The sequence below is a fragment of the Heptranchias perlo genome, chromosome 15, assembly GCF_035084215.1.
Source record: "Heptranchias perlo isolate sHepPer1 chromosome 15, sHepPer1.hap1, whole genome shotgun sequence".
In the NCBI taxonomy this organism is placed as follows: domain Eukaryota; kingdom Metazoa; phylum Chordata; class Chondrichthyes; order Hexanchiformes; family Hexanchidae; genus Heptranchias; species Heptranchias perlo.
Window position 1 is genome coordinate 30,944,133 of NC_090339.1, and position 144,179 is coordinate 31,088,311.

Genomic DNA, 144,179 nt, shown 5'->3' on the forward strand with positions numbered 1-144,179 from the left:
GTGAATTTGTATTGGAGGGAATTCATTGCTCAGAAAAACAGTTAGCCACATGTCAAGAAGACAATGGCCTAGATTTTCCACTGTGGTGGGGGTTCTTCCAGAAGTGCGTTGGGGCATGACTCCCACCTGCCTGTGTGACCGTGGACTGACCCTGGATAACTTTCTGGGTTGAAGTGGATTTAAAATATTCATGGCAGATTCCCCGCACTATTAGTGCTCTCTTTTCAGAGTTCGCCCATGGGATGGGGGACACCGAAAATAGTTGCAGCTCCTGTCACAGCACAGCATAGCTGACAGTGTCAACTAAAGAAAAAAATTATCACTTAAGTGATTTAAATTTAAATTTAAATTTGGGTTACTGAATGGGCAGGACGACATTAATGGCAGGGCAAATTGAACTTGATCTGTGGAAGAATGTGCTTTTTGTGCTCTATATTTTCATGCATTCTTCTGTGGATTAGTATCCTGTGAAAAGATTGAGCATGAAGGAAAAGGGAGGCCTACAGGAAATATTTTTTTCAAAGTACTTCTGCATGAATCTATCTTTTACTTTGTCAAAAACATTGGGCCAGATTTTGCTGTAAGCAGCGAATGAACGGCCCATAGACTTTCTATGGGGTTTTGCAAGGCAAGTTACTGTCAGCCAACCATCCAAACAGCGCAGCGCCTCTATAGGGCATCTGGGACTTGTGTGAACAGGGCAAGCAACTGTGTATCTCCTTAACCAATCAAATTGAAGAATCGTTAATGAGCAGAGCAGAGTCTGAACCAGGAATAGTGAATTCAATGTCAAATCAGGTACAGAAAGAGAAATAGAGAGAGGAAGAAAGATTAGATTAAGAGGCAGAGATAAAAGGGACAAAGAATAAGTAAGAAAAAAAATGTATTTAAATTCCAACAATCGGCCGGAACTTGCTCCAACCGGCGTGGCAAAGCTGCCCGCACGTTCTGCGGACAAAGTCTACGAAAATATTTAGCTCGTGGTCTCCGACGTCCACTTGCTCCATCTTAAATTTTTTCATAAAGGATGTGCTAACAGGACACTTAGAAAATATCAACGGGATTAGACAAAGTCAACATGGATTTATGAAAGGGAAATCGTGTTTGACAAACCTACTAGAGTTTTTTGAGGATGTAACTGGTAGAATAGATAAGGGAGAACCAGTGGATGTGGTTTATTTGGATTTTCAGAAGGCCTTTGATAAAGTCCTACATAAGAGGTTAGTGTGCAAAATTAAAGCACATGGAATTGGTGGTAATATACTGGCAAGGATTGAAAATTGGTTAACAGACAGGAAACAGAGAGTAGGAATAAATGGGTCTTCTTCGAGGTGGCAGGCGGTGACCAGTGGGGTACCGCAGGGATCAGTGCTTGGGCCCCAGCTATTCACAATATATATCAATGATTTGGATGAGGGAACCAAATGTAATATTTCCAAGTTTGCTGACGACACAAAACTAGGTGGGATCGTGAGTTGTGAGGAGGTTGCAAAGAGGCTTCAAGTTGATTAGACAAGTTGAGTGAATGGGCAAATACAAGGCAGATGCAGTATAATGTGGATAAATGCAAAGTTATCTACTTCGGAAGGAAAAACCAGAAAGGCAGAGTATTATTTAAATAGTGATAGATTGGGGAATGTTGATGTATAAAGGGACCTGGGTATCCTTGTACACCAGTCACTGAAAGCAAACATGTAGGTTCAGCAGTTAGGAAGGCAAATGGTATGTTGTCCTTCATTGCAAGAGGATTTGAGTACAGGAGCAAGGATGTCTTAATGCAGATATAGAGCCTTGGTGAGACTACACCTGGAGTGTTATGTGCAGTTTTGGTCTCTTTACTTAAGAAAGGATATACTTGTCATGGTGGGAGTGCAGCGAAGGTTCACCAGACTGATTCCTGGGATGGCAGGACTGTCGTATGAGGAGAGATTGGGTCGACTAGGCCTGTATTCACTCGAGTTTAGAAGAATGAGAGGGGATTGCATTGAAACATATAAAATTCTGACAGCGCTAGACAGACTGGATGCAGGGAGGATATTTCCCCTGGCTAGGGGGTCTAAAATGAGGGGTCATAGTCTTACGATACAGGGTAGGACCTTTAGGACTGAGATGAGGAAAAATTTCTTCACTCAGGAGGGTGGTGAACCTATGGAATTCTCTACCACAGAAAGCTTTGGAGGCCAAGTCACTTAATATATTTATGAAGGAGCTAGATAGATTTCTAGACACACAAGGCATCAGGGGTATGGGGAGAGAGCGGGAATATGATATTGAGATAGAGGATCAGCCATGATCATACTGAATGGCGGAGCAGGCTCGAAGGGTCGAATGGCCTACTCCTGCTCCTATTTTCTATGTTTCTCAGTTCAGCGTTGTGATGTCAGCGCACCTTCCTCTGTACCGATAGACTGTGTGGGAATGGAAGCCACGCCCACAGAATCTGTCAAGAAGAGAGGTCACGCCCACAAGCAGGCAAGAAAAACTCATTCATTTAAAGTGAACTTGTCTATGTTAGTGTAAATAAAAATTTAACATACCTTTATAAAAAGCCAAGCAAATGATTTAATTTAATGAAACGTACAGAAGTTAAAAGTTTTTAAAAATTTTTTAATTTTTTTAAATGATCAAAAAAAATTAAAATAAGAGTAATTTGACATTCCACATTTTTAAAATATAATTTTTTGTTATTTCGCTGTTATTAACAGTCACTGCGCTTTTAAAAAGTATTGTAGGGCTGGTATTTTCCAGTGTACCTTTTGGTGGCGTAGGTTTCTTCATTCCAGCTGGGCAGATGGGTAAGTTTATGAATGTTTCCTGATTTTACTGATTGTAGCATAGGTGGCCCTTTAAACTCATAACTGTTAAACCACCGGTGAACCAATGGGAGCACGTTTGCGATTTCGGGGTTTTACTGCGTATGTGCGCATTCGCGAACTTGCACAATCGATTCACTGGCGGTTGGAGCGGACACCATTATGGAGTGGCGTCTTCAGATGAGTAATCTCTGGCCCAATAATTAAAAGCTGAAGAAATGAGACTCTACACTTGTAAAAGTTAATTTTCTGTGCCATAGAGGTTGTTTGGCAGTAATTAAGATTTACCACACTGTTAAAAGGGTACTTACACTGGAATGGACAAGCTCTATCTTTTTTTGGCGAGTTCAGTCTGTATCTATGAAGTAAGTAGAGGAACTTCACACTGTTCCACGGTGAGTCAGTTGGCAAGATGTCATTTTCGCACAGCATTTGGAGGAGCAGAGCATCTCTGACAGCAATCTCTGGGTTCCGTGTTTAAGTGCGCTTGTGCAGTCGCCGGTAGTTGCTGTCTGATTTGCACTAAAATAACGGTTAGCGCTGTTAGCCACTCCGTTATTTTTACAGCAAAATCCAGCTCATTGCCTATTTTGTAGCTAATTATCCTTTCTCATGGAGACCTGCCATCTTGGTTGTCCTCACACTGAGAGCTTCTCCAGCGACACAAGTTATGGGGGTAGTTCACGTAAACCATAGTAGCAGCTAACAAACTTACATCATAACCAGAAAATCAAAGTTCTTTGGCTCAGAACTGGACATATTTGAGCCGGGAAAGTTAATGAGAAATTTTCCCACGGGTGATCTTTTGATTTGATCACTTAAAGCCACATTTCTGTCAACACTATTTTAAGTCTGGTATTAATCCAATTTAAAAAGGAACATTCACAGCAGAAGATCATCCATGGGAAAGTTTCCCCTAATGTCAGTTGAGTACTGCTGTCTCCTTGGATAAAATCAACATTTTCCTGCATGGCCATCCACAGAATGGCATCAAGGCCAATCTGAAATGCTGATTTTAAGTGGATGGAGCTGTTCCAAGAAACCGGTAACCTATGTCACTGGAGCTGCTCTGGGTGTGAGAGGAGAACTAAAAATGTCAGGCTTCCCTCGGAGGGAACGTTACATCTCCTATAAAGTAGGGAATAGGCACATTATTTTATTAAAACTGGGCAGATTGCGGCATAGATTATACTGAAAGTAATTCATAGAATTTTCTTCTCCTTCGAAGAAGGACTCTGAGAGGATTGTGAAAAGGGTTAGAACAGTGAATTTTGAGCATTGTTAAAGAAGCCTTCCCTGTAACAGGAGGTTTCCCAGCAGGGCTCCAGCCAGAACGACCAATGACGATGTCACAAGGACACTGTGTGAAAATGGCCGTGTGTGTTTCTGAAGCCAATCATATTCCTCTATTAAGCTTTGTGCTCGCAGTACAGGGGACATCGTCTTCCAGACCTTCTCATAGTAATTGTTAAGCCAGCCAATCTAGAAAACAGAACATTGAGAAGAAAAAATAAACTTCTAAATACTAAGCATAATAAGAGCATGGAGATGATGGAAGATCATCATTATTAAAATTGTTCCTGCATGCATCTTAAGCACAAGCTTCTGTGGCTGTACCAATGTACTATGCCATGCAGACAGGCTGTAGATCTCTGCATACAAATCCTAAAACAGGATTTTTGATATCCTGTCAAGGTGAAGTATAGAATAGACTTTAAGGATTTCATCATTGGGATGGAGGAAAAATTTCTTTGGATTTTTCATCATAATAGGCAACCGTGTCTTTTCTGCATATCTCAAAACAGCTGGTCATTGAGATCACTTTCATCTGTGCCTCCCGATGTATTGTTCTGACTATGTTGAAAATGGTGTCCCCAACGAAGTTTCTAAGCCAACCAGGGAACAGGCTATCCTAGATTGGGTATTGTGCAATGAGAAGGGGTTAATTAATAATCTTATTGTGCGGGGTCCTTCAGGGAAGAGTGACCATGACATGATCGAATTCTTTATTAAGATGGAAAATGAAGTAGTCCAATCTGAAACTAGGGTCCTAAATCTAATCAAAGGAAACTACGAAGGAATGAGCAGTGAGTTGGCTATGATAGATTGGGAAGTTTCATTAAAAGGCATGACGGTGGATAGGCAATGGCTAACATTTAAGGAACGAATGTATGAATTGCAACAATTATGCATTCCTTTCTGGCACAAAAACACAAAAGCAAATGTGGCCCAATCATGGCTAACAAAAGAAATTAAGGATAGTATTAGATCCAAAGAGGAGTCATATAAAGTTGCCAGAAAAAGTAGCAAGCCTGAGGATTGGGAGCAGTTTAGAATTCAGCAAAAAAGGACCGAGAGATTAATTAAGAGGGGAAAATAGAGTATGAGAGTAAACTTGCAAGGAACATAAAAGTGGACTGTAAAAGCTTCTACAAGTATGTAAAAAGAAAAAGATTAGTGAAGGCAAATGTAAGTCCCTTACAGTCAGAAATGGGAGAATTTATAATGGGGAACAGGGAAATGGCAGAGCAATTAAACAAATACTTTGGTTCTGTCTTCACGGAAAAGGACACAAATAACTTCCCAGAAATGCTAGGGAAGCAAGGGACTAGTGAGAAGGAGGAATTAAAGGAAATTGGTATTAGTAAAAAAAATAGTGCTGGAGAAATTAATGGGACTGAAAGCTGATAAATCCCCAGGGCCTGATAATCTGCATCCCAGAGTACTAAAAGAGGTAGCCATGGAAATAGTGGATGCATTAGTTGTCATCTTCCAAAATTCTATAGATTATAGAACAGTTCCAGTAGATTGGAGGGTGGCAAATGTAATCCCATTATTTAAAAAAGGAGGGAGAGAGAAAACAGGGAACTACAGACCGGTTAGCCCAACATCAGTAGTAGGGAAAATGCTAGGTTCTATTATAAAGGATTTGATAACAAGACACTTAGAAAATATCAACGAGATTAGACAAAGTCAACATGGATTTATGAAAGGGAAATCATGTTTGGTACCACAGGAATTAATGCTTGGGCCCCAGCTATTCACAGCATATATCAATGATTTGGATGAGGGAACCAAATGTTATATTTCCAAGTTTGCTGATGACACAAAACTAGGTGGGATTGTGAGTTGTGAGGAAGATGCAAAGAGGCTTCACGATGATTTAGACAAGTTGTGTGAGTGGGCAATTACATGGCAGATGCAGTATAATGTGGATAAATGTGAAGTTATCCACTTCGGAAGGAAAAACAGAAAGGCAGAGTATTATTTAAATGGTGGTAGATTGGGAAATGTTGATGTACAAAGGGACCTGAAAGCAAACATGCAGGTGCAGCAAGCAGTTAGGAAGGCAAATGGTGTGTTGGCCTTCATTGCAAGAGGATTTGAGTATAGGAGCAAGGATGTCTTACTGCAGTTATACAGGGCCTTGGTGAGACCACACCAAGGATTGGAGTATTGTATGCAGTTTTGGCCTCCTTACCTGAGAGAGCATTTACTTGCCATAGAGGGAGTGCAGCGAAGGTTCACCAGACTGATTCCTGGAATGGCAGGACTGTCGTATGAGGAGAGATTGGTTCGACACGGCCTGTATTCACTCGAGTTTAGAAAAATGAGAGGGGATCTCATTGAAACATATAAAATTCTGACAGTGCTAGACAGACTGGATGCAGGGAGAATGTTTCCCCTGGCTCGGGGGTCCAGAATGAGGGGTCACAGTCTCAGGATACAGGGTAGGACATTTAGGACTGAGATGAGGAGAAATTTCTTCACTCAGAGGGTGATGAACCTGTGGAATTCTCTACCACAGAAGGCTATGGAGGCCAAGTCATTGAATATATTTAAGAAAGAGCTAGCTAGATTTCTAGACACAAAAGGCATCAAGCGGTATGGGGAGAGAGCGGAATATGGTATTGAGATAGAGGATCAGCCATGATCATACTGAATGGCGGAGCAGGCTCAAAGGGCAGAATGGCCTACTCCTGCTCCTATTTTCTATGTTTCTAATCTTAGTCGAGTTCCTTTATTTTTGCGATTTTCAATTACTTTAAATTTAATGGATTAATGTACTAATGGGAAGAATTTGCTATAGTTGTTATTTGTAAACACTTCTTTTTGACTACATTTATGATATCACTACACAGTGACTAGAGCAATTTTTTCTCCCTAGAAAAGCCTCAAAGCTCGGTTACTAAGTGTTCCTGCCCAAGAATGACTTGGTTACACGACAAAAATGTATTACGGCAGGCAAAAATGAGATTTAATGCAGAAATGTGGGTGACGGGGAGGTCCTGCTGAATTTTATGGCAGGACCTCGTTTAATTTTTTTTCTCCGTTTCCTGGAGGTTTAATTTTTTCTGTGATAGTTGCAAACTTCAGTTCCTAATCGGCATGGCCCCACAGCACAAAACTGCACCTAATTTGGCATTAAACTGGCAATCTCATTCAGACAGCCACAGGATGGCTGGTGTGGGAAATTGAAAAATGTCATACTGATGGAGTAGAGGTTATTTCTCTGAGGTTAGGGCTCTCTAGGGGGAACTTTACTCTGCATCTAAATATGCTGTTCCTAACCTGCAAGTGATCAGTGTTTAATACAGGAGACCTGAAATGGGAAAGTGTTCCATTCCCCAGCATTAAAATCTCTCACCTTGATGAATACATAGGGGGAAGGTTAACCCCCCAGGACGGGCAGGGAGTAGGGGGAGGTTAAAATTTTAAATATCATAAACCCGACCCCAATCTGCCTCCAATGTGCTCACTTCTGGATTTAACGGAGGAGGGTTGGGGTGGTGGGCGACTAATCTGCTCTCAAGAGGCGGGTCAGTATTTTAACTATTTTAGCGAGGCTGCGTGCCTCAAATTTTAACTGACTTTTACATTTAACGGCTGCGGGCTGGATTTCCCAGGGGTCTGGAACCCGGCAGCTGGAGGGAGGCGAGAACAGCCGGATCCAGCAGGTGAGTGTCTTCCAAGCACTGCATGTGGGCCACGAGGAGCAGGAGTGCTTCCCTCAGACCCCTCAAGCAAACCTGTCTTGATCGGCCTCACTCCCTGCGATCGGCAAACACCACCGCCCCCCAATCGGCCATCGCCCCCACCCCCCCCCCCCACCCCCACCACCACCTGCGATCTGATGACCCTCCACCATTTACCCTCCTGACCCTCCACGATCTCTCCAACCCTTCCGCCCTCCTCTCTGCTCCTCGGCTGCAGCCCATCACAGCAGGCCTTCCCGCCCGACAGTCTCTCAACCTGGTTGGCTGCCCGCCGAGAAATGGAGAAAAAAAATTAAATGAGGTCCTGCCATTAAATTAGTCAGGACCTCCACGTTACCCGCATTTCCGGCTTTCCCGGCCGTTACGACCACCCCCGCCCTCTTCCTGTGAGTATCAGGGCCAAAATTTCTAAAAAAAAAAGTTTGAAGGTGTGTACTGATCCTACACCAGCAGCATCAGCATCAAAATTGGAGCTAAGAAGATATCAGTGATATCAAATAGCATTACAAAAAAAGGAAATCTAACCTAGATTTCGCTTGTGGTGTTATGTGCGGTAAAACCGTAAATGCATTCTTTACAAGATGTAATGGCTGATTTTCTTTTGCTTTACACCCAGGGAATGTTCAGTTCCCAGTCACAAAGCCGAGGATGAAGAGACAAAGAACCATGATGTCAGGTTTCCTCTCTCTTTGCATTATCTGAGGGTGTCTGGGGTTTTTCTTGAAAGGCTGAAGCACTAAATTGGCATTTAAATGAGGTCGGAAGGTGCAAAGGTGCTTCCCCCCTCATTTTCCTGACTCAACAGCAAGTGGCGCCCATTTAGACAGGTTCTACGCCTAGCTCCGAGCAGGGCCTGGATGGCAACTGTCAGAGCCAGGCAGAAGGTAAGCACTGCCTTTTCCAGCACTAGCAGGACCAGGGTCAGGGCTGGAAGGGTTCTAGATGCTGTTTATGGACTACGGCCTGACAGCCCTGCAGCTGCCATGTATTACAGCTGTTTCATGCCTCTTAGATCTACAGTAGTGGCTGACTCTCCTCCCCCATTTCCAGACGCTAGTGGGTGGGTCTGTGACAGAGAAACATCTAGCCAATTTAAATAACCTGAACCAGGAAATCTAGGTAGGTGCAGGTTATGTCAGGCAAAGCACGCTTTCTGTGTGCACCACATTCCCCGGATGTCCTTGAAGCAATAAGTTGCACAGTGGTGCAGGCAGAGGTGCAGCCTCCTTCAGTCAGTGCACGACACATTAGAACCTCAAGGGGGGAAGCCTGGATTTTCCTATCAGCGATATTTTAACCTGTTTAAAATAAATGAATTAACAATGCAGTTAAAATACCTCTGATCGGAAAATTTAGGCTACAGTGTGCTACAAAATGGCGATGATAAATAATTAGGTATGTAAAAATGAATCTTCTCTTACCAGTTTCCAAACATCTAAATGAGCTGCATGGTGTTCTGAACAAAAAGTTTGCTGAGCTACACAAACACAAACCCTACACAACAACAACAACTTGCATTTATGTAGCGCCTTTAACGTAGTAAAACCTCCCAAGGCGCTTTACAGGAGCGATTATCAAACAAAATTTGGTGCCAAGCTATATAAGGAGATATTAGGACAGGTGACCAAAAGCTTGGTCTAAGAGGTAGGTTTTAAGAAGTGTCATAAAGGAAGAAAGAGAGGTCGAGTCGAAGAGATTTAGGGAGGGAATTCCAGAGCTCAGGGCCTAGGCAGCTAAAGGCACTAAAGCACCTTGCAGATCAGCCACAAATAACAACTCACCTGCTGCTTGTTCATGATGGACAAGTCAATCAGTTTTCTTTCATATGGAACAAGAGACACGTGCTCAAAGGTCAGGTAAGATATCCCTCCAAACATGTGCTGCACAAAAGAATGTTTAAAACATTTATTATTTTGTATACTTTTCAAATGAAATGTGAACCACTTGTGTCCTGGTGCTATTACTGTTTCTTGTGACCCTTTAATCTTGCAGGAGATATTTCAGCATCAAGTTTTCTAAGTGGTAGGTTTTAATCCAAGTATTCAATAAAATCAAAATCAAAATGTCTAACTGTTTGGACATGTAAGATCCAAATGGAGTTAAATATGATACCAAGAATACTAAAAGGCAATTAACTGTTTAACAAGAGTTATTAACATGGAAAGCAATAATGGCGGACACATTTTTTCTGTAAAGTGGAAAAAAAAATCACTGATGAATTTGGATCACATCAGCACTCAGTAGAAAGGGCAACAAAGCAACTGTCAGCATGTGCAGTAGCATTTTCAAAAGAGGTTTGTTTTTACAGGCAACTAAAAGAACTGGTTTCCTGCCTCAGCTCTTGCTGTACCGTTTGAAATCACAAAGTCTTCTGATGTGGCAGAAGCATGCAAATCATAGGAAGGCAGCCAGATAAGGCAGCCAGAATAAAAACAACATACAGAATTGTCTTCTAATATATATTATCATTTTTACAAATAGTGATACCTGGTTGTGATTACAAGGCAGAACTTCTGTAGAATGCAATGTAAGGTCTGCAACCAAAATGTTGATCCATTTTCTCTTTACAGGTTCCAACAAAGCTGCTGTGTGATTCCTGCACTTTTTTTTATCTCAATGAAAGGTCCAAATAAAATGATAAGTGAAACCTAATCTGTTCATAAAATTTATCTGAACCCCAACATGCCTTGTCATAGCTCTCATATATGTTGCCTTTTATCAGTTATAAATTCGATTAATGGGAGTGGGTTTTTGTCTGTTTTGGTTTCTCCTCTAGCCACCAGCTGGTGTCATGGTAGAAAGCAATAGTCAGTACCTCTTGTAGCTAAAGGATGATAATGCTCACAAGGGAACTCTCAAGGTGATTATGTGGTAATGTGCAGACAGGAAGGCATTGTGCACTGAGGTTGCAAACACAAGGGATGTCATTGGTGATTCTGACTCTCTGCTGTTGGTAGGGCAGAAATTGGACTCAGGATTTAGATAGAGAATGATAGGAGAAGTAAACATAAATCTGGACGGGAGTGATGACATGTTCAAGGAGCTTAGAGAGAAAAGGGAGGTTAGAGTTAGGGTGGTAATTGGAGAGAGTGGAGGAATCTAAAGGGGGCAAGTTTTGAAGAGAGTTGTGATGACATCAGTTTTGAAGGAGCAGAAACAACGCCTGAAGGAAGCAAACTGTTACGAATGTATGCAAGCCAGGGGTCAAGGAAAGGTAGATGCGTGGTCAGAAATTGGATCGGGAAGGGATGGAGGCCAGACAAGGTGGCTATCATGAAGAAAATGATAAGGGCTGGGGAAGGGGGAATGGGGGAAGAAACTAAATAATGAAATGAAGTCAGGCTAGGATATGAGTGGTGTAGAAGGTGGCTGAGACAGCTGAACAGATAATCTCCATCTTCAAGATGAAAAATGAATGGCTCCTCACAATTGATGTTGGAGGGAGCAAGGAAGAAGGGTTGGAGGAGGTGATTGGTCGTTCAGAAGAAGAGTTTGGATTGTTGTTGTCCTCCATGATAATCATGGAAGGATAGAAATATTTGGCTGGATAGAAGGAGATGTAGTAAATCTTAAGCTAGCCCAGCCAGATCTGGCAGTGGATGGTCAGTACTGCAAAAAAAAAGACCAGACAAACCATTATCCTGCCTTCTCTCTTTTCAGATGCTGTGTATTTCCAGGATATTCTGTTTTTATCACAGATTTCCAGCTTCTTCAATTTTTTTTCCTTTTTTATTTCATGAAATATTTGTCTTATTTCAGAAACAGACATATCCATCTGCATAGCTGCAATTTGCTTTCTACCTGATGTCATATTCTCTACTTGTGTTAGCTCCATCATGGCTGCTAGATTGCATTTCTGTGGGGTTTTTACATTAGCAAATGTTAACAATAGCTGGTGCAGAAGATGCAAAAAACACTTGTGTGGTCCAAATGCAGTGCATTTATAAAAAGTTTCCTGCTAACCAAATGGAAAAGTCCATCCAATGTGCTTGAGATACAACACTAACACATTTAAAAGTGCTACCTCGGTTTTTGCCTTTGTTACCATGGCAACATCTTCAATCCGAATTCCAAATTCATTATCTTCATAATACCCAGGTTCTGGAAGAGGAAAAATTAACAAGTATGATACTGCATTTAAAATCACAACTTGAAGAGCTGCCCGAGGAGACGAGGCCACAGCTGAAATTTAGGCCTGATGTCAAGTTATTCTTCACACAAAGGGTAATCAACACTTGCAATAGGGTTGTTGAGGCAAAAACCTTGGAGTTATTTAAGAAGCAGTTGGATACTGTGATGGCAAGTTGCAGGATTTTTTTCCAGATAGATGGTTTAATGTGGACCTTCCTTATCAGTATTCATCTTTTGATCACGTGTACCTTGATTCTTCTACCAGTACTAAAGCACTAATGCTGTTTAGTGGTGAGTTCAGTTTGCTTTTAATACCAGTAGCTGTGATATGTGGTAGGCAGCTCAGGGCATAAACTCCGTGCACACAGCTATAGAAGTAGTGTGGTAGGAGACATCACTGTTAGTGGGAAGGTTTAAGGGCCAGTAATAGAAAATAAACTTTGGTCAAAGAAAATAGGGCTAGAAATTCTTGCCCTCTGTTGATGTTAAGTCATCATTATCTGGGTGGGCAGGGGAGGAACTCGGGACATGACCTGGTTCGGCTGCGTCTCCACACCTTTTTGTTTGAGTTCTGAAATCCCGATTGGGGTGGGGGCTGGCACTTCTTTGGCCCTGCCTCTCCCCGTGCTCATATCAGAAGAGGAGGCAGGACTGGCATGATGACATCACCCACGAGGAACTGTGGCCAAAATGCTGGCTTCCGAATGACAATTGGTTGAAGAGCAATTGATTGCTATTCAGAAACCAGCACATGTCATCATGGAAAGTTACGGCACAAAAGGAGGCCATTCGGCCCATCGTGTCCATGCCGATCGAAAAGAGCTTTCCAGCATTTGGTCTGTAGCCCTGTAGATTACTGCAATTCAAATGCACATCCAAGTACTTTTTATATGCGATGAGGGTTTCTGCTTCTACCACCCTTTCAGGCAGTGAGTTCCAGACCCCCACCACCCTCTGGGTGAAAACATTTCTCCTCAGCTCCCCTCTAATCCTTCTACCAATTACTTTAAATCTGTGCCCCCTGGTCACTGACCCCTCTGCTAAGGAAAATAGGTCCTCACTATTCACTCTATTTAGGCCCCTCATAATTTTATACATTTCAATTAAATCTCCCCTCAGCCTCCTTTGTTCCAAAGAAAACAACCCTAGCCTATCCAATCCTTTCTCATAGCTAAAATTCTCCAGCCTGGCAACATCCTCGTAAATCTCCTCTGTACCCATTCTAGTGCAATCACATCTTTCCTGTAATGTGGTGACCAGAACTCAATACTCAAGCTGTGGCCTAACTAGTGTTTTATACAGTTCTAGCATAACTTCCCTGCTCTTATATTCTATGCCTCGGCTAATAAAGGAAAGTATCCTGTATGCCTTCTTAACCACCTCATCTACCTGTCATGCTACCTTCAGGGATCTGTGGACATGCACTCCAAGGTCCCTCTGTCCTCTACACCTCTCAGTATCCTCCCATGTCATGTCAAGAAACCTGTTTTTTTTAAAAAAAATCAGCATCTTCAGCCTCATGGAAAAGCAAGCAACGGTAATAGTGAAGAATTCTCCTCACCCCCCACAAGGCGGATACCAAGAGAGCACCATAAATGGCTCTGCTGCATGGCCCACCCCTTTTATATTAATAACATTCGCTGTTCTCCTCTTCCCCCACTGTTCCCTTTTTCCACAACTCAGTCGTCTTCCTCCCTCACCTCCCTCCTTCCATTTTTCTCCTTCTCATTCCCATGCTTGATTCCAATTATTCTGCCACCCTCTAACCCTGCTTGATCTAAATACTCTATTTGTTCTTGACTCCCCATATGCAACACCATGAGAAATTGACTAGTTACTCTAAAATCTGGTGTATACGTTGTTCGTTCATGCAAGTCTCAGCTTGGCTCAGTTGTTTGCACTCCATTTTCACCCCATTCCAGAAGTTGAGCACAAACTCTAAAAGTGATACTTCGCTATATTCTCAGAGGTGCCGTCTTTCGAATGAGATGTTAAACTGAGGTCTCATCCATTTAGGTGATGTAAAAAGTCCCATTCAAAGAACAACAGCGAGTTCTGGAGAACATTGGTCACTCAATCAACATCAACAAAAGCAGATTAACGGGTCATTCATTTCATTTGCTGTTTGTCGGACCTTGCTGTACACAAATTGGCTGCAATGTTTCCCTAGATAAGAACAGTGACTATGCTTTAAAAAGTAATTAGCTGTGAGGTGCTTGAGGATGTGATAAGATGCTATATAAATGCAAGTTCCCTTTGGTACAATATAAAAGGTTTTTAATCCAAATGTAAAATAAATGCCTTTCTAGTCTCCTCTCCTGGCTTGCAATCACTCTGTTTTTGCTGCCCACCCCCCCCAAACCTGTCCTAGTTTCAAAATTGAAGAATTCAATGCACTGATACTAAATGTCTGGGTTCTAGGTTTTCCTTCATGGGCTCTTCTGGCACCATTTGTTGTTTAAATAACCTCCTTTATAAGAAATGCTTACCAATAGATGTAAACATCCCCTCCTCAAGTTGCCAGGTATGACCGCTCCCAATGCCAACTGGCCCTGTACATAAACAGAAATATAAGCAAAATTCAATTTATGTTTCGAAACAAATAACTTGTGATATTGCCAATAATTTGCTGACTCTCGAAAGGCTCTGAATGACCAAAACATGTAACAACTTCCCTGCAGCAAAATTAGGAATGAACATTTGAGAAAGTGAATTATCTCATTGGTCTATTACATGAATATTGTTAGGTCAGCTTTTTGTGTAGAAACTTGTGAAACAGAAACAACAAAGATGCTCACAAAAAGGATCCGAAAGTGAGGCTCATGACATTGTTCACAGATACAACCCAGGAGTATTTGCTATGGCTGCCAGTCACTACACTAATTAACTGACTCAAATACTGTACCTCTTTACCCCACTGAAGTTAAATCAGATCTGAAACTGGCTGAAGTCTGACCATCATTTTGTAATATAAATGATCCAAATTACACTTGCTAAATCAGGGTTGGTTTTAAATAAACCCACATACAGACACACAGAAATATACACACAAACAGAGCACCTAATGCACAAACACATACAGCACTTAATGAATTAACGGATGGACGTGCGCATGCGGACATACACACACACACACACTTGTGCATATACACACACATACCCACAATGCCTTGATGTGTGTACACAAAGTGCATACACATATACTCAGCATGTAATACATGCCCAAACACAGCATCATCTCTCTCTCTCTCTCACACACACACACACACACACACACAATCCATGAGGAGTCTGAATTGCAGCAACATTTTTTCACCAAAATCTATGAAGATTTTACATATTAAAATAATAATCCATATTTCTGTATCTCTACTAGATTTTTTTTATGTTCTTCATCACAAATTCACATTGTAATGTTTGAAAGCATTTGACAAGGTTCCACATAAGAGACGATTAACAAAAATGAGAGCGCATAGAATTGGAAGCAACCTATTGGCTTGGATAGGGAATTGGTTAGGAGGTCGGAGACAGAGTAGGGCTGATGGGTACATACTCAAATTGGCAGAATGTGACTAGTGGTGTCCCCCAGGGATCTGTACCCGGGCTGGAGCTTTTCACTATATTAATAAATGACTCGTTTGAAGTAATAGAGGGCTATATATCTAAGTTTGCTGACCACACAAAGTTAGGTGGTACAGTAAATAAAGTAGATGGGAGCAGAAAGTTGCAAAGGAACATTGATGGGTTAAGTGAGTGGGCAAAACTGTGGCAGATGGAGTTCAATGTGGGAAAGTGTGAGGTCATCCACTTTGGGCCTAAAAAAGATAAATCAGAGTATTTTCTAAATGTCGAGAAGCTAGGAACTGTGGATGAGCAGAGAGATTTTGGGGTCCAAGAACAGAAATCAATAAAAGCTAGTGGACAGGTACAAAAAATAATGAATAATGCTAATGGAATGTTGGCCTTTATCTCAAGAGGGCTGGAATACAAAGGTGTGGAAGTTATGTTACAGCTGGACAGAGCTCTGGTTAGATCCCATCGAGAGTACTGCATTCAGTTCTGGGCACTGCGCCTCAGGAAGGATATACTGGCCTTGGAGGGGGTGCAGTGCAGATTCACCAGAATAACTGGGCCAGAAGGTTTAAATTATTAGGATAGATTGCATAAACTAGGTTTGTCTTCCTCTGAATATAGAAGATTAAGGGGTGATCTATTTGAGGTGTTTAAGATGATTACAAGATTTGATAGGATAGATAGAGAGAAGCTATTTCCTCTGGTGGGTAAGTCCAGATCAAAGGGGCATAACCTTAAAATTAGAGCTAGGCCATTTAGGGGTGATGTCAAAAAGCACATCTTCACACAAAGGATCGTGGAAATCTGGAATACGCTCCCCCAAAAAACTGTTGAGGCTAGATCGTATCTCGGAGCTGGAGCTGCGGGTGGACTCACTGTGGAGCATCCGCGATGCAGAGAAACTCGTGGATAGCACGTTTAGCGAGTTGGTCACACCGCAGGTAAAGGGAGTAGAGGCAGGAAGTGAATGGGTGACCACCAGGCAGAGTAAGAGGTGCAGGCAGATAGTGCAGGGGTCCCCTGTGGCCATCCCCCTCCCAAACAGGTATACCGTTTTGGATACTGTTGGGGGTGATGGCTCACCAGGGGAAGGTGGCAGCGGCCAGGTTCATGGCACCGTGGCTGGCTCTGCTGCACAGGAGGGCAGGAAAAAGAGTGGCAGAGCTATAGTGATAGGGGACTCGATTGTAAGGGGAATAGACAGGCGTTTCTGCGGACGCAACCGAGACTCCAGGATGGTAAGTTGCCTCCCTGGTGCAAGGGTCAGGGATGTCTCGGAGCGGCTGCAGAACATTCTGGAGGGGGAGGGTGAACAGCCAGTTGTCGTGGTGCATATAGGTACCAACGATATAGGTAAAAAACAGGATGAGGTCCTACAAGCTGAATTTAGGGAGCTAGGAGTTAAACTAAAAAGTAGGACCTCAAAGGTAGTAATCTCAGGATTGCTACCAGTGCCACGGGCTAGTCAGAGTAGGAACGACAGGATAGCTAGGATGAATACGTGGCTTGAGAGATGGTGCAAGAGGGAGGGATTCAAATTCCTGGGACATTGGAACCGGTTCTGGGGGAGGTGGGACCAGTACAAATTGGACGGTCTGCATCTGGGCAGGACTGGAACCAATGTCCTAGGGGGAGTGTTTGCTAGTGCTGTTGGGGAGGGTTTAAACTAAAGTGGCAGGGGGATGGGAACCAATGCAGGAAGTCAGTGGGAAGTAAAGTGGTGACAGAAACAAAAGGCAGTAAGGGAGAGTGTACAAAACATGACCGGACAGATGGTCTGAGAAAGCAGGGCAAAGACCAAGGGAAGTCTAGATTAAACTGCATTTATTTCAATGCAAGAAGTCTGATGGGCAAGGCAGATGAACTCAGGGCATGGATGGGCACATGGGACTGGGATGTTATAGCTATTACTGAAACATGGCTAAGGGAGGGGCAGGACTGGCAGCTCAATGTTCCAGGGTACAGATGCTATAGGAAAGATAGAGGAGGAGGAGTTGCGTTCTTGATTAGGGAGAACATCACGGCAGTAGTGAGAGGGGATATATCCGAGGGTTCGCTCACGGAGTCCATATGGGTAGAACTGAAAAATAAGAAGGGAGAGATCACGTTGATAGGATTGTACTACAGACCTCCAAATAGTCAACGGGAAATTGAGGAGCAAATATGTAAGGAGATTACAGACAGCTGCAAGAAAAATAGGGTGGTAATTGTAGGGGACTTTAACTTTCCCAACATTGACTGGGACAGCTATAGCATTAGGGGCTTGGATGGAGAGAAATTTGTTGAGTGTATTCAGGAGGAATTTCTCATTCAGTATGTGGATGGCCCGACTAGAGAGGGGGCAAAACTTGACCTCCTCTTGGGAAATAAGGAAGGGCAGGTGACAGAAGTGTTAGTGAGGGATCACTTTGGGACCAGTGATCATAATTCCATTAGTTTTAGGATAGCTATGGAGAATGATAGGTCTGGCCCAGAAGTTAAAATTCTAAATTGGGGAAAGGCCAATTTTGATGGTATTAGACAGGAACTTTCAGAAGTTGATTGGGAGAGTCTGTTGGCAGGCAAAGGGACGTCTGGTAAGTGGGAGGCCTTCAAAAGTGTGTTAACCTGGGTTCAGGGTAAGCACATTCCTTATAAAGTGAAGGGCAAGGCTGGTAGAAGTAGGGAACCTTGGATGACTCGGGAGATTGTGGCCCTAGTCAGAAAGAAGAAGGAGGCATATGACATGCATAGGCACTTGGGATCAAGTGGATCCCTTGAAGAGTATAGAGATTGCCGGAGTAGAGTTAAGAGAGAAATCAGGAGGGCAAAAAGGGGACATGAGATTGCTTTGGCAGATAAGGCAAAGGTGAATCCAAAGTGCTTCTACAAATACATAAAGGGCAAAAGAGTAACTAGGGAGAGAGTAGGGCCACTTAACGATCAACAAGGTCATCTATGTGCGGAACCACTAGAGATGGGTGAGATCCTAAATGACTATTTCGCATCGGTATTTACGGTTGAGAAAGGCATGGATGTTAGGGAACTTGGGGAAATAAATAGTGATGTCTTGAGGAGTGTACATATTACAGAGAGGGAGGTGCTGGAAGTCTTAACGCGCATCAAGGTAGATAAATCTCCGGGGCCTGAATAAATGTATCCCAGGACGTTATGGGAGGTTAGGGAGGAAATTGCGGGTCCCCTAGCAGATATATTTGAATCATCGACAGCTACAGGTGAGGTGCCTGAAGATTGGAGGGTAGCAAATGTTGTGCCTTTGTTTAAGAAGGGCGGCAGGGAAAAGCCTGGGAACTACAGACCGGTGAGCCTGACATCTGTAGTGGGTAAGTTGTTAGAGGGTATTCTGAGAGACAGGATCTACAGGCATTTGGAGAGGCAGGGACTGATTAGGAACAGTCAGCATGGTTTTGTGAGAGGAAAATCATGTCTCACAAATTTGATTGAGTTTTTTGAAGGGGTAACCAAGAAGTTAGATGAGGGCTGTGCAGTCGACGTGGTCTACATGGACTTTAGCAAAGCCTTTGATAAGGTACCGCATGGTAGGTTGTTACATAAGGTTAGATCTCACGGGATCCAAGGTGAGGTAGCCAATTGGATACAAAATTGGATTGACGGCAGAAGACAGAGGGTGGTTGTCGAGGGTTGTTTTTCAAACTGGAGGCCTGTGTCCAGCGGTGTGCCTCAGGGATTGGTGCTGGGTCCGCTGTTATTTGTTATTTATATTAATGATTTGGATGAGAATTTAGGAGGCATGGTTAGTAAGTTTGCAGATGACACCAAGGTTGGTGGCATTGTGGACAGTGAAGAAGGTTATCTAGGATTGCAACGGGATCTTGATAAATTGGGCCAGTGGGCCGATGAATGGCAGATGGAGTTTAATTTAGATAAATGTGAGGTGATGCATTTTGGTAGATCAAATCGGGCCAGGACCTACTCTGTTAATGGTAGGGCGTTGGGGAGAGTTATAGAACAAAGTGATCTAGGAGTACAGGTTCATAGCTCCTTGAAAGTGGAGTCACAGGTGGATAGGGTAGTGAAGGTGGTTTCATTGGTCAGAACATTGAATACAGGAGTTGGGATGTCTTGTTGAAGTTGTACAAGACATTAGTTAGGTCACACTTGGAATACTGTGTACAGTTCTGGTCACCCTATTATAGAAAGGATATTATTAAACTAGAAAGAGTGCAGAAAAGATTTACTAGGATGCTACCGGGACTTGATGGTTTGACTTATAGGGAGAGGTTAGATAGGCTGAGACTTTTTTCCCTGGAGAGTAGGAGGTTTCGGGGGGATCTTATAGAAGTCTATAAAATAATGAGGGGCATAGATAAGGTAGATAGTCAAAATCTTTTCCCAAAGGTAGGGGAGTCTATAACGAGGGGGCATAGATTTAAGGTGAGAGGGGAGAGATACAAAAGGGTCCAGAGGGGCAATTTTTTCACTCAAAGGGTGGTGAGTGTCTGGAACGAGCTGCCAGAGGCAGTAGTAGAGGCGGGTACAATTTTGTCTTTTAAAAAGCATTTGGACAGTTACATGGGTAAGATGGGTATAGAGGGATATGGGCCAAGTGCAGGCAATTGGGACTAGTTTCGTGGTATAAACTGGACGACATGGACATGTTGGGCCGAAGTGCCTGTTTCCATGTTGTAAACTTCTATGATTCTGTGATTCTAATTGAAAATTTCAAAATTGATGTTGATAGATTTTTGTTTGGCAAGGTTACTAAGGGTTATGGAACCAAGGCGGGTCGACGGAGTTAAGATACAGATCAGCCATGATCTAACTGAACGGCAGGACAAGCTTGAGGGGCTGAATGGCGTACTTCTGTTCCTATGTTTGTAGTTTTTATGTGGTTGAAAAGAAATATAGTTCTCCGAGGCCTTGAAATCATGCTGTGGGATAACAGTAAAGGGGATTTAAGATGTTTGCCTGAAAATTCTCCCTCTGATTTTTGGGAAGAGGCATTAAATATGCTAACAACTCCACTAAAACAATGGAGAGACAGGAATTTCAGACCAATGCGTTGAGTATTCATATATTAGTATCTCACAGGGTCATTTAAAGGCCAGATTTTTAGTGCACTGATACCCATATATAAACTCCCAGGTCCCAGCCATTAAAATGTAGTTCAAAGTAAGTTTAAAATCTATACAATGACAACATGAAAATTTTTTAGGAAAAGTCTATTGGGCCAAATAAGTTTGTCTCTTTTTGATAGATGAACTCCATTTACTCACCTTCTTATCATGCCTCTCAATCTCTACTCTCCATGTAATGCATGTAATTGCCTCTTCAATCTATTTATAAGGGGTAATTTTTCAATCATGTAAAGTTATACTGAACGGTCAGACATTCACATGCATCGTGTGCTGCCAGTGGATGCGATTCTCCATTGGGAGGGCAAGCCAAAATTTACCTCAATGATGTCTGATTCAGTGGCCTTTCCTGATAACTTCCTCCACAAGTTGATTTCCCTTTGAGTGAAAACCTGACTTCCCTTCTTATTCCTAACATCCTAATTTTAACTTGTGAGACTTGGTTTTTCAAACCTCCACCACAGTGAAGGATTTCCTGGGTCAGTTTTGTCAATCCCCTTCATAATGTTGAAAATTCTTTACATTTAAATGCTTTTATAATGACATTTTTAATTTGTTAGTATTTTGGAATGCAGGAAAAGAAAGGAAGACTTGCATTTATAAAGCCCCTTTCATGACCTCAGGGCGTCCCAAAGCGCTTAACAGACAATGAAGTACTTTTGAAGTGTAGTCACTATTGTAGTGTATATGATATTTGACATGTGCTTACTTAGTCTACAAAGAGGAAGTGTAATGATTAAGTTTGAACATGCTCACATTCATGAACGCTGAGGAAGCTGCCGATTCCATGCCCAGTTCCGTGCCGGTAGTTCAGTCCCACTTCCCACAAAGCATGTCGAGCCCATACGTCAAGCACATCCCCTAACAGCAATCACATTGTTAATATAGGACTGACAAAATTTTATATAATATTTAAAATCAGTATACATCCTGTTTAAGGTCATTGTCTAAAGAACCAGAGGGGAGATAAGGAGAAATCTTTTTATGCAGTGAGTTGTTATGATCTGGAATGCACTGCCTGAAAGGGTGGTGGAAGCAGATTCAATAGTAATTGTTAAAGGGGAATTGGATAAATACTTGAAGGGGAAAGAATTGCAGGGCTATGGAGAACGAGCAGGACTGTGTGACTAATTGGATAGTTCTTTCACACAGCCAGCACAGGCAAAATGGGCCGAAAGGCCTCCATCTATGCTGGATGATTCTATGATCCAGAAGTACCTTTGGGATCTCTAGAAGGGTCAAAACACCCCATCTTTCAGAAATGTATTCATACGGCTTACAAACTAAACAAAAATCTGACATAAAGTACTACAATTTTTTTTTAATATTCATTCTCAGGATGCCAGGTGTCACTGGCAAGGTGGGCATTTATTGCCTATTCTTATGAACAATAATAGGTACTGGAGAAAGATGAGCTCCTCAGTGGCTCAGTAGCTGAGCCATACAGACCAAGAAACTGCCAGATTTGATCTCTAGTTAGTGCTGCGTTAGGTGATTTCAGCCAGGCATCAGTAGGGGCGCTATGATTAACCTCAGTGTCCACAGGTTAGGGAAGAAAAAAATCAGCCATGGTTCCTTCTCTTGATTGCTACCCAGTGATTGGTACTGGAAAGGTACATGTAGGTGCTGCATGAGTACAGCTTCAGGTTTGATGCCCTAGTGGTTAAATAGGCTGCTACCAATCACTAGGAATGGTCATACTGGCGGAACCCAAACTGACCATCGGTAAGCAGGTTATTGGTGAGTAAGTGCCGCTTGATAGAACTGTCGACGACACCTTCCATCACTTTGCTGATGATTGAGAGTAGACTGATGTGGCGGTAATTGGCCGGATTGGATTTGTCCTGCTTTTTGTGGACAGGACATACCTGGGCAATTTTCCACATTGCCGGGTAGATGCCAATGTTGTAGCTGTACTGGAACAGTTTGGCTAGAGGCGCAGCTAGTTCTGGAGCACAAGTCTTCAGCACTACAGCCAGGATGTTGTCGGGGCCCAATGCACTCAGCCATTTCTTGATATCACGTGGAGTGAATCGAACTGGCTGAAGACGGGCTTCTGTGATGGTGGGGATATCGGGAGGAGGCCGAGATGGATCATCCACTCGGCACTTCTGGCTGAAGATGGTTGCAAACGCTTCAGCCTTGTCTTTTGCACTCACGTGTTGGACTCCGCCGTCATTGAGGATGGGGATGTTTGCAGAGCCTCCTCCTCCTGTTAGTTGTTTAATTGTCCACCACCATTCATGACTGGATGGGGCAGGACTGCAGAGCTTTGATCTGATCCGTTGGAATCTCTTAGCTCTGTCTATAGCATGTTGCTTCCGCTGTTTAGCATGCATGTAGTCCTGAGTTGTAGCTTCACCAGTTTGACACCTCATTTTTAGGTACGCCTGGTGCTGCTCCTGGCATGCTCTTCTACACTGCTCATTGAACCAGGGTTAATCCCCTGGTTTGTTGGTAATGGTAGAGTGATGAATATGCCGGGCCATGAAGTTACAGATTGTGCTGGAATACAATTCTGCTGCTGCTGATGGCCCACAGCGCCTCATGGCTGCCCAGTTTTGAGCTGCTAGATCTGTTCTGAATCTATCCCATTTAGCACGGTGATAGTGCCACACAACACGTTGGATGGTGTCCTCAGTGCGAAGATGGGACTTCATCTCCACGAGGACTGTGCGGTGGTCACTCCTACCAATACTGTCATGGACAGATGCATTTGTGACAGGTAGATTGGTGAGGATGAGGTCGAATAAGTTTTTCCCTCGTGTTGGTTCGCTCACCACCTGCCGCAGGCCCAGTCTGGAAGTTATGTCCTTCAGGACTCGGCCAGCTCGGTCAATAGTGGTGCTACCGAGCCACACTTTGTGATGGACATTGAAGTCCCCCACCCAGAGTTCATTCTGGGTGGGGGACTTTCATGTCCATCACCAAGAGTGGCTCGGTAGCACCCTCGTGAGTTAATAACTCTTGCACAGGTAACAGGATAGATCACTCCTAGGACATTTTTTAATAATAGATCAGAATTACCTCTGAGCTAACTTAATGGGGCAAATGTTATGAATGCATACAACCAGAATATGAATAGTTGGAAAATTATGGGCAGTGCACCCACAATTTTCTAATATGCACTGACAGCAGGCAAGACTCCCTGCTGCTAGCACACATTCGTACAATAGGGCTTGTCTACTTGATTGCTGACTTACCAATTGTTCCAGCAGGGAAGATAGATCGAGCCAGGTCAATATGTCCCATCAGTACCCGAGTATAAGCTTCCTGATAAATGTATAAAAAAAGCCATTCATTAAAAGACAGGATCATTCTAAATCTATAAATTAGAGTGAGATTTTAATTTGTGTTTAATTGAGGAAATCTGCTGTTTTAATTAATCCCGGTGTTTTGGCACAATTTTAGAACACTGCCCAAGAGGTAATTTTGGAACATTTCCTCTTTTGAGAATATCTGAATAAAACTGTCAAATTATTTTTGAACCTTTAAATATCGTTACAATATTATTAGAATTTTAATAAGTAATATTAAAAAAGTAAGAAGATACAAACAAAGCTGCTTTTCAATTGTAATAAAAACAGAAAATGCTGGAAAAACTCAGCAAATCAGGCAGCATCTGTGGAGAAAGAAAAGAGTTAACGTTTCAGGTCGAAGACCTTTCATCAGAACTGGAAGAAGTTGAAGATTATACAGTTGTTAAGCAAATACAGAGCCAGGGAAAGTGGGGGGGGGGGAGGGGAGGAAAGAACAAAAGGGAGGGGTGGAGGGCAGGAATGATTAAATGACAATAGGGATGATGGTGCAAGGCAAGGAGAGTGGTAATGGAACAAGTAAAGAAACAAAAGATGGGTCTATTGGAGCTGTAAATAGCAACATCAGAACAATTACCAGCACCTGCTGTCCAAAAAATTGGGAGCAGTAGTTTTGATCTGAAGTCATTGAAATCAATGTTGAGTCCAAAAGGTTGTAAAGTCATAAAACATCTTTGGATTTTCCTTGATTTTATTTGCCAATATTTTTTCATGCCCTCTCTTTGCTCTCCTAATTTCCTTTTTAATTTCAACCCTGCGCTTTCTATACTCCTCTAGGTTTTCCCTAGTATTGAGCTCTTGGTGTCTGACATAAGCTTTCCTTTTTTGCCTTATCTTACCCTTTATGCTCCTTAACATCCAGGAGGCTCTAGATTTGGCAGTCCCACCCTTCTTCTTTGTGGGAACATGTTTACTCTGCACCCCTTGAATCTCCCCCTTGAATGCCCCCCACTGCTCTGACATTGATTTACCTTCAAGTAGCTGTTTTCAGTCCATTCTTGCTAAATCATTTCTCAGCTTAGTAAAATTGGCCTTTCCCCAATTGAGAACTTTAACACCTGTTCTATCTTTGTCCTTTTCCATAACTATGCTAAATCTAACTGAGTTATGATCACTACACCAAAATGCTCTCCCACTGATACTCCTTCCACCTGCCCAGCTTCATTTCCTAAAACTAAATCCAGAACTGCCCTCTCCCTTGTTGGGCTTGCTACGTACTGGCTAAAAAAGTTCTCCTGAATGCAATTTAAGAATTTTATGTCCTCTATACCTACCCTTCACACTGTTTGTGTCCCAGTTAATATTAGGGTAGTTGAAATCCCCTACTATTACTGCCCTACTGTTTTTGTACTTCTCAGAAATTTGCCTACCTATTTGCTCTTCTATCTCCCTCTGATTGTTTGGGGGTCTATAGTACACTCCCAGTAGTGTGACTGCCCCTATTTTGTTCCTTAGCTCAACCCATATGGCCTCATTTGATGATCCTTCTAACATATCATCCCTCCTCACAGCTATAATTGTAAGGATGGAGAGGTCAGAGTGGGATTCGGAAGGGGAATTAAAATGGCAAGCAATCAGCAGGTCAGGGTCACGCTTGCGGACTAAATGGAGATGTTCAGCAAAGCGATCACCCAATCTGCGTTTGGTCTCCCCAATGTAGAGGAGACTGTATTGTGAGCAGTGAATACAGTGTACTAAATTGAAAGAAGTACAAGTAAATCTCTGTTTCACCTGGAAGGAGTGTTTGGGGACCTGGACGGTGAGAAGGGAGTAGGTGAAAGAGCAGATGTTCCATCTCCTGCGCTTGCACGGGAAGGTGCCGTGGGAAGGGGAGCAGATGTTGGAGGTGATGTCGCGGAGGGAATAGTTCCTTCAGAATGCTGAAAGGGGAGGGGAGGTGAAGATGTGGTGGCATCGTGCTGGAGATGGTGGAAATGGCGGAGGATGATACATTGAATGTGGAGGCCGGTGGGATGGAAGATAAGGACAAGGGGAACCCTGTCATGGTTCTGGGAGGGAAGGGAAGGGGTGAGGGCAGAAGTGCGGGAAATGAGACGGACACAGTCGAGGGCCCTGTCAACTACAGTGGAGGGGAATCCTCGGTTGAGGAAAAAGGAAGCCATATTGGAAGCACTGGTGCGGAAGATGGCATCGTCAGAACAAGATGAGACGGAGGAACTGGGAGAAGGGAACAGTGTCCTTACAGGAAGTGGGGTGGGAGGGAAGTGTAATCAAGGTAGCTGTGGGAGTCAGTAAGCTCATGGTAGATATTGGTTGACAGCCTATCCCCAGAATTGGAGATAGAGAAGCCACGGAAGTGAAAAGTCGGAGATGGACCATGTGAAGCTGAAGAAAGGGGTGGAAATTGGAAGTAAAGTTGATGAAATTTTCCAGTTCAGGGCACGAGCAGGAAACGGCGCCGATACAGTCATTAATGTATCGGAAAAAGAGGTGAGGGAGGGGACCTGAGTAGAACTGGAACAAAGAATGTTCCACGTATCCCACAAAAAGGCAGGCATAGCTAGAGCCCATACGGGTTCCTATAGCGACACCTTTTATTTGAAGGAAGTGAGTGGAATCAAAGGAGAAGTCGTTCAACGTAAGAATGAGTTCAGCCAGGTGGAGGAGGGTGGTGATGGATGGGGACTGGTTGGGCCTCTGTTCGAGGAAGAAGCGGAGGGCTCGCAGGCTGTCCTGGTGGGGGATGGAGGTGGAGAGGAACTGGACGTCCATGGTGAAAAGGAAATGGTTAAGGCCAGGAAACTGGAAACTGTTAAAGTGGCGGAGAACGCGGAAGAGTCGCGGATGTAAGTTGGAAGAGACTGGACAAGGGGAGAAAAAAGAGTCACGATAAGAAGAAATAAGTTCCGTGGGGCAAGAGCAGGCTGAATCGATGGGTCTACTGGGGCAGGCCTGTTTGTGGATCTTGGGAAGGAGGTAGAAGCGGGCCATGCAGGGTTGGTGAACTATGAGGTTGGAGGCCGTGGGGGGAAAATCTCCAGAGGAGATGAGGTCAGTGATGGTCTGGGAAACTATGGTTTGATATTCGGCAGGAGGAGCTGTCGGAGAGTTGGCATTTAGCCTCCACAAGGTTTGTTTGTCACAGCTGCTTTTCAACTGAGTGGAGGAACAGAGAACTACAGTTACACAGATCTTTAAAAGAAGGATTCCAAGTGGAAAAAATAACAAAAAGGGCAAATGGGATTCTGGGATTTATGCATAGAACATTGAATAATACAAAATCAAGGAGATGATGATGAATTTGTACACGACATTGGTTAGGCCACAGTTGGAGTACTGGATGTGATTTTGGGCTTCCCATTATAAGAGTGATGTTGGAGCTATGGAGAAGGTATAATGATACCAGGAATGAGAGAATGTTAGAGTAGATTTTACAAAATGGATGAAAAATTCTGCAAGGTATGCTGATCTGCATACATGAATTCCTGATGTGTGCTCCAGATGTGCATAGCTCTTAACCAGGAGCACAAATTTGTAAAATTTGAATCGTAGACATAAAAAAACTAGGTGTGTATTCAATGGAGAAGAGGAGGATAAAGGGATATCTATTAGATGTATTCAAAATTATGAAAGGGTTTAATAGGCTAAATAGGTGGGCCCCGAAGGTGGCTCATCTTGACGCACCCACTCCTGATCCCTGCTGTGGATCCTGCCAAAGTTCTTGGGGCCAAGGGGATGTCCTGTGATTTGGATGACAATGGTGAGGATGGAGTGCATCTGGACTATTCCGCATCTCCGCAAATAGGCCAGAACGTCCAGCACGTGCTTGGGGCTAGGCCAGGGTATTGGGTTATCCCTCCCCCAGAAAGCCACCTGCATTGTTCCCAGCAGTCCCCTTTGTAAAGAGGACCACAATTTAAAAAAAAATTAATCCAGCCTTTCCTTTGGAAGTTTCAGGTTACGATCCTGGCCTGGACCCCTGGTATATTTTCACGGCTACATGACAGGAACTTTGCTGGATAGTGATCAGGAATAGAAACCTTAGCTAATTTTTCTCTCCCTCGACTGGGGGTGTTGAGACCAGTTCTAACACATCTATCGTCACCTTAACTGGTATCAGCTAACTCAATACAAGTTAAGGATTGAAGCTGGGACCTTCCTGGTCTGTATGGTTGAGGTTCACATTGCGCTGTGTATTTAAGAACTGAGCCATTGGAAAGCTCAAGAGAAAATTGTTTAATTTCAGGCTCCAGCAGTGTGATTCCAGCCATGATGATCATGTCCACAGAAATCTGCACAATGAAATGATTACATAGACAGACTTGCAAACTCACGTACCTTCTGAAAATTGGTTGGGGTTCCCCAGTGTAATGTACGGGTAATATCGGTTGTTCCATCTCTAAGATTTTAATATAAAGTAAGAATGTTAAAAAAAAATAGATTCATACATCAAAGATTTCCTCTAATGTATCAGCAACATTGTAAGCACAACGGGAGATTTCCTCCAAATATGATCTCTTTGCACCTTTTCACATCTTTCAGAAACATCCCAAAACACTTTACTTTGAAGTGCAGTCATTTTGTGATGTTATGTAAGCAAATGTGGCAGCTCCTTTGTATAAAGCAAGATCCTACAAACAGCAATGAAGTGAATGAGCAGTTACTGCGTATTTAGGCAGTGTTGGTTGTGGGAGGGATTTTGGCCAGCACACCAGGAGAACTTCATGCTCCACTTTGAATAATATCTTGGGATTCAGAAATACAGGACATAGGAAATCTTCCTTCTACATATATGCTATAACTAAAACATAGCAAGCAGAGGAAATCTTCCCACTGCATAGTATAAAATGTCTCACTCCAGCTGTACTAATTGTCGTGTGGTGATCTAAATGGTAGTGAATTTGTTTTTTTTAATCCTAAATTAATGATTTCCAGTTTGGAGCTTCTGGTAATGCAATTCCATGACCTTTAGTTAGATGAGGTTTGACTGATGCAAGACCGAGTGAAATATCATTTAATATTACACAGGGGATAGAAAATTTGTTTGTGATTCACCATCTGAGAAAAAATTATATTCTGTGAGGTCACATCATTTTGCATCACTTGGTACGCAGTGTTAGTGCAAGTGCAATCTGTGAGCAACCAGGCATATCGCCTGATCAAACGCTACAGTTACCTTCTTTTCCTGTCTCTATTTTATCAATACTACTACGGCCAGTGCTCCACTGCACTTTGCTCTTTTGTTCTTCCTAAGTTACAAATACACTACCTTACACACAAATTCCCCTGTTTCCTTACATCTTCATTGTGTTGAAATCAAGAATTATCCCACAGTTTACAACTCTAAGTCATTCTTACCCAGGACCTCAAAGCTGCGGAACTTTTCATCTCTCTCAGTCTTTCCTTTCTCCCACAATCCGTGGGCTTCTACAACCCAAGCTTAGCATCATTTAATCACAACCTCCTAATTTACCTCATCGTTTTTTTGCTTTTTTCAACATTGATGGTGTCCTGCTCTATAGGCTCTCACCTTTCACATTGGTTTCAATAAAAAAAAACTGCAATGTTTTAAACTGCAAAGTGAAGTCCTTTTAATTAAATTATCATCATATGATGGTATCTAATGAAAACTACCAATAATTTGAGAGAATCATATTCAGCTAATACAGAACTAACTCAGCATCCTCCCTTGGGAGTCCAAGGCACTCTTTCTATTTTTGGGCTTGTTTCAAAATCAGTCTGAATTCAAAGCTTAAATGAGTCGTGCATTAAAACAGGATTCAGATTGAAACGTTGTCTGAATTTAATTCTTGAGAGCTGATTTCCCATTGGGCACTCCTGTCAAGAGGCAGTGTTCGCAGGGAGCACCTGTCAGGAAATTGTCTGCCTGCAGCCCCTGATTATTCCGTGCAGTTGCTCTAAATTATATTCATGGTTTCTGAGCATGCATCAATCTTGTGCATGCGCAGTTAACTCATTGTTGCTGAATCTACCCTGCAGCATAAATGGAGCATAACTTCAACAATATGAATTGCTTCTCTAATATAAAAGGGGCATTTGTGTGTGCGCGTGTGTGTGTGTGTGTGTGTTGGTGTTGATACTTACAGGTATTGTCCTCCAGAGTCTACCAGGTACATCTCATCTGGACTCAGCTTCCTGTTGGTTTCATTGTTAGGACTAAGCCAAAAAGTGAAAAACAAGTCAGTGACACTGGCAACTCTGATCCAGATAAAACAGCCTTAGGTTTGAATTACTGGCCCAGCCTGAAAGTTTCAATTGCTGATAATTTTTTTTTCTTCGCACAATGATTTTAACACATTTTGAATTTTTTAAATCGCATAAATAGCTTTTCCTCCTCTCTGCATCCTCAAAATGCTGAAATCAAGTCTCATTGAACCATCCCCTTATTGTAACTCATTCTTTTCCTGGGCTTCAAATTCCTTAACTCCATCATTCTTCTCTTCCTCCTAATGTCTACAGTTTTTCAAAACTCAAGTGTGATATCATCTAATACCTACTTCTTGATATGGGCATCGGTTTATGTGAAACATTGGGGGAGCATGACTAAGCAGCACTGCACACAGCATATTCTAGCCTCCAACCTATCTCTTCTCTCTCTCTCTTGTTTTTCTTGCTATTTTGGTTACCACTTTTTTGAGATGTCTTCTCTTGTTTCTCCTAAACTGCAAATACATCAGCTACAAAGTCTTCTTCCTATCCCTGCCTTTACGGTATTAAAATCAAGACTGAAATAACACTTGGAAGTTACATTTCTCTTGGTGCACAGACAAAGCACGTTGGCTGAAACAGCGAATAGAAACATAAAATAACTTTTATGGGACTGGCTGTGTGTTAGTAGGGTTGCCAACCCTCCTGGATTGCCTGGGAGCCTGCCGGAATGGGGCTTAGATCTCCTGGGCGCTGCTGCTTGCAACCCGGGAGAATATTGCATTTAAATTTTCTCCTAAATTGGTCCCTATACTTCCTAATTTATCTTACTTCCTGTCATCATTTCAACCTTGATGGCATCTATGAACTTTGACCATTCACCTAGTCACCTTAACTAATTACTCTCTTGTTACAAAGGGGATGGGAAGAGTTTCCAGACGTACACAGTTCTTAGAACAGACAGGCATACTTTGGTCTGAAAACTCGGCTCTTGTTGTTATGAGGAACTGGCTTCTAAATGACCTTGGGATGTAAAACATCTTTTGGCCTTAAAGAGACAACCCAGGTTACATACATCTGCATTTAAGTAACATAAAACATTGTGAGTTGTATGGTATAATTCTTCTGCCCTTAAAGAAGAGATTGGCCTAGAAATTAGGTCATGCAGATCCGGTTTTTCACAATTTCATCACTTACCTGAGGGCCACTGCAAGCATCACAGCGGCCCGATCTTCAGTGACATTTCGCCAGACGAGCTGCCTCTTACTCTCCGCAGCTCGCCCGCTTCACGGAAATGAGGCCCGAGGACCAATATTGGGGGCGCCTCGGGCATCACCAATCTGGTGCAGGGATTGTACCCTGCGTCCCACTGTGCGCTGAAAAAATGGGCTCACCCGAATTTCTAGGCCTGAATCTCTGACTCACCATGAGCAATGCCACAACAAATTTGATGGTTTAATTTAAAAAATCTTCAGCAGCGGGGGTAGTCAGTGACAGGATGACATCATCATGTCACCTCTTTCACCTATGTTGGTCTCGTGAAATAATTTACTTGACAGCAATGCACTGTAAAAATCCAGGGTTCAAAAGTTACAAATTCTGAATCCACACCTTCAACTTTATTACCTAAATTATGCTGCTTTTCTCGTTTCATATGAACTAATCCACAAAATGTTGAACAGCTATGTGAGAAGCGTGGCTGTAATTCAATCGGTGACTACAGCCATTGATCTGTTGTGGTGCAGCACCGTCACAAATCCTGTGAATTTACAATCCTGTGAGTTTCCACACTTACTGTGTGTGGCACAATTTGCTGCCTGACTGTTACAATGTTGTATTAAAAGTCCCAGAGGTAGTAAACATGTTAGTTTTTGTACAGGTCTGAGCAATAACAAATCATCTGCCCTGCAGGAATAGTCCAGTTAGCAAGGAGCAAAATTCCTCTTAACAAAAAACAGGGGGGAAGGTGTCTCTCTTATTCTCCATAATTAATGACCCATTAATGAAATTGCAGGAACGTGTGACTATAAAACATCCAATTTATGAGAATGTGATTTCATTGGAGGCCAATTCATTACCGAGAAAACAAGCATTCTCTCAATTTTCATCAGAAGAGAAATTTCACCATTTATGTACTCAGGATTTTAAATCTTTTGAACATTATAGATAAATAGACCCTGTGAAAATGTGCACAAGCACTGGAGATTGATTTTTTGTGACAATGATCAAATCAGCTGCTGTCAAGGTCAAGATTAGAACACAGCCATCGACCTCCAAAAAAGCCATGTTATGACAAATGGAAGAGAAGGTTTAAGGTCAGTTTAACAGAATTTATTTTCGTTGCTGGCAAGGACCAAATACTTTTTTTTTGCCACAACCTAAATGGAATGGAATTTAGAGTTTGATTTGTAAAATTAATAAGCGTATATCTGCTTAATTATAGAATGAACTTTCCATGAATTTCAACAGGCTCATGGCTGCTGTGCCATTTTACTGTCAGAGTGCACTTTATTCTGTTACACTGCTGTTGTATTTGTAAGGAAGTCTGGGGCTTCTCCAGAATTTTTTTTACATTAATATGACACATTCTGGTTAATTTTAAGCATTTTTATACTTAACAGTGGATATATGTTTAATCTTAAAAAAGGAAAAGCAAAGTGACAAATAAGGTCATCACTTCCCCAAAAAGTTACTTCAACAGTCACTCTCTCACATCTAACTCTCCACTCTAGTTCAGAGGCACTCTAACTCTCTATACTCAGTTCATACAGATACTGCACTCTATCCAATTCTCCAGTTTTCACACAGACACTCCGCCAACATTCCCAGTTCACACTGGTACTCTTCTCCCTTTATCCCATCAATTTATCCTGGTGTTATTCTTCCCCTCCAAACAGTTAAAGGTGATAATCTTCTCTTCCCCCCCCTCCACCCAAAACTTGAACTTGAGATTCTTTTAAAGAGCAGAATTTGATTTGACCTCTTATAACTCTGATCTCAGTAAAAAACACAGTGTAAAAACACAACCCCACTGAATAATCACATCCAGGCCATACAGCAGACGTATGTTATTTGCATTCAGAGATGTCAACAGAATCAGCTACTTGTTTATCCTGACTGACCTTTATGGGGTCCACATTTCTGTACACTGACCTGTAATGAGCAAGAGCTGCGTTCAAACCACTGGCAGAAATGGTCTCGAAACTGAGACCTCTGGAATAATTTTGCTTACTGGAAAAGCACATGAAAAATTAATTCTCAAATGGCCTATTATATTGATGATTGTTAGCATGTGAGGCTCATACAATAAAATTAATTTTATGCATCTATGGCCCTGAAATTGTTGTTGGTAATAATAGCAATGGGCTGTTTCATGCATTCATATGGCATTCCTCTGTCCACTATTTTAGCGGAGACATTCATCCATTTAAAATAAACCGATTAATATCTGCAGTAAGATAGCAGACAGAGGAATGTTTGTCCGCTAATGTTGCCAACAGTAGTTTCTGGGCTTATATTGGTAATGAAAGATATAGTGGCTCTAACATTGCAAACACGCAATAAATATTCAGAAAGTTTCTCTTTGTATGTAAAAGACTCAGTCACCTCAAAAATTGCTTTTATAAATGAATTGTAAACAATTTTACAACACCAAGTTATAGTCCAGCAATTTTATTTTAAATTCACAAGCTTTCGGAGGCTTCCTCCTTCCTCAGGTGAATGTTGTGGAAATGAAATCCTCGAAATGAAATCGCATTTATAAATCACAGAACAATGCTTGGTGATTACAAACAGTCTTTTCAACTGCCCGTTGCCAAGGCAATCAGTGTGCAGACAGACAGGTGTTACCTACAAGGTCTCCGAATATACAAATCACCAAAAAAAACCACAGAGATAGAGAGGTAGAAACATAGAAAAGACAGCAACTGACCCGTTATATTAAAAACAGATAACATTTGTTCGCTGGTGGGGTAACGTGTAGCGTGACATGAACCCAAGATCCCGGTTGAGGCCGTCCTCATGGGTGCGGAACTTGGCTATCAATTTCTGCTTGGCAACGGGCAGTTGAAAAGACTGTTTGTAATCGCCAAGCATTGTTCTGTGATTTATAAATGCAATTTCATTTCGAGGATTTCATTTCCACAACATTCACCTGAGGAAGGAGGAAGCCTCCGAAAGCTTGTGAATTTAAAATAAAATTGCTGGACTATAACTTGGTGTTGTAAAATTGTTTACAATTGTCAACCCCAGTCCATCACTGGCATCTCCACATCATTTTAAATGAAAGAAGAATTGAAACACGTCACAGTAGGGTGGCAGTCTGGAGGTTGTGTAACAAAGCCTTTCGCATTCACACCAGTCTTTGGCTGTATTTTTGTAGAAGCAAGTGATTGCATTGCGAGCAATAAGAGAAATAATCTTAAATTTATTTTAGTAATTACAATAACTCAATAAAACAAATGGTGTATAGAAGTTGGTTTGGTATTGCTCTCTCGCATCCTCAATACAAGGTAAAGGCATCTTCTAGTTTCAGTTAGATCTGGGCCTTGTATCCCTTTCATAGGCCAGGATTTTGACCTGGAGCTGGGAAGGGGGCGGAGGGGTCGAATTGCGGACGGGAAACCCAGAAGTACGGGCTTCCCGGATGTCCTTACGATTTTGACATGAGGACGTCTTTTTTTTTTTGTTGGTTTTCTGTCCAATAGGCTGGCCTCAGTCGGATGGGAGCAGAGCAAGGAAGAGGATGTGAAAAGACAAGTCTTCAGGTAAGTCTTAGATTGTAGGAATGGGGGGGGGGCACGATGGGCACGGGGGTCATGTGGGGAGGGGGAGTCAGTCGTTTGCGGGGGTGGGGGGAGATCAGGGATCATGGGGGGGGCGATCAGGTGTCAGTCACCGGGGCCGGTGGGGGGGCGAATTGGAGTTGGGATCGCGGGTCGTCGTGATGGTCCAGGATTGTTGGAGGGGGGGGGTCCGTGATCGGTTTTGAGGGGGGGATGGGGTTGCTGCAGGTAGGCTTGTTGGGCCTGGGGGGAAGTATAGTTGCTCCTCCAGGCCCACAACCCGTGCGAGAAAGACACTTACCTGCAGTTTCGGGCCTACTTACCTCCTCTCACACGGTGTGAAGGAGAAGACCCAGGAATCCTGGCCCCCAGTGGTTGAAATCGCAAAACCTTTCAAAATGGAGGCCCACAGCCTCCTTGAAAGGTTTTAGTGACCAATCCGCCTCCTGGGAATGGGTTGGTTGCCCGCCCCTCGTCCCACCCGGTGAAAACCGGAAATCGGCAGGTTGGGGACGGGTCTGAAATTGTTGCAATTTTCAAAGCTCCCCCTGCCCCCAACCCACTCGTTTTTCACAGTTAAGATTTTGCCCATGATATCTGTGAAGACATGTCAAACAGTTCGTCATAATTCAGAACTCCGAGGTATATATTGGAGGGGCTTTGTCAACTCCATGTGTGAGATCCAGGATTAAGCTGTGATATTAAACTGTGACAAAATGATAACAGTTGCAGGGAGGGAGGGCTCTGGCCTACACTGACCTGTCACCCTTAAAGGGGAGTCAGCTCAAGAACAGCATGCCTCTTTTGCCAAAGCCCCTCATGTAAGGAACTTGATCAAGCAATTGGAGATGAATAAGCCTGGTATGTGGCAGTGGACTTGAACATTAAGACAACTGACACAATGTAAAGTGTTCTGTGACGACCCTTCCTCTAAGATTGAAAGCTGATATGCATTGTATAGCTGCCACTGGTAAGCAATTCTAAAGCATATAAGAGACAACAGTGAGAACTGTGCAGCACTGGTAATTTTGCAGAGATGTCCCTTTACAAGGTTTAGGATTATGTGACAATTTGGATAAGTACATGTCCCCCTGAAAAAGCACAAACAGAGATTTCTGTCCAACATGACATTGGAATTTTGATACAAATGGTGAAGGTGGAAACTGAAACATTCAAAAATAAGCAGAATTCAATGACACCTTGAACTAAACGAAAAACATTGAAATTAATGTAAGGCAATAGTGAACTCTGGCTTTGAAATTACACTATGAATATTAGCATATAATTGCTTAATTTGGGTGTATGAAAATTCTTAACTCGCAATTTTAACTATGGTGTAAATTAGTTTACTTTAAAATACATTGACAAAATAATTTCATATGAATGTGTTAAGCATTTACAAGGCCTATATTCCCATTTTTTCAGGGATTTTAACGTTATATTTCATAATACAGTGATGAAATATTTAATATATCTGGCAAGTGGAGGGTAATAATTTGATGCATTTAGTTTTGAAAATATCGCCTGCATGATACAGGAAATTGGTAGATTGTGTTTTAACTAATCTACTAACTACCATCAGAACTGAGCATCAGCCAGCGCACACATCATGAGTTTTCATGTAAACTTCCTGTAGGATTAGTACCTGCGTAAATTGTTTACATAACATGCACCTGAGAGTTCAGTCTCTGTTCCTTTTGGAACGTTTTTTTCTAGCCATACAAAATAACTTATGACAGCGACTGCATCACGCACCTGAAAAAAAAAAGCAGTTGTAAAGGCAAATACTATAATATATCCTCATCCCACTAACCCCATCACTGTCCCCTACATGAACGTTACCAGGATGACCACTACACCTCTGTCCTACCAGCAACATCTTCACTGTCTGAATCTAGGGTGTGAATATTTGCCATTGCATGTGGTCTTTTCCAACCTTTTAATTGGATCCTTCCTGGAATACAAATTACTGCCTGCTATTTTAACAGTCATTTGAAGAGAATATTAAGCATTATTAAGCATTAAAATAGTGCACATGGGAATGTTTACACAAATGGATTAATCAAATCATTAATAAAAATAGTGCTAAGAGTAATTTCTACCCCTCTTTTTCTGGAGGGATATAGTGAAGATGCAGGAAGGTGCATTTGAGTTCAATCAATAAGAGGGATAGGTCTGCTGGGAATTTTCCTGTTGTTAATATTTCCTATGCTTCGGTTGGTATGTTACCTGTAGAAGTGCACCATGCCTCCATTCATTAGCTGTGTGTAGTCGCTCATCCCACCATTTGCAGAAAGCTCTCCATCCTTTTCCCCAGGCAGGATATCAGTTTTATATATCTACATTATTTATTTAGTGTCGATAAATTAAGTGGTTTTTTGATCTGTCATAAAGCCACAATGGAACTGACAACCTGCTTAGGCTATGGATTTTTGTACAGTCCCACTTGAGCACCTAATCTAAGCTGATACTTCAGGGTAATACTGAGGGTCTGCTGCATTGTCATAGGTGCTGTCTGCCTGTTCAGGTGGATGTAAAAGATCCCATGTCACTTTTTTTAAAGAAAAGTGAAGTACTTCGGGACGTCCTTAGCTCATGAAAGGTGCTTTATAAATACAAGTTATTTTTCTTTACCAAGCAGCCACGTTTTAGTATCTGTCTCCTTTATTATACAATAGGCCTTTCTGGCTCTGCCGGTAATGAGGAATCAATTTGGACTGGTTATTTACTCAGCCTCATAAATGTGTCCCTTTAAACTCCAGAAACATCAATATTATTACATATGCTAAAACATCTTCTATTATTTCTGGCTACAACACTAAAACTGCATCTTATCTTGGATTTCTGTTCCCATTCCATCCCTCTCATGGGTGCTACTTGTTCTTCTTGTACTCACATGTGCTGCTTTCAGTCCTTTCTGCTCTGTGGGGTCCTTAATAGACTTGGTGATTTGCACGGGGGAGTATCTATCAATAAGCAATTTTGACTGCAAAAAAGGAAAAATAAACCTTATAAACAAGTCAATAACTGATTTTGAGGACTATTTCTTATGGACACATGTTCCTAATTCTTAAACTAGAAACAATTTTCCTCAAAACTTCTTCCTAATGGCTGTTGGACCCTATCTAAATTCAAACATTTTTATGTGAAGTTTATGTGATGTTATTTCCAAACTCTGTACATTGGAACAATTATTACATTGCATTTTGAAATCCAATATTGTTCTTCCTTGCAGTGTACAAGAGTTTAACCTCTAACCTGGCAAAGAAATGGAACAACAGTGAACATAATTCTCTCTTGTTCTTGTTATACTAACCTAGCAGCTGTGAGGGATGCGCAATAAATAATGATGCATCGTTTGTGCCTGTCAGGTTATACTGGCCACATAATCGAGTGCTTCAGTCTCCTCGGAGACTCAGGCATGTATGGACTGTGACCTGTTTTGTATACATGTGCACTCATAACCTAAGTTCTGAGAAAGCCAGAGTGCACAGTGCTTGCAGTGAGTGTATCAAGGCTGTATACACATTATACCTACCTATGAGCACACCATCTATCAAATGCTCTAACTTGTGTTGGTAGGTAGGTATAAGGCAGCTTCACTGTGTATCAAGATGTTGTGACATCATGCTTTGGTGATTGCAGCATTGTGTCATATACCTTACAGTTGGGACTTTCTACTTCAGCACACCTAGTCCACACTGGCAATGCATATAAGGCAATTTCGTACCCCCCTAGCCTGGGGTACGAAAGAAAAGTGAGTGGTTATTTTCAGTTAGATTACTTCCCAAAAACAGTGTATTGCACAAAAATAGACACAAGAATTATAGGCCCTTTCATTTATAGGCGTGTGAGTTAATCAAAACCTCCATTTACAAAACCAGCTTTTATATAGTGCCTTCAATGTGGAAAAACATCTCGAGGAACTTCACAGAGGCGTAATTAGGCAAAACTTGGTGCTGAGCCAAAGAAGGAGATATTAGGAGGGGTGAATAAAAACTAAGTCAAAGAGGTAGATTTTAAGGAGGGTCTTAAAGGAGGAAAGGGAGGTGGACTAGACGACTGAAGGCACGCTGTCAAGGGTATGGGGTGCACAAGAGGCCAGAGTTGAAGGAACCCAGAGTTGGAGGAGATTGTGCGGCTGGAGAAGGTTATAAAGATAAGGAGGGGTGAGACCCTGAAGTGATGATGGTGCAGGATAGGATACAAATAGAGTAGACATTTGGATGAGCTCACATTTATGAAGGGGGTAGAATGGTCAGCCAGAAGAGCACTGGAATAGTCGAGTCTGGAGGTTACAAAGGCATAAAGTGGGTTTCGGCAGCAGATGGGCTGTGGCAGCGGCAGAGACGGGGGATGTTATAGATGTGGAAGTAGGCTGCCTTTCCGATAGAGAGGATATGGGGTCAGAAGCTCAGTTCAGGGACAAATAGGAGGCCAAGGTTGCAAACCTTGTTCAACCTCAGACAGTGGGTGGAATTGGTGGCGAGGTTACAGAGTTTGAGGTGGGGGCCGAAGATAATGCCTTTGGTCTTTCCAATGTTTAACTGGAGGAAATTATGGCTCATGCAGGACCAGATGTTGGACAAGCAGTCTGACCATGCTGAGACAGTGTTGGTATCAAGAAAGACAGTGGAAGTGTAGAAATGGGCGTCTTCAGTATTCTCGTGGAAGCCGAACTCATGTCTTTGGATGATGTCCTCAAGGGACAGTATAGGAATATAGGAACATTAGGAACAGGAGTAGGCCATTCAGTCCCTCGAGCCTGCTCCGCCATTCAATTATATCTGCACCTCAGCTCCATGCCCTTACCTAACAAAAATCTATCTACCTCGGTCCTGAAAGCTCCAATTGTCCCCACATCTACAACCTTTTAGGGGAGAGAGTTCCAGAATTCTACTATCCTTTGTGTGAAAAGTGCTTCCTGATTTTGCTCCTGAATGGCCTGGCTCTAATTTTCAGAATTATATCCCCTTGTTCTTGATTCCTCCACCAGGTGAAATAGTTTCTCCGTATCTACCCTATCAAATCCTTTTAAGATTTTGAACACCTTGATCAGATTACCATGTAGATGAGGAACAGAAGAGCCCAAGGATTGATCCTTGGGGGACTCCAGAGGTAACAGTGCGGGGGCGGGAAGAGAAGCCATTACTGGAGAAGCTCTGGCTATGATTGTATAGGTAAGAGTGGAAACAATTGAGGGCAGTCCCACTGAAATATACCAACGGATGATGTCAAAGACTGCAGAGAAGTTGAGAAGGAAGAGGTGGGATAGCGCATCATGGTCACAGTCACTCAGAGAATAATATTTGTGACTATGATTAAGGCCGTTTCAGTGCTGTGATAGGGGCAGAAGATTCAAACATGGAAATGTAGGCACAGATTTGGGAGGCGACAATATGTTCAAGGACTTTGGAGAGGAAGGGATGTTGGCAATGAGGCGATAGTTTACAAGAACAGAGGGGTAGAGGGTGGGTTTTTTTTGAGGATGGGGTGATGACAGTTTTGAAAGGAAGGGGGACAGTACCTAAGGAGAGGGAATCATTTACAACGTCAGTTAGTATGGGGGCCAGGAAGGAAAGTTGGGTGGTCAGCAGTTTAGTGAGAATGGGGTCAAGCAGCATGAGGTGGGTCTCATGGAAAGATGAGCTTGGAGAGGACATCAGCGTGCTAGGAGAGAAACTAAAGATGTAGATTTAGGGCTACTTCAGAAAATACTGTTTTGTGAGTAGCCCATTACTCATTTGGTTATATGGTTGATTACTATTTGGAAGAGTGAACATTCTTGACTGGGCTGTGAAATTCATGTTTGCAGGAGAACTGTACTCACCCAACAGATGAAGATTATGGGGTATAAGAGATGCTTATCTGGCAAAATGTCATAGTGGTTGACTCTTAACTCCCAGGCAAAAATGGAATGACAATTATCGTCCAAGCATCTCACGATTTTCTTACCAAGTGTATGCAGTCCCTCTTGCAGTGCAAAACTGTTGTTGTTGAGAAATAGCGGTAAAGAGCCAGGGCTTATTCTTCAGGACACCACCAAGGTTGATAAAAGTAGAAGTGGCAGATCACAGAGTAGCGATTGCAAGGCATATTTTTCTCCATTTATTTTATTTTATTTTAGCAGTGTTCCCCACTTTATACTCACATCTAACAGTGGGAAAGATAGGCCAAAGCCATGGTGAGTGCTACAGTCTGAATCCTGTCTGATCCAGATCATGACACTAACCTTAGGTTTTAAAATCCAGAAGATTTTAGGAGGAAGGGAAGGAAAAGAGTGGTAAGGAATTGAAATCTGGGAAAGAATGATATAAGAGTAGGAGACTGATCAGTGAGTCTTGATTTTAATATACTGAGGATGCAGAGAGTAGAAAGAATGTGTAGGATGGTGTATTTAGGTAGTATTGTAAAACTCTGAATTTACCTTGGGAATGACCTCATAGATGCCATAGGTTGTGTATTCCTGACCGATCCAGATAGTGATATTCCCTTTAGTGTATTCGTGTACATTTTTCCGAATATCCTCATAGGCCTTCAGTTGAACACACTCAGATGTGGTACAAGTTGTATTCAAATATTCCTTGATGTCCTGAGGCAGTCGTGATTCATTCACAAACAACCTGGTAATTACCGCAGACAAAAATACACCAATCATTACTTTTGACCTGTCAGAATTATAGCATTTTTGTAGTTTATAAATTTCTTAGTATTTGTTTATTTTATAGGTTACTGATGATTATGCTATCTAAGCTTCTATATATATATATATATATATATATTTGATATTCTTCAATAGAAATTCACAAAGAAATAGTTTTACAGTTGCATGGTGACAGGAAACATTTACCGTTCCAAAGATTAAATTAGCAATAGCGCTTTGCGTATTTTGCTGTATGTTTTGCATTTCTCTGGGTACAGATTGTCAGGATGTAGGCTCATCATATAATAACCAGGTATGCTTTAATAGTTCTGTGTTCAAACCCTATATGGCTCACCCATTCCTGCTTGTGGGAGGGCATGTGGCATCTTAAAACTCATCCATCGCATCACCGATGCAGAAAGTTCTAGGTCAGCCCCAATCAGCCTTTCCCTGAGTTTGGAGGTTCAGAGTGATGGAGGTAAGCTAACCGAGCAACCCAGAAAAAGAAGAAAATGGGAATAATTCAATGTCAATCATGTCAGCTTTTTCGTAAGTCCTTGCTTAGTGCAAACAGATTTTCTCCATTTCCAGACTACTAACAGTTAAATTAAAAAAAAACTGCTGTACCATGCTATTTTGATAATCTTCTACACAGAGGGAGCAAGTGTTGAACAACTTTATCTCACAAACACTGTGACTGGTGCCATTGAGACCTTGGGCATCCATTTACAGGAATCTGTTGCTACTAGATTTGACAGACTGGGTGATTGTTTGAAAGCAGCTGTTACATTAGGCTAAACCCACATGACAGAAACTATATGGACTACTCTCATGCAGATCACTGGTGATCCAACTGAGTTCCCAGCATCAAGGGTATGACAGGAGAAGGGTCCATCGAGGCGGCTTCCTCTCAGGGCATTTGTATATTCTCCAACTTCAACTTTGTCCCTCAAATGATTGATGAAGTGCTAGAATATGGTTAGGCATTGGTAACCACTGCATTGTTAGATGTAGCTCCAGTTGTTGCAGGGACATCCCATAATCCTGCATCTAGAGGTTCAAGGCCACAAGCATCCAAGCACTATTGCACAACCCAACCTCAACCTGCCATCACAGTTGATCTTCCTACAGGGAGCAATTAGTCACCAAGGGGAAGTGCGGAGATAGAGCTTAGTGTACATAATAAACGTAAACAGCGTAAAATAAAGATTGATCTTTTTATTTCTCCTTAGTGTGGACAGTGTTTGTTGGTTAGGGTTGTGTGGTAAGAAGAAAGAACTTGTATTTCTAAAGTACTTTTCATATCCTCCGGATGTCCCAAAGCATTTCATAGCCAATGAAGTACTTTTGAAGTGCAGTCATTGTTCTTATGTAGGCAAACACGGCAACCAATTTACACACAGCGAGATCCCACAAACAGCAATGATTTAAATAACCAGTTAAACTCTTTTTGGTGGAGGGATAAACATTGCTTCAGCATCACAATTTGTGTTCAACAGTAACTCGGGTGGTGCTTGGGCCTCAATGTATTTGCACCCTGCTGCTGTGTGGGCTTTCTAATTGGAGTCATCAGCCATGGATAAAAAGGGTAACCTTGGTCTCCCAACTGCCCTTCATTCATTCTCTTGGGACCTTCAAATAATGCAGGGCATCATGAACTTATGCATAATAAAACTTGATGGATAACTTGCAGGAACACATTTCTGTGATCACAAACAACCTGAACACTTAAGCTGTGGCATCCCTTTCTGTTAATGTATATATTCGGGCTCTCAGATGGAGCCCTGATGGCTGCATTGGTTCCATCTATAGCACTCTGGACTCTGGAGAAGACTTCTAGATGGTCAAGGTTCTGTTCCCTCCCAACTTAGTGTATCCTCTCCACTGGGAAAGTGATAAAAGGTGTTTTCTTTGGCAATCATCGTATCGGTCATTTACTTTATACACTTATGAACTGCAGACTGGCTTATCTGCCAGATGCCCCCTGCAGTTATATGGAAGGATCCTGCTGTATTCTGAGCTATGGGAAGAGCTGTGTCAGTCCTGGAGATTGTCTGTAAGTCAGCCTGCAGCAGATGGAATAGCTTCATAAGATGGGCTTAAGGTTCCAATGAGACTATCAAAAGTGTTTCCATGTGCCCATTCAGCTGGCAACAGTTATGTTGATTGAAGTAAATGGATAGAATTTGCTGACAGTGAAAAGAACACTACAGCTGTGTTAACTGGAAAATGCTACTTCGACATTTGTGAAAACAATTAAAATTCAACATTAGTAAAATAAAGCAATCTGTTTAATCTGTTTTTTTTTGATGAGCGTATTTCATAAAGAAAGGATACTGTCCGTTTTATTTAAACTTCCCCTCCCCTCTCCACTTTTCTCCATTCCTCTCCTGAAGATGCTGGAGGTTAAATTAAATAACCCCTGAAAACGAGCGGGGGGAACGCGGTTCGTGATTAACCTGCGCCCGGTGGTTGCAATGCAGGCAGCACATTACATTCGTGCTGCCTGTTGTTTTAAATGATTGCTGCGTGCAGCTAGCACTATCTGCGCTGTTGATTGACTGCATGCATCATCAGGGGGCCCTGATATCGTGAGTGGCTCGTGCTTCTTAAAAGGCAGCTTGCTCCTCTTAAAGGGGAGGTGCATTGTGGCTGCAAGAAGTGGTGGGAGTCATTTGAAAACTGAATATATGCTGTGACGCTTTGAAGAATGGCTGCGTCTGGGAGAGAGCTTGCACGAAAGTTCTCTGATGATACACTAGAGGCCTTGGTGCAAGAGATGGAGAGAAGGAGGGGCATCCTGTATCCCCAGGGGGGCAGGAGGCCTGCCAGACATATGCTGAAGAGGCAGTGGGAGGAAGTAGGGGAGGCGGTAATTGCCAGGAGCATAGATCCAAGAACATGAATGCAGTGCCGGAAGAAGTTCAATAATTTAAAACGAGTTGACAAGGTGAGTGAGTTCAAGCTTCAAGCAGTATATCATACCAACTGCAACACCAGCCTCATCCACTGCTCAATTCACTACACCCCCGTCACCCACCTACCAACAACCTCTTTCAAATCAGTACTCAACCGTTCAAATCATTTGCTTTATCTCACCCTCATACATTACCACTGTTGCAAGCCTCACACCCACAAGTCACAGTTCACGCACACTGGTAGCTATTCAACCATGGCAGCCACATCACCTAAACATCTTGCAGGACACTCATTGACACACGTCCCGCTTTCTTGCAGGAGAAGGTGGCGCATAACAGGAGGCAGCAAGTGGCAGTGGCTTCATGGAACATGAACCTGCTGTCCTCTCTCAGGATGACAGTAATTCTGCTCCCACCCCTGCCACTTCGCCAGTGCCCTTACTGTTGCCTGTCAGGCAGCCAGCCAAATCCCTATAGAGTATTGAAACTTTGTCCAAGAATAGGGAACCTCCAAAAACACATACAAATGCACCAGCATCCACAAGAAATTATCCAGCAAATAAACTGTAACTCCTGCCTGATTCCTTTAAATAGCGCTGGTGCTAACCTCACTCAATGTCCATACACACACACTTTCCAGCAGCAGTCATCGGAGAGCGATCAGGAGCAGAAACCCTAGCTGATTTTCTAATATAGTATCCCAACTGAGATCAGCTAACTCCATGCAGTCTGGGACCTTTCTATCCTTTCAGTTCAGCTCCTTGTTGACTTTGCCAACTAAGCATCAGGAAGTCCTCATTGTCTGCCTTTAATTGATTGGTACCCCAGGAAAATGCGCTTCAATCAGGGTGTTACTGAGTTTCCTAAGATAGTTTCTGCTTCTTATTGTTCTTCTTAGCTCTAGTTGAGTTTAATTGTGCCGTGGGATGAACAATACCTGATCCAGTCTGCAGTCAACAGTGTGTATGATTGGAAAAAGGGGTTGTATGGAATGTCATTCCCTCGTAGGTTGAACAGCCCTAGATGAAGACATTCAGGAAAGTTTTATTTTAATAAGAAGTAATATTTGCACAATTGCTAAAACTGATACATAGTTTATTTCCTTTACATTTGGTGCAGTACTGCTTTCTATCAGGAACCCTTCCTCCTTCAGGGGATTTAAATTAGCCAAGGAAGGAGACATAACGTTTCATGGTTGTAGGTATGTTTACAAACTACTCATTGCTTTTGCACTTTTTCCCTTTTAATTTGCCAAGGGGCATTCCACGTTTGAAGTGTAAAACATGAGGTGTGGTCATATAAGAAATCCTAATGATGAAAGTTAATGGTAGGTTTTCCCCACAACACCCAGCATTCTCTGTTGATTGTGTGCATTAGCTGTGAAAAATTTAGATGTGAGAGAATTCACATCTGAACTTTGTGTCTGGAGATGACTATTTGAGAGACAAATAGGCTCTTGTCTACATCACTGATCCTGTCATGAGTGCATATTGCATCATTGTCCACAACTGCAGCCAAACCTCACACAGAACACAAGTGAACATAAAAATCAGTAAATTATCATTATGCGAAGCACATAAAGTGACAACTGTAGCAGTGTACATATCAAACTTTGAGGGTCTACCACAGGTATGGATCTTTAACTACTAAGGGAAAATTTGGCCTTTTGTATTCAAAACTCCAAAAGTTAGTTTATGTCCATGCATTAAGATCATCATGAATATATATGCATTGACCCCAATATTTTGACTTTTATCAGTTTGTGTGAAGACAGCGGGGAAGAGGATCCAAGGCCAGAAGAGGTCCAAATGGGTAAAGTTTTTGACTTTTTAATTTTCCTTGTGGGACCAGGAGGAGCAGTGTTTGTTCCACATGGAAAGCTTAAGCCTCCGCTGTTGCGGACTTGCCCCACTCCCCTCTCCTTTCCGATTGCAAGACCTCCGGGGACAGCCCCAGTAGCTGATCCCACCACCTGTGTGCTGTTGGCGGGCGGCCTCTAGGCTGTTTGCCACTTCCCAACGACTTTTCAGGTGGGATTTAAGTGAGGCTTGGGAGTTAAAATACCTTGGGCCTCATTTCTGGAGTGGCAAATGAGTTTCTAACTCGCACCGCTACTCACCCACCCAAAACTGGCCCGGAGTTAAAATCTGGCTTATGCACTTTCCAGCAGGAGCAATGGTTAGTGATCGTGGTTTTACTCTTTCTATAGTCCAGGGACACTGAGGGTAAATGTAACATCACAGTGACAAGCCTGGCTGAGTTCAGCTGACTCAGCATAGACCATTGTGATCCGATAGCTCATTAACAATCCGGGCAGACATTTACCCATTGTACCATCAGGGGAACTATACAGAATTAAAATGATTAATAACTGATTTAAATCATGAGGTTACAAACTGTATAATAAAGCACGAACACTTAACACGTTTGGATGACATTCCACACGTTTGGATGACATTCTACCAGCAGCATTTTTAATGGAGTCGTTAGCTTGTTTAAATAGCAGGCAGTGGGATGCATACAAATGTGTTAAACAATCATTTGTTAGTATTGCCAACAGTAGTTTCTAGCCTATTTTTAAAAAGTTCAATTAAAGTGAAGAAAATATTAGATTTAGAAGTTTAATGATTAGAACATTACCCAGGATTTACTGCAGAAAAAGTTGTAATAGGATATTTACTGCCAGCTTCCTTGGAGAATAGTCAAAATATTAGAGTGCAATATGTTAATTGCAGAGTAAATGGGCTTCAGAAATAGTTCATTTTTGTTCAGCAACCTTTGTTCCATTAATTTGGTTTGAATGAAGTACTGCTGTTTTTTTTCAAACTGAAATCATATGTTGAATAGGTTAATATTCAAATTTACTTAGCATTTGAGTTCATTCAGTGACAAAAATGGTGACAGCACAAATAGCCTCTTTTAAATCAATCTGTGCTCATTGTTCTGTATGGAACTGGGTTCAAATGAAGTATTTATGGGGAAATCATTCCTCTTAGTTCAATAGGGTAGTGTCTTTATTCAGCAGCCACATTTTACCTTAACAATCCTTTACATTCCAGCCAGGAATTTGCCAAATGAACACCACTGCCTTCAGGACTTGGTTCCCTCTGCTGGTATATGTGACAATTACACAGAATAGTTTGAAATATTGCACCCATCAAAGTAAGGGAAGTAATATTGGTCACCCAGTGTTAGTATCAAGTACTCCCAGGTTAGATACAGAGTAAAGCTCTCCATACTCTCCTCCAACAATGCGCATAAGTCCAATCTTACTAGAACCCCTCCGTCCTCCACCAAGCGATATTCTTCCATTTTCCAAAAAAAAATCTTAATTTCAAATAATAAATTTAATCTCATGGTAAATTAAGATGAGTAAACAATAATAATTTATTAACTAAAAAGAGAGAAAAATAATAATTGAGAAGAAATGGCTCTCACATGCTGTTTCATCCAGCGCAGAGAGTAACACAGCTGTTGGTTTGTAACGGTTATATTTCATCTGTCTACGGATTTCTTTTACCTTTGTTTGCCATGTTGCTCCTGCAATACAACATACAGATGATTTAAAAAAAACTGCCACCTCTGACAGAGTGAATGTATTGGAGCTTTTTTAAGATCAATTCTTAAATGGAAAAGGAACAGTTGTTCTTAAGCAGGACTTCATCTTAATTATAGTATTTTTGTGTGGGAAATAGGTTTCACAAGGTAAACACATATGAGCTAAACCCTTTTAGCTTATCATGTAAGTAGAAAGGAAAACTTACAACACTTTATAACTATGTCTCAAAGGCCATTCCACCATTCCATATGTTGATTGCCCTTTCCGTGAAGATGTTTTTCCTGATATCAGCCTTAATTTGACCTTCACCTGTTTCATTTTGTGCTCTTTTGTTCTGTTCTCCTGGCTAACTGTGAATAATGCTCCAGGTTTACCCATCAAGGTAATGGAAGCCATTTTGGTCACCCAGTGTTAGCATCAAGGACTCCCAGATTAGATACAGAGTAAAGCTTCCTGTACTCTTCTCCTTTTTTCATAACATTAAAGGGGACAAAGTACTCTGGTTGCTATGTACCCCATATTGTAAATGCATTCAAAAAGATTGTGTTCATGATTTTGCTGCTCACAATGATTAAGGCACTTGATACCTTATATGTACTTCTATAAGGTTTTCTCTCAGTTGCCTTCTTTTAATGCTGAAAAGCCTCAGTTTCTTTGGAACTCAATCCTCTGATGTACTGCACTGCATCTAGGACCTGAATTTTTCCCTTGTCTCCCAATAAGAAAATCTGTCAAAATGCTGTAAATGCGGTCTGATTTCACATTTTGCCACATGCAGTTGCCATAAGGAAATTGTCAAAATACAGAAAGCTGCAATGTCACAACTGTTTGAAAATGTTACAATTTGTCCCAACGTCCCAGTAGCAGTGTAGCCTTATGGTTTAAATGATTTCAAACCTTTTGAAAATCTGAGACCCCAAGCCTGAAATACCTCCTCCTGAGCCTTAACAAATGGTCGAGTATATTTTGGTTTGCTAATGTTAATGTTTTATAAAAAGTAACATATTAGAAAGGTTAGAGGTTAGTTTTTCAGCTGCAAGGATCCTAGTCACACAGCAATTTGGTTGTATTTTAATTATGTAGGCAGCAAGAGTGGAATACGAATTTTGAAAAAGGTCTCGGCTAAGTTTGTGAATAAAATGGTTTTCATTTCAAGCAGGAGGTGCCTTGCATGTTAGATGTGCAGGGAAATAGTTTGCTATATGAAAAATGTTTGGTCTCAATTAGGATTTGGAGTTGGGGAAGCTTTTGCCCACTGGGACAAAGGGTCAAAATAATATGCAGTTCCATTTATCCTGCAAAAGAAAGAATTCCACATCACTAATGATACCGTCCACCTGATCCACTGCGCACGCGATCCAATGCACTCCTAATCCATGGCTTACTTGATCCACTGCTCACATTATCCACTTTTCATCTGATCCACTGTTCACCCAAACCCCTGCCCATCTGATCCACTGCTGATGCAATCAGTTGCCCACTCAATCCACTGCTCATTCAATCCAATGTTCATCTGATCCACTGCTCACCAGATCAGTTGTGTATCTGATCCACGCCCATCTGATTAATTGCCCAAACAATTCACTGCCCACAGAATCAATCCACTAGCTACAGGAGTCAATGTTGACCCAATCTACTGTCCACCCAATCACCACTCCATCCTATCCACTGCCATCCAATACACTGCCCAACTGATTTATTGTCCACTAGACCCACTACCCACTGTCCACCTGATCCACTGTCCACCTGATCCACTGCTCTCCCATTCTCCAAGCTCCAAATTGACTATCCACTCATTGATCACAGAATTCCAATTTACAGTCCAGTAAATGTTTTCATTATGTTGAGTTTGAACTGATAGGTAGATAGTTGGAATGGGTTTGGTTGTATAGGATTCTTTATTAGAATTGATTTGAGGAGGCTTGGTCCGTGCTTTGTGTTAAGTGTGACTGTAATGCATTCAAAATTGAATGTATGAGAACACCATTGCTTGAATATTGAAGCGCCTTTAGTAATGTTCTTTGGCCCTCAACCATTCCGATTATGGAATTGGAAAATACATTGTCAGATTCAACAAGAAACAATAAGTAAATTGTGTTTTTGTGAAATACAATGAATAACATCTTGCTGTAAACATGATCACCACTAGCACACGGCACCAGTGACAAAGATGCACTCAATATTAATTCTTGCTAGAGGTTAGTGCATTAAATAATGCATTTATCATTTCTACAGGCAGAACAATTGTGTAATGGAGCTCTCTAAATGGGAGTTTTGACTTTCCTGTTAGGAAAGTGACAATAAAATAATCCCATGCTTCACATTATGTAGTTCCACTGGTAGAACAGTGGGCTCTGGAGGCTTGTAAGTCATTAAATGGAACACTGTGCAACAATGGAGCATTCCATCTTGAGACAGGGAGGGAGGGGGAGAGGAAAAGCTATCAATACCTTCCTGCTAGATTTTCCTAAGTGGCCTGGAACAGCACCTCTGCCCGCTTGGTGTTATACCACCAAGAACCAACCTAATTTTCCTTGATACACTTTTATAAATATTCAGTGGGCTCGGGGAGGTGGGGTAGATAGAGGAGAAAATCCAGTGCTACTGTTGGAGCTGAAAGGGTCAAGGCAGCCGTTTTACGTCTATAATAATAATATAACATAAGTTATACGATCTGATGTCAGGTACCAGATGCTAATCCTAAATTGAGGGAATCTAACTAAATCCTAAATCTACTAATTATAGGGAAATTAGAAGTTGAGTTGAAAAAGTGTTTCTAACAAAGCCTTATTGAGCAGACATAGATTTCTCTCTTAGTTCAATTCCTTTTGCTTTATCTGCAGGAGAGGTGGGGAGAAAATTGGAGTACAGTTACATGGACATCAGCAGCCCTCCAGTACCTCACCTGTTTTTCATATGCGAGCCTAGGCAGACTGCAGAGTGGGCTGTACCTACGAAACCATGCTGCAGCCTGGTGATGCAAATTTCCTAGCTTGTAGTGTGACTTCCAGGTTGGGCGGCTCCAGAGAAACCTTCAGGTCACTTTGAAGTTATACCCTGCACTGTTAGCAATGGAGTTACTACAGGATGTTCTCCATAATTAAGGCTTTCCAGGTTGGTGCTAAAATTGACCTTTTTAATAACAAAAATCAAAGATTAAGAGTATAATTTTCTTCCATTAAAAATGGCAAGAATTTTGAACAAAAGTATCCCGTCTACACCATTCTTTCCCTTTAAGCTTAAGAAAAATAATTTACCAAGTAATTCATTTGGCACTTTGAAAATATTCTCTGTAGGGACTGGTGGGCGCTCCGCACCCCAGATATCATCCACCAAGTTGTGTTCTTTGGCAACAAATTGTCGTTTGGCTTGAAGCAAAGGCTTGCTGTAACTCTCCCAATCCTCTGTTTAAAAAAACAAAAACACACCAGAGATCAGAATGTATTTCCCCGCTGACCTGCTGTTTATCTAGAGTAGCCATAGCCTAATAATTGAAATACTAAATGCTTGATAGCACCTTCTCATATTAAAGCTATTCACACATTGAGTTGCTTTTTGGAGTACAGTGACTGTTTTAACGTAGGCAAATGCAATAGCTATTTTGTGGCAGCAGCATCCCACAAATGGCAAAGGAGAACGAGCAATTAATTGGTTTTTTTTGTAGCGTTTTGTAGCTTTGAATAATGCCATGCCATGTTTAATGTCCACCTGAACCAATAATGGGGACCTCATTTAAAATCTCATTTGAAGCACAAAACAATTCACATAAAGAAAATTTCTCATCCTAAATTATTAACCGTAACATTTTAAAACTCTGACAATTAAAGTTCCTTATTTATGTCATAATGTTCAAAGATTCAAAACTTGTGATATACCTTAAAATGCCTTCAATTTTGTTGCCACACATATGAATATATTAATATCCCCATTTCCATTCTATCAATAAGCTTCTCCAATGATAATATCACAGAATGCATCTCAACAACAACAACTTGCATTTACATAGCGCCTTTAATGTAGTAAAATGTCCCAAGACGCTTCACTGGAGCGATTATCAAACAAAATTTGACACTGAGCCACATAAGGAGATATTAGAACACGTGACCAAAAGCTTGGTCAAAGAGGTAGGTTTTAAGGAACATCTTACAGGAGGAGCGAGAGGTAGAGAGGTGGAGGAGTTAAGGGAGGGAATTCCAATGCTTAGGGCCTAGGTAGCTGAAGACACGGCTGCCAATGGTGGAGCGATTAAAATCGGGGATGCACATGAGGCAAGAATTGGAGGAGTGCAGAGATCTGTGAGGGTTGTGGGGCTGGTGAAGGTTACAGAGATAAGGAGGGGCGAGGCCATGGAGGGATTTGAAAACAATGATGAGAATTTTAAAATCAAGGCATTCACGGACCAGGAGCCAATGTAGGTCAGCGAGCACTGGGTGATGGGTGAACGGGACTTGGTGCGAGTTAGGATACGGGCAGCAGAGTTTTCGATGAGCTCAAGTTTATGGAGGGTGGAAGATGAGAGGTCGGCCAGGAGAGCATTGGAAAAGTCGAGTCTAGAAGTAACAAAGGCATGGATGAGGGTTTCAGCAGCAGATGAGCTGAGGCAGGGGCGGTGACGGACGATGTTACAGAGGTGGAAGTAGGCGGTCTTGGTGATGGAGCGGATATGTGGTTCGAAGCCCATCTCAGGGTCAAATAGGACGCCAAGGTTGTGAACGGTCTAGTTCAGCCTCAGACAGTGGCCAGGCAGAGAGATGGAGTTGGTGGCTAGGGAACGGAGTTTATGGTGGGGACCAAAGACAATGGCTTCGGTCTTCCCAATATTTAGCTGGAGGAAATTTTTGCTTCTCCAATATTGGATATTGGACAAGTAGTGTGTCAAATGAGAGACAGTTGAGGGGTCGAGAGAGATGGTGGTGAGGTGGATGATCTCAGTCATATTTCTACCATCATATGTTCAACACATGAGATTATCCAGTGGAATATTTTACATTAGAGAAACATAATTTTCCCCCTGTTTTCTCCCTTCCTCTCCTGAAGATGCTGGTGTTTGCTGAAATGCAGTCCCAAAAATAACAGTTGTCCTTTGGTACTTTGAACAAGTGACCATTCTTCATGTGTGAGACTAGACAATGACTATAAACAATCCAGTCAACTGCAAAGAATATCATAGCTATGTTTTATCGTTTCCTTGCTCAATATACACATTCACGGTACTTTCCAGCAGCATGATTGGATAGCTATTCGAGTGGGAATTTTGGATGATTTTTTACCCCAAGCATAATAATTAGACAAGTAAGGGGTGATTTTTAACTGCCGGCTGTCCATTTCTTGCCTGAAAAACGGATGGCCAGCAATGGAGAATCGGGAGGAAGGGGCATCTCAGCCATGCGTTGGACATCCAAGGTCCACCTGATGCAATTTTCAGACGAACAGCACGCCAGCCTCTTTCCTGCCCTCCCACAACTATCGAGCTGCAGCGGAGCTGCCATTTGGCACCTGCAGCTGACCGGCTACATTGAAATGAAGGCCAAACCTGAAAATGGTTTTGGCCTTCTAACACCGGCTTTGGGCAAGTTGCCTGGCCACTCAGCCCACTTCGCACCTGTTTGAAGTTGAAGGTTCACTCTTAGACTCTACAGAATGAACTCGGTACCTTGAATTGTCAAACAGCCTGATCATAGAGAGGCCGGGGGGAACTCAAAGGCTATTCACTGTGTGTTCTATCGACTAATCAACGAATCCTTTTTTCTTTAGTGTATGCAGTTAAAGAGTTCTCTCAGTCACTCTATTGACTTTGGTGAGTTGAGGCTAATCATCTCTTGCTCCCTCCTGTTCCATTCCTTGCTCTGCCAGCTGTTCACTTGCCATTGCATCCAACTGCATTTTGAAAGTCATCAATGGTTTGGCTTCTAATACCTTACCATAGAAATTATTCCAAACATTTATCACTCTCAGTAAAAAAAGCTTTCATTAATATCTGTTTTAAATTTGCAGTTTATGCATTTAAATTTACATCTCAATCCACTGGTGTCTGGGTCTGTTAAGCTGTATCTTTGTCCCCCTGATTTCTGTCTTTTTATTGAACCAATCTCCTTTCACCATAAATCTGTTATATCATTTGCTCCCCCCCATCTATCAAGCCAACTTTTCGCTCCCATCTCTCTCAGCCTTTCTCCATTCTTTGGACTATGCCTTTCTCTGCTTCCCCCTGATGTGTCTCTGTCTGCTACCAATCTCTCTATTGCTATGTATCATTATGCCTTCATTGGTGTAGCTACAGGAACAGAATGGAAGATCAGTAGCAAGGGGGCAAAGGAATGTGCTGGTGGGGATAAGGCCCCATGATGGTATTCAGGTCAGGGCATTGATGAAGAACAGGAGCAGAGCAGGGGTGGAGACAGAAAGAGAAGATCAGTTGGGGCTGGTGTTGGGATCTGAGTGTGGGTAGTGGCCTTGAAAGGAATAGGAAACATGGAAAGAAAGGTGTTGGTTGGAGTTGGGGTCAACATTGTGGTCTGTGTTAGGGCAGAAGCCAGGAAGAAAGAAAGAAAGCCTGGATTTACAAAGCACCTTTAATGTCCTGTCTAAAGCACTGTTGTTATGTAGAAAAAGGCAGCAGGCAATTTGCACACACAAAGGTCCCAAAAACAGCAATGAGTTAGTGACCAATTAACCTGTTTTTGTGGTGATGATTACGGGATAAATGATGGTTAGGACACCAGGATAACTCCCCCGCTCTTCTTTGAATAATGCCATGCAATCTTTTGCATTCATCTCATGAAAGTCTCATCTGAAGGATGGCACCTCCAACAATGCAGCGCTACCTCAGTACTGCACTGATGTGTCAGCTTTGACTATGTGCTCAAGAAGAAAATCAAGGTGCAGATGGGGGTGAATGCAGAGCGGCAAGGCTGTTAATAAAGGTGGAGTTTGCGTTGGAGGAGCTAGCATTTGGGGACGTATCAGATGAGAGACAGAGATAATAGGCTCAACATTGCCCCCTTCCATTTGGAGGCCTGCAATGCAAGGTAAGTAATAGTAAGTATAAGTGTCTAGGAATTTTAAGTAAGTTGGGAAAAGTAAAGTCCCCAGCTGTTATCCCAGTCATGAAAAAGTTGTCACACCAGGCATGACTAAATCATGATGCAGGAAATAAATGTGATAAACAGGAAGTGCATGCAGATGCAAGATTTTTGGTAATTCGGAGGATAGGCTGGTGAGAAAGTGAGGCTGGGGACCTTCCATTTTGCATCATGCCCTCACAGTTATATCCTCCTCTACCCTGTCATGTTTATTGACCATAATCCCCCTATCTTCTCACTCTCATTTCATCCCACTAATTCCCATTATCTTACCCTAACTCTCCCATCTGCTTCCCATCTGTTCTATCCCTCAATGCAACACTCCTTCACTGACCCTCTAAATCCCCCTTCCCCTGCTACTTATGCCGTTTACTCCAATTGCTGACTTATTGAGCTACATTGCATTTTTGCACAAGAGCCGATCTCTTGGAGGCATTTCATGAAGCATGACTATTTTTTCCATTATATAGAAAAAAACAGAAATGATGCAGGATGGAACGATCATATCCAAGCAGAAGTTCAGGAGGGTGCATGCATGCACTCTCAAGTTTCAGAGCTTCTAATAAATTATTATGTAAGTTGCAGCGAATGAAATAAATGGGTTTGAACCAGGGTGCAATGCCATAATAATTTTGCTGCTGGCACTACTGAGATTTCTCGTGCCTCAACAGCGCCACATGCAGGAATTATAGTGGCACTGTAATCATTTACAACAAACACAAATTGAAATACTGGTAAACTTATATGAAACAAAAGTGCTGCAAATTTTAAAGGAGGATCATCACTGTTTTGCAGCTGGTAGATGAATACAACAGCTGTGAAAATGTGACACTTGATAGTGTTCCCAGTCATTGACTAAAATTAGCAAAGGCAGGAAAATATATTCAATACCCAATCTTGGGTTCTAAAAGCTTGACGATTGTAGGAGGAAGGCAAGACTGAGGGTGATAATGAGTTACTCTGGTTGTAGGTCCTTGAAAAAAATGAATTAGAGTTGAATATTGCAATGAGTCTTAATTTAAACATGATGATGAGGCTCAGAGTAAATAGAATAGAAAAATCTTATGAATGCTGATTCCTTACCAACGGAAAACACAAAGGGGTCAGCACCAACTATTTCTCCCGCCGTTGTTTCATTTAGAATCCAGTCTACAATTGCTGAGAAAAATAATAGTTTTTTTTAGAAAAAAATTAAAAATTAAAATTAGGGCACTAAATCTCTCATTGCTGTTAATACTCACATGCCCCTGAGTTGAGCTCCCAGTTGCAGTCCATCTGACGTTTAGCTTGAATCCAGTAACGTCCATCTGTCCAGACTGCAGCCCCCGTCTTACTGACTACCGCAGTACCTATGAATCAATTAGATGGGTACATCTTACTAAGGATGCAATCTGTTCCTGTTTGACTTGCACCTTACAGTGAATGGTGGCATTTTCCCAAATGGAAGGTGAAGGATTTTTGGACTTTTAATACCAGCTTTTAAGGAAGACTAAAGGGGTAGACTAGAAACCCTGGACTACTTGGTAAAAGATCAGAATTTGGTTAACAAAAAAGGAAAGAAAGTTAAACTTGACCAAAATCAGAAGGCATGCTGAGAAGCTTGACCAATTCGTGCATATTATTATTACTGCTTCAGAGTGTTGAAGAGAGAAAGTGTTGTTCAAGATCTGCCGTACTTTCAAAGGACAAGGTTAGAGATTAGGAAAGCATAATAAAGACAGCTAACTTCCCCACTCTGGAGACTTGAGCACAAAATCTAGGCTGACACTCCAGTGCAGTACTGAGGGAATGCTGCACTGACGCAGGTGCTGTCTTTCGGATGAGATGTTGAACCTCTCAGATGGATGTAAAAAATCCCATGGCATTATTCGCAGAAGAGCAGGGAAGTTTTCTGCGATATCCTGGCCAAAATTTTTCCCGCAACTAACATCACTAATTGATTATCTAGTCATTATCACATTGCTGTTTGTGGGAGCTTGCTGTGTGCAACTTGGCTGCCGCATTTCCGACATTACAACAATGACCACACTTCAAAAGTACTTCATCGGCTGTAATGTGCTTTGGGACGTCTTCAGGTCGTGAAAATTGTGATATAAATGCATGTCCTTTCTCTCTTTCTAAAACCATGAGAAGATAGAGAGATGAAAACTATTGAAAGCCTGTTCTGCCAATAGAAAAAGGGTATAAAAACAGCCATTTTATAGTAATTTCCAGGAGACAGAACAAGAAACAGTTCAAAGAATTAACCCCTCAGTCTCCCAGAAGAAGGAATGATCACCTTGCTTCTGAGTTAGAACCACAGACCCATAGAAAAGATACGGCACAGAAGGGGGCCATTCGACCCATCGTGTCCGCGCCGGCTCAAAGAACAACCAGGTGCCTATTCTAATCCCACCTTCCAGCACCCGGTCCATAACCCTGCAGCTTACAGCACTTTAGGTGCAGGTCCAGGTACTTTGTAAAAGAGTTGAGGGTCCCTACCTCTACCACCAATTCGGGCAGCGAGTTCCATACACCCACCACCCTCTGGGTAAAAAAGTTTTTCCTCATGTTCCCTCTAATCCTTCCGCCAATCAGCTTAAATCTATGTCCTCTAGTTCTTGAACTCTCCGCTAGGGGAAACAGGTACTTCCCGTCTACTCTATCTGGGCACCTCATAATTTTGTACACCTTAATCAAGTCTCCCCTCAGTCTCCTCTGCTCCAATGAAAACAACCTCTGCCTATCCAATCTCTCCTCGTAGCTGCAATTTTCAAGCCCTGGCAACATTCTTGTAAATCTTCTCTGCACTCTCTCCAGAGCAATTACATTCTTCCTGTAATGTGGTGACCAGAACTGCGCACAATACTCCAGCTGTGGCCTTACCAGCATTTTATACAGTTCCATCATTACATCCTTGCTTTTGTATTCTATACCTCGGCTAATAACGGAGAGCATTCCGTATGCCTTCTTCACAACCTTATCTACCTGTACTGCCACCTTCAGGGACCTGTGCACATGCACTCCAAGATCTCTCACTTCCTCTACCCCTCTCAATATATTCCCGTTTACTGCATATTCCCTTTTACTGTTTGCCCTCCCTAAGTGCATTACCTCACACTTATCCGGGATGAACTCCATTTGACACTTCTCCACCCACTCCACCAACCCATTGATATCTTCTTGGAGTCTACAGCTATCCTCTTCACTATCAACTACATGGCCAATTTTTGTGTCATCTGCAAATTTGCCAATCATGCCAGTCCAAATCATTAATATATACCACAAACACTAAGGGACTCAACACTGAGTCCTGTGGCACACCACTGAAAATTTATTTCCATTCACAAAGACATCCATCGATTTTTACCCTTTGTTTCCTATTACTGAGCCAATTTTGGATCCAATTCACCTCATTTCCCTGTATCCCATGGGCTTTTACCTTTCTGACCAGTCTTCCATGTGGGACCTTGTCAAATGCCTTACTAAAATCCATGTAGACAACATCCACTGCACTACCCTCATCAATCCTCCTTGTCATTTCCTCAAAGAATTCAATCATTTTGTAAGGCATGACCTTCCCTGAACAAATCCATGCTGACTATCCCTGATTAAACCATGCTTTTCCAAGTGACAGTTTATCCTATCTCTCAGTATTGATTCTAATCGATTGGCCTATAATTGTTTAGCCTTTCCCTCGTACCCTTTTTAAACAATGGTACTACGTTTGCAGTCTTCCAGTCTTCTGGTACCTCCCCTGTATCTAGTGAGGATTGGAAAATGATCCTCAGAGCATCCGCTATTTCCTCCCTGACTTCCTTCAATAGCCTCGGAAACAATCCATCTGGCCCTGGAGACTTATCAACTTTCAAGGATTCCAGTCCCTCTAGTACTTCCTCTCTCGTTATGTTTACCTTATCCAATATTTCACACCTCTCCTCTTTAACTACTACGTCCGGATCATCCTTTTCCTTTGTGAATACAGAGACAAAATATTCATTTTAAAACCCTACACACATCCTCTGCTTCTACACACAAGTTACCCTTATCATCCCTGATAGGTCCCTAGCTATCCTCTTGTTCTTAATGTACTGATAAAATATCTTTGGGTTTTCTTTAATCTTACTAGCTAATATTTTTTAATGCCCTCTCTTTGCTTTCCTTATTTCCCTTTTTACGTCATCCCTGTACTTTCTAAACTCCTCTAGGCTTTCTGCAGTGTTTAGTTTTCTACAGTCATAAGCTTTCTTTTTCTGATTTATCTTGCCCCGTATACTTCTAGACAATCAGGGAGCTCTAAATTTGGCAGTGCCACCCTTTTTCTTTGAGGGGACGGGTCTGCTTTGTACCCGTAGAATTTCACTTTTTAGTGCCTCCCACTGGCTTGCCACTGATTTCTCCTCAAGTAGTTGTGTCCAGTCCACTTCTGCCAAATCACCTCTTAGTTCTGTAAAATTTGCCTTCCCCCAATTTAAAATGTTTACTCCTGATTTAACTCTGTCCTTTTCCAAAATAATGCTGAAACTAACTGAATTGTGGTCACTATCCCCAATATGTCACTTCACCCACTTGCCCATCTTCATTTTCCAGGACTCTTGTTGGGCTTGTCAAGTACTGGCTAAAAAAGTTCTCCTGGACACTGATCAGTAATTTTGCGCCCTCTGTGCCCCTCACACTGTTTGAATCCCAGTTGATGTTATGGTAGTTGAAGTCCCCTACTATTATTGCCTTCTTATTTTTGCACTCAGAAATTTGCCTGCATATTTGTTCTTCTATCTCCCTTTCGCTATTCGGGGGTCTATAGTACACTCCTAGTAGTGTGACTGGCCCTTTTTTATTTCTTAGCTCAACCCATATGGCCTCGATTGATGATCCATTTAGCATATCATCCCTTCTCACAACTGTAATTGATTTTTTTAACCAATAATGCTACCCCCCTCCTTTTTTATCATCCACTCTATCCTGCCTCAAAACTCTATATCCAGGGATATTGAGCTGCCAATTATCCCCCTCTTTAAGCCAGGTTTCTGTTGTAGCAATGATATCATGCTTTGTTTGTAATAGTCCTTGCATTGAAGTATATACCCTTTAACCTCATCAAATTCTCGTGCTGAACACTATTTAACCTTTGCTTCTTTTGCCTTTGAGTCGTTAACTACGTCACTAACTGCTTTTCTACTTCCTGTTTCCTGGTCTGAATTTGTCCTATCTGTACCTGCCCTTTGGTTCTCATCCCCCTGCCATACTAGTTTAAACCCTTCCCAACAGAACTAGCAAATGTGAGGATATTGGTCCCGGTTCTGCTTGGGTGCAACCCGTCCAGCTTGTACAGATCCTGCCTTTCCCAGAATTGGACCCAATGCCTCAGGAATTTAAACCCTTCCCTCCTACACCATCTCTCAAGCCACGCATTCATCTGGTCTATTCTCCTATTTCTGCTCTCGTGGCACTGGGAGTAAACCTGAGATTACTACCTTAGAGGTCCTGCTTTTTAATTTATTTCCTAACTCCCTATATTCTGCTTGCAGGACCTCATCCCCTTTTTTACCGATGTCGTTGGTACCGATATGGACCAGGACCTCTGGCTGTTCACCCTCCCCCTTCAGAATGTCCTGCAGCCGCTCTGTGACATCCTTGACCCTAGCACTAGGGAGGCAACATACCATCCTGGAGTCACATCTGCGGCCGCAGAAACGCCTATCTGTTCCCCTTATGATGGAATCCCCTATCGCTATTGCTCTCCCATTCTTTTTCCTCCCCTCCTGTGCAGCTGAGTCACTCGTGGTGCCACGGTCTTGGCTCTTGCTGCATTCCCCTGATAAGCCATCTCCCCCAACAATATCCAAAGCAGAATATCTGTTTGAGAGGGAGATGGCCCCAGGGGACAGCTGCTCTATCTGCCTAGTCCTTTTACTCACCCATGTTGTACTCCCAAATAAGGTTGTAAACCTCTTTATCTGTAAAACTGTTGTGTCTTAATGTCAATAAAACCAATTATTTAGAAACGTATTCCAATCTCGGTTGATTCTTACCTCCCACACTCTAAAGAGTGAGAGAGAAAAAACCTAGGAAGGGATTTGGTTTTTCTTTCTTTATTTGGTGAATTTGGTTGTTGTAAGTTATAAGCAGGCTTGGGATTTCTCACTGAAGGAGTAATGAAAATTCCTGGTCCTGGAGTTTGGTTGAAGACTCAAATCTCTTATACACAAATCACTCTGCTATCCTATGGTGCGCAGCATTCTCTTATTGCGGCTAACATTTTGGCATCAAAGATCACATTACAGGGCATCACTATCCCTCTGTTAGAATGTACATGCAGTAAGGAGGTGAAAAGCGTTGGCAGTCCCACAGCTATGGGGTAAAAATAGCAGAGCAAAGAAAAGAAAGAATTTGCATTTATGTGCCCTTTATGGCCTCAGGACATTCTGAAGCACTTTATAGTCAATAACGTACTTTTGAATTGCAGTCACTGTTGTAATGCAGGAAACATGGTAGCCAAAGTGCACACAGAAGGTCTCACAAACAACAATGAGATAATGACCAGATATTCTGTTTTTAGTGATGTTGGTTGAGGGACAAACATTGGCCAGGACAACTCTCCTGCTGGTCTTTGAATAATGCCATGGGATCTTTTACATCCACCTTAAGAGGGCAGACAGGGCCTTTGTTTAACGTCTAATCAAAGACGGCACCTCCGACAGTGCAGTACTCCCTCTGAAGTGTCAATCTAGATTATGTGCTCAAGTCTCTGGAGTGGGACTTCAACCCACAACTTTCTGACTCAGAGACGAGTTTGCTATCACTGAGCCATGGCTGACACCTATAGCAGAACGAAAGTTTTTAATATATTTTATTTATCTTCATTCAATTTGTTAAAAATTATATATTTTGAATATATAAATGAATATTACAGTAATAAAACTACTCCTGACATCTGAGTAACATTATTGCTGTAATATTGGGGTTTGTCTCAGTGTCTCAGTGTCACAGTGCATGAGCTAAAGCTTTAAATAAATGGTGACCCAGGGAATAGAAAACTCCACAGAGCTGCAAGTGGTTTAAGGGCTAAAATATTTATCGGCCAATGAATAACTCTGTGTCATATAAAATATGTGTTTGCATTGTGTTGCGAAGAATTCTATTGGTGTCAGCATTAAGGCCACCATTAAAGTGATGAATAGTCATGATTAAAGTTGTGGTTTATATATTATAAGAAGTAATAGATAACCAGGAAATAATCTTAAGGTTTGAATCTAATCTAACATATACTAAAGGGCTCAGCTGGCAGTTATAAATTAAATTACACCCTTAAAGTCTACTCCCAGCTATCCAATACTATCTATTTCATCTACAGCATAAGCTTATCAGAATATTTAGGAAAAGGATAATGCCATGAGGCCCAACAGTTCATTTTCTTTTGATAGGTCACAGCCCCCCCCCTTCCCCCATATCCATCTTATGACTGTTACAGTTTGGGCTTTTTCCAACACCTAATTTCTATTTAAAGAGCTTGAGTACAATTTCTACATATATATATATATATATATAGCAATGCCTCCTATGTACTGAAACCAGCACTGATTTAGCACAGGCCAGGTCTAACAATTAACCTTGATCACAGTAAATAGGCTACGGGGGAACAAACAGAATACCCACTACATCACCTGTCAATCTGAAAAGCAGAAAACATCACAGCAGTAGACTATTTTCTCAGATCTTATTGCACTGCTGCTTTGGGCAAATTAACACTTGAGGCAAAGGAAACTAGCTTATTTTAATTGGACCAGTCAGAGTGTCACTGGACAGAAATCAGTAGAATCATAGAATCATAGAATCATAGAAGTTACAACATGGAAACAGGCCCTTCGGCCCAACATGTCCATGTCGCCCAGTTTATACCACTAAGCTAGTCCCAATTGCCTGCACTTGGCCCATATCCCTCGATACCCATCTTCCCCATGTAACTGTCCAAATGCTTTTTAAAAGACAAAATTGTACCCGCCTCTACTACTGCCTCTGGCAGCTCGTTCCAGACACTCACCACCCTTTGAGTGAAAAAATTGCCCCTCTGGATCCTTTTGTATCTCTCCCCTCTCACCTTAAATCTGTGCCCCCTCGTTATAGACTCCCCTACCTTTGGGAAAAGATTTTGACTATCGACCTTATCTATGCCCCTCATTATTTTATAGACTTCTATAAGATCACCCCTTAACCTCCTACTCTCCAGGGAAAAAAGTCCCAGTCTGTCTAACCTCTCCCTGTAAGTCAAACCATCAAGTCCCGGTAGCATCCTAGTAAATCTTTTCTGCACTCTTTCTAGTTTAATAATATCCTTTCTATAATAGGGTGACCAGAACTGTACACAATACTCCAAGTGTGGCCTCACCAATGCCCTGTACAACTTCAACAAGACATCCCAACTCCTGCATTCAATGTTCTGACCAATGAAACCAAGCATGCCGAATGCCTTCTTCACCACCCTATCCACCTGTGACTCCACTTTCAAGGAGCTATGAATCTGTACTCCTAGATCTCTTTGTTCTATAACTCTCCCCAACGCCCTACCATTAACGGAGTAGGTCCTGGCCCGATTCGATCTACCAAAATGCATCACCTCACATTTATCTAAATTAAACTCCATCTGCCATTCATCGGCCCACTGGCCCAATTTATCAAGATCCCGTTGCAATCCTAGATAACCTTCTTCACTGTCCACAATGCCACCAATCTTGGTGTCATCTGCAAACTTACTAACCATGCCTCCTAAATTCTCATCCAAATCATTAATATAAATAACAAATAACAGCGGACCCAGCACCGATCCCTGAGGCACACCGCTGGACACAGGCATCCAGTTTGAAAAACAACCCTCGACAACCACCCTCTGTCTTCTGTCGTCAAGCCAATTTTGTATCCAATTGGCTACCTCACCTTGGATCCCATGAGATTTAACCTTATGTAACAACCTACCATGCGGTACCTTGTCAAATGCTTTGCTGAAGTCCATGTGGTCCTGCACAGCCCTCATCTATCTTCTTGGTTACCCCTTCAAAAAACTCAATCAAATTCGTGAGACATGATTTTCCTCTCACAAAACCATGCTGACTGTTCCTAATTAGTCCCTGCCTCTCCAAATGCCTGTAGATTCTGTCCCTCAGAATACCCTCTAACAACTTACCCACTACAGATGTCAGGCTCACTGGTCTGTAGTTCCCAGGCTTTTCCCTGCCGCCCTTCTTAAACAAAGGCACAACATTTGCTACCCTCCAATCTTCAGGCACCTCACCTGTAGCGGTGGATGATTCAAATATCTCTGCTAGGGGACCCGCAATTTCCTCCCTAAATTCTTATTATGACTTTTTGTAGCGAGATTGTACAACTGAGTGGCTTGCTAGGCCATTTCAGAGGGCGATTAAGAATCAACCACTTTGTTGTGGGTCTGGAGTCACATATAGGCCAGACCGGGTAAGGACGGCAGGTTTCCTTCCCTAAAGGGCATTAGTGAACCAGATGGGTTTTTACGATAATCTGGTAGTTTCATGGCCACCATTACTAATACTAGTTTTTTTTTATTCCAGGTTTTTATTTAATTAATTGAATTTAAATTCCCCAGCTGCCGTGGCGGGATTTGAACACATGGCTCTGGATTACTAGGCCAGGCCTCTGGATTACTAGTCCAGTAACATAACCACCATGCTACCATACTCAAGTGTCCCCTGTAGGAGGGCACCAACTAATAAAAGAATCTAACCTGAGGTCCAATCAAACTGAAAAAAAAATAACGTAAACTAATTCAGTAATTTGTTATTGTGGTCAATTATACTTTAATGTCTTGCAGTGCCCACTGGTCACGGAAAGCCTCGAACGTACTGGTGGACACTGCATAGTCCCTCTCCAGGGTCACCTGGATGCAGACTACTTTATACAGGTTAAATTTCTGAATAGATTTATTTGTAAATAAAATGATTTACATATGTTTCTGCTCCTGTCAAACAGTATACAGCAGAATTGGTCATTTAGAATTTATAATTAATGATTTACAATATAACTGTGATAATTGTTTAAAAGTATCTATTGTTTGTCCAGCAACTTCTGATAAGCTTTTGGAAAGACACAGGCTCCGACCTTAACTCCAGGCCAGTTTTTGGCAAGTGAGTTTTGGTGATAGTTTTTATTTTAACTCTCAGGCCTCATTTAAGCGCTGCTGGCTGACCTCCCAGGCAGAAGTTGGTGGGAAGTGGGAGAGGATTGGGGTTAGGGTGATGAGGACAGCAATGGGTGAGATGAGGGGTGGAGCAGGGGAGAGAAGACAAGGGGACTGAAGGCAGGAGCAGAGGAGTAAAGATGGGGAAGAGCCCTCTTTGCCAATCCACACCTCTCCTCGTAGGTTGAAATTGCAGTATTCCTGAAAGAAAGTCGAAACAGGTCACAGTTGACTGTTGATTTTACTGGTTGTACCAGCTCTATGCTGCATAATAGTTGTAGGTGTAGTTGCAGCACATGACACAGCTCTGCATCTAGCTCTCTGAAGGCAGGATTCTGTGGAGACAGATTCCCACAGTCATTGTCAGGGAGATGTGCCAGGGCCTGCAGATATGGTCGATGGCATCTTGGCAGTTGTGGCCAACTGAGCTATGCTGGCTGTTGATCACTCTGGCGTGCAGTGCAACAGAAAGCAGGACATACTGTAATTAGGATATCTCCAAGAAAGCAACCATCATTATAGTTAGTCAGGCATTCACTTATTTTAGTTGTGCCATTGGATCTGCTGTCCCAGCATCCTTTGGGAATAGGAGGCTCCACATGCATTAATTATCTACTAAAGCAAGGAATGTTCATCTGTGCTTGCAGATAGACTGTGTGAATACTGGTGATGGAAACAGAGTACTTCTTATGCAGTCTGAGCTGCCTGGCACCCCTTCTTCCTCCAAACACCTCAGTCAGCAGGATTCCCCCTGGAAAATCCATTGGTGCCAGTTGGGGTAAAAAAGAAATGTAAAACAACTGACAACCTATGTGCCAGAAAAAAAGCAAATCAAAATATAAAGATGGCCCAGGAATGTCTTAAAAAACACTTGCCTTTACATTAATTTAGTCTTTAAATGAGTTTCTATCTATTTCCCAGTCCCTAGCAACCCTGGACATCTAGTTGTCAGGAAAATAATTAAGACTGAGCATCCCATAGGCAGGAATGGCAGGAAATGGTGTGCAGGAAGTTCCCATCCACATTTTAAGATCTAAATTAAGCTCCCTAATGTTTCAGGTGGAAGTGTCTTGTGCCCGTTCCCCGGACCACCAGAATGAACACCTCTGCCCCTCTTTCCTGTGTGTTACATCCTGCAAACATGGCATGTAAAAAATGGTGTTCAATTGGGTTTGTGATCCTTCTCATTCCTTTTGTTCATAATCCTTAATTCTAACATTTGTCTGCTGTTGATAGCTGTGAAGAAACCAGTTTGCACTGGCTCTGTTCATGAGTGTGTTGTGCCCTTTGAACTCCAGCAACAACATTCAATTCCATTACAACTTCCACTGGTAATGAAGAGTTTACAGCTGAGGGTGGGATGTTGAGAGACTGATTAATTTTCTTCCAGTTTAACAGTACAATATCAAGACCAAACAAATTAAACTATTGCAGTAGCTGCAGAGTCTCAAAATGAAGTTCAAAGTATCAGCAAGGAGAGAAGCAGCCAGTCCTGGCTATAATAATGATTTTAAAAATGCAAGCAGAGAGAACAAGAGTCTATATAAGTACCTTACACTACAACAGAACCAGGGGAATGCCTCCAAATAGGTGAAAACTAATTCAGAGATTGGGTATAAAAAGTGGAATAAAATATAATACAAATACTAAACAATAAGCCACACCGCATCTAAATTTGGAGTATCTAAAGATAGAGCTGACATAGAGGCAGGAGACAGGAAATCTTGTAGCAGAGAGACTACATTGAAATATGGATGTAGGATCCATCCTGTTTCAGTTTATAAGAAATTCTTTATTGTATCTTTCTATTTAATTCATAGCTATGCCTAGCATTGTAACAGGCTCATGTTGACTGCTTTCTGGATGAGTTCTGCTGTCTTTGTGTCTCTGTAGTGTGAGTGGGGGGAGGGGGGGGGACAGGGAGCATTGAACGAAAACATGCCTATTTGGTTTGAGATTCCAGAAACCTATGAAGTGTAACTAATCAAAAGGCACATCTTTTGAAAGAACAAGTTTTTTGGTCGTGGCTGATTATATTGGAATAATTTTGATGCTGAAACTGTGAAGGTCAGTAGAACGCAGGTTAGGTGTTTTGATTAATAGGTCAACATGCTGTCTACGGATCTAATCTGTTTAAGCAATATCAAGGTCTTAATTGATTTGCAAACCCTGAACAAGATGTGAACCACGATTCAATCAAGCTGGTACCATGGTCCAGGTGCTGCATCGTGTCTGATGTTGGTTTTGAGTCACAGCTGTATGCTCAGAGGCCTCCCAACTGCCTTTGGTCAGTTCAGGAATCCACAATTCATCTGTTTGGCTCTATGTTACCAGGGTGAGCTGGAGCTCCACAGTGCCTAGAGTCATGCACATATAAGCTCAGTTAACGAATTCTTCTAGTAAGAACTCTAATAATCTCACAATCATTATCTGTTTGTCAGAGAACAGATTAATATATTGGTGAAAGTTAAGTTATCTCATCTGCTGACTTATTCTTATTTCCATTAAAAAATGACATCTTACAACAAATTTGAAATAGTAGTTTTAGCCTGAACTATACAGCTAGGTGTTTTCCATCTTTCCGAGAGATTGGGGGTGTGTGAATAGCATCTCATACTATTTCCAATGTATAACCCAGCAGTTTGTCCTGTAGCACACAATCCTATATATTTCACGCACAAGGTTGTTTCAGTTCATAGGCTGTGCGGGCTTGCCTACAGAAGCTTACATTTGTATTGAACATGAGTAAAGAAGCCCAAATCGTAACACCACCCCCATACCATTTGAATGTTTGAGACCACACAATAGTTATAAAAATTTGCCTTTATAGAATTTAAACATTTTTTTCCCTAAGCTATGCCCATAAGTCCTTGCCTCACCTCCTCCACACTTCCTAGCCCTACATCAGTGTCATACTTGGCAGAAGGTGGCATCCCTACACTTTGATCAGCATGTCCATGTGGAAAAAGAATTAAGCCATCCTTCCCTGCATGTTTGAGCATGCAGAATATTCATTTTTTCTTGTCTGCGTTACCTGCAGTTCCAGTGAACCCCGTCATCCAGGCTCTTCTTGCATCCCGTGGGGCAATGTACTCGGTCTGAAAAACAATATAAAATAGTCTTAAACCCCAGTCACCAGGAATTTCCTCAGGGATTCTTCCGATCAGCCGCGATTACTTCAGGGGAAACTCCAGACATACCGCATCAATGGGGTTTCCGCCAAAGTTAGAGGCTAACCGGGAGAATCCCCAAGGAAAACCCTGGTGAGTATCTTTACTTTCTGTAAAAGTAAATCCCCAAATTATTGTAAATTGGAGAACAAATAAGCTTGCTTTATTATGGAAGCCAATTGTATTTAGTATTATATTCTATTAATTACATTATATCAAAAAATATCAATAAGTAAGGCCAGAGTATGAGATGTAACGGAAGATGCAGTAATAAATTCCCAAACTTAGTTGATCCATCATTCCTGGAATTAGAACATGGCTCTTTGGAGTTAAAATCAGATCAGCAGCCTTTCTCTTCAGTGGTGGGATGATTAGGAGTGCGTCAGCATTAGAAACAAAGCAACAGCTGACTGATGTCTCTCATCAATGAGACACCAATGTCAGACATAGTCCAGCATGCTATCTTGGCACCAGACTAGCATCAGTGTTAAGGTCACTAATATCTCGATTTTATCAGTACCAGGCCTGAACCAGCTTGGCAGCAGTGCAGCAAATCACTGACCTCTATCTTCAATGACACATCAGTACAAAGTATTATCAGTAGCACTCCAGTATCAAAGCAGAACGAGTGTTAGAAAGAAATAGCACTGTGGTGCTGTATTTTGACTTGGTCCAGTAGTTAGTGCCTCTGAGCTATATTAAAATAAATAAATCCTCCAAATTGGTAGCACTGATGCATTATTCTGATTTTACTCTGCGATTTGTTTTGAGCAAAGCTCAAGCACATTTGAGAAGGAGGAATTTAATCTCCACCGATGGCTCAGTGGTTTACCCAGTGAATAGTTGAGCCATACAGATTAGAAAGATCACAATAATTTATAAGTGGATGGAGGAAATTGTATGAGTATCAATACACATTGTATTGCAAATTACTTTTTTACATTTTTGTTATGCTAGGAGTGAGGGATCCTTATTTTTATAAGTAGCTTCTGAGGTTAGAGAGAAGTAATATGCTGGTCAAAAGGATTTGGAATTTTTAAGGTTAATTTCATTGGTTCAAGTTCTGTTTTTTTTGATTGGTTGATGAGCACTGACCAAAATCTATCAAAAGCGTGATGTCAATGTGTCACATAGGATATATGAAGCCAGAGTGTGTTGCAGGAACTGTGATGCCAGAGGGACAGGAAGTGCACTCAGTCATACTATTTAATTTAAATAGATATAAATAAATATTTTAAACAGTGGTCTGCATGCTCACCAAATGGGGGTCAGTGGCAGGAATCACATAGGCACTGATATTTTGAGCATCCATCAACGATCGGAGAGCACTCAGGTGAAATGAAGTGTTCTTTACCGTGGGAGGCAGATACTAAATATAGAAAAATACATAGTAAATCTTATAGTCCAGAATACTAACTGTCATTATTATATAACAATCATGAACAGAATTTGTACTGTCTCACTAGTTTGAGAAGTAGCAAGGTGAAATTATGGGATAAGACAAAGGGGCTAGGTTTAATACTACATATACATTTTAAATCAAAAGCTGTCACACATTTTAGTCTTTCTGTTTTTACCTTTGATTCAATCAAAAGCTGTCCCTCCCCGTTAATTGTTCCTCAGCAGTTCCACAATGCTCTAGTGGGTATGTGCTGCATCTGGTGAAGTATTAAGCTATACAAGTCAAAAGGTCTCAGGTTTTGATCCTCTGTCTGTGATGAGTTAACTGATTTTAGCCAGCTTTCATTGGCCTCAGCCTCCTGAGTCAGGGAGGGCAAAAATAAGCCTCGGTTCCTGCCCCGATCACTGTCCAGTGACCCCTGCCAGAAAGTGTACCATAGTGGACTAGCCTGTTGACACTTACCAGCTGGGCACATACATGAAGATCAGAGTTAATAGCAGGGACATTTGTGTCTTTGGGACTGTATCAAAGGAAGAACCTTTGCGTTTGAGAGAGGAAGCGGAAAAAGGGGATATGAAATAAAAGAAAATGTATCACAGTCCTGTGCCCCGTACAGATACTCAAGCCAGCTATTATTTTATGTATTATCTTTAATTTTGGCACTAAGTTCATTTCTTCCATTGACTCCCACCAACATTTACCTTTGGGTTTGTATTGTATGGAGTTTGAATCATCAGTTGCTGCTGCAGACATCACATTACATAAAGAGACTGGGAGAGGTGAAATATTAGCTGTTGTATGTTTCTAGGATAGTTACTATGATATGAGTTAAAGGAAAGCAACAACCCAAAAATGAAGTTACTCCTTTCATTATATTTACTTTTTTTTGTATTTTTTTTATTCGTTCATGGGATGTGGGCGTCGCTGGCGAGGCCAGCATTTATTGCCCATCCCTAATTGCCATTGAAAAGATGGTGATGAGCCGCCTTCTTGAACTGCTGCAGTCCGTGTGGTGAAGGGTCTCCCACAGTGCTGTTAGGAAGGGAGTTCCAGGATTTTGACCCAGCGTTTCCAAGTCAGGATGGTGTGTAACTTGGAGGGGAACGTGCAGGTGGTGTTGTTCCCATGTGCCTGCTGCCCTTGTCCTTCTAGGTGGTAGAGGTCACGGGTTTGTGAGGTGCTGTTGAAGAAGCCTTGGTGAGTTGCTGCAGTGCATCCTGTGGATGGTACACACTGCAGCCACAGTGCGCTGGTGGTGAAGGGAGTGAATGTTTAAGGTGGTAGATGGGCTGCCAATCAAGCGGGCTGCTTTGTACTGGATGGTGTCGAGCTTCTCGAGTGTTGTTGGAGCTGCACTCATACAGACAAGTGGAGAGTGTTTCATTACACTCCTGACTTGTGCCTTGTAGATGATGGAAAGGCTTTGGGGAGTCAGGAGGTGAGTCACTTGCCGCAGAATACCCAGCCTCTGACCTGCTCTTGTAGCCACAGTATTTATGTGGCTGGTCCAGTTAAGTTTCTGGTCAATGATGACCCCCAGGATGTTGATGGTGGTGGATTCAGCAATGGTAATGCCATTGAATGTCAGGGGGAGGTGGTTAGACTCTCTCTTGTTGGAGATGGTCATTGTCTGGCGTGGATGTTACTTGCCACTTATCAACCCAAACCTGGATGTTGTCCAGGTCTCGCTGCATGCGAGCACAGACTGCTTAATTATCTGAGGGGTTGCGAATGGAACTGAACACTGTGCAATCATCAGCGAACATCCCCATTTCTGTCCTTATGATGGAGGGAAAGTCATTGATGAAGCAGCTGAAGATGGTTGGGCCTAGGACACTGCCCTGAGGAACTCCTGCAGCAATGTCCTGGGGCTGAGATGATTGGCCCCCAACAACCACTACCATCTTCCTTTGTGCTAGGTATGACTCCAGCCACTGGAGAGTTTTCCCCCTGACACTTTCTCACTTATACTTTCCCAGCAGTTTCTTATTTGTACATAATTGATAAAATCAGAACACCATTTGCTCATTGGCTCATCCTTCCTTTCATTGCAATTAATGTTGACGCTAAGAATTCTGGGTAACTGATATCACTCGGACCTAAGGCTACAGAGTCCTCTTCACGTGGACATTATTGCGTAAATATTACATCCAAACATCTTCAGTTTACACTAGGGATTTTCAGATTGTCTCACTTTAACTTTATGTGAGATGATTTAGCTACATCATTAAATAAATTTAAAACAGAAATAGACAGTTTCCTAGAAGTAAAGGGAATTAGGGGTCACAGGGAGTGGGCAGGAAATTGGACATGAATTTAGATATGAGGTTAGGATCAGATCAGCCATGATCTTATTGAATGGCGGAGCAGGCTCGAGGGGCCGATTGGCCTACTCCTGCTCCTATTTCTTATGTTCTTATGTTTGGTTTACTACATTTAGTTATCACATTTCTCCCTAACTCCGCTGTACCCCCGCACCGCCCCCTCCCTCCCCAACCAAACCCCACTCCAAGTCTTTGGTCAGAATATCTGAACTATAAACATCTCTTTAGATGTCACTAATACTGCTCCTAGTTCAAGCCAGTAAGAATCATAGGGAAGTGATGCAAGATGGAGACCATTCACTCCCATAAATGGTCCCATTAAGATCAGTGAAGATCAACTTCTAGGGGATATTCTAATGGAGTTAAGAGAAATTCAAACTTATTGACAATAGAAAGGTTATTAAAAATTCCCCAGGAATTTTCCTGACAGACCTCTTCTGTAGCATTGTGCAATAGTGATGAACCCTATGTTAAGGGCTTTAGATTCAACATCAACATTCATGCTAGCAAATAATTAAATGGGTTCAGTCCAACATCATTAGTGTTCAGTGACAATATAAGAACACAAGAAGGATGGAACCAGGAAAGGTAGCAAGGCCCATCAAATTGGTTCGTTCCATAGTCTTGATCCCCAAAAGTAATCAAACAAAACTCCAGAATATTCTTCCATCCTCACATCACCACTAATAGACCCTGGACTGCTGCCCCTAGCTAACATGTCCTACTGCCCCAAGCACAAGGACCATTGAGTCTCTTGAAGCTTTTGATCATCTCAGTTTGTACCTATCCCTATCACCACAAATCTCATTCCTAACCAGCTCCTAATATAGCTCTTTTTTCAAGGTGTCAATTTTCTTAGCTACTTACGGGAGGGTTTATTGCACAATTTCTCACAAGACTTGCATCACTTTCATCTGATTGGAGAGGTTGACTGCTTACCAGCAGGAATAGACCTAGAAAAACAATCATCAATGCATCAATTACTAGTTGATCTCCCAAGGAATCAACTGGTTTAAAATAATTGATTTGAACACTGGTGACATCAGTCCTTAAATCAGTAGATGACTAAATGTGTTAATTGATATGACAACGATAAAACTATAACAAAGTTAAATGTACAACTTTTATTATTTATTTATATTTATATATATATATTTAGTGTAATGCTTTTATTGGCCAGTTTTTGACTATATACAAGCTGTCAGCATGGGAATGAATCTGTGAATCACTAAATAATTTATTTTAAGTCTCAATGCCTCTTAAGTAGAATATTTTGTTGAACAAAGGAAAATATAGATACCGGTGTCAAGTAAGAAATAAAATCAATTTCTGTTTTGTTCAGGCATCAGTCTGAGCTTGTGGTAATGATGGTGTTTAAAAAGATAGTTATTTAAGAAAAATACAGCATCTGTAGAGGCCAAGAATGGGCTAAAATTTCAACTAGCAGGGGTGGGGAGCAGTGTCGGCAGCCAAGAGTGGGCCACCAAAGAATTGTTTAAAATAATAAATTTGTATTTTAACACCCAGCAAAATCTCCAGATGGGGGTTATTTTTTTTAAATCCTGAAAATGTTTCTTGGAGTCGGTGCAGCAGGGGCAAGAAAGGCTGCAGGACAGGATGAGGCGAAGCTGACAGCCGGGCCTGAGTAGCTGGATGGCCATGGTGGTAGCAGCTGTAGGAAGACAACTGGTCTGGTGGTCGGGCAGACGGTTGTGAGGAGGAGAGAGGGAGGTGCAGCAGGATGAAAAGTCATGATTTTTATGAGGAGCGAGAACAGGATAAGGAGCAATAACACTGGGTAGGGAAATCTTCCTTTCCTATGGTGGTCGAGGAGGGCGTGTGAGGACAGGCAGAACTGAGTGAAGATACATTTTAAGGAGAATTTATTATCTGGAAGGGGAAAAATATAAAAGTTAACATATATGCACATTTACAAAAATATAAATAAAAAGTAATGAAATTACCTGGCTTCTTACTTTGAACAGTGGATATCTAACATGGTGGAGTCAGAGGTAAGAGAAAAAAAACTGCTCTGCTGTGCCACCCAATGGCCAGAGCCTGCAATTATATGCAGACTTAAAGCAGTTCTTTTAACATGTTGCAGCATCACTGACTGTCACATTAATTGGAACATCCTATTACAAACTTGACAGGTGTCACAGGAAAAAAGATTACATACAAATGTAATAGGTAGACGAAGACACATTTAAAATGGAAAATCCCACAGGGCGTGTTTGCATAGGAGTTTACAATGGAAGATGTGATAGATGTACTGATTTTAATATATAGTCAATCTCCCATAGAATTGCACATCTGGAGTCAAGACCAAATGCAGTCATGAAGTGAAGTGGGATCAGAGAACAGGGGATAACTGAATAAGGGCAGAGGGAGAACTGCAGCACTGGAGGCCAGTATATAAGAGAAGGGGGAGGTAAAGTGGGTTACAAACCAGGCAGAGGGGAGAGAGGGAAAAAAAGAGAATAATAAGAAGCCTGAGGAGAATTAGAGGCCTGGGGGTGTAAGAAAGAATCAAAGGTTCATGGAGATCACCAGAGCAGGGTGGAGACCAAAGGAGCCTGCACTAATGGAACCAGTGACACCAGTCTGGTAAACATGGCTAGGCTGTAGATGGGAGGATGGAAGAGGGGAAAGAGGGAGGGAGAGGGAACATGGAGGAAGATAGGGGAGAGGAGTGGAGGGAGGATAGGAGAGGTAGGACAGAGGAAAAGGAAGAGGAAGTGCAGGAGGGAGAGAAGTCGAGAGAGGGAGTGATATTTATTGCCCTTGCATATTGTTAATTGAACACTAGAGGGCCCCCTGATGGGAGCAACTATATTGTAGCAATTACACTCACAGCTCTCCTCTCAGACTGAATGTTACATCCAGAGAGAATGTTCAGACAGTGTGAAATAAAAGCAGCTATTGCATTACCATACCAACTTGAGTGTTTAGTGGACATAACAAGGAAGAGGGGACTATGGACTTCTGTTCCACATAGAAACAGAAAATTATCATATTTAAAACAAAAAACGGATTATCTTATAGCTTCACAGACAAATAAAAATACTTAATTTGCACGCAATTAATAATTCAAATAACATACTAGCAAAGAAAACAAGAACTGAAATAAAATACACACCTCAAGTGAGCATTTAATGATAGTTTAAATATAAATCCACAGTTTCAACAATGTTGCTATTTTAAAGAATTCCTGAGGAAACATGGCCATGATAAATCTGAAAACCATTGGCTGGAGGCGGGCAGGAGCAGTGGCTGCTGAGAAGGGCCAGGGCTGACATAGCCAGCGCAGGAAGGGGATGATGTATTAGCCCAGGAGGCCACCTTCAAGGCATTTAGTGCAGCGAGAGTGGCGGCTGACAACAGGCAGGCGGCAGATGAGGAAGTAAGGGTCACTATAAGGGCTGGGGCCAATGCACCCTTGTATGGGTAGAGAGGAAGCAAGATATTGGATGCATAAGACTGCATTTCAGCATTATGGTGAGGCGCAGCTGGTTTTTGGGGGGAAGGGAGAGACATAAACCAGGGTGGGGTGCAGGAGCTATGGTAATCGAAGTAGTCAATTAAAAAAGCTGAGTGGCCAAATTTCTAGATCCTTGACTTTTTCTTATGTTCTTAATCTATACAAAGATATTCAGTACCTTGCAGAAACTGTGTCATATCATAAAACAGAACAATCAAAAGATTTACAGCAATGGTAAAAGTTGTTTATGGATTTTCTTAAATTGATAAATGATTCATGGATCGTCATCATTTGATATCTTGTCTAACACTACATAACTGATAACTTAAGAACAAAGGTCAGAATGTAAGAAGCAATGTACTGGCCAGAGGTTTACTATCTAATTATAGGAACTCTTAATGCCAGCAAAAGAGACTTAAGTCCAAAATTTTAGTGGAGATGCAGCCATCGGTACATAAGAATATGATAAAATATGGAACGAGAACAGGCCATTTGACTTAAAAGGAAAATTGATGGCTATTGCTGATATTAATATAGAACAAAGCAAAGCAACATCTAGCACTGGAATAACCTTCTATTGTGGCCAAGTGGGTTATTACATTGTGCTACCAGTCTGCTGCACCATTGGCTGGCAGGGCATGGGTTGGTATCCACAATACTCTACACGTTGAGCTCTCTAAATGACAATATTTGCAGAAGGGAAAGGTTATTTGGCCTTTACTAACACCTGGGGCTGGTTCCCAAGCTGCGAGAGCTGACCTACAGAATAGTCAAGCAACAGCCTGACATAGTCGTACTCTCAGAATCATATCTGTCAGCTAACATCCCAGATTCCTCCATCACCATCTCTGGATATATCCTGTCCAAGGGGTACAGTGTTATACAATCAGGCTGATGTGGTCATGAATCCTCAATATTGACTATGGATCCGAGGAAATCTCATGGCTTCAAGTCAAAGGAGGCCACCTACTGGCCACCCTAAACTGACAAATCAGTACTCCTCCATGTTGTACACGACTGGGAGGAAGTTCTGCGGGAAGCAAGGGTACAGAATGTACTGTGGGTGAGGGGCTTCAATGTTCACCACTAAAAGTGGTTTGGCAGTACCATCACTGACTGAGATGGCAAACTGGACATAGCTGCCAAACTGAGCCTGTGACAGGTGGTGCAGGAACCAACGTTAGCTAGTAGCAGAAATGATTTTCTATGAGATCAATGGAAGGAATGGCTACCGCACCCTCCATTATGCATTTTGGCACTACCATTGTGCTAAGTGGAACAGACTAAGGGTAGATCTAGTAACCCAAAATGGTACATCCATGAGGCACTGTGGGCCATTAACAGCAGCAGAATTTATACCACCAGAATCAGTAAAATCATGGCCTAACACATCCCTCACCCCTTCATCAGCACCAAACCAGTGCATCCTCCCGGCCCCTCAAGCAAATCTTCTGCCACGATCTTTCCCTCCCCTCGATCGGCCGACATCCCCGCTATCGGCCGATTTCCCCCCCCGCCCCCCCGCGATCTCTCCCTCCCTTGTCGCTGGCGCGCTCCGAGCCCCCACCCACCCGCAATCTTCTCCAATTGCCGGGGACCATCCCCGCACGCTTTCCCATCCGACAGCCAGCTGCCAGGCAGGAAACAGAGTAAAAAAATGCTAATGAGGTCCTGCTGTTAAATTCGGCAGGACCTCCGCCTTCCCGGGATTTCCAGGTTTCCTGGCCGCAGAAACGCACCCCCGATCTCGCCCCGCCTCCTCATAAATATCAGGGCCGTAGCGTTCCCTATCTAACATCATTGTGGGGGTACCTTCACCACAAGGATGGCAGCAATTCAAGGAGAAGGCCCACCACCACCTTCTCAGGGTGGGCAATAAGTGTGACTCTGCCAGTGTAAACCACACCCTGGGAACAAATTTAAAAAAAACACTACTACGCAACATGAAAATTCAATCCAATCTATTCATACTGAATAATAAATACCCATGTAATATTTAATAACAATGAAAGACAATCCCAACTGCACTGACAAACTGTTAAAAGCTTTCATAGCAATTAACGACTTGCTGGAAAGTTGTTACTGATTTACTCAATGAGACACAATCAACAAATGTGCCGTAAGGAAATTGTGCAGCATTTTTGTTTGAAAGAAATGCAATATCCTGGGCTAAACACAATGAGCTTCATTCAGGATATTCAGTAAATTTGTGAAACCCAAGAAGATTTAAAAGGGAGCAGGCTGCTTGCATATTTTCAAGAACCCAATTCTTAACAACTTCCCTTTATCAGTAAATAAAAAACTCAGAAATCTAAGTTGAAAAATATTGTCATGACAAGATTGAAGAAATGTTGCAACTCGGCTTGAAGATGAGAAAAATCAATTTATTCACCTTCTAGTACCAGAAGCCACGTCCAGACCGCAATGCAGAAAGGTCTCATATTCCGAACGTGAGTCTGCCCTTTTGCACAATGGATTTGAGCACAGCCAACTGAAAAAAAAACATACAATCAGCCAAACCTTAATAAGCTTAACCATGGGTCACGTGGATATGTTGTTGGCACATCATAAACAAATACGTGTTCTTAAGTTATGGATCATTGGCTCCTCTATACAGTCCAACAGCAATTATAGGTAAGTTTTCCTCTGAGTATTAAGTTGGAAAAAAAGTTGTTTGAGTAAGTTGGTGGGAAAACTGGTAGAAAAAAATAATGAACCAAAGTCCATTTCTTCTGCAACTACGGGATAGAATTCCTGATCGTGCACTGTAACTTCAGTGAACAACCCACCGAAACCCCAAAGAAACGGCATAAACACCATTTGTGGCATTCCTCCAAGGTTTCTGCGGAACTTCCACCCAAGTTATGATAGATGCTCAGGAGAACCCCCATGGAGAGTGATGGCGTATGAGTCTTGATCATCTGAAGGAAATTAGTGAAATTAAATCCTTGTTAAAGGCTCATCCTGAAAGAATTATGCAGAGTTATCTTAAAAGAATCCTGAAAGAATTATGCAGGTCAGAGGCTGGGTATTCTGCGGCGAGTGACTCACCTCCTGACTCCCCAAGAAGGTGGTGGTGAGCCGCCTTCTTGAACCGCTGCAGTCCGTGTGGTGAAGATTCTCCCACAGTGCTGTTAGGTAGGAAGTTCCAGGATTTTGACCCAGCGACGATGAAGGAACGGTGATATATTTCCAAGTCGGGATGTTGTGTGACTTGGAGGGGAACGTGCAGGTGGTGTTGTTCCCATGTGCCTGCTGCCCTTGTCCTTCTAGGTGGTGGCAATGGCAATGGGCCACTTTCTTTTTTTAAGAAGGAAGTAGAAAGTGGAAGGCCCTCTACTTACCATCCCAAGGATCAGTAAACATTTCTTAATGAGAGTGCTAAACGGTGTAGGAAATGAGCAACTACATATCATGTGAACTGTTCGTTGTTTCCTTTCATCTTAGGTTATGAATGAAGGTGCACTTTTGGTGAAGGAATGGGGTGTGCAGGATAATGTGGTATGTCCTGCATATTGCCAGAAAGTTGTAGAAAGTGTTCAACACAGTGAAGGCAAGGTGGGTGGAATTAGGAAATGTGTTTATTACAGTGCATTGTTCCAAGGTCTGATTGCCTCCTCTTATCTTGGCTACCCTGGTGAGTTCATTGAACTTATTTTAGCGATGAGTTGCAGTGCGGGGATTAGTGGAGATGGCATTGACTTCCAAAGCCACTCTCTTCTACTGTGTCTGGACCATTCCTTATGTTACCCTCCTTCCCTCAATCCCAAATATATGCTCCCTTGTTTCCCTCATCTGGGACAATAAAACCTTGATGGTGGGGCCCGTGAACTTGGAGGCTCTGGACCCTACTGCAGCCCTCTCAAAATGATTATTTGTGAAAAATTCAAAGTCCTTGCTCCCAAACTTTAAATTAGTGTCCTGTACATTTACGTGTTGCAGCAGCACTGGATTTCCTGTGCCCTCCAGAGCCGAGAAACACCCTGGGACGTTTTTCTATGTTAAAGACACTATATAAATGGAAGTTGTTGCTGTTATATAACAGTATGCTCTTAACTCTCATGTGATATGCGCGAACATTAGCTGATCATCTCTGACATTGGTCACATAACATATCTGTTAAAACAAGTGTCTCTTTCATCTTCACAATTACACAGGCCACGCAGTGCAAGACAGGGAGAAGTAACAATACATAAAAAAAATTCTCTTAAAAATATTTTAGAAGAATCTATTCTTGGCCAAGTTTCTAGGATAAATATCATGTAAAAAATCAGACATAGGAAGTAATGGCTTTTGTTAAAATGATACAGAACAGGTCAAGGGACCATGAAGATGCAATCCTCATGTCCCCTTTAATTCTTCCGCCAATCAGCTTAAATCTATGTCCTCTAGTTCTTGAACTCTCCACTAGGGGAAACAGGTACTTCCTGTCTACTCTATCTGGGCCCCTCATAATTTTGTACACCTCAATCAAGTCACCCCTCAGCCTCGTCTGCTCCAAGGAAAACAACCTCTGCCTATCCAATCTCTCCTCGTATCTGCAATTTACAAGCCCTGGCAACATTCTTGTAAATCTTATCTGCACTTTCTCCAGACCAATTACGTCCTTCCTGTAATGTGGTGACCAGAACTGCGCACAATACTCCAGCTGTGGCCTTACCAGCGTTTTATACAGTTCCATCATTACATCTCTGCTTTTGAATTCTATACCTCGGCTAATAATGGAGAGCATTCCGTATGTCTTCTTCACAACCTTATCTACCTGTACTGCCACCTTCAGGGACCTGTGTACATGCACTCCAAGGTCTCTCATTTCCTCTACCCCTCTCAATATACTCCCGTTTACTGCGTATTTCCTTTTACCGTTTGCCCTCCCTAAATGCATTACCTCACACTTCTCCGGGTTGAACTCCATTTGCCACTTTTCCGACCACTCCACCAACCCATTGATATCTTCTTGGAGTCTACAGCTATCCTCTTCACTATCAATATATTTACTCTTGTACTTACTCTTGTACTCCAAACCCCTTGCAATAAAACCTAACATACCATTTGCCTTCCTAATTGCTTGCTGCACCTGCATGTTAACTTGCTGTGATTCATGTACAAGGACACCCAAATCCCTCTGACTACCAACATTTACCAACATTTCTTAGTCTGTCACCTTTTAAAAAATATTCTGCTTTTCTATTCTTCCTACCAAAGTGGATAATTTCACATTTCCCCACGTTATACTCCATCTGCCACCTTCTCGTTTGCTCACTTAACCTGTCTATATCCCTTTGCAGCTTACTTTCCCACCTAGCTTTGTATCATCAGCAAACTTGGATACATTACACTCGGTCCCCTCATCTAAGTCATTCATATATATTATAAACAGTTGAGACCCAAGCACCGATCCTTGAAGCACACCACTAGTTACAAACTTCCAACCCGAAAATGACCCGTTTATTCCTACTCTGTTTTTTGTCCATTAACCAATCTTCAATCTGTGCTAATATATCCCCCCCCAATCCCACGAGCAGTAATCTTGTGTAATAACCTCTTGTGTGGCACCTTATCAAATGCTTTTTGAAAATCCATATATACCACATCCACTGGTTCCCCTTTTTCTACCTTGCTAAAAACACCCTCAAAAAATTCTAATAGATTTGTCAAACACGATTTCCCTTTCATAAAACCATGCTGACTCTGCCTAATTATATTATGATTTTCTTAGTGCCCTGTTACTATGTCCTTAATAATAGATTCTAGCATTTTCCCTATTACTGATGTCCGGCTAAGTGGCCTCCCTGTTTTCTTTCTTCCTCCTTTCTTGATTACTATGTCCCTCTTTATTTTGATTTGCTACCTTCCAATCCAAGGGGACCATTCTTGGAAAATATTCGATCTGACTCCAATTGGATATAGTGATACTTTATTAACTTCACCCAAGGATCAACACATGCATAAGCAGTAATTAGCAGTACAGAACAAGATTTATATTACCCGTTCCGTTCTGGGTAAGTGTGTCCACTTCTCACTCCTCTTGCTTCTACACTAACAAAGTCTGAGACCTCTCCAGTTATACCCCGAAAGAATGGAACTGCGGCAAAATACTTCCAATCAGGATGTTTCCTCAATACGCCCCTTAATTTATCCAATCATATGGACAATACGTAGTTGTCCAGAAGAAACAGTGCTTTGTGGCCCCCTTGTCTCTCCTTATCCTTAGCACAATGTTTCTCAGTGCCTGCAGTTGATGAGTCACCCTATAGGCCTTGAAGATAACGGGAGTTCTAGCTAGCTTCATCATTCCATTACGTCTGAAGGAGTGGAGGTACTGTAATGGTGCTTCCCTTAGTATGCAATAACAGGATGCTCATAGTTGTTAGGCATCCTGTAGATGCTGTAAGTTAATTTAAAAGCAGTCCATTTGGTGACACAGCATTTTCAGCTAAAGTTTTGATTATTTAATCCTTTCCGAGCTAGTTTCCCTAAATACCTTAACCTATATTTCCTTACAGTTCCCCACCTTGAGAAGGAGGAGTTACCTTCGACTCCTCTCTCAACTTATTTCTTACCTTGCTGCAACAGGGTCGCTATCTCTAGGTTATTAGCATGTCGACCAAGTTTTTTAGGCAGATATTTCAAGGAGCACAGCATAATTTCAAGACATCATGGGCTTAAAAGATTCTCCAGTTCTCCTTTTACTAATATCCATCTTGTGAATAATTTCTCTCTAGCCCAATTTTATTGTTAACTGAAAGGAACCTAACCCTGAGTTTTGGAAATCCAAATCACTATCTCCCTCTTTATTTAATTTCAATCCCTCTGATTGGTACCAGTATTTCCTGATTGTTTCATTAATTGGTCAGTTTATCTGGAGCATGTGTCAGTGCCTTGGTTAAAAGGTTTTTCGCTCTCCTGAGCCACATTAACCATTTCATGTCGTTGTCAAGTAACTGAGCATGTCTGGGACCCATTCGTCAGTGCATCTTCATCACGCATTTCCGCGTACTAGTTGCCTCACACGCAACATATCATAATATTAACTTCCTGCTGGCCAGTTTCTTTTTCCTCATGATATTTCCGAACGTGTTTTCCATGGCACACGTCATATGTCCAGTAAGATTCAATCCTGTAAGAGCAGCTGCTCTGTTTAAAGTGTGGTTCTAATAGCTCACCAGGCCATAGGCCTTTGTAATCACGTTCTTCATCCTGGTCTCTGTTTCCCATTGATGGCAACATACATTTGTTTCTTTCATGTCCACTGTAGCCATTCTTGGGCTTTCAGGTTATCTTATCAAAAGATCGGGGAGTGTCTGGAGATCTTTGCTTATCTCCCCCTGCCTGGTCCTGGTGTCTCAGGTAGTGGCCAGGCTAACAAATGCAGTTTTTTTCATTGTTCAGTGTAGAAAAGGACACAAAATCTCCATGAGAAAGCTATCAATTAATTATTCTCTACTACACTTTCCTGACTTTCACCAGATTGTACATTTATACCAGATTGATATCTTTAGTAAATCATGCCCTGGTGATTTATGTTACTCGTGGATGCACTCACACATATTTTCCTAACCCTTTTGGTTTGGTTCCTGAAATTCACCTATAATCACCTAGGGCGATTCCCATTTGGTGGTGTAATTTCCCTGTCTCTATCTTATATCCTCAATCACTTCCTCTCATCCAATTTTATACATCCTATTATGTTACCATTTCATCTCCTTCATGAGCCCTGGAGGAACTTTACTGTCCAATACAATATTTACCGTCTGGTAAATAACCGGACATATGACATGTGCCATGGAAAAAATGTTCAGAATGTAAGGGGTTTTTACTGTTTCTCAGGCTTATTATAGGTCAGCCAGTTATGTTTTTCCTGAGCTGTCCTGCCCGCTGTGCGGTTGCGAATCGCTTTCCCCTTCCTGATTCTGAGCTGAGGACTTATCGGGCAGTAACTAGGACAGACGAACAGTGGATTGGTACAAGGAAAACCAATGTTTATTAATAAGAAAACTAAAACTACAAGGTAAACAGGGTTATACAGAAGATAAAAAAGAAATCGCTATGGATACAATACAGTCTTACACTTAACGGGGTGGAAGAAACGGACACATCGAGGGAAAATTCTAAAATCACAATTTTAGCAATACCCCTTTAACTCCCACCCTTACACCTAGCTAGGTTGTCTTGTGGCAGCCAGAAAATTAATGCTCACCGGTGAAACAGATGAAAAGGCCTGGCCCCTGTGCCCTGCTGCTTCCGTCGACATGTGGTTGCGAGGTTTACTGGATGGCCTTCCTTCTTAGTTGCTAGCAGACAGACAGGACACCAGGCCAAGAGAAGAGAGAGAGAGATTCTGGGAAGCCCCAGTTATATCCTCCCGGTATCAGGTTTTTTTTTCCGTGCCTCATCAGCTTGCTCCATTGTTCGATTTGAGCATGAAAATGTGAGACAAAGGACCCCAATCTCTGGCCCATTTACATAATGGCCGGTATCTGTACTGATGAGTTCCATAACTGCTTTCCATTGTTCCTGAATGTTCCTTGATGGTTCACTTTAGGTGGGATTACTTCTGATGGCTTGCCTCAGGGCGTGAATGCAACTGCTTGTCTCCCTGCATTGTTCAAAAAAATCCCTGTCTGCCCTTGTGGAAAGGTGTCCAGTTTCAAATGCTGCAGGCCTTTGGCCATGTGTCTGACTGCAGCCATTTTGAGAGGCCCTGGCTTGTTTAGAACACAGTCACACCAGGGTTATTTTTTAATAACTCCAATAAATCTTCGGGGGGGGGGGGGGGAAACATGTGAAATTTTGCGAATCCCTTCAAGAAATATTATGAGGAAAAAGAAGCTGTAGATATTGTTATAATAACCGGAGCACCACGGAAGAGGCCTGAGGAGATTCAAAAAGAGCAGCGGCAGCAGAATAGTATAATGCGGGGAAATGTGAGGTTAATCACTCCAATAGGAAGAATAGAAAAACGGAACACCTTCCAAATGGTGAGAAACCATCAAAGGGATCTGGGCGTCTCTGCACACGAAACACAGAAAGCCAACAAGCAAGTACAGCAAGCAATTCGGAAGGCAAATTGCATGCCAGCCTCCACTGCAAGGGGGTTGGAGCATAACAGCAAGGAAGACGTGTTGCAACTGCACAGGGCTCTGGCGAGACCACACGTGGAGCACTATGCATAGTCTTGGTCTCCCCACCGAAGGAAGGACACCCCCACCCCAGAGGCGGTGCAACGAAAGCTCACCAGATTGACTGCTGGCATGAAAGGGCCATCCCACGAGGAGGGAGCGAGCAGAACAGGCCCACACTCTCTCGAGTTCAGAAGAATGAGAGGTGATCCCACCGAAACATAGAAGATTCCGAAAGGGCTTGACATGGCTGACTTCGAGAGGCTGCCTCCCCTGGCCAGAGAGTTGAGAACTAGGGGGCACAGTCTCAGGACAAGGGGTCGGACATCTACGACTGAGATGAGAAGGAACCTCCCCACTCAGAGGGTTGTGAATCCCTGGAATTCTCCACCAAAGAGGGCCGTGGATGCCCAGTCACCGAGTACATTCAAGACTGAGATCAATAGACCCCTGGACTCGAAGGGAATCAAGGGACATGGGGGACCGAGCGGGAAAGTGGAGCCGAAGCCGAAGATCAGCCATGATCTCACTGAACGGCAGAGCAGGCTCGGGAGGCCGTATGGCCTATTCCTGCTCCTATTTCCCATATTCCTATCTTACATTCTTATATCAATACATTTTTGGTTTATTTTACTGAAATTCTTCTTGGACCACTTTTCATTTCCTAAAACATCCAGTTACATTATGCCTGAGTCCATTCCATCATTTCAAAATTATCCTAATTCCAGAGAGTAGTATTGTTGGACTGACAGGACTTGTCAATGTACAATTTTATTTCCCCCCACAGAATACTTTCTTCCTTGATACACAGCATTGGACAAGAACCATTTGGACTGGACTCCTTATATTTTAAAATATAATTTGATTATCCCTTTAAACTACAGGTAAATTTCCCCTTCTCGAGTGCTTGAACAGCATATCAATTTACCTTATCCATTCCAATTTCAGAAACAAATTATGTCCAGGCTTTGTGGTTTTACAGTAGAGACAGAAGTGCTTGTAATTACTTTTCGATATAACTCCCATATCTACTCCCCCTCGAGCACTCTATCTCGGAAAATAACAAATAATCCTGAATTAGTTAAAACCGAGCTTTTGAGAGGCAAGGTCTCAGTCCAAATCGTCACCAAGCTGTGATATTGGATATTGGCACAGACTCGATGGGCCGAATGGCCTCCTTCTGTGCTGTAACGCTTCTATGATTCTTCTATGATCTGCCGATGTCTGCAGATAAGGTCTTAAATTCTTCACACCACTGAACCATTTCCTGCACCAACATTTCTGCAGCAAAGGTTGCTCCGTAACTTTGTGAAGCCACTTGTATGTCAAAGAATTACTCTTGGTAATCCTGCACTATCAATACTTAAGCGGTCCCGAAAACCATAGTTCCCTGTGTAAAAGAAAAGAATAACAGGAAATCCATTGTGGTTCTTCTCGAGAGCCCAAGGAGTTAATTTGTCAATTCATGATTTCCTTCTGTCATCATGGGGAAATATGCACTTAAATTAAGAAACTTAAAAATCTTATACGCGTAACTAAAGCACTGCGCCAGAAGAACATAGGGGAGCCTAACTCCCAAGTTTTCTCTCTATCTCTCATTAAGGGACAATAAAACCACTTATGAGTCAGCTGATTAACATGCTTAGAAATTTAGGGGGTGGGGAGGAGTCAATCACAAAAGCAGTTTTTTAAAAATAAAAACAGAAATTGCTGGAAATACTCAGCAAGTCAGGCAGCACCTGTGGAGAAAGAAACAAAGTTAACATTTCAGGTCGATGACCCTTCGTAAGAACTGGAAGAAGTTGAAGATTAAACAGTTTTTAAGCAAATACAGAGCCAGCGGAGGGTGAGAAGGGAGGAAGGAACAAAAGGGAAGGTCTCTGATAGGGTGGAGGGCAGGAGTGATTAAATGATGACAAAAGGGATGCTGCTGCTAATGGTTCTGCTTTTGCCTTTTACAGCTCCTCTAGACCCATCTTTTGTTTCTTTACTTGTCCCATTACCACCCTCCTTGCCTTGCACCATCATCCCTTTTGTCATTTAATTTAAATGCCCTCCAGCCTATCAGAGACCTTCTCTTTTGTTCTTTCCTCCCCTCCCCTGACTCTGTATTTGCTTAAAAACTGTTTAATCTTTAATTTCTTCCAGCTCTGACGAAGGGTCATCGACCTGAAGCATTAACTCTGTTTCATTGTCCACAGATGCTGCCTGACTTGCTGAGTATTTTCAGCATTTTCTGTTTTTATTTCAGATTTCCAGCATCCCTGCAGTATTTTGCTTTTGAAGCAGTTTTTTTTAGCTCTAATGTCATTAAAACAGAAATGCTTTAAAGAAGTTCAAATTGATCTTATTCCAAAAGGTTTTTGTGCTTTTATAACAGTGATAACTTGCACAAAGATCCTAATACAATTAAACTCTGGATAATAAATTTCAGCTTCTCTAACTTCCAATTTTCAAAACATGTGCCATGAAGGCACAAAAGATTTACCAATTTTTATCCATCCCTAGTAATTAAAAATCTGTTAAAAACAGCAGAAATCAATAGTATTTTCTTATATTAACTTTAAACATTCTATAAAACAATTCTACAGTGCAATCTAACTACTGCAGATCGTTAACATTGAGATAGCAGAGATCCTTTAATCATTCTTTTTTTCCCTTCAAGGTCACTTTGTTATGATCACCATCAATCACAAGATCAAAGGATCAGTTTGCTAACAGTGATCACATTTCAGTATACCTTAAAACATGATTAAACAAATAGAGTTACTTCAAAATGTCCCAATATTTAAATACATCAATTCATGCTCACCAATACTCAACACAACTTAAACTTCAAATCACTCAACATTTACTTCAAATCATTAAGCATTTAAGAAATTCAAAATGCCAATTTTTATGTGATAATCTCATGTCCGGAATTTGAGATGCTTACATTTTTTTTATATAAGAACCAGAATTTTATGTGGCCACAATAAAAGTCTGTTTTTCACAATTTAATAGGTTAATTAACCTCAATAACTCCAATTTTAATTCAGCAATATCAGAATTAAACACAAGACAAAACAGATAAAGTTATCAATATAGCACATGCTTACTAAAACCCAGTAAATTACATCATTTTTCGTTTCGTTCTTCAGGCGCACCTTTCCAAAAACTGTGAAAATACTGGAAATAACTGCTTTCACAACTAAACAAAATTTTTGTTACATTACACAAAAGAGGAAAACAAATAACAAGCATTAAAAAGGGGCCGTAGTCTGCAACAGCGAAAAGAAAGCACCCACAATGAGGACAGGCTTTTTAAAGAGACAGTACAGTGAAAACAAAAGAACACATTCTGTAGCTTGTGATACTCTCCCTTTCTCCAATAACAAGCAGAGCAGCCAGCAGCAAACTTTCACACCTCATACACACTCTTTCAGAGAGACTTGCAGAGACTAAAAACACTCAAACTAAAGAAAATCCTCTAGTTTGTAACAGAAGAAGAGAGACAGAATCTTCCCTCTTCCCTTTTCTCCTGTTTTAAATTATTTATCCTTTACCTTTGCACTCCATTTTCAATCTCCAATGTTTCCTACTTAATTCAATTCTGAACCGATTTAAAATCTTATGTGGGAAAGACCTTTCTTCAGGCTTGTTTTTACTCCCCTGTTTAAAAGGTTTCTCCTTCTCCTCCATTGCTGTTCGGAAGGGTTATAGTGACATAGAATACGAATGAGAAGGGGGTACTGGGGAACCAGCCGAAAGTTCTATTCTCTTTCTCAGTTCACTTTCGAGAAACTCTACAACTGCCTCTTTGTCTAGTTGATCTCCATCTATATCTGTCTGGACTCCCCGTAGTGATAGCCGACACTAATGGCGGCCTGGCAGCCCAGTTTCCCCTATGACTCGCAGACTTCAAGTCTGCATTTTGTGTGGTCGGCTTCCCTGTTTGGTTTATCCATTAAGGGCTCCCCTCGAGTTCCCCAATACTTGCCTCAAATCACCATTCACCTTTTCTAACCTCCTGATTTCCTCCTTAGTTTCTTGTGCTCCAACCATGAGTGCGGCCACGGTACAACTAGTATTATGCTGTTGTTGTAACATAAATGATTTATTGACTTCTTGTGCTAACATCCGTTTTACCTGGCAAACCTCCTTTTCCAGGTTGCCTCTTATCCGGTCGCCTTGATATGCAAAGAGATGTGCAGCATAGACCAACAACTGTCTACCTTTCTCCATTTTAATCTTTTTCTCGTCCACTCGTTTCTGATTATAATCAACCACCTTTTTATAGATTTTATCCTCATCATTCCCCACCATAGGCAGTAATTCCGCTACGTCTAGTATCTCTAGTTGCTTTACTGATGCCATCTCTACCTCCGTAGAACTGGCCATTATGGAACTCATTGACTACTGGCAGATAACGCAAGTCACCTGCACGCCCCTAAAGTTTCCTTCCCAAACCGATCAAATAGTTCAGCTCTGGGACCTCGTTTAAAGAAAACAAATATCACTCTGTCAGGTCCTGCCACGGTCGCCAGTTTCTTGGAAAAGATTCAACCTGACTCCAATTGGATATAGTGCTACTTTATTAACTTCACCCAAGGATCAACACATGCAAGTGTCTAAGCAGTAGTTATCAGTACAGAACAAGAATTATATTAGCTGTTCCATTCTGGGTAGAAGGTGTATCTGTTTCTCGCTCCTCTTGCTTCTACACTAACAAAGTCTCAGACCTCTCCAGATATACCCCAAAAGAATGGAACTGTGACAAAATACATCCAATCAGACAGTTTCCCCAATACACCCCTTAATTTACCCAATTATATGGACAATACGTAGTTATCCAGAAGAGGCAGTGCCTTGTGGGACCCCCTTATTTCTCCCTATCCTTAGCATAATGTTTGTCAGTCCCTACAGTTGATGAGTCACTCTATAGGCCTTCATCATTCCAGTATGTCTGAAGGAGGTTGGAGGTACGGTTATGGTGCCTCCCTTAGTTTGCAAAGACAGGATGCATATGGCTGTTAGGCATCCTGTAGATGCAGTAAGTTAATTCAAAAGCAGTCTATTTGGTGACATAGCAATTTCAGCTAAAGGTTTGACTATTTAACCCTTTTTGAGCCTAGTTCCCCATAATGCTTTAACCTATATTTCCTTACACTGTTCCAGAATCTCGGGAATTCTGGGAGATCAAAACCAATGCATCCACTATCTCTTCAGCCACCTCTTTCAAAACCTTAGGATGTAGGCCATCAGGTCCAGGGGATTTGTCGGCTTTTAGTCCCATTATTTTCTCGAGAACTTTTTCTTTACTAATCTTAATTACTTTAAGTTCCTCACTCTCATTAGACTCCTGGTTCTGCGCGATTTCCCGTTTTTTTGTGTCTTCCACTCTGAAGACAGATACAAAATATTTGTTTAATGTCTCTGCTATTTCCTTATTCCCCATTATTATTTCTCCTGTAAATGCCTCTAAGGGACCCACATTTCCTTTCGCTAATCTATTCCTTTTTGCATACTTCTAGAAACTCTTACAATCTGTTTTTATATTTCTTACTAGTTTACTCTCATATTCAATTTTCTCCCTCTTTATCAATTTCTTGGTCATCCTTTGCTGATTTCTAAAACCCTCCCAATCCTCAGGCTTACTACTCTTTTTTGGCAACATTGTAAAACTCTTTTAATTTAATACTATCCTTAAAAATTTACTTTTCTCTGTGCACATTTTAAGTGCACTGGTTAACACATTAGTATAATTATCTACCTACATTATTTTACCACAAATTTCTGTCTGCACTATATTAATGCAGTTAACCCATTTAATCTAAATGCATTAGAAGAGCACAGAAAGGAATTTACATGAAGATGTTAACTATAGAGCAGCAATTAAAGATAGGTGTATTAAAAATAGCACACAGAATAAGATCAACTCACAGAAGAATTACACAGACATCTTTTCATGGCAAAATTCCTAGATTCAGTATTAGTCTATTCTCTCCCCTCTGGGCTGTGTTTCAGTGCCAGGTTGGGGGGAGGGGGGCAGGAAAAAGTAAAAGAGGTGAGAAAAGAGAGTCCCAGACAATGTAAAACAGTGTAGCGATACTGGAGATAAAAACTGGGATGATAGATATAATCTGCCCAAACCAGAAGGCATTGAGAAAAGTGCAACCTTTGCAAAGATAGGTTTGTTAAAACAAAGGACTATTTAATGCTCATTTCCTCAAAAATAAAGATTTATGGCTACACAATGCAAGACTAATATTGGAAGCAGCCTGTAGGTAAGGGAAGACAGCGTCACCGTTCCGAATACAACACAAAATTACCACAACCAGGACAGAGTGTAAACTCCAAGAGTATTTTATCCAATTGAAGTATTTATTTATCATAAAAAGCTACTGGTATCCACCTTTTGTTATCCTACATTACTTGTAGTTAATACTTCTATACAGTAAATGATAAAAAAACAGAATCTGAAATTATTGAATGTGATCTGTTTTTTACTCACAATGTTAATCATCTGAACCACTTTCCATAGAGCAGCAATAAATTATTTCCTAGGTCAATCATCTCTATCCTGAACCTTTCTTCTCAGATCAACATAATTACCATGTGAGAATGTGGAAAATAGCATTATTTCACAACTTTACCATCAATATGTAGTTTAAGCCTAATTAAAAGTAAAAGATCCACAAAGCTTATTAATTGTCTTGCAAATAAAGGAAAGATCAGGATTAAGAGATACAGTGAAAAATTTGAAAGCATGCCTGAAATAGACTTTAAATAATTTCTGTTAAAAGTTAAAGCTGTGTACTCACCTTGTCAGTTTAAGGAAAGCAGATTGTGAGTGAGGGTGATAAGAAGAGTTGGGTAATAAGGGGTTGGGGGGGGGGTTGGTGTGTTTGAAGGAATTATGGAGTATGGGCCGGAGGGCAGGGTGGAAATCAAACACTAACATCTGGTGTACGGTTTCTATCTGTTCATGTCAATTCCCTACTTTACAGTCAATGTATAAGTTACTTTCCTATATATAGATAGGAATGCCACCTGTTGCCAAGTCTAAAAATGAACAGGAGGCATGATAGATATGAAACAAGGGGCGTCATTTTAGCACCCGCTATCCTGGCGGGGGAGGTTCCGAAAATCGGGGAATCCCGGCGCGGGACCGGAGCCCGCCTCGAACCCGCGCACTTCCGGGTTCCCCGCTGATGCGCCGGCGTGCGCGCGCAGCCCCCGCTGGTTGGAATCCCGCAGGCAATTAAAGCCAGCGGGGTTCCACTTGAAAGTATTTATTTAGGTATTTCAGGTCATTAACTGACCTGATTAAGGGATTATGTGAGGAGGGGTGGGATTTTCGAGCAAACTGGGACTGTTTCCAACACTGGGGGAAACACTCCCATGTCAAATGGACGTGTTGCAGCTGTCAGCCTGTGGCAGCTGCAAAGGTCCATTTGACAGGTGGGGTGGGGGGGGAGACCCTCACTCATTGCAGGAGGCCACTCTGTCACTTGGGACAAAGTTTGGCCTCCACCACCCTCCTCCTGACAGTCAAAGCCACCAACCTGCACACTTACCCCGGGGTCCGGAGACATGTACCTACCTTGCGGACCCCCTCAGATGTACATCTTGTGGATGGGGGCCGCCGTAGCTGCAGTCATGACCTCCTCGGAGGGCGAACAGCATCACCAACCTCGCCATCCACGCCGTCCACCTCTGACACGTGGAGCTCCACAACAGAGTGCTGTGACACATCCACCTGTTCAGCAGGAGGGAGGGCTACCGCAGAGAGAGATGCGTCGCAGAGGGCACTACCCTCACCACAGGGTCCACAGACCGAGGCTCAGCCTCCTGGACCTCTCTGAGCAGCAGTGCACACGGAGGCTCAGAGTCACTCGACATGTAGTCGTGGACATCTGCAGCCTCCTTCATGCCGAGCTGCTCCCGGTTGGCCAGAGCACCATCTTCTTACCTGTTGCTATCAAAGTCACCACTGCCCTCAACAACTTCTCCTCCGCATCCTTCCTGTGTACAACTGGGGACATCGCCGATGTCTCTCAGTCGTCTGCACAAAAGAGCCCTGCAAATACACCTACACCCACTCTGCAGTGACACAATGGGTGGCATCAGTTGTGGGTCTTCATAGTGATCCTCAGGAAACGGCATTATTGCACAAACCGGACAAGATTCGCGAAGATATGGCAGTAGTGGTGCCAATATAATATGTAATGTGAGTTGGTCAGAAATTCAATATAAGTAACACCCATGACAAACCCTCAAACACCCTTGTGCATCCCCTTCATGCTCACGACACGTTTGCCTTACGCTGCCTAGTGCACATATGCGATGCATGCCCTGTGGCTGCAGCACAGGTAGTGGCAGGTTGAGTGAGGCTGGCCGTGAAAGAGATGCACGAGAGGGTGAGTATGAGAGAGAGCCATGAGATTGTATGAGGATTGGGCTGAGTGGTAGTGGCGGGATGAGTACTGGCGAGGTGAGTAGGTGCAGGTAAGATGAGGATGAGGTTTGAGTGGGTATGAGGGGTGATGTGACAGAGTAGTGTTGGCAATGCTGAAGGAGATGTGGGGTGGGGGCAGTGATGTGGCAGACGGAGTGTAGGGGAAAGACTACGTGTACTCACTTTGGCTGACCTACTGAGGTCATTGGAGCGCCTCCTGCACTGTATGCAGGTGGGCGATATGTTGGTTGTGCTGGTGACCTTCTCTGCCACCTCGAGCCAGGCCTTCCTGGTGGCAGAGGCAGGCCGCTTCCTCCCGCACGCCGGGAGGAAGATCTCTGTCCTCCCCCTCCTCCTCACCCCATGTATTGATACCCGGAGTGAGGCATCATTAAACTGGGAGCAGCCTTCCCCCTGGGCTGCTCCATGCTGTAATTTTTTCTATTTGTTGCAGCATCTGTCAGTGGAGGACTGCCCCTTTAAATAGAGCTCCTCCAACTGACAGATCTTACTGTGCATGCGCAGCCCGCCCGACGCGCAGATCAGCAGTGGGGAACCCGGAGGAGCAGGTAAGTGGATCCAATTAGTGGAATGGATGCTACGATCGCGCGGGAAGCTGACTAATTTCACCGGGCGCGTTACCCTCGCGCCCGATAGCCCCCCCGCCGAGAACCTGCAACCCTGCTAACATCGGGCCCAAGGGGTCAGACCAAGATGACCAAGGAATTCAATATGAACAAGTTAACTAACTCATTACTAATGTTGCAAATAAAGGAAAGATTCCGGATTAAAAACAGGATGCCAAAGTTTAAAAGTTAAGCTTGGTCATGTTAATCTTTACTTTACAGTCAATGTATAAGTCACTCTCCTATTTCAAAACCAGGTTAGGTTTACCCATTACACTGCGTAGATGGCTGAAAGGAAAACTGTGAAGTAACCTATTAAAATCATTTTTAAAGTCATTGGCCACAGGGAGAATAATATTAAAGGCAGTGGAGGTTAAATTTGATGGTAGCACACTGGAATTGTGCGCCAGAAGAGGCAGGCCTGAGTACCATCCTAAATTGATCTTTGAGCTTCATTATATTCAGACCAGTCAGCTGCAGGCGCTAATTGGGCACCCTGATGCAGCTCATTGGTCGAGGCCTAATGAATTTCGGCCAGCTCGTGCACCAGCCACGTTTCTCAGGCAAGTCCTGAAGTGGAGGTGATCCTGCAACTTCTGGCCCCACAACAATTCTCCCAAAGCAATTTTTGGGCCTTTTCTTGAGTGGCCTCCAGCAGTCCCTTTGAGGACTGCTAGTTAGGCCACTCAACGCCTGGTAAAAATGGGCAGGAGTGTGGGCCATGCACACTATCCATTTGTACCTGAGCTTTGTAAATGGGGTCCTACTACCAATATAGGACACAAATTTCCATATTTAAGCAGCCTCCCATTCATAACAGGCAGGCACGCTGCTCGCCCATTTATAGACTTCATCTGAAAATCGCATCCAGCCGGCCTTGGCCATCAATGGGACGGCCGAGGTGCCCCGTGATTTTCAACTACCACTTTAGGTGAGAAATAGGCGACCAGCAGCTAAAAATCACCACCCATGTTTAATTTTGTGATTTAATTTTCTGTCAACAAGAAATTACCATGCAGGACACCAAATGGCACCATTCTTATTGCTTGCTGGTAAATTTCTTTGTTTTGTACTTATTTAGTGCCAAAAGAATCTTAAACAATACATGCAGAACAATTCCCTCAGAGGTTTTTTTTAACACTAACTTGTATTCCTTGTTGTGGAGATGCCGGTGATGGACTGGGGTTGACAATTGTAAACAATTTTACAACACCAAGTTATAGTCCAGCAATTTTATTTTAAATTCACAAGCTTTCGGAGGCTTCCTCCTTCCTCAGGTGAATGTTGTGGAAATGAAATCCTCGAAATGAAATCGCATTTATAAATCACAGAACAATGCTTGGTGATTACAGACAGTTTTTTCAACTGCCCGTTGCCAAGACAATCAGTGTGCAGACAGACAGGTGTTACCTACAAGGTCTCCGAATGTACAAATCACCAAAAAAAACAGAGATAGAGAGGTAGAAACATAGAAAAGACAGCAACTGACCCGTTATATTAAAAACAGATAACATTTGTTCGCTGGTACACGTGTACCAGCGAACAAATGTTATCTGTTTTTAATATAACGGGTCAGTTGCTGTCTTTTCTATGTTTCTACCTCTCTATCTCTGTTTTTTTTGGTGATTTGTACATTCGGAGACCTTGTAGGTAACACCTGTCTGTCTGCACACTGATTGTCTTGGCAACGGGCAGTTGAAAAAACTGTCTGTAATCACCAAGCATTGTTCTGTGATTTATAAATGCGATTTCATTTCGAGGATTTCATTTCCACAACATTCACCTGAGGAAGGAGGAAGCCTCCGAAAGCTTGTGAATTTAAAATAAAATTGCTGGACTATAACTTGGTGTTGTATAATTGTTTACAATTGTATTCCTTGTGTTCAGGGAGGATTAGAAACACAAACTTTCAACTTTGGCTTTAATTCCATTTCTGAACAATGAGAATGACACATTGTGCTGGTAAGTAGTTAGTAGGTCACATGGAATGTTACTATTGAGGATACAAAGTATACTTTGGTATGCCAGGTTTATAACTGCTCAATATAAATATAAAATACTATTTATCAGTTGCGTTTACAGATTTATGATGTTAGCCGTGGCTCAGTGGTAGCAATCACTCCCACTGAATCTAAACTCCACACTCTTCTAACGTTTTATACCTGACTGGGCTCTTAAGGTGTCAGCCATGGTCAGTCCTATCTGCGTTATAGGGCCGCTATTTAAATATTTAAATAATGCTGGCTCTGGAAACGCCTGGAGCACCATGGTCCTAACCTAAGTCAAGATAGCGGCAGCCATCTCACAAGTGCACCTTTCAAAGGGTGGTAAGCACTGCACCACCATTTTTATCCTGTTAGTGCCCTGTTTGCACTTGTTAGAGTGTGTGACAATTGGCCCCAGTGAATGAATAGGGGGAAGAAAGAATATAAAATGGATGCTACTAGCCTTGAACTTTTGGGAGCTCACGGCTAGTGGCATCGTACCCGTAACAGAAATTCTATCCCAATATTTTATCCAGTGGTTAGGACAGATCCCTAATTGTGTCCATCAGACCTGTTCATGATACGTGCAGCTATGGTTGTCATGGCTGCTAAGGCATTTAGTGAAACCAGTGACTACATCTGTCCAAAAACGCATGTTTTATATAATGTATTGAAAATGTATAATTCAAATGCAAAGCTAGATGAATGGCTAGGGCCATGCACACACTTTCCAGTCACTCCACTATTCTGATTAATAACTGGAGGCATTATGCCAGGTCATCTCATGACTTGCCCAGATTTAGAAACTGATTTTTGGGGAAAGTTACAAGTTCATGTTCTTTTTCCAAAACATGGCTAAGCACTAACAGAGCAGATTCTAGTCAAACACCTCTCTAAAAAAGCTTGGAAATTCCAAATGCTTTCCTCTTAAAACATTCCATTAGCTAATTTTGGATATTCCCTATGATAGTTCAGCCGAGGTCTATGAGGCCAAAAAATGCTCTAAATAGTATTTAATACCCTGATTGCTGAATATTAGCCAAACTTTTATCACTGAATTTTTTTGGGGAGCAAGGGATGTTCTATTATGTTCAATAACTAACAACATCATTAGCAATGGCTCTCGCTGCAATCTTACTCTGCAGAATTCAACCCAATTTAGTACCATTTACTTCTTGAAAATTCACAAAACATGAATTAACTGTTTAATATAGTGGGCATTTTGGCATTGCAACACCCCATAAACCCTGTCAAACACCGTAAAGGAAATAGTAATAAGGAACTAGTGACAAATGTACAACGATCAGAGATCACTCCCAAACAAACACTGCAAGTGTCACGGTGATTAGGGACTAGCTGTTTGGTGTCCCCACATCCCTTGCAGGGTTGTTTGGCACTGTAATTCACTTAAAGTGCGTGCAAAAAACAACTGCAAGGACAATGGTCACTGTGCACAGCTATAAAATGTATTTCACAAGATTCAGAAGAAACTTATCTATGAGGAAAGCCAATTGGCCCATCATAGTTCATCCATCCAGTAAGAGCCTATAGTCCCCCCCTCCCCCATCATTGCTGTATTTAATTGTTTTTAAATGATTCCAAGTCTATTCCAAATGTTTATTACTCGGTGTGATAAAAAACTTCCTGATACCTTTCACCGATTTGAATCTGTATCTCCTTGCCATACTCCCACCATTTAGTTTAATATAGCAATCCAGATGAACCTTTTCCATACTATTTACTATCTTAGATAATCAATAAGGTCATCTCTCAAACACCCTGTGGGTAATTTTCACCTTCACCGCATGGGCGGTAACTAGTGGAGTGGATCTCTCAGCCATCGTTGATTTCAATGGGACATTTACAACACATAACTGTCAGGCAATGATCATCTTGAACAAGAAAAAGCCAAATCACCTCTCCCCTCAACAGCACCAGCATTGCTGAATCCCATACCAGCAACATCTTGGGGGTCACCATATTGCTATTCCTTCATTGCTGTTGAGTCAATATGACCAGAAGCTTAACTGGACCAGCTATAACAATGTTATGGCTACAAGATCAAGGCAGAGTCTCCAACATCTACAAGACTCAAGTCAGGAGTGTGATGGAATACTCACCATTCACCTGGATGGATGCAGCCATAACAATACTAAAGAAGCTTGACACCATCCAGGATAGTGCAGTCCACTTGATCAGTTTAACTGCCACTGGACTCAATATCCAATTCTTCCATTACTGACACACTCTGGCTGAGTACGTACTATCTACAGGGTGTTCTGCAACAACTCACCAAGATTACTTCGACAACACTTCCTTTCCCCGTGACCTCTACCACTAAGGACAATAGTAGCGATGTTGTGGGAACAATATCCTCTCCAACTTCTTTTCCAAGTCACACACCATCCTGATTTGGACACATAACATTCCTTCGTCATTGCTGGGTCAATATCATGGAATTCCCTACCTAACACCATTGTGGGGGGAACCATCACCACTAAGACTGCAGTGATTTATTGCCTGAGGTGGTGATGGGCCTTCTCCTTGAACCATTTCAGTTCTTGTGGTGATGGTGCTCGGTAGTAATTCCAACTTTCTCCTTATTACTGAACTTCATAGTGATTATTTATAAATGGGAGGCAACTATATAGTTGGGACTGGAGTCACATGTAGGCCAGACCAGGTAGGGGTGGCAGGCTCCCTTCCCTGAAGGACATCAGTGAACCAATTGGGTTTTTAGGACAATCTGGAATAATATGGTTATTTTTCCTGGTTCTAGCCCACAGGTTACCAGATTTATTGAATTTGATTGAAGTTGAACTCATGACCTCTGGCTTCTAGTCCATTATGACCAGATAATCTGTTCTTGTGATGTTGGTTGAAGGATAAATATTGACCAGGACATTAGGAAAACTCCTTAGTTTGTCTTTGAATTGTGCCTTGGGATCTCAGTTTAATGTCTCCGAAAGGCAGCACCTCCAATAGTGCATTATTCCCTCAGTATTGCATTGAAATGTCAGCCTAGATTATGTGCTCAAATCTTTGGAGTAGAGCTGGAACCCATAACCTTCTGACTCAGAAGGAACAGTGCTACCAGTAAGCCATGGCTAATACTCATCAATGAGTTTGTGAGGTTGATATATTAAATTTGCTTGGCACTTACAGGAAAAAACATTATTTTTGTTGTTGAGGTTATAAGAACATAAGAAATAGGAGCAGGCATCGTCCATACGGTTCCTCGAGCCTGCTCCTCCATTCAATAAGATCATGGTTGATCTTCGACCTCTGAAGGCAACAGAGGACATCATGTGCCAATGCATATGCTGTGAGTAGATAGTGCTTAAGGGTTGACAAAATGTATTTGAGTATGCCCCTGGGTATTGTTGGGGTCCAGGGATTGCAATTTCACCTCCATTATTTGGTGATTTGGTTAAGTGATATTCTATGCCAGGCTTAATAAGGGCACTAATGAGGCTTGCATACTACTTGTGTGCTGCCCTGTGTTCACCTCCTGGGAGATAGTTTGGGTATCCAAAGAGGATGGGAATTTTTTTTAGATGTCCCAAAAAGAGGAGTGAGACTCACTAGTACTTCTCCAAATGCGAATTGAAGGCAAACATCACATGTTCTAATTGAGATGCACCCCAATTATTCCACCCACCATTTGATTGTGATGGAGAACAAGTTTTGCTACAAAAGGGGAACGATAACTTCCTAATTTTGAACTTGTTCACCTTGTGTTGAGCACTTTGCCATAGTGATAAATCTATCTGGATGAACTTTATTAATTCCCTTCAGAATTTTAAAAACTTCAATTAAGTCATCTCTAGGCCTCCTCCTTTCCAAAGAAAACAAAGTTTCCTCAACCTTTCCTTTTAACTAATACTTGTAATCATATCTGTTGCTCACCTCTGTATGCTCCTGAGAGCAATGATATCCTTCCTGTGATTAGATGACCAGGACTACACACAGTATTCCTGATGAGATTTGACAAACACTTCATGCAGTAACAATGCAATAGTGCATCTATTTGACATCCTGTTTTTCACAAATCCTTCAGCAGTTTATTAGTTGCATCATTTTAGCCCTCCTTGAAGCTCTCTGTGCAGCTGGTTTATACCAGAATGTTTTTGAATCTCTTTGAAGAATTCCTCATGACTGTCACACAGCTATTTAGACAAACAAACTTCTCACATTTCTGTAAACTGAGAAGCCTCCAACGTCATAATCATCTTCACAGTTATTAGACTCAGATAATCTTCTCCGTGGTAATTTATAATGGATCGCAGGCCAACATACATCCACTGTTCTCTGGGAATCTGGGAAATGTTGCACAGCATTGCCGCCTCTGCAAACCCCCTAGGGTATATCCTTAGCTCCCTCCTCTTTCTCGTTTGTATGCTGCCCCTTGGTGACATCATCATGTTGTCAGCTTCTACATGTAGACTGATGATATTCAACTCTACCTCTACACCACCTCCCATGACCCCTATGTGCTATCAAACTGCTTGTCCAAAATTCAGTCTTAGAGGAGTCACAATTTCCTCCATCTATTATGAGATGTTGTTCATTTTTAAATTGTGTATTACGCCCGGCATTTTAAAATCAAGAATGTTGTCGACAATTTCTTTGAGAATCCAAGATTGTCCTCATTTCATTGTTCAAGTTCTTGGTCAAAAATATAAAGTTGTTTGTAGAAATGTGGCTTTCATTAAATTTTTGGTTTGCATTCTATTTTCTGCAAGACTTGCATTTATATAATGCCTTTCACGACCTCAGGAGGTCCCAAAGCGCTTTGCAGCCAATGAACTACACAATGTACTGGCATAGATAAAGGAATCCATCAATTGCTTCAGTTTTAATTTTTCAATATTTCTCTAGCAAACTGTAAGTCTGTTCTCTACTAATTTATTTTATAATTCAAAGACATAAAATTATTTTATTTTCATAGTGAAATATCACATTTATATAAATGGTTTTAAGTAAGGGCATCTGAGGCTACTATGCAGCAAAGAGTTTGCCTATGCTTGGACAGTAACATCAGCTGGGGCCTGCATCTCCTTGCAGACGTACTGCTGTGCTCACCTTTGAGAGGGTGCTGTGCAGTGGCACAGTGGGCAACCCGTCTCACAAACAGTTCCTGCAGCACTAGCTCGACTTCAGCAGCCATTAGATAGGGGGCCGGGTGCTGGGCTGTTCCATCACTTGTCTGCAGACTTATGCACCGAAGGTTCTCTTTACCTTCACTTTTGCCTCTCACTTCTTTATCTTCAAAGGCTGCTGACGGGTTAAGATGCTTTTTAAGGCTCTCCAAAAACTTCTGAATTTTTGTCCCTCCAGTGTGACTCTACCATTATCCCTTTACATTTTACTTACGTGCAATGTTTCCCTCCTAACACTTGTGCCATGCTATGACCCATCTGAGCTTGCATGAGGAGTTATGAATAATTATGCAAATGAGCTTGCACTGGAGAATTGAGTGTTATTTGCACTTGAGATTCAGGCAAGTGTTAAAGTAGTGCTGAACCAATGATGAAAATTGGCCCCATTGTCTATGCTCACACACAAAGAATGGTCACCTGTGGGAGGTACCATAGGGCTATCATTGCCTGTGGAATTGTACCCCAATAAAAGTTAACATTTTTAGAAATAGAAGGGAGAAAGATCAGGGCAAAGGGAGAAGAAAAAGAAAAAGATATGGGCCATATAAATGCAAGTGCTTTGTTGTTGTAAAGCAAATACTGAATATGGCCCCAATAATAGGAATGGGCAAAATAGTTTTAGTTTATTTTCTTATGGCCTTATATGTATTGTGTAACATATAAAATCTTTGCATTCATTTTTGACCACAATTCTCCAAATTAGTTTGGAATATTAATTTTTCTAACTGTTCAGCTTTCTTTTGGGACCAGGTCATTTAACCAAACTTTAAAGAAAAAGTGGCTGCTGTGGTAATATCAGATTAAATATATTTCAGTTCACGCAATCTTTGTGTGTAACCCCATTAACCAACGTGTTAGTATTTGTGTGATAGATGAAATGAAATCCACAACCTGCCATGAAGCACTGATAAAAGTAGTTGACTTTCTTTCTGACAAATGGCCGTTTTGCCTTTTCTAGGTGCGCAATCGGATTCTAATTTTTCATGAATTTGGAAAGGATTGGAATGCCGGTCACATTAAGATAATCATTCCTGCAAGTAACTTAAGTCACTATCCTTTATATGCAAACCTAAGTGTTAACAGGCCATTCAACCATGATTTTTTTCCCCTTTTTTTTCTTTTTTTTTAAGAAGGGGGGGTTAGGGTGTGTTCATGTGCAGTAAACCAATAAACCCAAAATAAGTGTCAAATTATAATTTTATTATATCGGTCCAAGATGCACTCCAGTCCCCGCGGTGCCCACCAGTCGCTGAAAATCATGATTGATTTCACAGCCTCATTCTATTCTTGTCTGACGTTCTACACATGCACACTTTCCAGCTGGTGTTACTGAACAGCAATCAGGAGCATGAATGCTGAGGCCAATTGTAGTGGCCTAATTGCTACCCAGCTGAGATCAGCACAGATTGGGAATTGAACCAGGAAACTTCATCTATTAACCCATTGGGAGGCTGCACCAACTTGACACAATGTTAAGAGGTATGATAGCAAGCCAGTGAAATGTGATTACTCCCCTTTTTTAGTTCTAAATGAAACAACTAGAGCTAGGATCATACAAATGTTCATATTTTGCCTCCAAAATTTCCAGTTTTCTGCTATTAACAAAGTGAAATTCCATACTTAAATAACAAAAAAAATCCATAGATATGCTTTGTGCAGAAATTTTGATGATCTGTTGAAAGCTGACCCTTTTAGTAATGTTTCAGTAAACCTTATTTTCTTCATGCATAAAGAACAAGCTGCCTGAAACTGTGTTATTTTCAGCTTCAGGACAGTAGGTGGCAGTATGATGCAACATAAATGGATAGACCAGTTAAGTAAATGTAATCATGGCCACTAAGATCTGGAGGCTTTATTTGCTTTTAGTGAGTTAGTTAGAAAGCAAGCCAGCAAGAAATTGCCTTTATATAGTTATTGTTTTCTTCCCTTTTAGCACACTCATAGTAACACAAAGGAACACTTGATGCATTGTTAGAGCTAGGATGCAAAACAGCTACTGCAAAACTGTGCAGTCAACTAGAGAAGACTTGTAATAATGGTGCTAAGTTACCCAGTCATCCCCTTAAAAAAAGACATAACACTGTGTCTCAATTGGGTTGTGGAGCTGCCCAATTTGGTGTGCTGATGAAGGAGAAAGGCATAGAAAGACTTTCTTTATTCATGAGGCCTTTTGGATTATTGTGAACAGTGTAAAATGAAGAAATGCCCTCTAAATTGGAATAGCAATCCACAGCTAAACAGGCATCTAGAAGGAGTGGGAGACAAACACACAGGAGGTCACATATATTCCACAACCTGATGTGATTGGGGGACTGTGGAAGAAGGCAACCAATTTGAAGGAGAATGGCAAGGTAAGCAAAGAGAAGCACTGTCAATTATGACACATTGCTGTATATGAATGCTAATTATTTTACATTGATGAAAATACTGATCCAAGGAGGTTGCAGTTGTCAGCCATATTTCCCCATGTAGTTTCACACAAGTATTGTTAACCAAAATTGAGCCGTAGGCTCCTGTAAATGCACCAAAAAGAGAGATAATGAGGATATTTTAGAACTATTACAACAGGAATAGGTAGACCAGCTTACTAGCAGCTGAGAAAATTGCTCACCAACCATCCTCATGGGAGATAGAACTGACTACACAAAAGTTATCATTCTGCTTTCTCATCTTCAGCTAGCATAGCATTAGACATTTTGTTCTACCAGACCTATTACTGTTGTGCAGTCTTTAAATCTCAAGGAATGCATAATCCTCTTTTCTCAGTTGATAGTACTCTCACCTTTGACTCAGAAGGTAGTGGGTTCAAGTCCCACTCCAGAGACTTGAGCACAAAATCTAAGCTGGCACTCCAGTGCTGCACTGTTGGAGGTGCCGTCTTTGGATGAGACATTAAACTGAGGCTCCATCTGCCCTCTCCGATGGATGTAAAAGATCCCATGGCACTATTTGAAGAAGTGCAGGGAGTTCTCCCTGGTGTCCTTGCCAACTTCACTAAAACAGATTATCTGGTCATTTATTTCATTGCTGTTTGTAGGACCTTGCTGTGAGCAAATTGGTTGCCATGTTTCCTACATTACAACAGTGACTACACTTTGAAAGTACTTCACTGGCTGTAAAGCGCTTTGGGACATCCTGAGGTTGTGAAAGACACTATATAAATGCAAGTTCTTTTCTTTGCAAAAGAAGATAGCTTTCAACAGGTGTCATTGTGCCAGAAAGGTGGTAGCACACAACAAATAAAACCTCTTGCCTATTGTGAGCTAACTATCAACCAAGATAATCTTTGGGATAAAGAGATTTAGTTATGATAAAGCACTGGGCAAATTTGGGTTTTAATCCCTGGAACTGAGAAGTTAAAGGATTATCTGATCAAAATAATGAAGGGAATAGGAAACACTTCTCCAAAGTAGAGAATCCTGAACAAATAGATGTAAACTTGAAATGACAACTAAGTCAATTAAAAGCAAATCCAGAAAAGCAATTCTTCACACAAAGGGTTGTAAGGATCTGGAATTCATTGAGCCAGAAGTATATGGCGCAGAATCAAATGAGGCATTTAAAAGGGGGGGGGGGGTAGATGTTTAGTTGGGAAATAAGGGCATTAAAGGATATGGAGAAAAATGGGGGAATGGGATTAAACAGATGAAGAGCTGCAATGGCTAAGAAAATAGTGATGCTGGCTTGATGGGCTGAATGGTATTTTTTGAAGAGTAGAGTTACAAAGAATGTACAGCACTGAAACAGGCCCTTCGGCCCAGCAGGTCCATGCCGGTGTTTATGCTCCACGTGAGCCTCCTCCCACCCTTCTTCATCTAACCCTATCAACATATCCTTCTATTCCCTTCTCCCTCATGTGTTTATCTAGCTTCCCCTTAAATGCATCAACTGCTCCTTGTGGTAGTGAGTTCCACACTCTGGGTGAAGAAGATTCTCCTGAATTCTCCGTTGGATTTGTTAGTGACTATCTTATATTTATAGCCCCTGGTTCTGGTCTCCCCCACAAGTAGAAACATCTTCTCTACGTTTATCCTATCGTAATCTTAAAGACCTCTATCAGGTCACCCCTCAGGCTTCTCCTTTTCTAGAGAAAAGAGCACCAGCCTGCTCAACCTTTCCTAATAGGTATAACCTCTCATTTCTGGTATCATCCTAGTAAATCTTTTTTGCACCTTGTCTGCATCTTAGCCAGCATTCCTCTCTCAATCAACACCACCAAAATTAATTTAACTGGTCATTTATCTCATTGGGATGTAACTGTTGCAGAATGAATGCCATGTTTGCCCACGCAGCAACAGTCACTGCACTCCAAACTAGTTCACAGTCCGAAGCTAAGGCAATATATAAGCACAAACATTTATCTCTCTTTCTCTCTTCCTTATGTATAAGCTGTTCAGGAGAGAATGGTTGATTCTATTACTCAGCTGGACAATGTCTGCTCTGTGGACTACCCTTGAGCTGTATACAGCATCTGCAGGGGAGACCTCAGGCATCCCATTGGCAAGCACAGTTGGAGCATCTCTCAGCATCTCTTACTAATGAATGTTAAGCTGTTGAGGACCACAGTCTGACACAATGAAGTCCACTTCTGATGCACTAAGGTGCTTCAGAGTTCTCCGAGAGACTCAATCTTTATCCAATTAATTCCTGCTCTGCTGACTACTGGGACTCTGCCAATCCCTCCAGTGCATTAATACCCGCTATAAATGGAAGAAATTAACACTTTGTGGCAATAAGTAAATCTGTAGTTAAATTTCATGTTTGATGTTAATTGCTGCTTAGTTGATCAGCAAAAAAGGATTGAAACCAGGGGGGTGATTTGAACCCCCAGGAACGGGTGGGGAATAAAAATAGTGTGTTTTTGGAACGGGACCGCATCCCAGCTCCAACAAGCCCACTACCAGGTTTAACTCGGGTGTGTTAGGATGCGCGCGTGCAACAGAAACCTGGAAGTCCTGTCCCCGCTTAAAGTTAACTTGCCAATATTTAAAGGGGCAATGTACCTCGTTGCGATTGCTGAGGCACTTAATTTTTTTGAGTATTAGAAATGTCAAACAAATTTAACCTTGCCTGTTTGGGTTTCCTATCTCTTCTGATTCATGTCAGGTGAAAGCAGGCAAGAAGAGTTGGATCCATGAGGTGAGTGTCTTTATTGCACTGCTTGTGGGCCCAGAGGAGCAGGAGTGCTTCATTCAAGCCGAACATGCTCCCGTTATGTGCTCGGACCCCTGCGATTAGGTGACCCCGCCACCCCCACCCCCGAGAGTGCTGCCTCCCACCACTTCGATCTTTTCCAAGGCCCATGCGGGTGTCCACGTCCTCCCACTCCCCTGCCTCCCCACCCCCCCCCCCCACGATCTTTTTTTCCCTTCCTCCCCCTTCTCCAATTCGTCGTCCCTTTCCCTTCCGATAGGCTGCCGGGCGCGTGGGAAACCCGGAAGCACAAATACTTGCCTCCAATTGAGTTGCGATTGCAGATTGCGACGCATTCACTTGACTTCCGGGTTCTCAACACGAATATCTACACGTGCGCCGGGATCAAGGCTCCGAGTTAAAAATCATGCCCCAGATGACTGTGTTACTGTGCATGCAAAGTATTTACTCCCAGGAGCTAACTTAGAAGTGTGGACAAAAGTTAAATGCCTGCTCAACAAACACCACATCACAAAATTATTATTTTTTATTATAATTAGTTGCTAGCTCTAATGCCTAGAGTAGGTTTAACCCCTCTCATTTCTGTACATAAACTTTTGGTGTATGGGTGGAATATATATAGGAAGGATGGGCAGGGAGGATCACACACCCTTAATGCTCGATTTTCCATTCATTTAAATTGGGCTGGCTGCATTCTAAGTGCGTGATTCTCCCCACTCGACTTTTCTATATGTGGTCCAACCATATGCTGCTTTATGTCCAGACTAAAGAGGAAATTCTGCTCAATTCTGTTTTCTTTTCTCTCTCTCTCTCTCTCTCTCTCTCTCAATTGTTATTCTTCTATTAAGGGTGTACAACTGACAGCTCCGTGTCCAAATTCATTCCTTCACCAAACGTGTCAGACTGCCAAAGGACTCAATAAGTCTGATACATTGATGCCTCATAATAGCTTTAATTTCCTGTTCTCCATTTATTTATACATTCCATTCGAGTGCTGGGAAACATTAAGAATTGTTCTTAAAAATGGATTTTCATTGCCGGACTGTGCTTAAAATTTCAATAACAAATGCCACCTGCAAGTTGTGATGTAGGATTATCCTGGACTTCAGTTCCCATTGAAAGTACTTTCTCACCCTTCCACTTAATTTCTTTTTTGTGCTCTTCTTGCATTGCTTTTCCTCTTTACATTCTTTTTTTCCATTTAACTGGCAGCTTGGCTTAGTTGGTAACGCTCACCTCTGATAACCCTGGGTTCAAGCCCCATTCCATGCCTTCAATGTGTAATCTAGGCTAACAGTTCAGTTCAGTACAGTACTGAGGAAGTGCTACATAGTCAGAAGTGCTGTTTTTTGGATGAGATGTTAAACAAAATCCCTATCTTGGGTGGAAATAAAAGATCCCATGGCAATTTTTTGAAGAAGAGCAGGAAGTATCCTGGTGTCCTAGGAACAGGAGTGGGCCATTTAGCCCCTTGAGTCTGTTCTGCCATTCAATCTGATCATGGCTGATCCGAATCTCAACTCCGTTTACCTGCCTTTGTATATCTATTGATACCCTTACCTAACAAAAATATCGATCTCATTGAAAATTTCAATTGACCCAGCATCCAAAGCCTTTTGGAAGAGAGAATTTCAGATTTCCACTACCCTTTGTGTCAAAAAATGCTTCTTGATTTCACTCCTAAATGGCCTAATTTTAAGTTTGTGCCCCCCCTCCCCCCCCACCACCGGCCCCGTTCTGGATTCCTCCACCAGATGGAATAGTTTCTCTGCATCTACCCTATCGAATCCTTTTATCAGATTAGATCGCCCTTCAACCTTTTAAACACAAGGGAATACAGGCCAAGTTCATAAAGAGAGTTTATGCTACCTGTCCTCATAATTTAATCCTTTAAGCCCCTAGCCAGTACTCCTCCCTCACCAAAACAGATGAACTGATCATTTATCTTATTGCAATTTGTTCTGTGATTTTCAAATGCGAAGGATTCGAAAATTCCATTTCCACACCATTCACCTGAGGAAGGAGGAAGCCTCCAAAAGCTTGTGGAATTTAAAATAAATTTGTTGGACTATAACTTGGTGTTGTAAAATTGTTTACAATTGTCAACCCCAGTCCATCACCGGCATCTCCACATCAATCTTCGTCATGAATAAGGAATCATTTCAAGAGATGGTGATAGATCTGTTTCTTTCGTGAATGACTATGTGAATGCTTCAAACAGATGACAATCCTACAGTACTGTCTTCATCTTTGCATTCCCACTGTGTTGAAATCATGACTCATCATGACTCTTACCCTAATTTTATTCTTTTTCAGGATCTCAAAACTGCAGAGCTCCTTATGTTGCTCAGTTTTCCTTTCCTCTTTCAAGGTACAAGCTTTTAAAGCACAATCTTAGTGCCACATAATTGCTGCTTTGTGATTTTTCTTATTTTCTCTCTTACCATTTTAACATTAGTGATAACCTGCACTATGTGCCTTGCCCGTCACCTAGGCTTCCCAAGAAAACAAAAAAAGCTCGAGATGATCAATATTCAGATCCATCCTTGTTTTGTAACCTGTCTGTTCCAGCCTTATTCAGGCAGTGATGGGTGACTGGTTCAGCAATTTGAACTACTGTTTATTTACTTTGAACATAGCCAGCAATTTCAGAAAAAGCACATTTTTGCAAGTTACATGCACACTTTACTAAATATTATTGGTGAGGCTAGAATTATAGAATTTTACAACACAGGAGGAGGTCATTTGGCCCCCTGCACCTGCAACAGTGTTCCGAAACAGCTATGAAGAAAAATAGTATCATAACAATGTTCGTAAGATCTTCTAAAGATTTTACAAACATTCTTATGATACAGTTTCTCTGGCTAACTGAACGTTTTGGGTAGATGGAGTTAAGATAATGATCAGCCATAATCTAACTGAATGGCGAACAGGCTCGAGGGGGTGAATAGCCTACTCCTAGTCCTATGTTCCTTCCCATGTTCCTGACCATCCATATGGCGGTGCTTGTCCCCTGGAATATATTCTTTACTGTATGCTGTTTTAAATTTAGGCACACATTGTATGTTGTTGATACATTTCATGGAATTCTTTGCACTTCTCAGCATTTTAGAGGTTTTGGTAACTTTGATGCCCAGGAATTTCAACAGCTTTTTGTTGCAGCTAATGCTGGTTTAGTGCCAAAAAGAAGCCTGTTTGAACTTGATGCGCTGCTAATACATAAGGTTCTGCTTCACTAAACATGGCGTGCTATATAACTTCTGTTGCCATTTACTGCTCTTTCCCACTAGCAGTATAACAAGTCACATTACTTTGAAAGATCAAGTGGCTGAATCACTGCTTGTTTCAGCAGTAATTTTAACTACTTTCAACTGAGTGATTTAACTCACTGCTGATAGTAAGTCAAGTTGCAGTGAGTTGGAATAATGGCTCAGCAGTAAATGTACATGATTACCACCAAGAAACTTCCGAAACATGAATTATCCCTCACAGTTCAAATATCTGTCTCAAGGATTTTTTTTAAATTGGAAATAACTGAAATTTCATTAAAAACTTTATTGGTGTCAATATTCCCTCCTGCTCTCCTAAAGTACTGATTTGTGGTGGATTTGATTCCATGGATGCCCACTGGTATCTTGTCTAAGTGGTCAAACTTAATATGTGATCCTAGATAGCAAATTGCAGCAAGGTGTTCAAATGTAGATGAGGCATCATAGCTGAGCCCATTCCTGTCCTTGGCTAACACCACACACACTTTACAGCAGTGGTCACTGTACAGTGATCAGGAGTAGGAACACTCTCTCATTTTTCTCCTCCCTAATCCAGGTGCATTGGGGTCAATTGTAATGCCTTAACTTTAATCATCAAACTTAGCAATGGTCGAAAATTGAACCTGGGACATCCTGTCCTGTACAGCTCAGGTGCTACTAATCACAAGGCCGTTGGGGAGCTTAAGATGCAGTAGATCAAAATATTCAGCATTAGTGAGACAATAATAAATGTAAAAGACACCTATACTGTTTCTAAGCTTCGTAGTCCAAACATCTGTCTCAATGATTTTTCGGTTGGATATATTCAGATTTTCACAGACTTGTTTTGAGTTAAACCAGCTCAGTTCTAATAATACTGTGGTTTTAAGGTTAAGTTATCGCTGGAAATAGTCAGAAGCTCTGCTACAATGGTCTGGAATTTCCTCAAAATTGGGCTGAAGCCCTTTCTAAAAAAAAAAGGGTGTGCCTGCTGATGGCCTCTGGAGAGAATTGTACACGAGTTTCCTGGGTCTGCTCATTTGCATTCCCATTGGTGCAGTTATTGGTGTAAAACTGGTGTAAGCAGCTGAGCTGACCTGGAAACTCCTGCGCAGCCTTTAAAAAGACAGTTCTGCCTGTACTCTTTAGCATAAGACTGGGGAACAAACAGTTAAGAGAGAAACAGTGATTGGCTCTTTCACTTCACTCTCTGATAACTTCACTGCATATCTTAGCAATACTTTTATTATACTTTAGTGATCATAAATCTATACAAGTACCATCTGTGCCCGGAGCACAGCTGGGCATGGTACAAAGCCAGAGAAGAAGAATGCAAACTTCACTCATTCAGACCTGCAAGCCCTCCTGAAGAGTTTCAAAGGGAGGACAAACAGACCTCTGAGTGTACTACCAAGTCACCCAGAATTATCACTCAGGCCACCTGAACGGTGGTGGCACTGACACCGACTGCCAACACTCGCACCCCCAAAGGACAGAACAGTGCCGCAAAAAGTTCCACATCCTTAGCAGGGAGTAATAGTAACCTTTTGTAATGTCGTTCTTGAATTTGTTTCTTATTATAAGCAAATCGATGACAATTTATAGCACTGGATGTGCTCAGCTACACGGTGGATATATTTTACAATTGGTGAAGTTCAGGTTATGAAACATTAATACACTTGCATCATATTGCTCTGTCTGCAATTTGTAGGCTGTCATTAATGCATTTAAATGGGTTAAAACTCGCCTTTTTAAAAAAAAAAGCAAGCAGGGTAATGTAATACAAAGCTTTTATAAAATTAGCTGATTGGAAAATAGACCCCCTCCCAGTGTCATAGTACGCTCCTCTGTAGTGTAAAATGTCTTACTAGATATTATGCTTGATTGGTTGGAAAAGCCTGAAGATTTATGTGTCTTTTACACTGTTCTTTATTTGTTGGATAAATAGTATCATCATTTGAAAAAAAATTAAAGGACAGAAGAGAAGCTTTGAGGTGCAATGTTAAGGAAGGCAAAGGCTCTCAAACTTGCTGACCGTGCCAACATCTGCAGCATTGCGCACCGCAGGATGACATTCTTGATCAGTGACTTTTTTGGAAACATTGAAACTTGGGCTCAAGCATTTCCTTAAGGATTTCCTTTGAGGACTTCAACGGCTTCTGATACAGCACGTGCAAATGAAAAATCGGAAAAGTCTGTCTCCCAAGGACTAAAGTCACTGGATGACATCTGGAAATAGCTATCTTTGCAAACTGCTGCACAACCTTCCTGGAAGCTACTGAGGATGTGGCATCACTTCCTGTAAATTCTGCTTGTCCCTAGGAATTTCTTTTCTATGTTTTAACTAAGGATTAAATGAATCATTTGGAAAGGAATTGGCAGCTGTCAGAAGATAGTTATTTTTAATGAAACACGTGCCATTGAGTTAAGTTCTTTTAAGAAAATGCATTCCTAAGAAATATACATAAGGAAGGCACGGCCTCTTATTATCTCCATACTGTACAATGAACTATCCGTGTGTGTGTGTGCTCGCCACTGATGGCAGCTGCAATATTACACGAGAAACAATAAACTTTTAAGCCATCATAAAAATTATGTTGAGAAATTCATAACGGTTATCATTGAAATATATGAGAAACCATGCTGTGGTGGGACAATGTATGCACTTTGTCTGGTTAAGCACCATTTGAATAATGACATCCTCATAGGGGTGCACTTTCCAGCCCTGCTGCTTAGATTGCGAACTTTCTGCTCGCACATTAGGAATGGTGAACTCCGCCAAATCTACATGGGTCAGCTTCATTATATATGCAACAAGAATTCCTAGCCTGGATTGGGCCTGCCACCAGGAGCTCGCTGAATGGGGAGAGGCAGGGGAACAGGGGGTGGTGGTGAAGTATAATGCAGCCATAACTTTTAAAGGAGTAGAGCTGCCATTAAAAGTGGAGTTCAAGGTGCTAAAGGATGTCCTCCCCACATGACAGGTGTCTAGACTGGAGGTGACCCAAAGAATTAAAGGGATATCTACATTCTCAGGGACTGCAGATTAGGAAGAAGTTTGCCAATTGGAAAAGGTAAAGCCATCCAGCATTTCCCTATATTTGTTCACGGAATGCACGTGATGCTGTCTGGGCCGCATTTATAGCCCATTTCGATCTGCCCTGAGATTATCGTCTTTGTGGGTCTTCTTGAATCACTGCAGTCCTTGTGGTGCTCCCATGATGGGTAGATAATTCTAGGACTTCGATCCGACAACAATGAATGAAAGCTGATACGTGCTTAAGTCAGGCTAGTGTACAAGTTGGAAATGATGGTGTTTCCATGATCTTGCTGGTCAAGTCCTTCTCAGTGTTAGAAGTTATGGATCTGGAAAATTCTGTTGAAGTAAGATTAGTGAGTTGCTGCAGTACATCCTGTAGATAATACACACTGATGGAAAAGGTGGATAGTGAGTTCAGTAGCAGGGGCACTTATCAAGCAAACTGTCATTACATGGTGCACACAATTGTTGATGGACTGGGCGGCTCAGCCATTTAGGTGAAAATCTCATCTATCAGATATTTGTGTATCATTCTTGTTGCCTGAAAGTGTTTCAGTAGGGATCTCTTAATCAGGATCAATTTTAAATTGATGAACCTTCGCCATTGCTTCCCTAACTAGAGAAAATAATCTTTCCCTATTTATCAAAACCTTTCATACTTTTAAAAACCTCGATTAAATCTCCTCATAGCCTGCTCTGCTCCAGTGGAGTGCCAGCATCTCATAGCCTTTTTTTAAATTCGTTCATGGGATGTGGGAGTCACTGGCGAGGCCAGCGTTAATTACCATCGAGAAAGTGGTGGTGAGCCGCCTTCTTGAACCGCTGCAGTCCGTGTGGTGAAGCTTCTCCCACAGTGCTGTTAGGAAGGGAGTTCCAGGATTTTGACCCAGCGACGATGAAGGAACGGCGATATATTTCCAAGTCGGGATGCTGTGTGACTTGGAGGGGAACGTACAGGTGGTGTTGTTCCCATGTGCCTGCTGTCCTTGTCCTTCTAGGTGGTAGAGGTCGCGGGTTTGGGAGATGCTGTCGAAGAAGCCTTGGCGAGTTGTTGCAGTGCATCCTGTAGATGGTAAACACTGCAGCCACAGTGCGCTGGTGGTGAAGGGAGTGAATGTTTAGGGTGGTGGATGGGGTGCTAATCAAGAGGGATGCTTTGTCCTGGATGGTGTCCAGCTTCTTGAGTGTTGTTGGAGCTGCACTCATCCAGGCAAGTGGAGAGTATTCCATCACATTCCTGACTTGTGCCTTGTTGATGGTGGAAAGGTTTTTGGGAGTCAGGAGGTGAGTCACTCGCCGCAGAATACCCAGCCTCTGACCTGCTGTTGTAGCCACAGTATTTATATGGCTGGTCCAGTTAAGTTTCTGGTCAATGGTGACCCCCAGGATATTGATTGTGGTGGATTCAGCAATGGTAATGCCATTGAATGTCAAGGGGAGGTGGTTAGTCTCTCTCTTGTTGGAGAAGGCCATTGCCAGGCACTTGTCTGGCACAAATGTTACTTGCCACTTATCAGCCCAAGCCTGGATGTTGTCCACGTCTTGCCGCATGCAGGCACGGACTGCTTCATTATCTGAGGGGTTGCAAATGGAACTGAACACTGTGCAATCATCAGCGAACATCCCCATTTCTGACCTTATGATGGAGGAAAGGTCATTGATGAAGCAGCTGAAGATGGTTGGGCCTAGGACATTGCCCTGAGGTACTGAGATTTCATGGGGTCTAGAGTCAATGTTGAGGATTCCTAGGGCCACTCCCTCCTGACTGTATATCAGTGTACCGCCACCTCTGGTGGGTCTGTCCTGCCGGTGGGACAGGACAGTACCCAGGGATGGTGATGGAAGAGTCTGGGACGTTGGCTGAAAGGTATGATTTTGTGAGTATGGCTAGGTCAGGCTGTTGCTTGACTAGTCTGTGGGACAGTTCTCCCAATTTTGGCACAAGTCCCCAGCTGTTAGTGAGGAGGACTTTGCAGGGTCGACTGGGCTTGGTTTGTCTTTGTCGTGTCTGGTGGTCCATCTGGTTTTATTCTTATTATGACTTTTTTTTAAGTGGGATTGTACAACTGAGTGGCTTGCTTGGCCATTTCTGAGGGTAATTAAGAATCAACCACATTGTTGTGGGTCTGGAGTCATATATAGGCCAGACCAGGTAAGGACGGCAGGTTTCCTTCCACTAAAGGACATTAGTGAACCAGATGGGTTTTACGACAATCCGGTAGTTTCATGGCCACCATGACTGATACTAGTATTTTCATTCCAGATTTTATTTAATTAATTGAATTTAAATTACCCAGCTGCCATGGCAGGATTTGAACTCATGACTCTGGATTATTAGTCCGGGCCACTGGATCACTGGTCCAGTAACATAACCACTATGCTACCGTACCCGTGTGACTAATGACAATAGTTTCCCATTTCTGGCATCATGGTGGTGAATTTACATTGTACGCTCTCTATGGTTTTAATGTCCTTTTTACAATGAGACACTCAAAGCTGCAGACAGTACTCTAACTGTAGCCTACCAATGCTTTGTACAAAATATATTACTTCTTTACTTTTGTACTATATGCGCCTATTTTTAAAATCCAAAATACTGTTGGCCTTTTTTATGGCTTTATTAATGTGCACACACTCTGGGGAAATTATGTATTTGATCCCTAGGTATCTCTATTTATTCACAAACTTTAGCATCTTTCTAGTCAGTATACATACTCCCACTCTTTTTTGTCCCAAAATGTATTACCTCAAATTTATCCACATTCAATTGCATCTGCCCAATCCACTAACCTGTCTGTGTGTTCCTAAAATCTCTTTGCTGTTTGCCAAACTCGCTACTTTTGTGAAGTCAGCACATCTTGAGATTGCATTCCCTATTCCGAAGCCCAAATTATCTAAATATAGATGAGGACAAAAGTGGACCCAGCACTAATCTCTGGGGTACACCACTTCAAACCCTTCTCCAATCCAAACATAACTCATTTACCCTAATTTTCTGTTGGCTGTTCATCAAACGACTTTCTATCCATATTGCTACATTTCCTTTTATACCATCTACTTGAATTTTTCTAACTAGCTACTTGTGAGGTACCTTATCAAATGCCTTCTGATAATCCATATACACTACATTACTGCATTCCCTTCACCTATCCAATTCTTCAGAAAACTATTCAAATTAAATTAGCCAAACACGACTTGCCATTAACATCTGTGCTGGCCTTTGATTAACCCATGCATTTTTAAATGCTCACTGCTTTTATTGGTGGTAGGCGTGGCTCAGTGGTAGAACTCATACTTAAGTCAGAAGGTTGTAGGTTCAAGCCCCACTCCAGAGACTTGAGCACAAAATCTAGGCTGACACACCAGTGCAGTGCTGAGTGAATGCTGCACTGTTGCAGGTGCCGTCTTTTGGATGAGAGGTTAAACTGAGGCCCTGCCTGCCCCCTCAGGTAGATGCAAAAGATTCCATAGCATTATTTTGAAATTGACCATGTTGCATGCAAATTGACTGCTGAGTTTCCTGCATTACATAAGAAATACGAGCAGGAGTAGGCCAAATGGCCCCTCGAGTCTGCTCCCTCATTTAACAAGATCATGACTGATCTTCGACCTCAACTCCACTTACCACAGTGACTATACCGCAAAAATACTTAATTGACTGTAAAGTGCTTTGGGATGTCCCTGAGGTCGTGAAAGGTGCTATTTAAAAACAAGTCTTTCTTTTCCTTTATCTTGAATTATAATAAAATTATTTTAATCCACCACTGGCATTACACTAACCGTAGGAGAGCCCTATACTATTACTGCCACTCTGCAGTGACTGATAAGAGACATGCTTGCAGGGAGAGGTTTTCTTGCTGATTTTTTTTCGACCTCACCTCTCTTTTCCCCCGCCCCCCCCCCGCCCTCACAGAGTACCCTACCTCCATAAGGCAATCTTTGTTAATGTTTCTAAAACTGGTTTTAGAAAAAATAAAATTGTAATTAAACCCATCGATCTACTTAGCATACCTTGCAAGCCTTCTCCAGAAATGCATCTAATTACCTCTTGAACCCATTAATAGTGTTTTGAATGGGAGTCCAACACTGTACTGATTTGGTCAAACAAGTTAACCCACAATCAGCTGTCTACAGACACTGAAAATTTTTATTTATACTAGTAGAATTAATTGTGCCTGAACACCAAATACGTTATTTAATTCTACTACGCAGTGAACATGTCTAGTGATTAAACATTGATATTCTTGTTCCAAGTCTGCCTACATGACTCCTCCTTTTCTGTATTGCAGCACTTTGCTGGTATGAACTAAAGTAACATTAGGTTCAGATCATTCCTTTTTCAGAAGTGCTACTGATGGTTTGAGTTAATTTGGAAAAATACATGAAAAAATTGCATAAATTCATGAAGGGAAACAAGATCTTTCTATTTTCAAAATGTATCATCTTCAAAGCTGGATGAATAATGGTACATATTTAATGGATTTAAAAATAAATTAATTATATTTATTTATGTAGTGGTAACTTTACAACACTTATCAATTTGATCTTTGCTGCAACATCAGGTCAAATTCATTGCAGTGGATAACTAGGAAGAAATTAATGATGGCAGCTGTTTTCATGCTGCTATTTATATATCTTTAAAGCCTGTCACTCTGGTGTGGCAGCCAAGAACTAACCCACAATACTACCTCAAAAACAACATATGGAATTCATTTGTATTTTTTCTAATTGATTTTAATTAGACAGTTTCTGTCTGCATGCAATCTGTTAACAGATAATCATTTACAGTGCTGTACAGTTAAGTAATGCCTTTTGTAAAACATTATCAGAATTCCTCACTCCAACAGTCTCTTTTGCAATCTCAAACATTTACTAAGGTTTATTTTTTTATTATTCGTTCATGGGATGTGGGCGTCGCTGGCAAGGCCAGCATTTATTGCCCATCCCTAATTGCCCTTGAGAAGGTGGTGATGAGCTGCCTTCTTGAACCGCTGCAGTCCGTGTGGTGAAGGTTCTCCCACATTGCTGTAAGGAAGGGAGTTCCAGGATTTTGACCCAGCGACAATGAAGGAATGACGATACATTTCCAATTCGGGATGGTGTGTGACTTGGAGGGGAACGTGCAGGTGGTGGTGTTCCCATGTGCCTGCTGCCCTTGTCCTTCTACGTGGTAGAGGTCGCGGGTTTGGGAGGTGCTGTCGAAGAAGCCTTGGCGAGTTGCTGCAGATGGTACACTCTCTAGCCATGGTACGCTGGTGGTGAAGGGAGTGAATGCTGAGGGTGGTGGGTGGGGTGCCAATCAAGTGGGCTGCTTTGTCCTGGATGGTTTCGAGCTTCGAGTGTTGTTGGAGCTGCACTCATCCAGGCAAGTGGAGAGTATTCCATCAAACTCCTGACTTGTGCCTTGTAAATGGTGGAAAGGCTTTGGGGTGTCAGGAGGTGAGGCACTCATCGCAGAATACCCAGCCCTGCTCTTGTAGCCACAGTATTTATGGTCCAGTTAAGTTTCTGGTCAATGGTCATCCCCAGGATGTTGATGGTGGGGTATTCGGCGATGGTAATGTCGTTGAATGTCAAGGGGTGGTGCTTAGACTCTTTGTATTTACTGACCGCTCCAAACATTATATTGGTTTAGGGCAGCATTGCCTCAATACTGAACCCAGTGAGTTGTGCCATATTTAGATTGGGTTCAGTGTTGAACTTGGCCTAAAGACAACCTTTTTCATACTATTAGCTGAGCTCCCATGGCAATGTTCAGAGAAAAAAAATAAAATATACCCAAGGCTGCTCAGATCATTAAATATTATTGAATAGTTCTTTTGGTTTTTACATTTCAGCATTTTCATTTTATCAAATTCTTTATTATGCTTTTGTTCACACTGATTTTTATTTACTTTTTACTTATTGCCTCGCAATGTTTGCAGTACAATTTGTTTTATTTTAGGAAAAATATTTGTGCTGTTGTTTTTGAATTGTTTATTTTGCAAATTGTTACATTTCTTATTATTTCTGTATTATCACCACACTGCTCTCAGTCACACACTTTCACTTTTACATATTTTTCCCGTCAATGGGGCTGATTTTCAGGAGACGGGGCGGTTTCCGTCGGGTGGCTCCGAAAATCGCTAAAATGCTGAGTGGGTTTGGAGCCCGGCTCCAACCTGCTGACTTCCAGGTTCCCCAGTGACGCTTCCGGGTGCACGCGCGCCTCCCGAATGCGGAAGTCCCACTGGCAATTAAAGCCAGCGGGATGATAATTTGCATAGTTTGTCCGATACTTGAGGTACTTCAACTACTTGATTGACTAGACATTTTGGCGGGGGTGAGATTTTGAAGGATCCTCAGCGTGTTTCCCATGCTGTGGGAAACACTCCCTGTTGCAACAGACGTGTTTCAGCCAGCAGCCAGTAGGAGATGCAAATATTTATTGCAGCAGGGCACTCTGTCACTTCAGACAAAGTTTTTGTTGCAAAACCTTTGTGTTTCCACTCAAAATTCTTACTTTCCACCCAAAACTCTGCTTTGCAAACATATATAACTACTTTGCGGACCCCCTCAAACTGACACCACCAGGATGTGGGGGGGGGGGGGGGCGCCATGGCTGCATTCACCACGACATCCGAGGACGAGCAACATCACCAGCCTCGCCAGGCATGGCATCCACCTCTGCCACGTGGAGCTCCACAACACAGTGCTGCGCCACAGGCACCTGCACAAGAGCACGGAGGGCAACAACAGAGTGCAACGTCGCAGGAGGCACTACCCTTGCAACAGGGTCTACAGACTGAGGCTCAGCTTCCTGGACCTCTCTGAGGAGCAGTGCATACGGAGGTTCAGAGTCAGTCGCCAGGTAGTCGCTGACATCTGCAGCCTCCTTCATGCCGAGCTGCTCCCTGCTGGGCCGAGCAGCATCTCCTTATCTGTCGCTGTCACAGTCACCACTGCCCTCGACATTGCCTTCGGATCATTCCAGGGTGCCACCGGGGTATCTCAGTCGTCTGCACACAAGCGCTTAAGGCAGGTCACCGACGGCTTGTTTCGCAGAGCTTCGCGCTACATCAACTTCCCCATGGACGACCTCAGCCAGACGTAGAGGGCAGTGGGACTCCACGCTGTGGCTGGCTTCCCATGGGTGCAGGGTGTAATCGATTGCACCCATATATCAATACGAGCACCTCCACACGAGCCAGGACTGTTCATCAACAGGAAGGGCTATCACTCCATCAACACTCGGCTCGTTTGTGACCACCGCAAGAGATTCCTTCGCGTGTGCGCCAGGTACCCTGGCAGCTGCCACGATTCCTTCATCCTCCGGGAGTCCAACATCCTGCCCCTCTTCCACGCACACGAACACCCGTAAGGGCTGGCTCCTCGGGGACAAGGGATACCCTCTGTAGACATTGCTCATGACACCTCTGAGGAACTCCACCTCCGAGCAATAGCATCAATATAACATCAATCACATCACTGAGACAACCAGGTCTACAACTGAACATGCTATAGGGCTGCTCAAGATGCACTTTAGGTGTCTTAGTCGTTCTGGGGGAGTGCTTCAATACACACCAGACAGAGTGGGACGCATTATAGTCGTGTGTTGTGCCTTGCACAATAGAGAGGAGTGCCGCTTGAGGAGGCCCCATCCACATCTGCGACCCACATTGAGGAGGAGGAGGAGCAGGAGCAACTCATGGGCAGCGGGTGGCATCAAGAACAGCGGCTCACTTGGCTGCTCGTGAGGCCAGGGAGTCACTGATATGTGAACAGTTTTCCGAACATCAGACAGTGCGAAGAGTCCAGTCTTTGCACCACCTAATGGTAGGGCGTCGGGGAGAGTTATAGAACAAAGAGATCTAGGAGTACAGGTTCATAGCTCCTTGAAAGTGGAGTCACAGGTGGATAGGGTGGTGAAGAAGGCATTCGGCATGCTTGGTTTCATTGGTCAGAACATTGAATACAGGAGTTGGGATGTCTTGTTGAAGTTGTACAAGACATTAGAAAGGCCACACTTGGAATACTGTGTACAGTTCTGGTCACCCTATTATAGAAAGGATATTATTAAACTAGAAAGAGTGCAGAAAAGATTTACTAGGATGCTACCGGGACTTGATGGTTTGACTTATAGGGAGAGGTTAGATAGACTGGGACTTTTTTCCCTGGAGAGTAGGAGGTTTAGGGGTGATCTTATAGAAGTCTATAAAATAATGAGGGGCATAGATCAGGTAGATAGTCAAAATCTTTTCCCAAAGGTCGGGGAGTCTATAACGAGGGGGCATAGATTTAAGGTGAGAGGGGAGAGATACAAAAGGGTCCAGAGGGGCAATTTTTTCACTCAAAGGGTGATGAGTGTCTGGAACGAGCTGCCAGAGGCAGTAGTAGAGGCGGGTACAATTTTGTCTTTTAAAAAGCATTTGGACAGTTACATGGGTAAGATGGGTATAGAGGGATATGGGCCAAGTGCAGGCAATTGGGACTAGCTTAGTGGTATAAACTTGGCGACATGGACATGTTGGGCCGAAGGGCCTGTTTCCATGTTGTAAACTTCTTTGATTCTAGATAGAGCAGCGCCCATGCCAGCCACCACTGCCCCCCCACCCTGGCACAAAACAGACCTGCAACGGTACATACACCCACTGTAGAGTGACCCAGTGGGTGGCATCAAGTGTGGGCATTCATGGTGACCCTCATGAAAGGGCTTTATTACAGAAGCCAGTCAAGTATGGCCAAGACCTGGCAATAGTGGTGATATTATTTAATTTGAGCTTAAAAAGCAAATATAAATTTTAAAAATGACCAACCGTCAAACACCCTTGTGCATCCCCTTCATGCTTACAGAGAAGCATAGAAAATAGGAGCAGGAGTAGGCCATTCGGCCCTTCGTGCCTGCTCTGCCATTCAGTATGATCACGGCTGATCCTCTATCTCAATACCATATTCCTGCTCTCTCCCCATACCCCTTGATGCCTTTTGTGTCTAGAAATCTATCTGGCTCCTTCTTAAATATATTCAGTGACTTGGCCTCCACAGCCTTTTGTGGTACAGAAAAGGTGTAGAGAAGGTTACAAAACCTTCGCCTTTTGCTTCCGACGACTTCTACGTGGTGTATCCCCTGTGGCTGCAGCAGAGGTAGTGGCAGGTTGCTCATGTTCATGCCCTGACCGATTAGATGCTTTGGGCCTATGCCCTTTGGGTTTTGGTGCCCGTGAGGGCCCCTCCAAAAACTGCTCCACCTGCACCTGTGCAGGGGCAGACTCGGCCACCTGGAGAGGAGGCAGCATTGTGGGTACTGGTTGAGAAGAGGGGCAACGGGTGAGACGTGGGGGCCCTTTGAATGGCGTCCCCACTTCCATGTCCCCTTTTGCCATCATCTCTCCCCTGGGCTAGGTCTACCAATCTGCTGGACAACAGTTTGGAGGACATGCCTGTTTAAGGCAGCATTATGTTGTTCACCGAGACTGAATGGCCGTTGTCAGGGCCTGAATGGACTCATTTGTGAGCCATGCTTGAAGCTCCATTGAGGCTAGCCTTCCCTCCATCGCAGACATTCCCGCACTTAACCCGTGGCAGTATGTCAGAGATTCCCTCCCGTACCTGTGCCACCATTGCACTCATGCAGGAGTTGGACTCCTCCATCCTCTGCTCGATTGTGGAGAGTGCGTGAGGCACCTATTCCAGCACCTTGCAAATGTGCTGCTGCCCCTCGATCATTTATTCTCCTTTTAAAGGATGGCCCCCAGGGTTTAGCATCTGTGTCCAGCTGAGCAGAGCCTGGAGAGGAGTGCTCCCACCAACATGGAGTCTCCACAGCTGCCTCTGCCACCAGTGTCTGCTCGTGCTCACGTTTTTTTTTTATTCGTTCACGGGATGTGGGCGTCGCTGGCAAGGCTGGCATTTATTGCCCATCCCTAATTGCCCTCGAGAAGGTGGTGGTGAGCCGCCTTCTTGAACCGCTGCAGTCCGTGTGGTGACGGTTCTCCCACAGTGCTGTTAGGAAGGGAGTTCCAGGATTTTGACCCAGCGACAATGAAGGAACGGCGATATATTTCCAAGTCGGGATGGTGTGTGACTTGGAGGGAAACGTGCAGGTGGTGTTGTTCCCATGCGCCTGCTGTCCTTGTCCTTCTAGGTGGTAGAGGTCGCGGGTTTGGGAGGTGCTGTCGAAGAAGCCTTGGCGAGTTGCTGCAGTGCATCCTGTGGATGGAGCACACTGCAGCCACAGTGCGCCGGTGGTGAAGGGAGTGAATGTTTAGGGTGGTGGATGGGGTGCCAATCAAGCGGGCTGCTTTATCTTGGATGGTGTCGAGCTTCTTGAGTGTTGTTGGAGCTGCACTCATCCAGGCAAGTGGAGAGTATTCCATCACACTCCTGACTTGTGCCTTGTAGATTGTGGAAAGGCTTTGGGGAGTCAGGAGGTGAGTCACTCGCCGCAGAATACCCAGCCTCTGACCTGCTCTTGTAGCCACAGTATTTATGTGGCTGGTCCAGTTAAGTTTCTGGTCAATGGTGACCCCCAGGATGTTGATGGTGGGGGATTCGGCGATGGTAATGCCGTTGAATGTCAAGGGGAGGTGGTTAGACTTTCTCTTGTTGGAGATGGTCATTGCCTGGCACTTATCTGGCGCGAATGTTACTTGCCACTTATGAGCCCAAGCCTGGATGTTGTCCAGGTCTTGCTGCATGCAGGCTCGGACTGCTTCATTATCTGAGGGGTTGCGAATGGAACTGAACACTGTGCAGTCATCAGCGAACATCCCCATTTCTGACCTTATGATGGAGGGAAGGTCATTGATGAAGCAGCTGAAGATGGTTGGGCCTAGGACACTGCCCTGAGGAACTCCTGCAGCAATGCCCTGGGGCTGAGATGCTTGGCCTCCAACAACCACTACCATCTTCCTTTGTGCTAGGTATGACTCCAGCCACTGGAGAGTTTTCCCCCTGATTCCCATTGACTTCAATTTTACTAGGGCTCCTTGGTGCCACACTCGGTCAAATGCTGCCTTGATGTCAAGGGCAGTCACTCTCACCTCACCTCTGGAATTCAGCTCTTTTGTCCATGTTTGGACCAAGGCTGTAATGAGGTCTGGAGCCGAGTGATCCTGGCGGAACCCAAACTAAGCATCGGTGAGCAGGTTATTGGTGAGTAAGTGCCGCTTGATAGCACTGTCGACGACACCTTCCATCACTTTGTTGATGATTGAGAGTAGACTGATGGGGCGGTAATTGGCCGGATTGGATTTGTCCTGCTTTTTGTGGACAGGACATACCTGGGCAATTTTCCACATTGTCGGGTGGATGCCAGTGTTGTAGCTGTACAGGAACAGTTTGGCGAGAGGCGCAGCTAGTTCTGGAGCACAAGTCTTCAGCACGACAGCTGGGATGTTGTCGGGGCCCATAGCCTTTGCTGTATCCAGTGCACTCAGCCGTTTCTTGATATCACGTGGAGTGAATCGAATTGGCCGAAGACTGGCTTCCGTGATGGTGGGGATATCGGGAGGAGGCTGAGATGGATTATCCACTCGGCACTTCTGGCTGAAGATGGTTGCAAACGCTTCAGCCTTGTCTTTTGCACTCACGTGCTGGACTCCGCCATCATTGAGAATGGGGATGTTTGCAGAGCCTCCTCCTCCCGTTAGTTGTTTAATTGTCCACCACCATTCACGACTGGATGTGGCAGGACTGCAGAGCTTTGATCTGATCCGTTGGTTCTGGAATCGCTTAGCTCTGTCTATAGCATGTTGCTTCCGCTGTTTAGCATGCATGTAGTCCTGAGTTGTAGCTTCACCAGGTTGGCACCTCATTTTTAGGTACGCCTGGTGCTGCTCCTGGCATGCTCTTCTACACTCCTCATTGAACCAGGGTTGATCCCCTGGCTTGTTGGTAATGGTAGAGTGAGGAATATGCCGGGCCATGAGGTTACAGATTGTGCTGGAATACAATTCTGCTGCTGCTGCTGATGGCTCACAGCACCTCATGGATGCCCAGTTTTGAGCTGCTCGATCTGTTCTGCATCTATCCCATTTAGCACAGTGGTAGTGCCACACAACACGTTGGATGGTGTCCTCAGTGCGAAGACGGGATTTCATCTCCACGAGGACTGTGCGGTGGTCACTCCTACCAATACTGTCATGGACAGATGCATTTGCGACAGGTAGATTGGTGAGGACGAGGTCAAGTAAGTTTTTCCCTCGTGTTGGTTCGCTCACCACCTGCCGCAGGCCCAGTCTGGCAGCTATGTCCTTCAGGATTCGGCCAGCTCGGTCAGTAGTGGTGCTACCGAGCCACTCTTGGTGATGGACATTGAAGTCCCCCACCCAGAGTACATTTTGTGCCCTTGCTGCCCTCAGTGCTTCCTCCAAGTGGTGTTCAACATGGAGGAGGACTGATTCATCAGCTGAGGGAGGACGGTAGGTGGTAATCAGCAGGAGGTTTCCTTGCCCATGTTTGACCTGATGCCATGAGATTTCATGGGGTCCAGAGTCAATGTTGAGGACTCCCAGGGCCACTCCCTCCTGACTGTATATCACTGTACCGCCACCTCTGGTGGGTCTGTCCTGCCGGTGGGACAGGACATACCCAGGGATGGTGATGGAAGAGTCTGGGACGTTGGCTGAAAGATATGATTCTGTGAGTATGGCTATGTCAGGCTGTTGCTTGACTAGTCTGTGGGACAGCTCTCCCAATTTTGGCACAAGTCCCCAGATGTTAGTAAGGAGGACCTTGCAGGGTCGACTGGGCTTGGTGTTTTGCCGTTGTCGTGTCCGGTGCCTAGTGGTCCGTCCGGTTTTATTCTTATTATGACTTTTCGTAGCGAGATTTTACAACTGAGTGGCTTGCTCGGCCATTTCAGAGGGCAATTAAGAATCAACCACATTGCTGTGGGTCTGGAGTCTCATGTAGGCCAGACCGGGTAAGGGCGGCAGGCTTCCTTCCCTAAAGGACATTAGTGAACCAGATGGGTTTTTACGACAATCCGGTAGTTTCATGGCCATCATTACTGATACTGGTATTTTAATTCCAGATTTTTATTTAATTAATTGATTTTTTAAAAAAAATTAATTAATTGAATTTAAATTCGCCAGCTGCCGTGGCGGGATTTGAACTCATGACTCTGGATTTTAGTCCAGGCCTCTGGATTGCTAGCCCAGTAACATAACCACTATGCTACCGTACCCGATGTGTGTGGCAATTCAACATGTGCGACCCCAACTAACTGCGGACTGGGACCCACCAAGGTGTGTATATCTGCGCTGGTTTATGGCTCGCTGAGATGTGACGGTGCACCCTCAGAGGCCGACAGGTCCTCTCAGGAATCGCCCTCTGCTGTCACAGCGGTCACTGAAGGTCCTTTAAGAGAACAGAAGGCAATATTAAGCATGATCACAGATGTGTCATGTTGTGATGAGCATACTGAGGTGCTGAAGATAGCAAGGCATGTTAACATCAATTCATATTGTGTGTGCTGAATGTTAAAGTTCTGTCACCAGATGTTTGTTGGGTGCCAGTCTTGATGTCCCCGACGGACAGGCACTTGAGGGTGCGGCTCAGATCCAGCGCTTCCTGCTCCGCGTCTGTGAGGACGATGATCTGTTGCGCCCCACCCCCATCCTTGCCCTCTCCCGTGCATTCTGGGCTCTCCTCCTACAAGGGGAGAAAGTACAGACGCGTGAGTGAGTGATGGTGACGTGGCCAACCGATGAATACATTGGTTTGGGTGCGGTTGACCGTGAAAGAGATGCATCAGAGGGTGAGTATGAGACACAGCCATGAGATTGTATGAGGATTGGGTTGAGTGGTAGTGGTGTAGTGAGTAATGGGGAGGTGAGTAAGTGCAGGTAAGTTGAGGATGAGCTTTCAGTGGGTGTGAGGAGTGATGCGATAGAGTAGTGTTGGTGGTGCAGATTGAGTTGGGGGGTGGGGGCGGTGATGTGCAAGACGGTATGTAGGAGCATGAGTAAGTGTACTCACTTTGGCTAGTTAGATCATTGAAGTACTTCCTGCATTGAATCCAGGTGCGGGAGATGTTGCTGCTGCTGGCGACCTCTTCTGCCATCTCGAGCCAGGACTTCTTGGCGGCAGATGCAGGTCACGTCCTCTCGTCCGCTGGGTAGAAGACATCCCTCCTCCTCCTCACCTCATTCAATAGCACCTGGAATGAGGCATCACTAAATCTAGGAGCAGCCTTTCCCATGTGTTGCGTGGGTGTTTGCTCCAGGAGCAGCCTTTTGAGGACTGCCCCTTTAAATAGGGCTCCTCCAGCTGACAGCCTGTGATGCACGTGCGCAGTCCGCCCGCTGCGCAGCTTTCAGACGGCAAACCCGGAAGCCACGTTAAGTGGCTCGAATTGACCCGTGATCGTGTGTGGAATGGACAGATTTTATTGGGGCGGGTTACCCACGCGCCCAATCCCCCCCCCCGCCCCAAACCGCTGCCATCCCGCCTCCCCGCTATTATCGGGACCCATATCTCACTTTTTCATCCCCCTTCGTTTATTGTTATCTTTTATTACTACTATATGCCCTCAGTCACTCCATTTCTTTCACAAACATAGATCTTGTTACATTTATTTTCCCCTCTCCATTATGTACCTCTTTCCCCCCCTACATAGGAACAGAGGAACAGGAGTAGGCCATTCAGCCCCTCGTGCCTGCTCTGCCATTTGATAAGATCATGGCTGATCTGTGATCTAACTCCATATACCTGCCTTTGGCCCATATCCCTTAATACCTTTGGTTGCCAAAAAGCTATCTAGCTCAGATTTAAATTTAGTAATTGAGCTAGTATCAATTGCCGTTTGCGGAAGAGAGTTTCAAACTTCTACCACCCTTTGTGTGTAGAAATGTTTTCTAATCTTGCTCCTGAAAGGTCTGGCTCTAATGTTTAGACTGTGCCCCCTATTCCTAAAATCCCCAACCAGCGGAAATAGTTTCTCTCTATCCACCCTATCTGTTCCCCTTAATATCTTATAAACTTCGATCCGATCACCCCTTAACCTTCTAAACTCCAGAGAATACAACCCCAATTTCTGTAATCTCTCCTCGTAACTTAACCCTTGAAGTCCGGGTATCATTCTAGTAAACCTACGCTGCACTCCCTCCAAGGCCAATATGGCCTTCCGAAGGTGCGGTGCCCAGAACTGCTCACAGTACTCCAGGTGCGGTCTAACCAGGGTTTTGTAAAGCTGCAGCATAACTTCTGCCCCCTTGTACTCTAGTCCTCTAGATATAAAGGCCAACATTCCAATTGCCTTCTTGATTATTTTCTGCACCTGTTCATGACACTTCAATGATCTATGTACCTGAACCCCAAGTCCCTTTGGACATCCACTGTTTTTAACTTTTTACCATTTAGAAAGTACCATGTTCTATCCTTTTTTGATCCAAAGTGGATGACCTCACATTTGTCGACATTGAATTCCATTTGCCACAGTTTTGCCCATTCACCTAATCTATCAATATCGCTTCTACCCTATGTTGCTTTCTGCCTGCTCTCTAAATTGTGCTTAGTTTCTCTTTGTGCACCCTACAGATATTATTTGTTTTTTCAACAAGTTGTATTCCCCCAGTGCTTTCCCCCCCCACCTCCACCCCCACACACACACATTCCTTGTTCTTCCTGCTTACCCCAGCATCAAAGTACAGGTTACAGTCCTACCCTAACAAGGCACTGCTGTCACGTTTGCTTGGTTGTACTGTTGTGCTACTGCCCAACTGATAAGTGTCACTGCAAACAGAGCGTGTTGGAGGCGGAGGGGAATGAGAAAGAGGCATTCATGCTGATCTCCTGCGGTGTTGCTCATGGTGAGTCGGTTAGATTAAACTTTTATAACAACAGGGGTAGAAGGGGTAATGGAGGAGCATAGATAGAGAGGACCAAGCAGACAGAGAGAGCCATTGAGAGTGAGAGACATCCCTGTAGAAGGGGAGAAAGAATAAGGCTACTGCAAAGAGAGGAGTGTGGAGAGAGTAAGGTCAAAGCCAACAGATGATTCCTGGAGCAGGGCTGTGTCAAGAGCAGAGACAGGCCTCTAGGCTGATAAATGGAGCAGGATAGCAAGGGGTGGGAAGTCACAGGGAGTAATATTTAAATCCCTGGAACCCTGGGTGAGGAGCAGAGCTAGGTCAAAGAGCAGAGTCAAGGGAATACAGCGAGTAGAGTGGGGCTGAAATGGAAAGAGGCAGAAATGGAGAAGTAGGGGGAAGAGAGAGAGCAGAGATAAAGCCAACATATGGGTCAGGGAGCAGACCTGGGTCCGTGAACGCAGTTGCGTCCAGGAGCAGAGTTGGACCTTTGAATAACGAAAGTGGCAGGAGCCTCTCCAGTCTTAGATATTTCCCCCGTCCCTTGGCTTTGAAAGTGTCAAATGTTACCTATGACCTTTTGATCACAAGGGAAGTAGCTGCTGTCAAAATAACTTTGAGGAGTTGCCACAGTGCATCCTATAGATCATACATACTGCAGCCACAATACCTTTTTTTATTAATAGTTTTTGGATTATACTTTCAGAAGTAAATGCTGGGAGCACAAAGGGCCCAGGAACTAGTTGCTCCTCTAATTCATTTGTTTCAAGTGTTCTTATCAACAATTGTGCCCAATTTAATTAAAAAGCAGAAAACAGTGTGTCTGTCCATAAGAGATTAAAGGTAGACTTCAGTAACTCCAGATAAATACCTCAATGGCCAATCTTATTCACGTTTATTTACGATGTGGAGATACCGGTGATGGACTGGGGTTAACAATTGTAAACAATTTTACAACACCAAGTTATAGTCCAACGATTTTATTTTTAATCCCACAAGCTTTCGGGGGCTTTCCCCTTCCTCAGGCGGTGTGGAAATGACAATTTCGAATCCTTCGCATTTAAAATCACATAACAATGCCTGGTGATTACTGCCCGTTGCCAAGGCAATCACAGTGAGCAGACAGAAAGGTGTCATCTAAAAGGCCACTGAATATACAACCCCCCCCCAAAAAAAAAGAGATGGCTATGGCCATCCCCACACCTCCACTACTCGCCTTTAAACAGCCACCCAACCTCAAACAAACCATCGTTCGCAGCAAATTACCCAGCCTTCAGGAGAACAGCGTCCACGACACCACACAACCCTGCCACGGTAACCTCTGCAAGACATGCCAGATCATCGACACAGATACCACCATCACACGAGAGGACACCACCCACCAGGTGCACGGTTCATACTCCTGTGACTCGGCCAACGTTGTCTACCTCATACGTTGCAGGAAAGGATGCCCCAGAGCATGGTACATTGGCGAGACCATGCAGACGCTGCGACAACGGATGAACGGACACCGCGCAACAATCGCCAAACAGGAGGGTTCTCTCCCTGTCGGGGAACACTTCAGCAGTCATGGACATTCAGCCACCGACCTTCGGGTAAGCATACTCCAAGGCGGCCTTCGAGACACACGACAACGCAAAATCGTCGAGCAGAAATTAATAGCCAAGTTCCGCACCCATGAGGACGGCCTCAACCGGGATCTTGGGTTCATGTAACACTACACGTAACCCCACCAGCGAACAAATGTTATCTGTTTTTAATATAACGGGTCATTGACTGTCTTCCTTCTCTCTCTCTCTCTTTTTTTTTGGGGGGGTTTGTATATTCGGTGGCCTTTTAGATGACACCTTTCTGTCTGCTCACTGTGATTGCCTTGGCAACGGGCAGTAATCACCAGGCATTGTTATGTGATCTTAAAATGCGAAGGATTCGAAATTGTCATTTCCACACCGCCTGAGGAAGGGGAAAGCCCCCGAAAGCTTGTGGGATTAAAAATAAAATCATTGGACTATAACTTGGTGTTGTAAAATTGTTTACGTTTATTTACAACATAGTAAAAGAAAAGCACAGTCACAAGAGCCTACTAATTGATTGCCAATCGAGCTCCCAGGCAAACTGGTTGACTTTTTATGGTATGTTCAATGTCATAGTCTAAAAAGGGAGATATTTTCTTGTTGCCTTAATGCTCCTACAGCTTCAGTAAGGTAGGGTATTGAAGATTCAGTGGGGCAGGAGTGCTTCTCCAAGCTCCACAAAAATAATCTGGCCTGCTGCCACCCCGGGTCCCCTCCTGATGATTGCGACACCCACTCCCCTCACTTACCTAGCTGTTGCCTGGGGCGGCCCGATACTGACCAGCCTTAATTCAGAGAATTGCATTGGGACACCATTTGGCACCCTGCAGCTCGCTGTCCCGATGTAAATGAGGCCGCGGCCACCTCTCTGCCTTGGATACTGGCGAATAGCTGGCTCGCTTCACCAAGTGGTCACAATAAAGTCAAAATCGACACCAATGAAAATCTGGCCTCCTGCGGAATAAGTAAGTTGACTTACTGGATACACGATTTCCTAAATCGATATAAACACCAGGGGATGATAAATATACTTCCATTTTTTTATCACAACACCTATTCAAGAGTGCCTAGCCCCAGTCTGTTCCTCTTCTGCATCACTGACCTGTTCCATCTCATCAAGGGTGATACTGTGCTGTTTGCTAACAGCAACACATTCCACAAAGTGGTTAACTCCCCATCTCATCATTATGGCCATTAATGATGTTAACAAGAAGGTTTTTACAGCATTAAAATACATTATCTTGATTATAACATGTCTTGCATCTGTTATCCATCATGACTAAATGTAGGCATAATTGGATAGTGGGGAAATAAATGGTGTGCTGTCTTCAGCTCTCTCCCAAAAGGTGCTATCACCTGGAACTCTGTCTCTTGTATGTAGTTCAAATGCAAAGATAATGAACATTTGTTGAACTAGCATTGCTGAGTCTGAATTAGGCTGAGAAACCTGTAACTTTCGCATCTATGATTGAAAGGATTTTCAAAATATATTTTGGGCAATTTGATTTTTTTTAAATATAATTGTTCTCAGTATGTGGGTAATGCAACAAGAGAAAACTGCAGTGTGACGTCACAGGTGAGGCAGGAATGGGAGATTTAACTAACATCAATACTTTGGCGATCGGCAGGAAAGAGTGAGACCAGAGTGGGGATATAAGTATTGCGGAGAAAGCGGGAGTTCAGTGGCTGCCAGTCAGAACCCACCCACCACGGTCTGAGAAAAATCCAAGTGTGATGTTACAGGGATACACTGAAGTGATTGCTTGGTGAGTATTTGACTCGTTTAACTTTCAAAACAAGTGTAACTTAGTAATTGTAAGGTTTTTAGTAGTAGTAGTAGAAGGTTTACTAGCAGTTGCAAAGCTTATTGGGAGTAGTAGGGCTTATAAATTAAAAAGGAAAAGAGTAAGTAAAGTGAGCGTTGGTCCTCTAGAGAGAGTCTGGGGAATTAATAACGGAGAATAAGGAAATGGCGGATGAATTGAACAGATATTTTGCATCTGTCTTCACTGTAGAGGATACAAATAACATGCCAGAAATAATTGTAAATCAAGAGGTGAAAGGAAGGGAGGAACTTAAAAATTTACAATCACCAGGGAAAGGGTTCTGAAAAAAATATTAGAACCAAAAGCTGATAAGTCCCCAAGTCCTGACAGACTTCATCCTAGGGTCTTAAAAGAAGTGGCTGCAGAGAGAGTAGATGCATTAGTATTAATTTTCTAAAATTTCCTAGATTCTGGAAGGGTTCCATCAGATTGGAAAATAGCGAATGTAACTCCTCTATTCAAGAAAAGTGGGAGACAGAAAGCAGGAAACTACAGGCCAGTTAGCTTGACATCTGTCATAGGGAAAATGCTAGAATCTATTATTAAGGAGTTTATAGCAGGGCACTTAGAAAACCTCAATACAATTAGACAGAGTCAACGCGGTTTTGTGAAAGGGAAATCCTGTTTGACTAATTTATTCGAGTTCTTTGAGGAAGTAACAAGTAATGTGGATAAAGGGGATCCTGTGGATGTGGTGTACTTGGATTTCTAGAAGGCATTTGACAAGGTGCCACATCAAAGGCTACTACACAAAATAAGAGCTCATGGTGTAGGGGGTAACATATTAGCATGGATAAAGGATTGGTTAGCTAACAGGAAACTGAGAGTAGGCATAAATCAGGTTGGCAAGATGTAACGAGTGGAGTGCCACAGGGATCAGTGCTTGGGTCTCAACTATTTACAATCTATATCAATGACTTGGATAAAAGTACCGAATGTATGGTTGCTAAATTTGCTGATGACACAAAGGTAGGTAGGAAAGAAAGTTGTGAAGAGGACATAAGGAGGTGATTTTAAACCCAAGGACCGGTGGGTTGGGAGCGGGTGGGAGTTGAAAATAGTTGTTATTTTGGGTCGCGACCTCAAACTTTTTGGACTTGGCATTCCCAGTGGGAAGCCTGTACTTTTCTGCGCCAATGTTAAACCCGGAAATAAATCTGGGTTGCGGTCGTGACCCAATAAACAATTGCTTTCAACTCCCACCCGCCCTCAACCCATCCGTTCTTGGGGTCTAAAATCACCCCCAAGGAGTCTGCAAAAGGATATAGATAGGTTAAGTGAGTGGGCAAAAATTTGGCAGATGGAGTATAATGTAGGAAAATGTGAACTTGTCCACTTTAGCAGGAGGAATAGAAAAGTAGTATATTATTTAAATGGAGAGAGATTGCAGAACTCTGAGGTACAGAGGGATCTGGGTGTCCTAGTACATGAATCACAAAAAGTTAGTATGCAGGTACAGCAAGTAATTAGGAATGCAAATGGAATGTTGTCATTTATTGCAAAGGGGATGGAATATCAAAGTAGAGATGTTTTGCTACAGTTGTACTGGGCATTGGTGAGACCACATCTAGAATACTGTGTGCAGTTTTGGTCTCCTTATTTAAGAAAGGACATAATTGCTTTGGAGGCGGTTCACAGAAGGTTCACTCAACTGATTCTTGGGATGAGGGTGTTATCTTATGAGGAAAGGTTGGACAAATTGGGCCTGTATACATTGGAGTTTAGAAGAATGAGGGGTGATCTTATTGAAACATATAAGATCCTGAGGGAACTAGATGGGTTAGATGCTGAGAGGATGTTTCCCCTTTTGGGAGAGTCTAGAACTAGGGGCCACAGTTTAAAAATAAGGGGTCTCCCATTTAAGATGGAAATGAGGAGAATTTTTTTCTCAGAGGATCATGAGTCTGTGGAATTCCCTTCCTCAGAGAATGGTAGAGGCAGGGTCATTGAATATTTTTAAGGCTGAATTAGATAGATTCCTGATTAACAAGGGAGTCAAAGGTTATAGTAGGTAGACAGGAAAGTAGAGTTGAGGTCGTAATCAGATCAGCCATGATCTTATCAAATGGCCTACTCCTGCTCTTAATTCATATGTTCGTATGTATGTAGGCAAGGTTGTATTTATTGTCCATCCTAGTTGCCCTCAGAAGATGGTGGTGGGCCTTTTTCTTGAAAGCTGCAGTCTTTTTGCTGACAGTGCTCCTACAACGATGTTAGCTAGAGAATTCCAGTACTTTGACCCAGCGACAATGAAGAAATGGCAGTATATATCAGTCAGGATGGTGTGTGACTTGGAGGTGATGGTGTTTCCATATAATTGCTGATCTTGTCCTACTTGTTAAGAGGTCACAGGGGAGGGAGGTGCTGTTGAAGTATCCTTGATGAGTTGCTGCAGGGAATCCTGCAGATCATACATACTGTAGCCACAGTGCCCTTTTTATTGATAACTGTCTATTTATGCCTATTTATGAATAATAGTTTTTTGAACTTCATGATTGGTATTTTTAACTCCTATTTGCTACTTACTGAGTGATACTTCCCCAATTTGTTCAATTGTGATTTGATGCTGTTTAATGGTTAACAAATCTGAGCCAAATCAGGTGCAAGTGTAATGTATACTTTGCATATCAAATGTGATGCCTGAGGTATGATAACTGAACATAATGCTCAGTTGTCCTTTTAAGCCCACAATGTCTAATTGGCTCAGGTCATTGAGCATTTAATTATTTGGTGAGGAAACTTCACAGATTGAAATGTCCTTGTCAGTTTTAGGCTGCAGCGCAGATGCATCCAGTATTCTATGATTGTTTTGCTTCTATAATAAAGTCTGATGTCTACAGTGTGATATCTGCATGGACTATGCATAGCAAGGCTGATTTTTCTTTTTGCTGTAATGGCAGTGGACCTTCAGTGGGATACTTATTGCCTGTGCCCAGTCCTCAGCCCATTACCTGAGGTCAGGACCATTAAATATTAAGGGCAGGTGCTGAGATGGTGCTGCTGGGATGCCCACCTCAGTTGGGGTGGAGGAACGTTTCCGCAGCGACTTCATGCTATGTAGCATTGCTGATCGAGTAAGATAAAGAAAACAAAAGGCTAAAAAATTCCCTCTTTGATTAAGGCTATTGATGGCTCTGCACCAGGAATGTACTGACCTCCCTTGCACCCAGCATTGTTCGAATGCAAATGATGGGAAATAAGTCATTTGTATCCTATTATTATACCTGACACATTTTATAAGAGCAAGGGTGTTATAGTATGTATGTATTATCAGGGCCAAATTTAGAGAGAATGAATAAGTCAAATTCTGTTTTTATTTTATGGTATTCTGGGCTTTTTACAATGCTTTGTGCAATTCAATTCCTAATCTGTCCATTCTTCAGTATAAAGTGTAAATTATTGATGTTGATTATTATATGTTCCTTTTATATATGTACTGAATTTTTAGCAAGATGATAGGTAAGATGTATGAAGTTAGAGGTAGGTACTTGGCGTTTATCAGCACTGGAGAGGGAGAGGTTTTGATGTTTGGCAGTTTTTTGTGGGCTCTTGGGCTTAGGTGACACCAAAGGTGGCTGTTGGGTTTGGGAAAACTGATAGTGGGGTTGAGGTCATAGGATTTGACAGCAATGGAGAGAATATGCTAGGGTTTGGAAAGACTGGAGAGTCCCGTTGTCACGGAGCACTGTGTGGGTGGGGCATTCCCCAGGTAAAACTGTGCCTACGAGTCTGTCACCGGGTAAAGGAAAACACATCTACCATCATGAGCACAAGGAGCTATCTTACGGACAAAGGGCCCCCGGAATCCGAATTAAAAGAACAAAAAAGCCACTTAACCCTAAACTCTTACCATTACGGGATCTAAAAATTTCTTAAATGAGCTGGCCTCAGTCACCCTTCATGGCAATATCTTCCAGAACTATTTTGATCACTCTTTTGAATTCCCAGTAATATGGGACACTTTTTAAAAACATGTTGGCTATTTGAACGTTGTTCCAAAGCCTGTTTCATATCTCTTTTTTTTAGTTGCGGTCTGAGCCTGATCTTTTCTTTTGTTATCAAGTTTGGAAACCATGTAGATATGTTAGATAAAACAAAAACAATTTACTAAGACATAAATCATGCTATATCTGACTTGAGGTAGTTTGTTGCTGGCACTAAGTGCCCAGAGTAAAGAGAGTATCAATCCCCATTGGGATTCTCATTCAATAGCGAGGCTGTGAAGAAAAGCCTGGTAAGGTCTGAATGAACGATCAGACCTGACAATGGAGATAAAATTTCCCTCCTCCGGAGTAATCAGATTGGATCAGCAGCGTTGAACATCAAGATATTCCTCCCCTTGCCGAGCTCAACATTTTACCAAAGAAAGAGAAAAAGAACACATGCTCACCTATGCACTCTCTGTGAGAGTATAGGTTTCCAAAGCTTATCAGTACAATCATGGAAGTTTGTTAATGGTTGATGCTATCACATTTTTCAGTTCAGAACTTTCCCCTGTGGCACTTCAGGAGTACCAGGCTAAGACGAGCTGTGTGTAAAGAATAACAGTCACTGGCACTGGCATTAAACATGCATAACAAAATCTAGGTGTTGGTGTATGAAGACAAGTGTAGAATCTCAAGCTGCGAGGCTAGTTGAGTATAAAAAGTCAGAACGCTGTGGAGTCTAGATTTAGCGGGAATGATTGGGACATCCATATTGAAATTTTCATTAATATATTTTACAGTTTTTAATTTAAATTTATTAAAATTTACTCCATTTTGGGTGTTCAATACTAAGAGCTATTTAATGTTGTTTATTTAGTGCTTTAATTGTTTAGAGGTGGTTTGAGATGGTAATAAGTAATTAAAATGTTTACAAAAGAATTGTCATTAGCTGTACTCTGGCAGTTTTTTTCCCTGTGGCAATTGGACTATTGTGTAAATTAAGACAATATAAATTTGATCTGATTAGCAACAGCTCAATCTCGAGCTGTGAGGGGTGAGTGGAGTATCATAGATCCTGGGTGTATCTAGGGGAAGCACATTTGCACAGTCTTGGAAAATTGAGTCTCTGGAGCAGAGGATCTCTGAGCTCATGCAGCAACTGCCTCCACTATCATCACCAAAGAGGATGAGGGGGTTTCTCCAGAATGTGGTCAATCAAGGCAGCACTAGACAGTTCAGCACACGGGGATAATGTAGAGAGAGTGGGTGGCCATTGGCAGAAGGAGACAGAACTCAGGTGTAGAGAACCCCTGAGCTATTGGAACTGTCCAATAGGTACTTTAGTGTTGGACAAGTATGATGTGGTCAGTAACAGCAACTCAGGGGCTGGACCTGGGCAGCATTGCAGTACCTTGGGGAAAGGAACTACTGGGGTGGGAAGTGAAAGTGAGGTAGATTACAAGAATAGGAGAATTATAGTAATGGAGGATTCCTTAGGGAGCAGTACAGAAAACTATTTTTGCAGTCATGACCACATGAGGTTAGCATTCAAGCGATTGCTAGAACAAGGGAATGCTATACTGAAGGGATGGCCTACACTTGAACTGAAATGGCACCAATATCTTTTTGGAGATAGTAAATAGAGCAGTGGGGGAATAATTTAAACTAATGTGGCAGGGGATGGGGATAGTCTAGGCTTGAGACTAAAGAGGAAGAGCAGGAGTAATAAATCTATTGGAATAGAAGCAGAAGGCTGAGCTGAAAAAAAAAGTGAAAGAATACCACCAGAGGAGAAAGGGAAATGAACAGACTGAGGTAGTGACAGATTTTTTAAAAATACTGTTGTAGAAAGGGGTAAGTAATATTAAAAATATAAATGAGAAAATCAGGATAAAGAATAATGGTCAATGTTCCAAAAAAATTGGAGCCAGGAATGAATGGTATGTATATAACTTCACAAAGCATTCAAAACAAATTTGGACATTTAAAAGCATTGATAACCAGGGAGAGATATGATGTAGTAGTGTCACGTTTCAGGAATTTTTCATTTTGTTCTTCACAGAAAGGATTTGGGATTGAGTTATGTTTATGTGCTATGCTTTAAAAAACACAGCAAATTTACACTAGTTTAAAAAGCCAGGTATTGAAGAAGTCTCCACGGTAACTGGTGACATTAAACAATTCACTATCTTGTCTCAGATGGCCAATAAATATTCACACCCATGGTGGTGAGAACAATTCTATTCATGTGGGCATGATGCAAAAATACTCTGGGGTGGGGGGGATAGTTGGTTTAGTTGACAGACATTTTGGTGAATCCCAAGGCAGAAAAGGTGTTAGGGACACCACTCCTCTACCACCTAAGGTAAAACCAAAAATTTCTCACTGACCAGGACAGGGGTTCCCCACCTGCAGCCAACTGCTGCCTGACTCCTTTTGTAGCCTTTATCCTGCATTATTCCTTTTGCAGCCTTTCTGCTGCCTTGACTCCCTTTCTGGTGCCTGTGTTGATTGTTTAAGAGCCTCTTCAGGCATATGATATAAAAGGAAATGTAATGTAACAGCATGGATAGAAAGTTGGTTGATAGACAGAAGTTAAATAAATGGGGGGTGTTCATCCAGTTTTGGATGAGTCTCAATTTTCTCTAGCTAAACATTGGTCACCCATCATCTTTGGCTTCTGCCAAAACTGTGTACCCTTGCCACCAATTCCAACCCCCTCCCTGACACAGTCTTAGACTGAACCAGACTGTTTGCAACCTCAGCATCCTATTTAAACATGAGCTGAGTTTCTGACCCCATATCCTCTCTATCAAAAAGATTGTCTACTTCCACCTCGCCCACCTCCCCCCTGTTTCAGCCTGTTTGCTGATGATACCCTAATCCACGCCTTTGTCACCCCCATAACTCGACTATTCCAATGTTTTCCTAGTCGATTACCAACTTCCACCATTCATAAACATCAGCTCATTCAAAATTCTGATGCCTGTATCCTATCCAACAATAAATATCAGTATTTCGTCACTGTCTGTTCTGTTTCAGAACTGTTATTGCAGAAAAATATCTCCTTAAGATCTGCTGCTTTGATCAAACAGATTTACTTTTGTGCAACTTGCAGGGTATAAAACATAGGACTGTTAAGGAACTTTATACATGTTTAAACAGATTGGGAGGAGCTGATTGGTCATCAATTTCTAGATTTTATCTTTCATTACTCCAAAAGACATGGGGCAAAGCAACAAGCCACTGAATAGTTCACCGGAAGCATTCAAAGTGGCCACTTTCAAATCAGATGGATCTTACCTAGCATCTTGCCTAGGTTGCACAAAGCACAATGCCTCCCTCCTAACCAAACTGAGCAGTTCTTGGCACATTTTCCAAACCACACACTCATAACAAATCTGTTCCTGGCATCGCTTCCATTCTATACATTCTGAACTAAATTATTCCTACTATCCCTTCAATCTACAGTCTCCCAAATAAACTGTTCCTGCTAAATCTCCAATCTACACTCTCTCAAGTAAACTGCTATTCTCCCCAAATATGCTCTCAACCTATTTCCATAATTCAAATTAATTATTTATGGGTGGCTCACAGGATTTCATGATTTGCAAGTACGTGGCGCAGTAATTCAAAATGTTTGGATACCTATGACCTAACTTAACTCACAAGAAAATTTAAATGTATACATCATGACTTCATTTGATAGTAACGCTTACTTGAGTTGATGTATAAACCATAGTTTAACCTATCTGTTAACAGTAACACTGAAAACTATTGCAGCTGGATTGTCAAACAAACACTATAGTTGGATTTGTTTATAAGAGCTGTGTGGGAAAAAATTCAACATTGGCAGGGGTGTAAAAAAGGGTGTTTTTTTGATTATTCCCCTGTTATACACCCTGCCTGGTTGCTCTTATCTTTTCCAATAGAATTGGGCAGGGTGTATAATGGGAGGCCGATTTTCTACCACCCATTTTGTGCCCCCCACCATACAGGAAAGGACCAATAGCGGATGGGATGAATTAACACTTTATTCTGGAAATTGAGTTTCAAGCATTTCTCTGCCGTTTCAAATGAATCTCAACATTTGTTTTTGATAACTTTTTGTAACATTGGAAGAAGGATTGGAATGGGTAGATAAGGGGAATGTAGTAGATGTAATATATTTGGATTTTTAAAAGGCCTTTGATAAGGTACCGCATAGTAGACTCATGACTAAGGTCAGAGCATTTGGAGTCCGGACAAGTAGCAGAATGGATAGCAAGCTGACTACAAAACAGAAAAAGAGAGTAGGGGTTACAAAGTAGTTACTCAGACTAGCAAAAGGTGGGAAGTGGCGTTCCACAGGGATCAGTACTGGGACCACTGTTGTTCACCATTTACATAAATGATTTGGACTCAGGATTCAAAATTTGTGAACGACACCAAATTGGGGTTAATACTGAGGAGGACTGCAACAAAATACAAGAAGAAATTAATAAACTTGCAGAATGAGCATGTAATTGGCAAATGAATTTCAATATAGATAAGTGTGAGGTGGTACATTTTGGTAGGAAGAATAAAGAGGCCATGTACTCCTTGGAAAATAAGAGTCTAAATGGGGTGGAGGAGCAGAGGGATCTGGGGGTACAGGCACACAAATCATTAAAGTAGTGATGCAGGTTAATAAGGCCATAGAGAAGGCAAACAAAGCACTGGGTTCATTTCTAGAGGGATAGAATTGAAAAGCAGAGAAGTTATATTAAACTTGTATGGAACCTTGGTTAGACCACACTTGGAGTACTGTGAATAGTTCTGGTCTCTATATTATAAAAAGGATATAGAGGCAGTGGAGAAGGTACAAAAAAGACGAGGATGATACCAGAACTGAGAGGTTGTACCTATCAGGAAAGATTGAACAGGCTGCGGGTCTTTTCTCTAGAAAAGAGAAGACTGAGGGTTGACATGATAGAGGTTTTTAAGATTATGAAAGGGTTTGATAGAGTAGACACAGAGAAGATGTTTCCACTTGCGGGGGAGGTCAGGACTAGGGGCCATAAATATAAGATAGTTACTAATAAATCCAATAGGGAATTCAGGAGAAACTTCTTTACCCAGAGAGTGGTTAGAATGTGGAACTTACTACCACAAGGAGTAGTTGAGGTGACTAGCATAGATGCATTTAAGGGGAAGCTAGATAAACACATGAGGGAGAAAGGAATAGAAGGATATGTTGATGGGGTTAGGTGAAGAGGGGCGGGAGGATGCTCACGTGAAACAGAACCAAGCAAAACTGTTGGGCTGAATGGCTTGTTTCTGTGCTGTACATTCTACGTAATCTTAAAATTTTACATTTAGGCTGCTACACATCACGTACAGTGACCATGAATGTGTGGATGTCGTAGGAGGCTCAGATTTTCTGTGGAACCGATGGAAGAAACCGTTGGGAATAAACTATTTACGTAAACCAACATGTGCTGTCTAACATGCCACAATATGTTTGCTTGTATTTGAATTAGATGCTTTGCACACAATGGTAACGGGACATTATGCCAAATATCTGACAACATTAACAATCATACAATAAAATATTTTAGTTTCAAGCAGCAGATGCTATTCATTTCCTATATGGCAAAACCTCTGTTAAAACAATCACTCAGTGGGCAGTGTGATGCTGAGGAATTGATGCAGTCTCCTTGGTAGCTTCCTTGTTTACTGGGATTTTATCTTTCCAAATTCTTCAAGCTGCCAGGTGGAACAATAACAATGTACACAGCTCAAACCCTTAACCCTCTCTTACTCAGTATATTAGAAGGTGGATGTGACAAAAATGCTTGATTTTTGTCAGTTAAGCTTTCTTTTGGATTTGTTTAAATTTAAATTTGTTATCGATGACTGCAGTGCACACAAGCATAATAATGGTATCTGTAGATAATTTTCTGTAAAATACAGGAATACATTTTGACAGGCCATTGTCAATTAGCATGCATCTGAGTTTTGATTCCTGTCGGCTAATAGAGATCGGTATGTTCATTCTTTAAATTACTCAAGCTTTTCATTACAAAGTTTCTGAACAAAAAGGGCTCCAAGCTTGTTCCACAAACAATGTCTGTGCTTGAATGCTATGAAATATCAATTTGTGTAATTAAAAATGCTACAGTTTGTTAATATCTTTTGTTCAGACAAGTCTTTAAAAGATCTTGAAATAGGTTCAGAAAGTTACCTCACACAGATCAAAGAACCAAGCCAAACTCGGGTAGTAATTTTGATTAACGACTGTGTTACAGAACTATGAGAGGAGCAAGATTCAATAATTGGCTATAGTCCTTTGATCGACAACTCTATGGCCAGAACTTCCAATTGTGGATATAACTGTAGTTGCCTGAGCCCAACCCAACAGTTTGTAGTCAGCAGAGGGTCTAGATGAGTTGAGCTCTGTGGGAATACTTTGCCACATAAGAAATGAGCAACAGTTTCAGAGATCTAGTTATGTTGAAAGACAGGTCAGGGAAAAGCACTTTCCCTGACCTGTCTTTCAACATAACTAGATCTCTGAAACAGTTGCTCATTTCTTATGTTTTATATATCATGAAGGATAGAAGAAATTGTAAATGACTAAACTGTTTTGTACTGAATACCTACTTATTGTCCTATGTCAAATAAACTGCCTATTGGTTTATAGCCTGAGGTTTGGTCTGAGAGAGGGTAGATTCAATCCGCCTACTGAAGACAGGTTGAATCACATGGCTGCACACAGTACATTCTAGTAAGCTGGTGTGCATTGGAAATAATTCTCTGTTCAATCCCTGATCCCACATTGTTTACCTAGATATTTGGCAGGTAAAGGCACTCACAGGAGACACCAAACCTGCCTTTTGGAATGGTCAGTGACACTTAAGCCATCTAGCGGAAAACCCAAAAAACATCACAATTGTCAATTCCCTAATGCAGTAATAAGAATATTCATAAAGTCTCATTTGATTTAAAGCACCATTTGGTTTCATATATTTTTAAATAGAGCTTTTAGAGCATTCTGCTTGATATTTGAAAAAATGTGGATCTTTAGCATGTTAACTGTAAAAACTCAATTCTTAACCAGGTATCAGGAATTTAGGATATGGGAAAGGTTGAGGAAGTTTGTCTTGTTTTCTTTTGGAAAAGAGGAGATTTAGAGACATATTAAAATTTTCAGGACTGTGAAAAGAAATTGTTCAATATGACAAAGGGTTCAGATACCAATAACAACTTGCATTTATATGGTGCCTTAAACATAAAACACAAATCCCAGGGTGCTTCAGAAAGGGTCAGATACCAAGGGATGTGGGTTTGAAAATTTAGAATATGTGGAGTAAGAAGAGAAGTCAGGTGGATTTTTTTCACCCAAAGATAATATAGCTGAGAAATAAGTTACCAGGAAACATCATTGCAGACAATACTGGATAATCTCATGGTCCCAGACTCCTAGTGCTCAAAAACAGCATAGAATAGTTACAGTGCCACAGCCCTCGTTCTTCAACCTGCACTCCTGTCAATTGTGGCACCTGATTGGGAACCTGGGTTTGTGGAATTACCACTTATAACTAAGTACTTAAGAATTAGATGTTATATTTTCTTTCTGTTACACTGAGATCATGACCCGCAGCTCAAGAGGGTATGTCTGGTTACCCAGGATCCATCCAACCAGAGCAGAACAGTCTTGAAATAGTAACTGTAGAAGAAATGTATCGGGACAATGCCCAGAATACTTGACATCCACCTCTATAATGTAGTTCTGATGGTCACATACAACCTGCATGTTGATGGAATGGAATCCTTTCTGTTTTTTAAATGCCAGTGCATTGGTGCATGTAGGACATATGGCCACATGGGTTACATCAATGAGGCCTTTCACTATTGGGAAGCAGGCATTCTGAAAAGGTGAACAGCCCTCTCTTATTCACAGTCATCATCCTTAGGAAAAAAGTGATACATTGGGCCCGATATTAGGAGGGCGGGGGGTTGATTGGGCGCATGGGTAACGCGCCCGGTGAAATCAGTGTGCCCCGCACGGAATCGCAGGCTAATTGGAGCCACTTACCTGTGCTTCCGGGTTTTGCGCTGGAAAGCTGCGCGGCAGGCGGACTGCGCATGTGCAGCAAAGTCTGTCAGCTGGAAGAGCCCTATTTAAAGGGGCAGTCCATCAATGCTCCTCCTGCAGCAAACAACCAATTCTGCACCATGGAGCAGGCCAGAGGGAAGGCTGCCCCAAGATTTTCGGACTCCTCACTCCAGGTGCTGCTGGATGGGGTGAGGAGGAGGAGGGAAATCCTTTTTCCATCTGATGGGAGGAAGAGCCCTCCCTCCACCACGAAGAAGGCCTGGCTGGAGGTGGCCGAGGAGGTCAACAGCAGCGGCAATGTGCCACGAACCTGGGTCCAGTGCAGGAAGAGATTTAATGACCTAACCAGGTCAGCCAAAGTGAGTAAACTTACGCATTCTCCCACACTCTGTCTTCCACAGGTACTTCAGGTCGTTTACAAACCTGATATTTTAGGAGGGATGGGATTTTGAAATGAACTGAGACTGTTTCCCGTACTGGGGGAAACACTCCCAGTTCAAATGGACGTGTTGCAGCCATCAGCCTGTGGCAGCTGCAAAGGTCCATTTGATAGGTTGGGGGGTGGGGTAAGACCCTCACTCATTGCAGGAGGCCACTCTG

General features: G+C 42.5%; 1 protein-coding gene and 1 long non-coding RNA gene across 2 annotated transcripts; one reads left to right on the plus strand and one right to left on the minus strand.

The window, feature by feature from the left end:
* Positions 1–2,586: 2,586 nt before the first annotated feature.
* Positions 2,587–78,103, minus strand: xpnpep2 (X-prolyl aminopeptidase (aminopeptidase P) 2, membrane-bound). Its single transcript, XM_067997009.1, has 21 exons — positions 77,995–78,103; positions 72,989–73,074; positions 69,654–69,764; positions 68,260–68,323; positions 56,284–56,391; positions 56,126–56,200; positions 51,218–51,364; positions 47,840–47,941; positions 45,339–45,420; positions 41,268–41,463; positions 37,737–37,826; positions 36,486–36,595; positions 33,210–33,287; positions 29,994–30,065; positions 28,227–28,287; positions 23,814–23,883; positions 21,367–21,471; positions 14,431–14,493; positions 11,835–11,911; positions 9,592–9,690; positions 2,587–4,295 (listed from the first exon to the last, which is right to left on the minus strand). Exons 1-21 carry the CDS (start codon positions 78,041–78,043, stop codon positions 4,095–4,097), a joined length of 2,046 nt encoding a protein of 681 aa, XP_067853110.1. The 5' UTR covers positions 78,044–78,103; the 3' UTR covers positions 2,587–4,094.
* LOC137332962 (uncharacterized) lies at positions 78,059–111,920 on the plus strand. The gene is made up of 3 exons (XR_010965768.1): positions 78,059–78,236; positions 79,050–79,160; positions 111,288–111,920. It is a non-coding gene; the product is annotated as an uncharacterized lncRNA (long non-coding RNA).
* The last annotated feature ends 32,259 nt before the right edge of the window (positions 111,921–144,179 follow it).

Bases quoted from the DNA above. Each gene is read 5' to 3' on its own strand.
- xpnpep2 (XM_067997009.1), bottom strand. From the start codon at position 78,043: ATGAGACCTTTCTGCATTGCGGTCTGGACGTGGCTTCTGGTACTAGAA. The intron at 45,421-47,839 runs GTGAGAGCCATT...GTCTTCATCTAG, and splicing joins TGCGCTGGATGAAACAGCAT to GGCTGTTCAACCTACGAGGG. The intron at 28,288-29,993 runs GTAAGTATCAAC...TTAAAATCTTAG, and splicing joins GACTCTGGAGGACAATACCT to AGATGGAACAACCGATATTA.